At 36.3% G+C, this 112,859-nt stretch overlaps 1 protein-coding gene across 1 annotated transcript; it reads left to right on the forward strand.

The window, feature by feature from the left end:
• Positions 1–312: 312 nt before the first annotated feature.
• Positions 313–102,839, forward strand: LOC133215435 (tyrosine-protein kinase Fer; the record flags this gene model as incomplete). The annotated part of the gene is made up of 12 exons (XM_061359463.1): positions 313–458; positions 4,512–4,701; positions 23,437–23,529; positions 28,278–28,481; positions 31,521–31,643; positions 46,983–47,039; positions 50,267–50,382; positions 51,959–52,053; positions 65,777–65,900; positions 94,548–94,702; positions 98,390–98,512; positions 101,466–102,839. Coding segments are annotated over 12 exons (1,569 nt in total), but the record flags the coding sequence as incomplete, so codon positions are not given.
• Positions 102,840–112,859: the final 10,020 nt, after the last annotated feature.

The raw sequence follows: 112,859 nt of genomic DNA on the forward strand, positions 1-112,859 counted from the left end.
TTCATAAAATGTCTCATAAATTAGCAATATATTAGGAAGGTATTAATTCACAGAACTCATAACACATTCTCTGGAAGAAATTTTCTTCAGGAGAGCCTGCAGGCAGCAGATCATTCTGTAAGCTTGTATGTGTACAGAAATTAGTATGGGGTCTGTAATAATTTGAGTTAATAACATAATATAAACATCCATCCACAGAAGAGGATTACCAGGCACTGAGTAAGGTAATGTAAAGAGTAATGCTCTTTTACATCTTAAGGAAGAAAATATAATGTTCCCAAATATATACAGTTTCCATATTAATAATGTGGGTTTCTGAAATCTGTGTCTTACAGGTTAAAAACTGTAATAGAAGAACTGATTCAGACACAGCAAAACCTTTTGAGCAAAGAGGAACTTGTTTTGGAACTGGAGAAAAAAATAGAAGAGTCCTCTAAGACTTGTGAAAAGAAGTCTGAGTAAGTCAAAATGAAATTTCAAAATACAGTAATGTGAGGGAAAAGTACCTATAATCAATTTCCTATGAAGTAAGAATTAACAATCACTGATCATATTCTGCTTTTGTGAGAAGAGATTATTTTGAAAAAGAATACCTCATCTCTAAAATAACCCTTACCCACTGCAGATCCTAATTCAGTAGAGAACTGAGCAGATCCATTAGTTCGCTATAATTGTCACAGTGTTGAGATGGCTCAAGAACTGGACCTTTTGTTATTTGTAACTTGAGCCTGATGGAAGAAGAGCGGTCAATTTAGATTGCCTCTCTGATGGAGTTTATTGTGTAGATACAGTTTTGTGAAAGACTTTCAGACTCATGCTCAAGATGTACTTATGCAAGAATAGGTTTGAGCTCATCAGGTTAATTCTTTGTTGCATTTTCTTTACAAAACTGAATGTAGATCTGATACATTGTAGTACAGCATCATAAATAATGAAGGTGAGGGATTAATGAGTGCTTTACAGTGCCATAAGTAAAAGATTATTATATTATTGGTAAAAGATTATTATTGGACAAGATCTTTAGTTTTTTTTCTACCTCTGGTTAGAAAAAATACTCACATTCCAGTCTAAACTGAAGTTAATACAACACACAACCAAACCTGTTGTGGTGATGTTTTTCTGATTCTTGCTGCAATCAGTCATAACCTTACTAACGTGGTCATAAATATGAGTTTATAATACCAGTGAATTGGAACACAAGTCCTCAGGTAATCCTTTCTTCATTCGCTGAAGAAGTCTTGAAGCTCCTTGTTGAAGGCAACTTGTCACTTGATACTTTGGATATAATTTTATTCATAAACAAAATTTTACGTATGTAATGTATATATTAGTGTTTTGGTTAGATACTTTCCTGTCCTTTCTTTGGTGAAATTCACATATAGGCACAGTATATTTTCCAGTCTTGGTTCTTGACCTACCTTCCTTGCTGCATGTTACTTAAAGGATAAATGGTATTTGAACTAGATGAGTTTGGTGGTGTGTTTTTCTTTTTGGTTTGGTTTGGTGTTTTCCTCAGTATAATTATTAGTTACCTCTCTATGAAAAGAGTTCAGACCATCCCTGTGTTTCTCACTGTGGGAAGACTCCTTTGACTGATCCCGTAGATGTTTGTGGGGCTGATTCCAGTTCAGTCTGCACCAGCACTTGTAGGTTGTATTAAAAGGCATGAAATTTGGTTTAGATTTCTAGTTGTCAGATAAAAGCTTCCATGAAATCATCCCAGTTCTGATTTGTCATTGGTCATGCCTTCCTCCAACAGACCCTATTGTCACCTTTTAACTGCAGTTCAGAGTGATCAGAATCTTTTTGCATGTGCTTAGGGTCCACAGAAGATCTCTCATCCAACTGTTAAGTGCTCTTGACTACTGTCATAGCATACGGACTGGCATCAGTGCTGCAAGACAAGGCGAAAAATAAAGGTAGTTGAACAAAAAAATGAAAGTTTGCTTCCTGAGCCAGAGGTTATTCTGTTGGTGCAGTGCAAGTCTGTCATTGGGAAAAGAGAGTGAGGAGGCCTGCTCCAAATGCAAGAGCTCTCGACCCTATGTTATTGTTGAGCCTCACCCAATGTGCTGAGCATTGCCCTTCAGTGCTGAGGAATTCTACTTGTCTACTTTATCTGGGCAAAATGATGGTAAAAGTCTGCAAAATAGTGTTTTCTGTCTCTTCACTTGAAGCAGTTTGGACTTCAGCTGTCCCCCTACCTCTTTATGATACAGCTTCAGTACCACATGTTCTGAGTTGTTTACTGGATTCACAGCAGCAGTCTGGGTTGGAGCTTAAAAACATTTCTCATTGTCTAATTCTGGCAAAACTACAAATTGATCTTTGCGTATATTAAGCTTTTAATTAGGGCATGTACAGAACTGTATCTTCAGGTCTCTGATATTGTGTTTCTCTGCATTAATAATTATAAATATATAAAGATATAATTATCAATATCCATTTCCTTCTTCAAATGACAGTATCACCCATAACACAGGGAGTGTTTTTATGTTTTATTTATATATGTGTATGTAAGACATACCATCTGCCTTCCTAACATGATAGCATATTGAATATTTGTTTTTTAATTCAGTTAACCTTTTTACCACTTCCCAACATGTTGCCCTCTTCAGGTCTTACAAGGATTCTTCACACAAGATCTTACTCTCTGAGGTGTAGCAGCTCTTAATATGCCACAAGGATTATAAAGTTTGCACTCAGGCAAACCATAGGCAAATAGTTTTATAGGTTCTAATTCCTCTTACATAGATGGAATGGCGAGCAGTCTATGTTGGATTTGGGCAAGCCAATTAGATGGTAATCCCTTTTGCCACAGTTGAGGAGGGAGAATAGCTTGTGACTTTTAACTTGAAAGGTGTGTCTTATCTCCAGATCATGATAAGAAGGAAGCCATTCAGTGTTTGAGATTTGTCATTCTAGCCACCATAACCAAGGCCCTGCAGATGGTGGAAGAGCATAATTTTCACAGGGTGATCTCTTTTTTTTCTAGAGAACCATATGAAAGAACATTATCTTGAGGATAATGTCAGAATAATGGTGGTTTTGTTTCTGTGGTGCTTTTAAATGTGTGCAGTCTTCATGACAAACCTCAGTTTCACAGAATCATAGAATGGTTTGGTTTGGAAGGGAGCTTAAAGATCATCTAGTTCCAGCCCCCTGCCATGGGTAGGGACAGCTTCCACTAGACCAGGTTGCTCCAAGAGCCATCCAGTATGGCCTTGAACACTGTCAGGGATGGGGTAGCCACAACTTCTTTGTTTCAAGTGCTCTGTTTGTGTCTTTATACATCATACTTATTATTTTAACATGAATGATTATGCTGCTGATTGTAGAGAATTCTGTTCTTTGGTGACTTGGTACAATGCTAATCTATAGGGGTATTATTTTTATCTTTTTTTGCCAATGAGGATTTTATGACATGGTTCTGTTATCATTTGTGAACCTGTTTGAGTAGTCATTTGGTACAGCATCAGTTTGTGAATCTCAGTATCTGTGACTTTTTTTCTCTAAGGGTAGGCCATGCAGGAGGCTCTTGTCTTCAGGGATTATCAGAAAGATACACAGAGATGGAATACTGTGATTTTTCTTCAGCTTGTCCTCATTCTTTACAGTTCTGGTCACTCTACCTCCTTCACCTGTGCTTGCAGACTGTTAGAACTTTGCATTTCTTTATAGATGACATGTCACTGGGCTTCAGTTGAGTGCCTTAAAGGGTATCTGTATAGTACTGTGAATGATTCTGTCTTTTGGGCAGCTTCTGGTCACCTTTGGTTTTGGCATTTCTTGGGGATAATTGAGTCATATAGGTACCTGCAGATGTTTTGACAGGTCTGCTTGTCCTTCAGTAATGATTGAATTGCGTCTGTCTTGAAGTATTCAGGGGCATGAGGGGTATTCATAGAAGAGCCATAAAACATGCAGAAGGCAAGAAAAAATTGCGTTTACCTCCTCATAGAGTATTTACTTAGCTTTGTATAGCAGAATGCTATATTGCAGTTCAGAAATACCTATTTAGTAGAGGACCTTTCAGTCCAGAAGACACAGCAGATAAATCTAACTTTACGCCAAATGAATTTATACTGGATGTAAAGTGAATTTATAGTGCTAATTAGTATAACAACAACTATGTGGATTGCAGTGGATTTCTCACTGCTGGAAATCATAAACCAAAATTGTATTTCTTCTCTAAAGAATGGTGAACCCTAGTGTTTATAAATTCAGTAAAAAATGGACAAAAATAGGAGTTTCATCTATATTTATTACAACATGATTTGGGGATAGATTGAGAAAAGAGAATGGCAAAGTAGGTGCTCGCATTGCCTTATAGCTTTGGAAATTTTCTAGAATTGCGTCATGTGTTTATGCCTTTGAACAGATAATTCTGTTGAGAAGTTTTCGTGCTCTTTTTTGTATGTTTGTCTTTTTTTTTTTAAAAAGATTTATGAAACAAACCATGTATTTTAAGTCATGTATATTTTAAAATGGTTTGTTATTTTTCTCTGCAGTATTGTACTCTTACTGAGCCAAAAGCAAGCGCTGGAAGAACTTAAGCAAACAGTTCAGCAATTAAGATGCTCTGAGGCAAAATTTGCAGCCCAGAAAGAACTACTGGAACAAAAAGTTCAAGAGAATGATGGGAAAGAGCCACCACCTGTAGTGAATTATGAAGAAGATGCCAGATCAGTGACTTCTATGGTAAGTTTTACATCTGTTTTACTGAAGTGTGCAGCCTTTCTATTGTACTTTAGTGCTGGATAGAGTCCCAAGATATTCACAGGGATGACTGAGTAAACCTCAATTACCATTCGTGGAGACTTGTCTAAAAAAAAGGTTCAGTTGTGCAATTTTTTTTATTTTTTTTTTTAAGTGTGAACGACTTGTAACGCTCCCTATATGTCTGTGGACTTGGTTTGTTCTTCTGTACAGTTGATGCTTAGATTCTCATTAGACTGTTTTATAATCAAATGGATAAAACCTTAAATAGATTTAGTAAACATAGCTGAGTAGCTACTGGTAATTTCATTGACTGTGTTGAACCTTCAGAGTTGTAGATAGAAATATAACAGTAAAAGCTGCTGGAATTGCTGTACACATTGTGTAACTAAGAAGTTACTTTTATGTATACTAATTACTCTTTTCTTTGAATAGAAACAAAACGCTGGTTTCTTTGCAACTTACTTTTAAATATTTACATCCTCTTAATTATCAAAAGGAACGTTTTGTACTATGATGAGGCCCCATGTAATTTGAACAAGTACTTTGCTAATATTTTGTGACTTCCTTTTCTCAATTGAATGCAGCTATGTGTAGGGACAGTAGGCTGCATAAAAAAACCAAACTCTGATTACTAAAGGGAAAAGCAGTAGTGTTTGCTTTTATGGATTAAGTTTGACATATATGAGATTTTGACGACTTGTTTTCTTTGGAGGTTTAGCTTGCCATTTGTTTTGGCCCACAGAGCACTAGCTCAGTGAAATAATAATGAAATGATTGTTTCTGGTAAGAATGCTTTTGTTTTCTCTATTTGCGGAACCAAGTTTGTTTTTATTTCCATTCTCTTTCTACAGATACACTTAATTATCAGTATTCTCTTACTTCCACTACTGTTTAGTACTTACAAGGCACTGGCAGATTGTTGCCATTTTCACTGGTACAAAACATAATTTCACAAAGGTGGGATGCTAATCATAATCTAGGAGGAGTTGCTAAAGCACAAAAAGGTGGAGAAGGAAAGATTAGGGTAATGATTGTGAAAGATTAGTTGGCTTGGAATCTTTTTGGGGTAGGCTTTCTTGTTAGTTGTTTCATATGTTAGTTATAGTAATTATGGTATTTCATAGTTATTTATATGCAGCGTTACTACAGGATGTGTATATTGCTAGTGAATATTGTCCGTAAGGGTTAGTTGAGGTGATGAGTCTAATCAAGAGACTGGTATTTTTCTACCTCAGTGTATGAGTACTAAAAACTGTCATCCTGTATCCAAATCTCTGATTCAATGGGCATGAGAAAATAATCCTTGCATGTATGTACAACACAAAGTAAAGAATACTCAGGAAAAATAATGGAATTTGACTTCAATGTTGAGTGATTTCCCTTGAGTAATTTATTTAAAACAGGCAGATACCACTTACATTTTGTCTAACCATTAAGTTAATATCATGTGCTAGTAAAATTGATTAAAAAGTGGTAGATGCAGCGCAAATCTAAACTGAACTTTTTTTAAGTTCCTGTAACATGAGAGGGCAGTCTTGACTGTATTTCAAGATGAAAAAATAATACACCAACAGGCTGTTCAAATAAATAAGCTTCCTGATGCTTTTTATAATAGGGTGTTTTTTTAGGCAAAACTGCTTAAAATTGTGCAGCTGTTAAATGATTAAAATGAAATGTTCTTACTGCTGATTGCTCATTGTGGTATCATTGAAGAGGATTGCTGTTTCTTCAGCTATGATTCTGTCTAGGTTTCTTGTCTGTATCCAGAAGCAGTTCATTTAAATGTTGTCTGATACTACATTTGAATGTGGCTATGTATTCCTCTTCAGAACTTCATCAGAAACGCTTGTTTTACGAATTCTATTCCTAGGAATGACAAAATCAGAGTTGGCTTGTGTGGTGAGCATGCATATGAAGTAAATTTTAGTGTATTCAGTCACAAATGAGGGTTTTTTTGTAATTTAAAATTAAAAATATGATATGCAAAACATTTTGTAAAGTTTCCGGTTTGAGTATTTATAAGCTGTCATATAAATACAATTAAATTCATAGTAGATTAGTGCACAAATTGTGTTGTTTTCCATCTCATACATTAGGTAACAGTACACTAGAATACTAACAAGGAATGAAATTATGAAGTGCTTTTTGATGTGTTTTTATAGACAGTGTTACACGTATTTGTTATAACTTCCTTTCTTTCCTTGTTCTTTTTTTGTCTCTGTAAACTGTAGACTGCACACATTGTTAGTGTCTTCAGTATGGTTTGATTTATTCAATGTATTTTATTGTTTGCAGAATGTTAGCTGTGTATTGGTGTTTATGTGTACATTTTAATTAAAAAGGAAATTGCCGGATGCTTCTCTTTTGTTCAGTGATGTACCATAGCAAGGAGTTGAAAAAGAATTTCTACTTTTGGCCATTACTGAACATTGCATTTATTAGTTTTGGCTTCATATGTGGCAAATTTTTTTTTCCTAGTATTTATGCCTTTCTACTGAGATGACCATGCAAGACAGAGATAATTTTAATGCTGAAGTTGCTACAAGTTTAAAATAATGGCTTTGAGCCTGTTCAGGTTATACAATGCACTATGTAATCCAAAAAACCATAGTTAACTTTTTCTTCTATACTTATGTTTAAGAGATAAATACTAAGAAAAAGCTGGTTATTCCTTGTAAACTTTTGGGTTTATTTCCCAAATGCGTCCAGATTGATTGGGTATGTATTATGTTACTTTACAAAAATTAACCAGTAGCTGGAAGCTTGAACTAGTGTTTCATGTTTAGGTGTTAGGTCAATGGATGTACGGCCTGTCTTTTGTTCTAAGGTATAAATGCTGTTCTTGCTATTAGTATGGTTAACAGAGCATGGCAGTAGTCCTCTGTAATTAAAGCAAATGCAACAACAACAACAACACTTATATCTTAAAATCTGAATAGAAATAAAACCACCAGGAATATTTGGAATATTGCAGTGCCAGTTAAATGCTTACTCAGGTAATTAAGTACAACGATGGTGGTTTCCATTTCAAAAGTTTAAAATTACAGCGTCAGTGTTAGCTTGGAAGTTGTTACAGAGTAGGAAATCTTCACAAAGTGCTTAAGCCTAGTTAAAATAAAATAGTAATTAATTTTGTTTAGCAATAATACAGTGAAATCTGTATTCCACTTTAAAATGTTTTCTCCTTTTGCTTTTCAAGGTAAAAACAAATATTATATAGGTGCAATCCCATTACTTTTAAGAACATGTATTTAAAACTATGGTTTTCTCACTATAGAAATGTGTCAAGTATATTTATGTTGAGTACTACAGCATTATACTGGAACCACTGATAAAAATTAAATTTTGTATGCAGCCTTTGCAATACTTAAAGAATTGTCAGCAGGTGGAGCTAAGTGCCAGAAGACAAGTTGCGACTGAAAAATCAAAATTTTTCGTCATTACATATGTTTAGAAAAGCCATGTAAGACACACAAACATGGAGGAAAAAAATGTGTGTTCTCATCTGACTGACATCTAAATAATCTGAAATAATGGCTTTCTCTTTTTTTGTTTGGATTTTTTATTTTTTTTTCCAAATAATAAAAAATACATGTAGCTGTAATGTATGTAGACCTTAATTCATAATCTCCAGTAATATGGAAGGCAACTAAAAGAGCTGTGTAGCTATAATGTCCATGGAGCAACAGTACGATGTCACTGTTCTTTCTCCATACACTCCTTAAAGGACTCCCTCTCCAGCTTGGCTGTCGGGATGAAAGGTTCTCTGGAGTGCAGATGAGTCAGGAAGGAGACTGTAATGTTTCTGATAACATTAATTCATGAGAGCTACACAGGGTAGAAGGAAGCTGAAGCATCACAATATCATGGGATTGATCTCACCAATCCCTTCCAGAAGAGTGATATGCTTAAAACTGTATGCAGTGGGATACACTGGTTTTGTAGAGATTCTGCATTTCTGAATTCCAGTTTTACCTGTTATAGAAGAATTATCCAAAAGGAAAAAAATACATAGAAGTTCACCTCATACGTCACTGGTTTTACTATTTGTCATTCCTTCAACAAAGGCTTCAGAGATCCTATTCTATTCTCAGTAAAAGCTTTAAAAGTAAGGTAAGCCAGCTTTTGGTAAAGATTTTGGTAGAAAAACCCAACAAGTTCTCAATGGTTATGAAGAAAAATATGAAATGCATGAAACAGTATTTTCCTAGTATGAATGCTTTGTATTTCCGTGCCCACTTCCTAAATTCCATGACTAAGTTCTCCTTCTAATAGTGCAGTCAGCAAACCAGTAGTCTTAAGAATCTTCCTGTGCAGGTTTGGGTTTGAGGGAAATGTTTTCAGGATTCTCACTAAAATCATAATTGACAAATTTAATCAATTTGTCAGTTCTAAATTTTTTAAAGTCACCAAACAGCTCCCTTGCTTATCTGTCCATATAAGTAATTCTCCACTAATTTGTGTCTCATGACATATAAAACTAAGATTATATGAGGGCATGTAGTGCGAAGTAGTAGGGGAGCCCTTCACAGTTATTTGATTTATGTATTTATAAATCTTGTAGACTTCCACTGTGCTATTCCAAGAATTTTAAGTTTCTTGTCAATAGAAACCGGGCCAAAGTAAGTTTATGCAGTGTTGGTATCCCTATCTGTTCTCTCAGTTATTTTTTCTTCAGTAGAGGAAATGCTGCCAGTGCAGTCATGTTGAAATTGTGCTTATTAATTCATAAAAGCCTTGGAAATAAACAGTTGCATTTGTTGGTTGCCCGGACAACTGGAGTTCATCTAAGTGATCTTTGCTTTGGTCCACTTTCCAAGCTTGCTGGCTGGTATGTGTGTTTCTGGCTTACAGCCAAACTTAACATGGAGAAAAATGCTCCAAATGTCAGATGCTTCTAGGAAGTGTGGAGGATGAACTCTATTCATCTTGCTCACAGAATGAGCATGTTCTGTTACTTCTCTTTGTAAATCATACTTGCCTGGTGGACATGTGTCAGAGTAAGAGCAATCCAAAAGGGCATACTAAGGAAACAGACAGATGAACTCAGTCATAATTTGTCCCATGTGGGAGTTACTGAGTGGTCCAGAATTTACAAGGTGGAAGATCTGTGGAGCTGTCGAGTTTCTCTCCAGTGAACATGCCTAGGAACATCTGAAGTGAAAGATTAGCATGACTGTAATCTTTTCATAGACTGAGGTTCAGAAATCATGTATTTCTTAAAGTTATCATTTAATTTATCAAAAAGTGTTGGGCAATAACCTAGTCTTGGGGAAAGGAAAATTAGAACTGGGGAGAAATTGAGGGAGGTGACTCGTTCAAACAAACAAACTCTCAGAATATTTTAAGTGCAGAATTAGTTTGTGCTCTATGTATGAAGGAGAATATATGTTCTTAAGATAAGTACATACACTTCTCTTGAACAGCCAAATATATTTCGAGGCCTTTCAGTTTTCCTTGAGAAGAAGGCTTCATCATAGTAATGTTGCAGCATTGCACACCCACTGGGGATTTGTTCTCTCAGTCAAATTCTTCTCTGTGAATTAGGAGAGCTTCAGTCAGAAGTTTCGCTTTGAATAGAAATCACATATTGGTATCCAGCGTAAGTTTTGGTATGTTTCAGAATGTTTGTGTGCTGGGAGAAAAATAGTAATTCTCTGCCAGAATTATCATTATTAGCTTCTTGCATCTTTTTTCATAGTGATGGGACAGGATTTGTGCAACTATTAACTTATACCCTCTAGGCAACACAGAGGAAATAGTGGGATAGAATTTGACTGCTTCAAATCATCTCCCTTTTTAATTGGCTGGTTAAAAATACCCTTGTTCTTAAAGGCAATTATTATGTTTCTGAAAGTGTTAAAATGCACTGTAAAATACTTCTTGGAATTAGAATTTATGGGTTTGATCTAGTGCCACTGGTAGTTTATTGCCTGATTGAATTGTATGATTTTATGGTTTGCTTTGTGGCTTCTGCTCTTTTTGCCATGAGTATGGCAAAAAGCTGTGGGGAGACTCTTACTTGCTACACTCTGAGAAAACAGAATGGCATTCTAATCTCTTTTTCAGAGCCCTGCTCTTAAGATACAGACCCAGTAATTTTTTGTTCTTCTTTTTATATTTTACTGTTAGTGATTCTTAACAGTGGGCTAATAAAATAGCATGTTTCAGATATCACTGGGGTTTTTTTTATTTTTTCTTTTCTTTGGGTCATTCTTCAGTAATATATTTTTTAGTATTTTTAAGTGAGGGGAGATATATTCAGAGAGGTCTGAAAAAAAAAAAGTGAAATAGTAAATTCTGAGTTTAAAAAAAATAAACTTTTAGGTACAAAAATCTTTCATGAGTCTGAAAAGGAAGCCCCTATCTTTAAGGAGAATTAAGGTTCAGAACATCTGATATAAACTAACTTTTTTTCTGTAAAAGTCTGCCATTATTATAGCATAGAGAGGATATACTGTCATCTCAACAAGTGCGACCAAAAGACAAACCTGCAGGTAGGAATTGAGAGCATTTCCTCCCTAATGGGATGTCTCATTACAGTGTAATTGTGCTTATTTTGTAATTGTGAATGAGAGTTCCAAGCTACAGTAATATGTGGCATACTTATGTACATAAGTACCATTAATGGAGGGATGATTTGTCTTCAGGTAATTTTTGTATGGGGCAACGAAGTGGCTTTTTGAAAAATATATGAGAGTTTTCTTCTAAGGCTGTTGGTGGAACATACTCTCTAGTGTCACTAATTTAGTTCTTCGGAGAGCTCAGCTGAGAGAGCCAGTGTGACGGTATCCAAACTGTGGGTGTGTATTAGAGGGGTTTTGTACATTTCAGGTGCTTGCTGCTGCTGTGTGATTGTTCTGTTCAGTCTGTGGGATTTACATGTATCATTGTAAAATTATCTCTACATATATGGATCATAGTATGTACAATATGATCTTGACATTGAAGTGCCTCAGGAGCCGTGTGATAATGAAATGGAGCTTTATAATGTGATGAAAATTAGTGAGGAAATAAGGATTTTCAACTAAGATAACTAGAGTATCATGTCAGTTCCTTTCTTCAACATACTTATTAAGAAGTTGCCTCATTGAGTCATGTATAACTATATTCATAATCTGTAGTAATTATTGGTGCTTTTTTGGTGGGGGGAAGGGGACAGCAGAAGACGTTTCTTCTGTTACTGAGGAGACTATCTTTTATTTGTCAAGCAGCTTGAGAATGCTTAATAGGTACTACTGATGAACTTCGAGGAGAGACCACTTGGTTGGACAAGTTTCCTTTTAATGAGTAGAGTGAAACACATGAAAGACTGTTGTTGACTACTCAGCATAAAAATTCACAGTCTTTTTGTAATTCTGCATGAAAAACGCTGCATAATTTATTTTGGCTGATTGTGCTAGATACAATTTATGAACTTCAGCTTGGATAGGACTGAGATGTGTTACTCTCTGATACCATTACTGAGACTTGCACACTGAGTCTTTCCTCCTTCCAATGGCTGTATTTTCAGAGTAGTCTTGTTTGTGCTTATGATTTATACACCTGTGTTGTATGACATGAGGTCAGTGGATAATAGGCTTTACTCAGACTAGAATTTGAACACTGGCTATTGGGTTTGCATTTTTCGTGTTCTGTTGTTTAACACATATTTGTGGTATTGTTTAATGTGTAAAAACCTTTAACATAATGTTGGTTTGCTGTTTCTTTTAATGGAAAAAATAGTGGGTATTTATGTATTCTGTGTGTCAGTTCTGAACAAAAATACTAGTGTATTTCTAGTAGTTATGCCAGTAGATACTATTTATAGAAATGAAAGCTTAATTTTAAATTGGCATCCTACAAAAATTTCTCATCAGTCCTACCTCAGGAAGCTGCTGAAGTTGTATATTGCAGCTGTTACAAAGTTGGTCTGTCATTTTATCTATTAATATGAAATCTGGTTTTGTTAATAAGTCGAGGCAGGGATCTGTGAAGAACATCATGTTCTGACTGTGCTAGCTGTCCAACAGAAATACCTCATCAAATTTGAATCTAGTTGCAGTACAAAATCTTTCTGGTTATAAAAGTATCAGTTTTCTTCTTTAAACAGCTAATTTAAGTGTGTATATGGCTTAAGAACCTGTTGTGTCTCATCTGACTGAAGTTGTTCAGGGTTAACTCATCAAGCTTTGTTTTATTGTGATCCAACAAATGCATCCTCTCACAATACAGTTACCAAAACAGGATGCAATCACAAGTCTGTATTTAAAAATGCTGTTTGTTTGGGGAAGAAAGAGGTTTTACATCTTGGCAGATCATATAACATGTTTAATGCTATTTCACATCACTTGATGTAGCATTTGCCAGGGTTACTTCATCAAAACCAGTGAGTCATCTACAGCCACTTGGAGTCACAAAGGGCATCTTCATTGTTGGGTTCCAGTTTCTGGGTGGCAGTGTGTAGAGTGCAGAATCCAACGAATGTTACTTTAAACCAGTCAAAATGGTATGATAATTAAGTTACAGACAACTCATTTCTCATGGGTGCATGTAATGGTTGGCTGGGGAGAATGGGCTAGTCATGGGCCTCTAGAAACTTCCATTGAGGTTAGGGTAAAATACGGGAATTCTTCTCCCCTGGGTGGAATACTGTCTTCTGTAGGTTGGCATGGATGAGTGCTAAAGTTGAGTTGTGAGTCCCTGCTTACAGCCAGGGAGTCTGCAGCTGTGAAGTACTTAGTTCTTGGTGTCTCATGGACTCTGGAAGGAATTAATGGTTGCTTGTGGATTTCAAGGTCATGCGATATGGGGAGCATGTTCTTCTTCCCTGTTCCTTCCTTACATGTTGACTTCTGGCCACTGATTCCCTTGCAGCTGTTGGCACTTCAGGGTATAGCTGCTTCAGTGCCTCTAATCTAATTCCAGAGACTAGGCTTTCTTGGGCTTGAATGCCCCAAATCTGAACTCCACCGCTGGATTTGTCAGACATATTTCTTTAGCAGGCATTACTGTGCCTGTGTGACATACTGTGACACATCTTTAACTAAAAAGCAATTAAATGCAAACCACAGCTTTTAGAATATATATTTAATGAGATCTGGAAAGACTGTGTTGTTCCTTATGCTACTGACTAATTCATTCTAATTAAAGTAATTGACCTGCCTATGAAATGCAGTCACTAACAGTATGCTGAATTCAGTTCATGCTGTACTTATAAATGCTGTATTTGGGTATCTTTTGGGCTGCATAGCTGTCAGCTGGCACAGTGCTCTGCTTTGTTGGCTGATGGACAGACTACTTGCTCTCATAGCTTCAGTCCTAACTTTATTTGGCTGGTACAACATCCTGTAAGTTGTTTCAGTTGTCTATCAATTTATTCTCGTTTGGATACAAAATGCTGAATTCCAAAGTCCTTAGAAAAATCTCCTTTTAGAGGGAGCCTATTTTTCTGTGACATCTTTTGAGTAGTCTTTGTAGCAGCAATAATTCACCTGCTTATAGCTACAATTTTTGTCTTTGTTGCCTTCTGATCCCCTCCCTACAAAGAGCCTAACAGATTTGGGATCACGTTTCCCAGGGTTCTGGTACCATTATAGTTGGTGGAACTGGAGGAAATTTGCCTGTGCAGATCAGGAATAAACGATTGAGAGCAGTTCATGCTTTGTGCTTTGATGAAATGCGGGTTGGCTTCTGATCTGCAATTTTTGAGTTATAAAATAACCAGAGCACAGGTTTTTGCTCTTAATGAGGAAGGGAGAATGGTTTGTGTTCTTCAGTGTGGAAGGTATGTAAATTTACATAGATTTCTGGCAAGCCTATTACTGCCATTGTAAGTTTGTGGTTAGTAAAGGTAGTTTCCATTCCATGTGGCATTCTTTGCATGTACACTGCTCTCCAGGGATTCACCAACATGCTTGTAGTAACTACGAGTGATCTTCATCCTTTCCTGTCTTCAGCTACTGACCATTGCAGAGACCATTAGGAATTGAGGCTTTTTTTTTTGCCATTTTATGCAACACTTCTTATGTTCAACAGTCCAGATCCTCACGTAAAAATGCCTGGAAGTTGTGTTTATATCTGCTTAAACTGCTGAGTTCATTCTGTGATTCACTGTACTTCAGCCACCTGCACTGTAAAATCAGTCATGCCTCATGCAAAATGCAGCCTTAGAGGTTCTTCACCTTTTTGTATTATTTGCTTATACAGCTGTCTTTCACCAAATTCTTCCTCTGTTAAAATTGCCCTGTTTTGATGGCTCTCTTGAGCATAGGTCAAGAAATCCAAATTTTTCAAAAATGTTTATTCCTTCCAAATTTGTCTCTAAGCTTTCAGAAGTCTGAACTGGTTGGTTAAGTTGCCTTTACTGAAATCAATTCTCCTTTGTTTGGCATCATTATGCAATCAGAGGATGGAGGTATATTCATGGTGTAGAGATAGATTGATTAAGCAGAGAAGGAATTCTTTACTAAATTCTATCTGCCTTGCAAAAGCGTTTCTCTGTCTACCTTTTCCTTTCACAAAAACAGTGATGGGGCAGGATATCCGTGTCTCAACTTAGGTGCAGTGCATTTAGTCATCATCTTCGCTAGAGAACAGTTGACATTCTTGATGATAATTAGATGAAATCAACATTTTATTTTTTTTTTTTGCCTTTTATAAAAAAGTTGCTTAGTATGTAAAAATTAAAATGTACCATGTCTCTGGAAACATTATTGCTAGCCCCAGTTAAGAGGTACTCTGATTCCTTAAAGATGTCTAATTTGTGTGTTTGGAAGATTTACTAATCATTTCAAAGATGAAAGTGATGTTTCCCTGACATTTTATACATAGCTTGAAAAATTGGTCATCTGAAACTCTTAATTAAAACAGATAACAGTGCAGTCAACTTAACTGTACATTCTGTTCTGATAGATAGTCGTTCAAAAAGAAAGCAAAGGGTCAATCATGAATACATGCTGCTTTTTAAAACAATAATTCATTTGTACAAAGTGTATGCTGATATCTGCTGCTTTCCTAAGTAAAATTTGCCGATTTTTTTTTGTCTCCAGGTTTTTGTCTCCAAATAGTTCACCAGTCTCTTGTGTAATGATCTTTTTTATTGCTGTTTCTCTGAACAGAAAAAAAAACACTTTTCTAGTCTGTGCTGCACCTTAAAGATTCTGATTTATAAGTAATAATATGCATAGAAGGAATCAAAATAGTAGAAAACTTTATTTGGAAATAAAGCAAATATTTTTGGTAGTAAGTTGAGTGAATTCCTTGTTATAAATTATGCAGATTATATCTGTATTTGTTTTTTTTAATATTAGTGTTATATATGAGTAATTACATTCCTGCAGAATGGATTGTTGTAACAGTGCTTGATTTCACATACAACAGTAATGAACTCAGAGTTACCACTCAAAACAAGGTCTGAATGTTCCTGAAGATATCAGGTCACTATTTACTTTAGTGCTCTAAACTAAAAAATATGCTAGAAGTTTTGTGGAAAGGGAGAGAAGATAGAGAAGAAAACATTACATCACTGTGTAAATTGATGTGCACCTGCTTCCCATATATCTCAGAACTGCAGAATTGGAAGAGATCTCAGGGAAGCCATCTGGTCTTGCTTCTTGCTCAGAGCAGGGTCATATTTTATGTTATGTCAGGCTGCAAAATCCCTTCTTGCAGCTGAGGTTCTAGCAGCTCTAGTGATGGAAGTCTCTCGGGCAATCTCTTTCAGTGTTTGATCACTGTCCTCATGGTGATTCTCTTCCCCCCAATATCTAACTGGAATTCTTCTCTGTTGCTGTTTTCCTTGTGTTGTATACCACCTAGAAGAATCTGCCTCCATGTAATTGCTTATTTTCAGCTCTGTAAATTGCCAAATTTACATAGGAGAATTCAGAAAGGCAAAATAATGCTCAAATATGTGGAGGAGTTTCTGTAGAATTAGTGGATGTGTAGATTGGGCTTCACAGACTTGGAAAGCAGACTAAAGGGTTATGTGATACAGATATATACAATGTGTTGAGTGACATGGAGAAAGTGAATGCAAAATGCTGGTTGTTCACGGTCTCTTCAGAAGGAAGAAGTAGGGGCCATCAAATAACCACAGAGGCAGATGATTCAAAGCAAGCAGACAAACGTGTTCTTCAAAAACATGTAATGAAGTTGTGCAGTTGGTTGCTACAGCAGTGGTCTGTAGTAGTTCATATGGATTCAGAAAGCAACTGGAAAAACTCCTTCCATAACTGTTACATGTAGAAACATAGCATCTTACATGACCAAAGCAGTTCTTATACCACAGAACTTAAGAGGACAAATATATGCTCTAAAGAATTATCTGTCTTTTCCAGAGGGCCATTAGGCCACTGGCATAGCCTGGGCTGTATCTTTGTCTGAGAAAACATAGCTGTTCTTAAATTTCACACCAGTAAGTCTGTGTTTTTCTGGCTACACTCTGCAATTCAAAAGGTGGAACATTACTTTACAGGCAGTACAGTGGTTTACAGTATGTGTACCTCAATTATGCATAATTTCTGCTGCTTTGGAAGGTGTTGCTTGTGTTTAAAACAGAAAGTGTTACCTTATCAAAAAATTATTTTTGAATAGCTGTGCTGTTTAATTGGTTTCACTGTGTACTGGAGGTATTTTTAATTACCTTTGAATGTTTTCATTTTTAGTAACTCTGTGTACTGTCTTCATGGCTCTGCAAAGTGCTGCTCTCAGTTGCAGATACCTATAATAGCAAACTAAGAAAACACGTATTTATTATATTTCTGGGAAGGTGCTCTGATAATAATGGTCTGTTCAGCTCAGATAATCAGCTCATATTCAGCCAGCAATTCATTACATTTGTGAGCGCCATGTTAATAGTTTAAAATATGCTGTTTTGTTTGGTAAAGATAGTGTGATTCTTTATCTGGTTTTCTACCCATGGTCTTTCTGAGACACCCAGAGGGAAAAAAAAAAAAAAGCTTTTCAGGTATGAGGTTAGTCTTACTTCAGAAATAAAATCATAGACTTCAAGGACATCAGGCATCTGCTGTTCAGGTTTTAATATACATCAGCATTTACATCTCCCCGCGTATGTATCATAACTTTTTCGTGGTTACAATCCTCATCCAGTCATCAATAGGAAGGCTAGAGTTGCTTTTACAGTCTGTTACATAGTTTTGGAGTGTCTCCTGAATAACTTCTAACACCCACTGCTGAAGTGATTAATGCAGAGATCCATTTTCAGAAAATTATTTTCTCTAAAGCTTCTTTGAAGAATTCTTGATGATAAATCACTAAACTCCATTCTCATGCCAGACATTTATAGACTTCTAAAAGCAAAAATTCCCCTTGTTCTTCCCATTACATGAATTTGAAGCCTTAAGATGAATGTTCTGTATCTTTTTCATCAGGAAAATTGAAGCATTTACTTTATGAAAAAGAGAATGTCTTAATTGCTCTGGCAGATACTGTCTGCTGTGTCTTTTTTATCTGTATGTTTGCTTGAGCATACCATTTTCGGTAAGTACCAGGAACCCCTCCCTTCTGGTTTTATTAGAGCTCCTGTATTGCGCTGAAAGATAGATGTCGCTAATAATGCAATGTCCTTTCCTTGAAAATTTAGTTCCTTTTTCAGTTAGAGTGTTCCATCATATTTCCTCTAAATTTCCTATGAAGCTTCTCTGATTCCATTTGCAACCTCACATTCAGCCTCTGTATCCATGCCTTGTATCCGACTCATTAGGCAGTTTTCCTTTGAATGGAATAATATTAGAGTATTTGCCTGTTCATATGACCTATATGTACATGTCTGGCTAGTGTTTTTACCAGTATTAAATCTATGCTGCGTTGTCCATTGTCCCTCTTACTGCTAATCTTCCACTTTTTGATCAGTAGAGATATGTTACTATTAGCCTGTCGCTTGGGAGCATTAGCTTTTTTCTTTCTTAGATCCCTGTCTAGCTTCTTACTTCCTTGCTTTTCTAAAAAGAGTATATATATGTGTGTGTGTGTATATATATATTATAATAACATCTAAGATACAGACATTTTTCTGGATTTATACAGCTAAAAGTCTCTCTGGGACTTATGCAGCACAATTTAAGCAAAATCTTTTCCACTGTTGCCTTGTCTTGCTTAGGTTCATTCCAAATATCATTGTGAATGTGATTCTTAAGGCCTGTCATTTTGATTGTGTCACAGTTCTGGGTATGTTGTATTATTTTTCATGCACTCTAAGTTCTGTGATGATTTTGCCCAGTGACAGAACTGTATGTCGGGCAAAAAGGAGATTTTTGTCCACAAGACCCTAACAGTTGCAGTGCATGGCTATAGAAGATAAATTTTAGGGAAAAATCCATTTTTGGATTGGATGGACAGGAACTCATGTTGCACAAAATCCCCTAAAGTGAACATAAGAAAGAGAGAAGCTTGGCTTTCTGTGTTTCGCATAGAAAGATGCATATAAGGAGGTCCTCAACCAAAACAGGGAGCACTTCCCTTGCATTTTACGACTGCCCTGAATCCTACATTTCTTTTGGGGGTTTTATTTTTCCTTTCTCCGTCTTGTCAAAATTGAAAAATGGAAAGTAAAATTAAGAGTGCCTGAGTGGTTGTCTTCTACCCTGACATCTCTTGAAAAGGGCTGAGGTAGTTGTTTTGACTGTTAAGAAGGAAAAAAAAAGAACTGGAACAAAAGTCCGACTGAAATGTATACAGCTGGAACCAGGAGTTCAGCATTCCTTGTTTTGTGACAGAATTATAACAACACTGCTGCATCCAAAATTGATTTCTTGTAAAATATGACAGAGCACTTTAATCTGATGGTTACAAGTAGCTGCTGTCAACAAGTTTCTTAATAAAAGCTATTTTTCTTAATAAATCCTTTTTATATTATTTGGAAATAAAAGCAGTAGTGCTTTGTAGTATTGTGAAACAGGATAATGACAGTAATTCCCACCCATAAAATGGTTCTTTGCATTCAGTCTTCCATCAGTCCAGGGTAAGTAGTCGGCTTTTCAGCAGTTTTGGTAGGTGTAATTGTCCAATGTATAGAAAATTCATTACCTGCTCTAGGTGCCAGTCCCAAATGTGGTGGAAACTCATTTAAATTCATTCTGGAGAGTGATTAGAAATCCAGCTAGTCCTAAAAGGGAACTATCGGTCAATGAATTTTTTGTAATTCCTTGTATGACGTACTCTCATGCCACAAGTACACTTAAACACAATCAAAGAAATAGATTGAGTGTTCTCCAATGACAGTATATATTTTTATATATATCTAGCTTCTTAATGATAAACTACAATTTGTTCTACAATAATTAAGTCATTGCATAAAATTTGTGGCCCACAAGTTAGTTTTCTTTTTAATGAAATTGGTGTAGTATAAAATAAAGGAAGTGACAAATTCCCTCAGTTTAGGAAGGACAGGGACCTGCTGGAGAGAGTCCAGCGCAGGGCAACTAAGATGATTAAGGGAGTGGAGCATCTCCCTTATGAGGAAAGACTGAGGGAGCTGGGTCTCTATAGTTTGGAGAAGAGGAGATTAAGGGGTGGCCTTATTAGTGTATATAAATATATAAAGGGGGAGTGTCACGAGGATGGAGCCAGGCTCTTCTCAGTGGCAAACAATGAAAGGACAAGGGGTAATGGGTACAAATTGGAGCACAAGAGGTTCCACTTAAACCTGAGAAGAAACTTCTTCTCAGTGAGGGTGACGGAACACTGGAACAGGCTGCCCAGGGAGGTTGTGGAATCTCCTTCTTTGGAGACATTCAAAACCCGCCTGGACACGTTCCTGTGTAACCTTATCTAGGTGTTCCTGCTCCGGCAGGGGGATTGGACTAGATGATCTTTTGAGGTCCCTTCCAATCTCTAACATACTGTGATACTGTGATACTGTGAAATCATAGTATGATTTTGCTAACATCTCTGAAAGTCATTCATTTGAACCAAAATGAAACTGAATCAGCTAATATGTCTTAGTAGCTGGATCATGTATGCTAGGAACCATGCTACTCCATAATGCTCTATACAGCATCCCTCCTGGAAAGCTCCCAGTTACTTTCCCGTGTCCTCCTTGGGTTTGTTAGTCAAGATAGTAACATGTCTTATGAGTTTGTCTGAAGTGTGTGTAGTGACTACATAGCCAGCAAGGTTGTCCTGGTTAGTCTGATATCTGACGTTTGTTGGAATGAGTATTGTGTGCAGTTACAATGAACTTTTCTTCCTGAGGACATGAAGAGTCTTTGCTCTCTGTTAGCTTCCTTCAGAAGTTTTAAATAACCTGATACCCTGAGAAAATCCTTTCATCGACTAAACCCTTTGCTAAATTGTGAGGGCCTTGACTGAGAGATTCAAAATTTGATGTAACTAGGATGGAGATCACTGAAGGCTAGCTCTGATGAGCATTTCCTTTTATTTTGGAAAGTAGACTTAAAATAATGCTCTGATGTAACTAGTAAGATCATACACACACATAAATATCTATAATATAAAATATAATTTATATAATATGTATAATATAAAAAAGTAGATGGGCTTTTCTGGGTTGTATTCTTATAGAAGTTTAGAAAACAAAATACGTAATATGCATAAAAAAACCCTTTTCACACTGGTGAATATCCTGTTCTCGGTGAAAAGTGGTTTCCTGCAAGATTAAATGGATCCTTCTAAGGTGGTCTGCAGCTGAGGAATGGCAAAAAAAGAGAAAAATTCTTTAAAAGACCGTTGTTGCTGCTCTTCAGTTTTACCCAGGTTGCCCTAAAAATTCTTAAATCGAATAAATAAACTCAGTACAAGCTACGGTTGTGTGTGTCACATGTTTGATAATGCCTGCTGTGCCGACAAATTACAAGTCTTCATTGCTGTAAGATACAGAGTAGTTTCAGTACGGCAGAGAGAAAGTGCTGTGAAAATACCGAGCAGTGTTCATAAATGTTCTGTAGTTTGAACAGGACACGCACCACGTTTTGAACAAAGCCCTTTAATCTGCATTTTAATGCTCATTCTGTTTAATGTGACTGTTAGCCTCTGAGTAGCATTTGGTGCTGCTTGTCAAAGTCCTCTGGTGTTCGAGTCCATGAGGCTTTCTAGTACTTAGGAGTCAATAAACCTCCCTGTTGTATAAAAAACATTTTTCAGTAAGGAGAATTTGGTGAATGTAGAGCCACACTTGTAGTTTGGTGTTGTCATTAGATAAACGTACTGTTAGCGTAAAATAGAAAACTTCTGACTTTGTTTAGGGGAAGTGTAAATGGAATTCATGCATCTTTTGGTAACTTATTTTTTCCTGATCTGTAAGAATACATTTGAGTGCAGTTAAATATCATGGCTCACTTCTGAAGAGATGTGTGAAATGAGTGGATCATTTGACACCCAGTATGCAAACAAAATTAGTCGCTGTCACCCTCAGTCATTAATAAGTTTTTGTTTTTTTTTTTGTTTAATTCATCAATATTGTGAAAATAAAAATCAGGTCCCAGTACAGAGATTTTTATTATGAGAAAATTAATTGGCATACAATATTACTTGAGTCTGATAAAAGGAATATAAAGGTTATTGATGCGTAAATGGACACATTGTTAAAGAATATTTCAGGGAATAATAAAATCCCTGTTACTGTTTTTACTGTTTGACTGGGTTTTGTACTCTTTTGCACAGCATACATATTAAAGCACATTGCAGAATTCTGCTGCCAAATAAATAAATTTCTATTACTAAGACAATGTTTAACCTGTATCCTGTTAAGTAGATTGTATTTGAGTCATTTTCAAGCACTGGTATATTCTGTGTACAGAATAAACAGTTTTTGTTGCTCATTCTGAAGTCCTGGAATAAACTGAAGCTATGTTTATTATAGTATCAGTTTTTCAATTTCTTCAGTCCAGGGTGTCCAAAACATGAAAGCAGGTTTTGTTTTTAACACTCGCAAGCAGTTGTAGTCTGTCTCCATTATCAGTTGCTTATGGATAACCTATAGCTACTTAGAATGGGTTTGTCCATGTGTGATCTCTCTGCTTCAGGTTTAATTACTTTGCAGAATCTCATTAAAATATCTTTCCTGTTTCTGATTGTGATTTGCAAGCAATAAACTCAGTTTGTCAGTGTTAAAAAAAATACTTTTTTGTATTTTTTGAAAGATTCTTTGATACTAACTTGGAGAGTTGGTGGTAAATCAGAGGTTAAGTTATATGCAATCTTTGGGCTAAGTCAAGTTATGAGTACCTTGGAATTTACGTTGACCTGTGCTGACCTAGAGGTGCTTAAGGGCTGTTTCAGTGTTCCAGTTAGATCCCTCTACTTACAGAGTTTAAAATCCAGATGGTGCCTGCACCTGTGATTTACAGTAATGCCAGAAAACAGATGGATCCTGTAACTTGCACTGTTTGGTACTAGTATTTACAAGTAGTCTGTCGTTAGAGAAGAACATGTTAATGAAAGGAAAAACCCCCAAGCATATATTAAGCAAGGATAATGTACATGTGTATTTTTATTTTACTATGCGGACTTTTTTAAAATCAGTGTCCTTTTAAAATAATATACTTCAGTTGAGAGCGAACTGAGAATTATGTCCTGTACTTTTAGTATACAAAAGAATTTCAGTTCTCTTTATAGTTAGCAATAGTGATACTTAAAATAATTACACAAAATATTTAAGAAATTATAGAATTTGTAAATAAGTTAGCTTTATCCCACTAATCCCAATCATACCGATTTGCTGGGTTTCACTGGAGATACTTCTTTTTCTCCTAGGACAAGAAAGACAAAGTCTCAAGATTTGATACTATACGTCATTCCATAGCTGGAATTATAAGGTCTCCAAAATCCATGCTGGGCTCATCCTCGGTAAGTAGCATCAATAATGTGCTTGTTGTAGTACATTGTGTTATTTTTACAGTTTAAGTGGGATTTTTTTTTTTCCCCTGAAACATCATGAATTTCCACCTATATGGACAAATATTACATTATAATGTTATAAAGGCAGGTTTCTGATTGATCAGCAGACGTTATAATATTATGGCATATTAGTATGTGAGAACAACTTTACTGCATTTAAGAAAAAAAGAGAATTATATTTTTTACAGCTCTAAGACTGGTGATATACTTTCAGGAGTACCCTTCCCAGGGAGTCTGAATTACTGGAAATGCAGCGTGTTGTCACAGCCTGTAGCAGGTCATGCATGTGTTAAATTGTTGCAATAATTATATTCCCCATATTTATTATAAAGGCATGAGTATATCAGTATGCTATTACTACTAGTACTTCTACTTTCTCAATAGCTTTTACTATTTAAGTAATTAGGCATTATGCATCTTTCTTCAATCCCCACTAAAGGTGCTTGTTGAGTATCTCTTACTTCTAGTTGGCTGTTGTTCAGGTTCCCTAATGGATGGAGAAACTTTCTTGTTTCATTTGCTTTTGTATTGACTCTGTTTTCAAGAAGCTTGCAAGGTTGATTAAAATACCAGAGCACCTCCTTAGAGAGGTGACAGATTTTTTAAATTTTTTTTTCTGAAGTGAAACATCTTAACCCTTCCACCTACCAAAAAAAAAAAAAAAAAAAAGGGCATTTTTGAGAAAACGTTTGAATGAATGAATTTTCTGTTTTATGCTGCAGCACTGAATCCAGGGACCCATTAAAGGACCCAGTAAACTTTATTTAAGCTAAACACTTCAGAATGTGTGGAATCAGTTACAGTTGCATATATGCATACAAACATGTACATGTGTATTTGCATGCACAGGAAAATTGTATATAGTGATAAAGGAATGGAATAACGAATATGATAATGAAATAAAATCAGTACAGGAAGACTCTTCCTACAAAAAGTGTGAAAGTTGCATGACATATGCAACTGTTTCTAAAATATTGAAATGTCCTTGGAGATACATAAAATCTCCACAGTATCCTAATCTTTGCTTTATAAAACTTCTAGTTGATGTAAACATGCAACATTTCATATTAAAAACATATTAAAATGTATATTGCTGTGATCTCTGTTCTTTGCGTAGGCCTACAACTTTGTCTATTTGTATGGATTGTACAATTTGTTTAGATTTTTTTTTTTTTTGTATTTAAAAATACTACCCAAAACTGCTTCAGAGAAAAATTGGAAGAGAAAAAATTGCAAGAAGAGTCAAGATAAAACACTTCAGATTAAGTCAGGGAAGTTGATGGCAAAATCTTCATTGGCTTTGTCATTTTAAAGAACTTATGTGACTCATTTTGATATTCATTCCAATCTGTGTCACTGTTAATTCCATGAAAGTTGGTGAAAACCTGGGTGTATATACATGGTGGGTAGGACTGCTGAAACCTTGGAATATGTTTGGGAGAAGTAAGATCTGAATTGGGTCATTTGAGGCAGAAAGTAAAATCTGAATGACAACTGTGCTCTTGATTAGTTGTCACTTAAATACTTTTCAGAGTCAGATATATAAACTAACCAATTTTCAGTTTTGCCATGTTTTGATTCAGCAATTTGTTGTGTGTTAGAAAAGCTAACCATGCATATACAGCTAAAACTTACTTTGCAGATTAGTACTTAGCTCCTAATGTGGTCAGCTGCTAGGCTTTTTCATGCTGACAGTTACGTCACTGTGCTTATTGCTAAATGTGTAAGCTGGTACTTAAAACTTACTATCAATCAACAAAGTATACAAAGTGATTATTGAAGGTGTCATATAAAATAATTTTAACATATGTAAAAGAATTTATTTATTTTTTTAATAGATCAAGACCAAAAAAGATCTTGAAGCAGAGTAAGAAAAAATGTGATGTGGACTAGCTGTTTTCATATTATGTGTATTGAAACTTTCAGAAGTAGAGCCATATCTTGGTTTAAAAACAGTGCTATTCTAAAACACCATCCCATATTTAATTGGTGGGAGAAGCTGGGTTTTATGTGTAGTTAGAGAAAACAGGGTTTTTTCATAGTCATAGAGAAACCGCACTTCCAAAAGCAGCCAGGATTTCACCTGTTACTTAAATTATTTTTGTACTGTCAGAATGTGAAGGTAAAGGGTAATATAAGGAAAAAATGTAGTTTGAAAAGCAAGGCTAGTAATTCATGTGCTTTTTGTGGGCAAAATTCTTGCTAGTATTTCTGTAATAGCAAGAGACACAAGTTTAATGAAATCAGGAGTGAAAACACAAGAAAAGGGGCAACTTTCACGTACCTGTAGTGCAGTGCTATGAAGGAACTGTATGAAGAGTCGGAATGAATAGCATCATGAATACCAGTATCTGCCCCACTGCCTATGTTTTTTTGCCACTGCTGCATTTGAGCTTAGTGCAGACATGTATTATTGTTTATAACTTTTCTGTTATTTATAGGCTAATAGGTGCAATTAATGTTGGTTTCATATGGTATATTAGCATGTATGAATGAGCCAGGTATATGGAGGCAAAAGGTAGGATATTCCATAGAGAGTTATCTCAACACCTGGGTTAGAGCAATCCCAGGCACAGCTACAGGTTGGGCAGAGAAGAGATTCAGAGCAGACCTGCAGAGAAGGATTTGGGGTTTTGGTTGATGAGAAACTCAACATGAGCCGGCTTCAGTGTGCGCTCACAGCCCAGAAAGCCAGCCGTATCCTGGGCTGCATCAAAAGGAGCATGACCAGCAGGTCGAAGGCGGTGATCCTGCCCCTTTATTCTGCTCTCGTGAGACCTCACTTGGAGTATTGTGTGCAGTTCTGGTGTCCTCAACATAAGAAGGACATGGAACTGTTGGAGGAAGACCAGAGGAGGGCCATGAGGATGATCAGGGGACTGGAGCACCTCCCATATGATCGGCTGAGAAAGTTGGGGCTGTTCAACCTGGAGAAGAGAAGGCTGTGTGGAGACCTCATAGCAGCCTTCCAGTATCTGAAGGGGGCCTATAAGGATGCTGGGGAGGGACTCATCATCGGCGAGTGTAGCGATAGGACAAGGGTTAATGGGTTCAAACTTAAACAGAGGAAATTCAGGGTAGGTATAAGGAATTAGTTCTTTACTGTGAGGGTAGTGAAGCAATGAAACAGATAGCCCAAGGAAGCTGTGAATACTTCGTCCCTTGCGGTGTTCAGGGCCGCGTTGGACAGAGCCTTGAGTGACATGGTTTAGTGTGAGGTGTTCCTGCCTGTGGCAGAGGGGTTGGAACTTGGTGATCTTTAGGTCCTTTCCAACCCTAACTATTCTAAGTTTCTATGATTCTATGTTTTTATAACTTATCAACCTAAACTGTTGTTTTTTTTCTTATATATATATATCTGTGCCCCTCTTTTACACTGGGGCCAAAAATGTCCTCACAGAATGTTTTGCTTGCTTAAACATAAAAAATAATGAAGTATACAAAGTCTGAGCTCAGAATATATGTGGAAATACTGCACCATTAGTTTAATAAAATGTCATTCCCATTATTAATTTCTTTTCATTGACAGCATAAGTACAGGAATAATGTGTCATTTTTTGGAGTTAGAAATAATGCACTGCTGTTTGTTCAGTTTTTTTCTCGAATAAGGGTAGCAGCTGGGGGCTGCTTCGTTTTATTGTTGGAAAAAAGAATGGTATTTCAATGGTTTGTTAAATAGGGAGAGAGAATTGGGGGTCAGAATAAGTAAAGAGGACAGTACTAGCATGATGAAGTATATGAGGGCATTTCCCTCCACTCAGAAGGGATGTTTTTCATCAGGGCCAAGCAGTAGGAGAGGTTAATTCAGAACTGTATGCTTTCTTTGTATCTGTTTCTGCATAATTGAGGTGTGGGTCTTCCTACTGTTATCTAAAATGCAGCTCAGCAGGCTTGCCTGGGACACATTGGCATGCCTGTTGAACTCCTGATACAGAATGCACTGTTATTTTGTTCAGTTTTACTAGTCTGGTGGTGTGAATTTCTATGAGTGCTGGCACTAACGATTTTGACTGACGTAGAGCTTAAGTAAGGGCTTTTCTGTCTAGCCATAACAAATAAATCTGAAGTGTTCACTGACCGAAATACTAAGTGTTCCTCAGTTTCCTAAACAATGTAAGCATGTTAGAATTAATATGTTAAATTGGTGGTTAGAACTCATTAACTCCCATTTATAGCCAGTACACTCAGATGCATATTCTGTGTTACAGCGTAAATGCTAGGAAAAATATCTAGTAGAGCTATTAACTAATTTGGGATGCAGTTGGTAAATAAATTGGTGAAATTTATTCAAATTCAATTCAAATGCTTTGTATAAATCAATTTCTTATGTTTTTATATTTGAGAAGTTTCTGTCTTTAAAAAGAAATGGTTCATTTTGAATTATTATTAATAATACTTGAGGTGTTTGAGAAAGAGTTGGTTAGAATGACTCTGGAAAAATGGAAGCAAATGAAAAATATTAAATAGTTTTATTGAGGTTTCCATAATCTTTTGCTTTTTATATGTTATTTTTTTAGGTGATTAAAATAAGGTGATCACTATGTCATTTTTGTAAATGTAAGAGCCTTGATTTTGTTTGTTGACAAATACATAATTTAGATGCAGAAGTAGAAATTTTTGTTTATCATGCTTTTCATGTAAAAGTAAACTAAAAATAAGCTGTCAGAGTAATATTTTTCTTCAATATTTTTCCAAAGTTCTTTGATGTAATTTCAACCACTGAGAAACCGCTGGCAGAGCAAGACTGGTATCATGGTGCAATTCCAAGAATAGAAGCCCAGGAGCTGTTAAAACAGCAAGGAGACTTCTTGGTGCGAGAGAGCCACGGGAAACCTGGTGAATATGTCCTTTCTGTGTTTTCAGATGGACAACGGAGACACTTTATCATACAATATGCTGATGTACGTCTCTGACATAGTACTGGATATTTTAAATGTTAGGAAATTTATAGTTTCAGCTAACCATTGTAACCTTTGCATAATTTACTATGGCAAATGGCTTTAGCCTTTATATGAAAATATGAAAGCCCTTGGAAACATTTTCATCAGTGCTGAAATCAGGGGAGAGGAAAGATAATTTTGGGAAACAAATTAAAATTATGAAGTATGAGGTTATCTAACATCTTTTATGTTACTTTGAAAAGTCAAGATATTTCTGTAAATGTTTTGAAATCCAGAATTTGTTAGTACTAATTTATGCAGGTGCGTTTATTTTAAAACCCATTTTCTTAATTGGTACTTATTACGCTACTTTTAATTCAGACTGTAAAGATTCAATTGAAAATTGCAAACATGCACAGAGGGGAAAGATCTGTGTTGATTTCTGTGTGGCTGGGAATTGGAACTGTTACATTAGAGATGCTTCTGTTCTTTTTAGCCCTATGGCTATTGTTCAGTATAACAAAAACTTGTGGAAGTTGCACAGCTCATATGCTTCTAAGGATTAGAATTTATTTCCTTGTTGCTCTAACTTAAGAAAAATTGTCTGTTTTAAACAGTATTTTAATTTTTATATGCCTTTATGCAGTGTATTTCTTCTTACTCTTCTTAATGCATTACTTGTGTTTTTTAATGTATTGTTTGCTTTACAGAATTTCAAACATTCAAAATATGACAGTTCTTATAACGTTACTAGAAGTTCTTGAAGTATGACATATCAGCAAATCATTCTCAATTTTGATTCAGTAATGCTGCCAAAACATATTTCAGTCTCTTACAATAAAGTCTCCCACATACAGGAAAAAAAACACAAATTTAATCATATAATGAGATTTACAAAGGGGGATTTACTTGTCAAAATCCCCAGCTGATGCAGCATGCCTGTATGAAGTCAATATTGTGTACCTGTTCGATTTTATTTTATTTTTTTAATGAGAGGCAGTGATATTTTTAAAAATTTGCAGAAGTTGGGAGGCTCTGCTTACAGAAGCCAATTATATATCAATCATTATGAGCCCTAACCCCAACCCTAACCTGGTTCAGCTGGAGTTTTAATTAATTTCACCTAGAGTTTTCCTTATAGAAGTGAAACTTTACACAAAGTCAGGGTTGATTTTATTTAGATTTTATATCCTGAAAGCATTTTGACATGGCAGGATGCGGAATGAAAAAATAGGAGCAATTAAATTACCTGTACCTAGACACACAGTCTTACAAGGTGCTTGGATCTCTTTGATCCAGACACCACAGAAATAAATGCACATTATATACTTGGTGTGGCCGGAACAGTTTTGCGTAAAATACATGACAAGTAGATCTTCATAGAAATGTACATTGGGCTTCCTTGTCAGTTAAAATATTTTGTTTAATAAGTATTACTTTGAGGCTGGCCTCTAAGGTGACTCATTTTTATATTAGAATTTTCCACCAAAAAAAAAAGCTGTCTTTATTTCCATAATTTCACTGCTTTCTCTTAGGAATGACATTTGAAATGTAAGACCAATGCTGTTTAATATTGCATAGCTTGGATGGTCTAAACATCATCAGGTCACTCCGTTTTTCTGCTTTTAAGTTTAGTTATAGGACATTATGTTCGTCTGCTCTTGGGATGCATTTGTGTCAGATTTCCTTGACAATTACAGAAGTTAAAACCTTTTTCTTAAGGAAATTCAGGACTCCTTATGTACTCCCATGTGATGAATTTGGTGCATTTATTGTGGCAAAAAGAAAAAAAAAGAGCATTAATTGTAGAAAAAGTAAAGCTTATTAGGCTCTAAAAAGTGTTTATATGGTGGGATTGTTACAGTCACATAACAAGAGGGATTGTACTCATGAGCATTTTGGTAGGGAAGTTTGAGGAGAGCTTAGTGCAAGGGATTTCTTTGTTAGCATTGGTATGCTGAGTGGAATCAGGTCTCTGCGACCAGTCAAATCACCCTCTTGGATCACTGACAAGTCCCCATATGGAGACCAAACTTGGTGTCCAAAAGTGTTCTCTCTTTATTATTTTGAAATTTAATGTTAATATAACTATGTGTGTGATAAATGACTTTAGCGTTCAGCTTTAAGCACTAAAATTCACTGTTGTCATTCAAGTCAGCTGTTGTTTCTTGAGTCTCTGCTATATCCAGATGTTAGTGATCTTAGTCAGACATTCAGGAGAATGAAATACATACTTCTTTGCTATTTTTTTCCCCTTCAAGAGTGTGGGCTAAGATAAGCAATGACAATTTCTATTTTTCTCCTTAAAACCTGAAAAAGTTATGTCATAGCAGTCTTTGCTAAGATAATGTTACATGCTTCTAAGAAACTAGTAAGGATTTAACTGTTTCCATTGTGTTTAATTATATATAAAAAAAATAAATAAATCTATGAAGTGAGGGAGGGAATTCTGTCTTGCCCAACTTCTCTGTGAATTCTGTGCATAACCTGCCCTTTTTTTTTTTTTTTTGCTGCTGTAGCCCCTTCTGGTCTATACTGCTTATTAAAGACTAATCATGCATCTTGTGCTCTGTGCTAGGGATTTATTAATCTTATCAAACATTGTAAATGCAGTAAGATCAAAGTTAGATAGTGTTACTCATCTCCTGTTTATTTTATTGCCAGATGTTTAGTTTTTAGTTTGTTATCTGTTATTCCTAGAACTTCAAGTAATTAGGAAGTTGGTGGGTTTTTTTGTAGTTTAGAATATTTTTTTTTTCACTCTGTCAGGGCTTTAACTGTCCTAAGTATTTAAATTACGAGTTTAAATAAGTAGCTGTTTTATCACATTGCCTTAAATGAGTGGTGCAGTAATTTTGCATTTACTAATTTATCATCTTAACTATCATTCCATTTAATTCAGTTGAAATGCTATTAAGTAGATAAAAAAATCTAGTTTTGTAAAAGCAATTATTTTTTTATTTTGTTACTACTGAGGGAAGCTTTGTCATGCACTTTTGCAGTTTCTTGTTCAAAACATTGCTTGTAGAGAAACAATTATTTCCTTTTACCTTCATACAGAATCAGTATCGTTTTGAAGGAACTGGATTTCCAACTATTCCTCAGCTCATAGAACATCATTACACAACAAAGCAAGTTATTACAAAGAAATCAGGTGTTGTTCTGCTGAATCCTGTTGTTAAGGTAATGCATACATTCCAAAAACTGTTTAATTGAAAAGGATTTGGAGAGGATGTTTGTATTGTTATTTAAATAATGTTTCTGTGCAACTTAGAATCATAGAATAGTTAGGGTTGGAAAGGACCTTAAGATCATCAAGTTCCAACCCCCCTGCCATGGGCAGGGACACCTCACTCTAAAACTTCTCAGAAGGTATTTCAGTTCTTGCTCATTTTGTGACTGAGCTTTTCAACCTTCTCTTCTCCATGCAACATATTTCTTTAAAATAATGCTCCATCCCAATTCTTGTAGTAAGTCTTTACTATCTTGAAAGAGTGGCATTCAGCATGTGACAAAATATCCTCCTATTTTTGTTTTTTGTTTTCCATTTGGATTTAATTTCCGAGTAATTGAAAGTAGTAGTTCATTGCCCATAAAGTTATGATGAAGAAATTTTTTTGATAAAATGGAGTTCTTTAACTGGTAAAGTTCTCATAAAATTTGGAAGTTATAGCAAGTCTTATGTCTCTATTTTATGTGTCAGAAATAAGTTATACAGACACAGAGAAAGGTACTGTCATTCCAGCATCACTGCAAGTTTGAAATAAAAAGTCCGTGTTTAATCAGTAAGCTATTGCAGAAAGTCTTTCAGAAGGGAAATTAAAGGGATGAAAATATTAAAGCATATCACTGTTTAGAAACCTTAAGAGATTCCTTGCCTTCCTCCACTAGTTTTGCAGTTAATATCTACTTAATTGATGTTTCATTCATAAGCAAACTTTTTTCCACTTAAATCTTTGCATTTTAACTACGAGTAAGCCATTTGTTCTTGATTTTATTTTTTTTAAGACTGGTTTCAAGCATGTGTAAAGCATCTTCTGTGTATACAGAATTTCAGGAAGCATAACAATTTATATTTCAGAGTTAGTTTCCTACCCCAATATTCTAGTCAATTTTCCTTAAAAATCCTAAAAAATTAAAGTATATTCCGTTCTCAAAATTGTGGGGTTTTTTAACACTTACCTATGCTTACCAAATTATATGATTTTAAAATTTAAAGAATGGGGCTTTGTAAATATACATTTTTGGCTAATGTCTTGGTGATTACCAACTTGGCACCTTATTGAATGTAAAATATTGCTTAAATTCATTGTGGAATGTATGAGAAAATATCAGACGTTATTTTTGATGCATGAATAAGTTGTAATTTGGTACTAACTGTTTAAGCTAAAAATAAAGGGCTGTCAAACTAAAAATGTCTTTTTGTACCTATTTGCAAATTTTTGTCTTCTCTAATACAATAGTCGCTTAAATTTTTAAGGACTTTTCTGTTTCCTGTTACTGTGAGAGCAGGCCTGTTTTAGCAAATGTAAAACTGTAGTGCATACTAAATGATATCAGAACTTAGTTATTCTCTGTTAAGGTCAAATAGGAAAACATCATCTGGAAAACATCATCTCTTCATTCTCTGTTATTCCCTTGGAAGACAAGGAGTCTCAGTATTCCTGACATTTTGTTCTTGTTTTGCTATAATTTTTTTTTATAAAGTCAAGTTTTAATTTATGCACAGTTGTATGTAACTGTCTATTGGCAAAGAATTTTTCCAGTACCTATGCTATGAAGAAATATGGTCCCAAATCAATTTTGTGATCATTTCTCCATGACTGTACTTGATATCATGGCCTTTGAGATATAAATGTACAAACAGATCGTGTGAATACCTCAGTGATAACCATGCAGACATGTATGACTGTGTGGTTGGTCTTTCCAGGGCTTGAACCCATACCACTACATTGTGTCATGATCTCCTTACAAAGGGATGGAGAACAACTTTTACGACAGGGTTTTGTACTGTCACAGTTTTTAGTTTTGGTTTGTTTGGGTTTTTGTTGGTTTGGTTTTTGTTGGGTTTTGTGTGTGTGTGTGTGTGTGTGTGTGTGATTTTGAATTTTGTTTTGTTTTGTTGCCTTTTTTATTATTTTTATTTTTAGGGGGAAAATGAAGTGGGATTTCTGCTCTCTATGCTTGTTGAGTTAGTCTTAACTAAAATTGGTGGAAATACTAGTACTTCCTCTAGAATCATGCTAGTTTTATGACCGGTTGGTAGTAGATTTGAGCTGCAGTGCAAGTACTTTTGGCTATTCAGGTTTCCTGAAGTGCTGAAACTAATCCATAAAATCCAGTCACACAGGCTCCATTTATTTGTTTCATATGAGTTATTTAATGCTGGTGTTCATCAGTCTTAATGTGCAGAAGTATTTCCATTAGGGTTAATGAGCATTTCAGTTTTCTTTCTGATAGGTTATACAAAGTAATGAAAAGGGTGTCCATGGTAATACTGACTGCTACTATTGAGAAGAGTATTGCGTGACAGGAAACTTTATAGCTTTTTGGTAATGCATTATGTAATTTATATATTTTATATATTGTATATAGGCTTTCAAGAAGATATGAAATACGATCCGAGTGTCTAATATGTGCTTATATTTTGTGTAAGCTAAAACCAGTGTATTGTGTACCTACTGCTTCATAACTAGTAACTTGAACCAAGGAAGACAGTATTGAAAGGGTGTTAGCTGGATGGTTTAAATTGCTTTACAGCAGCTGTTGTTAAACAAAACAAAAAAAACCCCCAAACAACAACAGCAACAAAAACACCAAAAAACAACCAACCAACCAAAAAACACACCAAAAAACAACAACAACAAAAAACAAAGCAAACAAAAAAACCCAACTAAATCATTTTGTTTTGTAATACCTTTTGGTCTGAGCTATGATATTATGATGATTTTAGCTTTCCCATCTGATAAAAACTAGTTGTTGGAAAAAGTTCAGAACTAAGACAAAGAGTGTTGTGACCTTTCCTTTTTGAATTTGCATGGAGCTCTGGCTTTTATATGGGCAAGTGGAGACATTTTATATTGCATTCAGAAATACCATGTGCACTCTGACACTTAGTGTTGTGGGTATTTTAGGCATCATATGCTATTACCAGAATATTTTTGATCATTTCCTTAAAATTCATTTGACATCTGCAAAGATCTTCAAGACTGTTTTCTTTGTTTGTACTATAGCTGCAAAGCAGTCTTTGACATTTTGTGCAGTCTTTAATCTTTTTTATGCAAATTTTTGTCTCTGTAACAGCCTACTTAGAAAATGAAAGTTAAATATGACAGAACTTCACAGAAAAAAACGTATGCTTTGTAGTTTGCTTTTGCATTCCTTGATTCCCTGTCATTCATCCTTCTTTACCATATTAGTGGATTAGTGTTCACCTTCTGTGATGTTGCCCTTGAAAGGAGCAATCTTAATTATGTCACAAAAGGCTTCTCCCACGTCCCATTTCACATAGACCAAATCTGTCTGCTTGGGATTTTAATGATACTGTAATAATAGAATTTAAATTAGAAAACCTGAAGGTATTCAAAACATATCTGCAAGTGATTTCTTTAATGAAAAAGTCTCTCATATTTATTTATAATCTTCTAGAAAAAATGTATGTTAGGTTCTTCAGTTGATTATTGATGAGATGACTGGTATGTAAAGCCACTGAATAACTTCAGCACACACCCAAAGACATTATTAAAATAAATGCTATTTTAACCACATTAAATAGATTTTAAGTTTCTAACATCCTTGACATCATTTTGAGAAGGTTTTAAAATTTTCTAAAATACATTTTTCTACAAGTAAGAAATCTGTTTTATGTTGTGAATATGCTTCAGTTTAACTACTAGAAAAGGGAATCATCAAAGAAATAAGGAATGCCATGTTTATTTGGATATATGTACATTCATATTTTCACTTGGATCAGAAATACGCTTTTGAAACAAATCTGCCCATGCCACTTAGGATGCTTTGCTTCCATTGTTGAGCACTCTCTGAGGATTCAAACACTCAGCTGAAAATAAAATGGAACGTGCACATCCGCTTATGGGAGGCTGCTGGGTCTTCAGAAGCTGGAGACGTCTGGTTTGAAATAGTGTTTTTCCCCCAGATGCACATTTCAGTTCCTCAGCACCATTGCACTTTACAGATCTGCTATTGTCAAGATCGCTAGTGCCAATGAAGTCCTAGTCTTTGGATCCTTTGAAAATGATCCAAGATCCTAGAAGATGATATATTTGAAAAATCATGGCAGTCAGGTGAAGTTCCCAGTGACTAGGAAAAGGGAAATACAGCCCTCATTTTCAAGAAAGGAAAAAGGGAAGACCCAGGAAACTACACACCAGTCAGTCTCACCTTTGTACCTGGCAAAATTTTGAAGCAGATTCTCCTGGAAAGCATGCTGAGGCACATGAAAACAATGAGGTGGTTGGTGACAGCCAGCATGGCTTCTTAAAGGGCAAATCCTGCCTGACCGATCTGGTTGGCTTTATGGGTGTTTGGTTTGGTTTTGCTTTATTTTGAAAAACAAGCTGAAGTTCACTGAATCAAAGAGACTTACCAAAGAGACTTCCAAGTTTATCACAAAGTCATCCCATCACTCAGTTAGAAATTCTCATCTTGTGACAGGAAACAACTGCACTAATGGTGTGCCTTTTGGGAATATCACCTTGCGTTTGTTTGATCTGAGGACAGCTCTTCAGGGAGCAGAAATCTCAGCTGGAAAGGAAGAAGCAGGCTGTAGCAGTGAGCAATTCAGTTATTGCAGTTTTACCTATGCTAGGTTTGTCGCTCCAAAGGGGATCCATCTGTGAATTACAGGTGTGGTACCCATGCATCTGACCAGGCTTGTAGCAATGCTGAGAAGCACCTGGTGGTTATGGTCAATGTGTGTTGATTTTTGGCCCAAAGCTCTAATTCTCATGAAGTCTGATACATGCATTTTTAAATGTTAAAATATATCTTTTCTCTAAGAAGATTGAAACCACAGTGCGAATTGAGGATTTAAAAGTAAAAGATGTACTTACAGAAAATGACTGTATCTATTGCATAAGCACAAAATGAATCTTTTGCCACTTATTTGCCATTCAGTATTACGATGATCATGCAGAAGGCTTTTGATTCATATGTCAAGAAAATTGGTAATTTTTTTTTTTTTTAGGATAATTTAGCCAGAGTTTTAGTAGGTTTTAAGTTTAATTCTGGAATCTGAAGAGAAGGCTGCAGCTATTGGTATTTGATAGCAGAGTTTCATGTCTTAATACTAGAGATGGATTTCAGTTGTGTTCCTATTTCCACTGAACATAGATGTGTTACAGGATTTCCTTTTAAGGCTTTTTAGCAGAGAGTGTTGTAATTTTTCTGTCAGGTAACAATAAGAATACATCTTTCATAATGCTGGTCTGTACTTTCAAGATATTGCATCCTAATGAGAAAACGTAAGAAGGAGAGTAATTTTCTCATTATGCTAACAAGGTGCTAAACCAATTGTGTGTATAATTTCAGGTATCTTGACTACTTTTAAAACTCAGAGTACTTTTTTCTCAAAAAATCCCTTAAAAATATGTTATAATAGCAGAGGCACATAAGGCTACCTGAACAAAGAGTAACAAAGTGGATTTATATCCAGTGATCAAAGTTTTCTGTAGCTTTGTTTTAAAGACCATAACATTGAAAATCTGCACTACTGAATGTTTCTGATTCAGCCTTGTCTGTGTGTTATTTCTTTCTGTGATCAGGTTTAGAATAAAATTGGAAGATAACACTTTTAAAGGGTGCACCTGCAGGGATGGTGCGAAAAGGATGGAGCCAGGCTCTTTGCATTCCTCTCTTTTTAAATCATAAGGAATGTTTAAATGGGAAACTGTGTTATCACACAGTTTTGTTTGCTGTTGGGCATATGGAAGATTCTCACTATTTTGGAGGGCATTATCTGATAAAGTGCAGATAATTTCTCTGTATATATTTGATTAACAGGTGATTCAGAGTACTTCGGTTTGGGGGCTGGATTTTCTGTATTAGGTAGAAAGGAATGCTATAAGTTTCTTTAATGTGTTTGAAATATAATGGTTTTGATGTAAACTTGACTTTCCTTTTCCTATGCTTAAGGATTTCACATTCTATGTCTAGTTCCTTCTCAAGGTTTTTTTTCTTATTATTTTTTATTTCCTGTATTTTTTCCTGAAAGATCCTTAGCATCTTTCTAGTCCTTTGATGAATAAGAGAGTATAAATTTAAGGAAATATTGCACATCCTTCAACTAAAAAACTGAAGAAAACTGGGTTTGCATGTTGACTTCTACAGTAATTTTATCTATTGATCTTCAAGAAAGAATGCTCAAAGAAAAGCTGTGCAGTCAAGCTGTCACTTCTGCAGTTTATACACTGGGTAGTAGCTTTTGCAAATCTCAATTCTACCCTCTAGATTTATGGTGACTTAGAATTTGGTTTAGCAGAAAGGTTGAACTACACAGTTTGTTTTTTTTTATGTAAGAATAAGAGGTAAGACGAAATAGTGCTTTTTTCCAAGGAGGTAAACCTGTTTGTACTATTTTACAGCTCACATTGAGTTTTATCAGTGTTGCTTAATACAGTGCTGATAATAATGCAAAACAGCTTCTATAACAATTTTTGCAGCTCATGAATCTTTATTCTGAAACAGTTTTAAAGAAGTTGTCCACAGGGTTTTTTTAAAATCCCTTTTATAGAACTTGTTCTTATGAAAAATCTTTTCCACTAGCTACCTTTATTTCTGTACTTAATCTGAAGGACTTGAAACACATAGGTTATGATTCATGAAATTGATATGCACATTAGATATACTGGCATAAGTGGTGTCAAAAATAGTACTTCTCTAAGAAAATAATTTCTCATTTCCACATTTTTAGGCCTTAGCCACATGTACACAATTGTTACTCACTTTCTTTTTTTCCTCTGGTTCATCAAGTTCTGTTAAGTGGTGTCTAAATGTGATAAAAATTTATCTATGATTATTATTTTCTTATCCGTTAAGAAGTCTTGCTCTAATTATCATTAATACTGAAAATGAAATATTGACTTTTTCTTTCTGTTTTTCTTGTAGAAAAATCTCTTAGCTGCAGTAATTCATAGTATTGATATTTTCTATGTCATTTGGAAGAAGGAGAGCAAATATTGCTTTCCAAAATATTTTTCTGAATGCATTTTTTTCTGTTTACAGCATGGAGAAATGAGCATAATGCATGCTTATGGACAGTATTTGTGAGAGGCTGACACTATAATTCTATTTTTATTTTTTTTAGAGTACTATTAATGATTAATTTACTGGGGTGAGGGAAAAGGGAGGAATATTTAGGCTTTTGCTAAATTCTCCATGCTGTGTTCAAGTAGATTCTTAGGTTAGGAAGCCTTATGTTTTCCTCTTGGTTAAGCCATTTTGGGATTCTCCAAGTCAGCTTAAGGTTTCCAGTTTCTAGAGGTCTTTAGCCTTTTTTGCTTTTATTACTCCTACTGTTAAAAGTGGTGGCAGAATTTGCTGCAGATACTGCCTTCATTAGCATGATGGCATCCAGCTTTATTATTTTAATGTGGTCTGAAGTAGCTAGAGTAAATAATGTGACAGCATGAAATAAGTAAATAAAGTGATGATAACATTGAGTTCTTATTTATTCATACTGTGATGGAACCTTATCAGGGTTTCCTCACTCTTCCTGTTTCACAAATCTTGCTTTGCCTTCTGGGTAAGAATCTTGGTTTTGTTTGATGACACTCTGAAACTGAATGTAAGCACAGGTGGCATTTTCTTTTAATCCCCTTTTCTCTCTCCTATTAAAAATGGTAAGATTTTAAAGACAAATGTTTAAGCTGAGGTTCATAAATTCATATCTAATTCCCTAAATGTCTGTTTTAAAGATGCTTAGTATGTAATCACATTAATGCTCATTTTTAATTTGAAAAAGTACCATTTCAGAGTACTTCATGTAAACAGTAAGGGTCTTGAGAGCGTCCCCTATCCTGGATGGGGCTTAGCACCAACAGGATAATCCAACTGACGATTGTTCCTTCCACCCTCAGCTGGGTGAAGGTCTGAGGCAGAGCCAGACCCTGTCCTGTGGGAGCCACTTTTGGCTGAGGCTCTGCTGCTCACCTGAGCCCCAGCTCCTGCTGCCTTGCAGCCTTGTGCCTGCTCATGCACCCCATTCATCAGGCCCTGGCCCTTGGTGCCCAGATTGCTTCTGGACTGAGCCTGGCACTCCGTTGTCGCTATGAACATGCCCACCAGTCATGGGCTGTCTGACTCTGGTTCCCCTCACTGGCCTTCACCCTGAGCCCGACTCACAGGCTGTCCTCCTGGCTTGGCCCCATACCTGCTTTTTCACCAAGGACGTGGCTCATCTGAACTTGGGGCTGTCCACCCAGCCTAACCCTTGCTGGTGGCAGTGGTGTGAGTGAGCCTCAGGGGTCCCCCATGGCTCCAGGGAGCAGCCAGTCCTCACAACACACTGTTGCTCTGCTGCTCAGGAAATCAGGAGGGTGAATAAGCAAGGAAAAGTAACACCATTAAACAAAATAGGTGTGAGGATGTGGCTTCAGAAGAGTGATGCCTTTCCCAGCCAGGAAAGAAAGAGTATCTCTGCCTAGAGTGGTCTCAGTAGGGTTCCTGCTCATCTTTACTTCCCTGTCAAGAGGAAAGTGAAAGTCCACCTTGAGGCGGTTCCTTCCTGTCATTTAGGTATCTTGTAATTTCCACGATATACTTCCACAGAGAATCTCAAACCCCTGCTTTTGCCAAATAGCTCACGTCTGATAAAGGGTTATCTGCCAAGCGGTGCTGGAGCTCTGTCTGAGCGGAGCCACATTGGTTCCTGTGCTTGGCTAAGAAGTTTGGCAGTCATATAATTCACTTTCCCCTTATGGGGAAAACCATAGGACATAAATAAAGTAGAATGTGGTAAAGTCCTGTATTTCTCGATTCCATTTGGAAATAAGATCTATTATTAACATAAAAAACAAGCATCCTCAAGCACTAAATTCTGTAACTGGATTAGTCTGAAGTGCTTTTATATTCTGTGGCCCAATATTAACAATAGAAAAATCTGAACAAGCATGAGTTAAAGAGAGATTTATAGTGGTCTTACAAGAAGGTGGCTAAGCAGGTTTCTTCTGGGAGGAATAGGAGTGCATTAATAGTCTTCGGAGTTCTGTCCTCTCTCATTCAGATTAGTTTATGATTAGATATGGAAACATGGTGGATTTGCTCTGTTTGTAGAAGCAGCTCAATTGAAAAGAAAATTTCTGTGGCTTAAATTGATGGGCACTACAGTGTCTGTTTATCTATACCTACACTAAAGATTATTTTTTATCTTACATTTTTCTGTCACATTTCTAACTTTCAGTATCTTTTGTATGCGTGATTAGTCTGTAGAGTAATTTAACAACCGGAGAAATATTTACTTTTTATTCCCAATCAGAATTGAGCACCTCCAGAAGATCATGAAATTTATGATCTGACAGGAAAAGACTCATGACTTTATTTCTGACTTTTTTTAATGATAAGCTAGTATGCCTCCATCCCTTTGTGTGCTTAAAGGATTTATTTAATTACTGGCAGCTATCAAAAATATTGAATGATGACCTATTCAACTCAGTGCAATTCGAACACAATTAGTGAGGCAACATACTTGTAGAAAGAATCTTTTGTTAGTGTCCACCCTGCAATACTGTTTATTAATTAAAGATAAATCTGAACCAGTGACACTTTGTTTTGAAACAGTATTTAAAGGGATATGTAACACACTGCAAGTTAGAAAATCGGGTTTGTTTCTTGACGGATGAGTTTGGTTTTGGACAAGTGCCAGAATTATACACTGGTATGATGTAGGTGACAACATATCTTCTTTTAGATTCTTTCTTACTATCTGTTTAAGAAACTGCTTTGATACAGTTTGGTGTTGTAGTACTCCACAGGTGCCTGAAGATACTAGATAAAATTGCAATGCGTGCTGCCTTTTTAACTTAATATTTCACTTGAAATGCTTTCTTTAACTTTACTAGTGCTGTGGGACAGAGGGACTAACTGCAGCTTCAGAATTGAATTCAGAAATGGACTTAGGGACCGTAACTGGAAGTGCTTCCTTACCGTCACAGAACACAAAACTCTGTGTTAGGTTTCCATCCTCTGTTTTCACAGCATGAGGAGTCGTGTACCTTAGGAGGAAATTACAGGCTTAGGAGAATATTCAGGCTTAGCTAATGCTAGGGCTTAGGCAATTCTGTCTGCATAGGAGTTACAGTGTGTAATTCCTATGCCTGCAGCACCTGAGTATCTCAGGTGAAGGTACCTCAAGTGAACCATTTTACTTTGCAAATAGAAAAATACAATGCAGTATGAAAGCTGCCATCTTTTTATCCAGAAGCTCAATATTAACACTCAGACAAGGCTATGTAAGATGCAGGGGAAGGAGGATTGTGTTTTGATACTTCCCAGTGGGAAAAAAGAAATAAATACTGTATTCATAGTCTTTAAGACTTTCACTAAATCTGAGAGAGGGAAACCAGGAGGGGGAAGTATGACACAAAAGCTTATGGATGAGGGGAAGGAAATGAGATAGATAGGAAGAAAGAAAGAGGGAAAGGAAAAAGGAAAGGAAAAAGGAAAGAAAGGGAAGGAAGGAAAGGAAAGGAAAAAGGAAGAAAAGGAAAAAGTTCTGGGTTACAGTTTCTGTTCTGTTAATTGTGTCAAAGTATATACCTTCTGCTAATCTCATGGCGGATCATCTGGCAAATACTGCCGGTGTCAGGTTCCATTATAAATGCATAAGTTAAAAGACTAAACAAATGATGAGAGGTGCAATCAAAAAGAGTATAACATGCTAAGGGTTGCATCATTTTCTGGAGCTGTCTGCTTTTGAGGTCTGTGCAGGTGATGTCTGATGAGTACTGAAAGAGCAGTTCTGAAGAGATTCCATCTGGGAGCAGAAATGATCATTGAAGCAGCACCTGCCTCCTTTTCAGTCTGCTGGCTCAGGCGTGTAGCCACAGGAGTGAGACATATGATAAGTCTTTTGAATTTAAGATGTAGTTTATATACCTACAAACTTAATTCAGGATTTCTATTCATAAGAAGATCTCATAAAAAGCAAACTCTCCATTTATGTACCATTGAGGTGAATATTCACCTGCTGATACCTTGTGAAACTGATAATAGCAGGGCTACGTAATTTGCATATACTGATCATTAAAGATTTTTTCTAAACCAACAACAGGAACTTCAGTTACAAAGATGATCAAACTTTGAACAAGCCTTTGATTGTGAAAGCTCTGGCAGAACCATGATAACGTAATGAACGTGTTATACTGGTATAGTAAATGACTGAAAGTTTTCATTAAAAAGTACAGGTAATGATTAATGTACTGATAAAAATAACAAATGATAACAAATCCTTCCACAGATTGCTTGGTTCCAGTTTATGCTGCCATTTGCTTTGATTAGCCCTCTGAAGGGCTATGCATCAGATTTTTTCTCCATAAACAAGCCTTTGAAATGCTATGTTTTTAATATTTTCAAAAAGTCATTCACTGAAGTACTGTATCATTGGAATTAAACAGCAAAAAATCCACTGCATTTTAATTGTATAACTTTTTGCTTTTGCATTTGCATCTGAATGATAAACCCATTATGCTAGTACCTCCAAGTAATCATTTTTGTGAATTTTTTTCTTTACAGCTTTACTTGCAAATTGTTTTCTTAAACTTGCATTTTACTGCTAAAGTGTGCACTTTGATGACACTTGCTATCTGTACTGTAACAACTTCTGGATGAGGCATCCAATCAGAAAATAAAATAAATCTAGAAAATCTTCAGTGAATAGACCATATATGATTTTTAGTAAAATCAAAAGGAGGAGATTAAAGAAATACATTACTTATGATCTGATCAGTGAGGCAATAGTTTTAATCAAGAATCTTGCCTGTAGGAGAAAGATCATTTGATGCTGAAGATCCCATTCAACCCAAACTGTTCTATGAGTCTATGTTGGTAGGGTATTTCCTCACAAGAGGAGTAGGAGTGGCAGAGTATGGATCCCATCACAGCATGGTGGCATGGCATAGAAATTCATGTGATGGGGCTGACAGGAGTTGCATGCTAGAAGTATGGGTGAACAGAGGCATTCAGAAAGTCTCTAGAATGTGGACACTGAGCACAGCTTACAGGAGCAGTGGTCTTTGTGATTATGTGACATTATATGTAAAAAGAAAAAACCCCACAGAAGTCACCATAGTAATGACACCCCACACACATGCTGCTTTTTTTTTTTCTCTGCTGTCAGTCAAAAAATGTGGAGGATACAAATGAGTAGCCACCTTCCCAGCTAGTGCAGCTTAAATCTTCTATACTTGTTTAATTCTTTCAGTTGCCCAGAACATCTCTGGCTTATCTGATGAATAATTTCCTCCTTGCATAAAGAGGGAGCCACCAGTCAGTACAAGCCTTCACCTTCCTTAGGAGTTGACAGCAGAATTCACTGGTTGTGTTGTCCGAGATCCACATACAAGAAAGATACGGACCATTAGAATGCGTCCAGAGGGGCACAAAAAGTTATCAGAGTGGAACACCTCTGCTGTGAAGAGAGGCTAACATAGCTGGGGTTGTTCAGCTTGGAGAAGGAAAAGCTCTGGAGAGACATGCATGCAGCCTTTTAGTATTTAAAGTTGACTTACAACAAAGACGTAGAGACTCTTTTTGCTACGGCCTCTAATGACAGGACAAAGGGCAATTATTTTAAACTGGTAGAGGGTAGATTCAGGTTAAGTACAAGAAAGAAATTATTTATTGTGAGGGTGGTAAGACCCTGGAACAGAATACCCAGATAAGGGGTGCATACCCCATCCTTGGAGGTGTTCAAGATCAAGTTGGGTGGGGCTTTGAGCAACCTTATCTAGAGAAAGGTGTCCCTGCCCATGGCAGGGGTGTTGGTCTAGATTCTCTTTAAAGGTCCCATCTAACACTGACCATTCTAGGATTCAATGGACTATTTACACACAGAAAGTTTTCCTCTGTCTTCAAATTACAGGCTTATTTAGGTTGGACGGGTGTTCTTGAGATTCTGTCCTCCAATCTCCCTGCTCAGGCAGGTTCAGCTACTGTGGGTTTCCCAGTTGTGTTTTGATTGCCTTTTGATTTGAGATGAAGACTCTCAAATCATTCTGGGTAACTTGTTTGGTGTTTGACCACCCTCACAGTAAATTCCTCATGATCAGAATTAATTTCCTGGTTTAAATAATGGGCATTAGTTTGTGCCCATTACGTCTTGCCCTGTTTCTAAGCACCATTCACAGTCTGGCTCCCTTTTCTTCATTCCCTGACATCAGGCATTTACACGCATGTCGTGGTTCAAACCCACCCAGACAGCTTTCACTCACTCTCCCCCCCACTTCTTGCCCTTCCCCTACTCCCGGACGGACAGAGAGGAGAATCGAAAAGAATGCAACTCCCACGGGTTGAGATAAGAACAGTCCAGTAGCTAAGGTATAACACAAATCACTACTGCTACTATCAATAATAGTAATGATAAAGGAAATAACAAGGGAAGAGAAAATAACACCTCACCACCTGCCGACCCATAACTGCCTCCCCCCCCCCCCCAGCCCGACCAAGCACCAACCGATACCTCCTACAATCGTGCCGTCCACATAGCCCTTCCGGATAACTCTCAGTTGCATCCAGGGCATGACATGCTGTGGTATGGAATACCTCTTTGGTCAGTTTGGGTCAGGTGTTCTGTCTCTGCTTCCTCCAAGCTTCCCCTCCTCCCTGGCAGAACATGAGGCTCACAAAGTCCTTGGCCAAACCAAAACATCATTGTTATCAGCTCTGTTCCCAGCCTGAAAGTCAAAACACAGCACTGCACCAGCTACCAAGGAGAAAAATGACTGCTACTGCTAAACCCAGGACAATGCATCGCAAAGATCCTGTTTTGCACGAGGAGGTGCTGTTAATGATTCCAGTAGGAAAAGCACTCAGAGTCTGGAAGATATAAGTTAAAATACTGTCTGTTACAGCTAACACTGTAAGGAGAGAGTAATATAGACAATCTTGCACCCCTTTAGACAGTGGGAGCCCCAGGTGGCATAGCACTGAATGGGCCACTAGTCCACATGCAGCATGCTGATCAATCCGCGCCTGTAGTAGAGATTCTCACATTTTGGTTATTCGAGCTATAAGAGGATCTTCTTACAAGGAAGCAACTCTGTTCATTATTTGTACTGGTAAAAAGAAAGGACATCTTGGAACACTTGTAGATAAAGGGCCGTGCTGGTGCTATGGTTGCTAGTACACAGCGGGAGCTGCTTGTGGGCACCATTGCAGAGAAGTGGTGGAGTTCCTCCTGCAGACAAGGGAGCTGTGCAGGAGAGCACAGGCCTGGGCTCACTCCAGTTAGCTGCTGTGTAGATCGCTAACACTGTGATGTACATCCTGTCTTCTGGTCAGGGTTATATAGTGATCCTGTATATGAACCTGTATATGATCCTATATATGAACCTTCTTCTGGACCACTCCATGGTCCAGAAAACCTGGTAATCTGATGTATTAAGTGTAATTCAAAGCCAGATGTTTGGCTAGGTTTTGTGTGAGTTTTAATGAGAAATGATTTAATAAGTTGGCATACACTTGTTTAGATATTTGCCTTTTTTGTTAGTAAGAAGGAATGTTTAGAGCCTTACTGCCAACGTGAGGAGCGGTAATACTGTTTGTGAGGTGATAAGTAGATGAGGTGCTAACAGAGAAATAAAATGGGAAAACAGTAAATATGGGTAAGACTTCAAATATCATACATTTTAGCTAAGTATTTATTAAATATGTGTAGGAAGACATTTGTAATTGTTTTTTATATGTCTTCAGGCTGTTGCAGAGTATTTGTACTGTTGCTCATCAGCACTCGACAAATACTTTAACTGGCATTTGTTACGTTGTCTTTTCAAGTAGTTGCCTGTGGTATTTCAAACTACCACAGAAGAGACACAAATATGTCTTCTTAATATGTAGAAAAATCTGTTCTTCTTCAAGTGCATTGAGAAGAAAAATGGTGGTTTTTTTATTCTACCATTTCATGTTACATTTCATGTTATATTTCATATACTAAAATGAAGTTTTATCTCATTTTGACTCAGGTATCTTACCTGATTTAGACTTGTTAAAAACAGGTGCTAGGTATGATTTCCAAGGCTTGTATGAAAATTTGCATAGTGTTCTATCTGCATACATAACTGTCTTGTTGTAGGCTTAATCTTCTGATAGAAATTTTCTATGTGGTATATTTCAATATTTTATTGTATAGCAAACCTTCTAAAACGTTATATAACAGTTTAGATTTAAAACTTCCTGGTATGTTTTTGATTGAGCAGTCTGAATACAATGCTTCTATTAGTGAAATGTATCTTATAGAAAATCATACATACTTGCACAGACTGAAAATTCTTCTTTACTTTTTTTCTATAGGATAAGAAATGGGTTCTCAATCATGAAGATGTCACATTGGGAGAATTACTCGGTAAAGTAAGTAATCAAGGGAGCTAAATAACACTTAAATATGTTAATCATTGAGCTATTTCCTGTTTTGCTATATCTTTTAAATTACTGTGGTACATGATTTTGGTATAAATACTTTTACTTTAATAGAAAAGACAGCATTGCACTTTATATAAATGTAAGTCACATTTACTGGTAAAAGATAGAATGTGTATGCTGAAAGTATTTAACTGGCGTACATATTTTTCTATTTTGGAAGGCCTTTAAGCTAACTACATTTCTATAAAGTGCAATGTGACTGTTTTACTTTTTGTAGTCTTACAAAAATGTTGCAAAATTTAAAAATTGCAGAAAATATATGCTTAGGTATTTATGAAATTTCTGGGGTTATGTATAAAATTTTATATGACATTAAATCAAAATTTGTTAAGACAGATATTCTGTATTTTGTATGATTTATTGCATGTTAGGTAACTTCACTTTCATTTATGTATAAAATTAATAATTGTATAATGTAGTTTATATCACAAATTCTGCTTCAGAGCTCCAAGTCTTTAAAATCAGGTAAGCCACATAACTCAAATTTTTAACGTCTTTGCACCTGCAAAGACGGTCCAAGTGTCACACCGGACACAATGTTACAAAGGATTTCCCTAAAACTGAAAAATAAGCTTAAATGAAGAGATAAATGAAAGCAGTAATTACTGCCTTACTTTGATACACACTAAAAGAATTGATAACTATTCACAAAATGGGGGAGCTAAATACTATCAGAAAGTTCTGTTACCCAGGACAAAATCTCTTTGGCAGCATTAAATTAAGATGCTTCAGGCATTAAAAAAGCTTTGTCTTGCTAAAAAATAAATATGGATTAGTCTTGATGAGTAAAGACAGTTAAAGTAATCTGAAAATTTAGTAAACTGAATTTACATGTGCACTGCATATTTTTAGCACAAAGCATTTTTAACATTCAATAAAGACCCCTCAGTGCTTAAAAGTGATTATAGAAGGGTATGTTTTTTAAAAAATACAGAAAAGGATCCAAACTGTCTCGGAATACAGTATGGAATATTGTGTCCAGTTCTGGGCCCCTCAGTTTAAGAAGGACAGGGACCTGCTGGAGAGAGTCCAGCGCAGGGCAACTAAGATGATTAAGGGAGTGGAGCATCTCCCTTATGAGGAAAGACTGAGGGAGCTGGGTCTCTATAGTTTGGAGAAGAGGAGATTGAGGGGTGACCTTATTAGTGTATATAAATATATAAAGGGGGAGTGTCACGAGGATGGAGCCAGGCTCTTCTCAGTGGCAAACAATGAAAGGACAAGGGGTAATGGGTACAAATTGGAGCACAAGAGGTTCCACTTAAACCTGAGAAGAAACTTCTTCTCAGTGAGGGTGATGGAACACTGGAACAGGCTGCCCAGGGAGGTTGTGGAATCTCCTTCTTTGGAGACATTCAAAACCCGCCTGGACACGTTCCTGTGTAACCTTATCTAGGTGTTCCTGCTCTGGCAGGGGGATTGGACTAGATGATCTTTTGAGGTCCCTTCCAATCTCTAACATACTGTGATACTGTGATAAATCTGTTATGCCTCCATCTGTAGAAAGAGTCAAACTTGGAAAAGGTAAGAATGCCAGGACCATCAGCATCTGTATGATAAAAGTTGAACTACAGCCATTCACCATGGAAGTGAGAAATCTGAGGGTCTTTAAAGTCTTGTGTGGCCTGGAAAACATTAGGAGGAAAATCATGAAAGCTTAATGTCTGAGAGGACTCAAGCTTCAGAAAACATGAAGATTTTCCTTCACATTAGGAGTTAATGGTCTGTTTATTTGCTCAGTATTAATTCTTTCTTACCTCACAAAATGAAAATTGTGTGAAAGAAACGTGCTATATTAAAAAAAAAGTATCTATAATAATAATTAAATATTTTGAATAAAGTAAAAAAAAAAAAACCCAAGCAACGTTTTCAATACTTAAGCAGTCCTTGCTGTGTACATCTTCGTTTATCCTACGTTATACTAAATAGTACTGGAAACGTGTGTTTAGGCCTAAATTTCTTCCCTTGTTACTAGCAGTACATTACTATTTTCCATTCATGAGTTTTTCTGTCTTCTTGCTTTGGCAATACCATATTCAAATGCATGATGTAATGAAATCTTCATCACTCAGGAAAGAAAGAAAAATATTTCCAACAGAGCTTTGCTGTTTTTTTAAGTTACTTGCAGCCCCAGATACCAGGACACAGAGTAGAATACATGTGGAAATTTATCAGATGCCTAATTTAAATTAAGTTGTACTAGCTCTTTGGGAAATGCAACACTTTAATAAAAGTATGAGGTGTTTATCTGTGAGAGGTTTTTTTTCTTCTGGATTTTTTTCATTGATAGCAGTGTTTTGTCATATACCCCACAATTTCCTTCTTTGTTCCATTTGTGTCCTAATTAATTTTCCTTTTATTTTTATTTAAGTAAATATTACTTCTGTTAGAGATTATTCTATTATCTGTATTACTTCAGTTTTCTTCTATGAAAGAAACCCAACAACCAAAACCCAAACCAAAAAATTTACCCTTGGGGTATGTTGTTGAAAACCTGAAAATGGTTATGAAAGGAGCTACTAAGTCCTGTCCAAATATATAGAGCAGCACTGAGCTTAGGTTTAAAAAAAAAAAAGTGAATCATGTAACTTTCTCAGGGCAGATAAACAAGATACTTTTGAAGTGGCTTTAAGTTATTCAGTGGTGTCAGTTTTCTTATTTTGCATTTTTTTATTTCCTGTATATGTGAGAATGTATACATTATTATGATATATTTTGTCTTAGTTTCAGAGATCATCTTGTGGGTCACTTATAGACTGCAAGTTGGAAATTGTTTATAAAATACACTAGTGTGGAAATGAAAGAGTGCAGGAGTAAGAATAAGAAAAAACTGCACTATTATCAATGTCTGTTTAGAAGATAGCAAGAGGTTTTATGGGCAAATTGTAATTATACAATTAATGGTTTTTTTCTCTTTTGCCACCAAGGTCAAAGTAGAGCTCATACACTGTGCCCATATAATAGATATCTGTCCATATAACTATGTCTGTGTGAATTGTATTGTGTTAGGAACAAATACTGGAAGAAAACCTCATTTGGCTTCATAAACACATTTCAAAGCTCTCTACGAGTTACGTTGTCGTTCTGCATTATTTTTGTGGAGCTCTTTGAAGATTTTCTTTATTTAGAAGATTTTTTTTTTTTCCTGATTTCAGGGTAATTTTGGTGAGGTGTATAAGGGAACATTAAAAGATAAAACTCCTGTTGCTGTAAAAACTTGTAAAGAAGATCTTCCTCAGGAACTGAAAATAAAATTCCTGTCAGAAGCCAGGTAGGTTCTCTAAATTTAATTGAAATGTATACTTGTTGTCGGGTGGGGTTTTTTTTCAAGTTTTATTACTAGATGAATTTACAAAATCTGACCTTCATAAAAAATCAAAGAAGCAGTAGTCAAAATTTTCCTTCCTTTCCCCTCAGTATATTCTAGAACTGTTTTCCTTGTAACTAAAGATACGCATTTTAGTATGTGAATGCACTAGCATCTGCACTTGCTGAAGTTACCTCTTTGGCAAAGCAAGCTATGCCTATAAAACACAATTATGTTGTTTTAAGTGCTTCCATTTGGAACTTCTGCGATGTATCATGAGCACATTTAATAAGATTATACCAGTCATAAATCCTACTTTACATGTGTGACTAGTAGAGCTGATCAGATGTGGCGAGGTTACTGAATAGATTCCATATAGTAATTTTCTTTGTAAGAAGAGTTCATTCCAGTAGAGATATTTTATGTTGTGTCAGGCAGCGTGTGATTGCATACTCATTTTTCAAATAATATTCATGCCATAATATGCTAAGTATTCTGAATGTAGCCTGATGTAGATAGGTAAGTTCTGAGACCTCACAATAAAGGGGTATGTTGAGATAATTTCACAATTATTTAAATCAACTTTTTCACTTTCACGCTGAAGCTTAGTATGTTTTCATTTTTACTTCCAAGCTAGTAGGATCAATATGGAAAAGTACAAGATACAATGTACATTTAGAGAATGAAGATCAGCCACTGTATCTGTTGAATAACTTTAAATAGCTCAGAAGTTTGCAAGTGCCACTTGTTAAACAGCCTGCCACTAATGGAGTAGTGTTAGTCCAAAATAAAATGAAATGTATTGTTTTTCACTAGACATGTATGCGCCAGGTACGTTAGCATTTTACTCGAGAACCCAGAAATAAAAGAGGGAAAAAGATGTGTTTTAAGTCAACAAATAGTAGAAAAAACAAAGTTACTGGGTCTCTATAGAATTTTTCCTTGCCCTTCATTTCACTTATAAACCATAGCATGCTGGTTTAGGCTGCAAATGTTATTAATAAAGTATTGCTTGAGATGATGTAAATTTTTTAATTCCCAAAATTAAAATTGCTATCCTTATATTCTTCTGAAACTTGTTGTATTAATTAATCTCTGACACTAAAAGTGGAATGAATGTGCTTTTGAAAAGTGCAGCACAGAAATGGAGAGGCATGGAAATGTAGAGGCATGCTGGGCGTGCTTTTTTGATGTAGCTCTGCTTCTGGTCCACCACTGAAATTCTGTTTAATTACAAGAGTTCTTGAGAAACTGAAAACCTGTCAGGCCATTATTCAGTAATATAGACAAATGTTATGTGGACAAATGTTAAACTTACAGTGTTCAATCTTTGATTTATTAGCCTTCCACTTAAAACAGAATGATGATTGATCTGTTACATTGATTTTTTTCTTTATGATAACAATAATGACATGTTCCATTAAAATAATATTAAGGGTTTAAAATATTTTCCTATGTTATTCAATCAGTTTGTAAAATAAAATTTATAATGTAAAATAAAGTTAAAATTAATATAATAAACTTACTGTATGTTTTGCAGAATACTCAAACAGTATGATCATCCTAATATTGTAAAACTTATAGGAGTTTGCACACAACGACAGCCTATTTATATTGTTATGGAACTTGTTCCAGGTAATTTTTTCCCCTTTTTTTCAGCATATTTTCATAGGTATTTTTTTCCGTAATATAAAATGTATTGTTTTCTATTTGCGTTTATTTCTATTCTCATGACTGATCTCAAAAGGCACCTCTCTTGCAAATCTTTGGAAATACTAGGTTCTGCTAGATTTGGAGTGGAGGGATCTCCACAAATCTGTTGTGAATTTCTCTGTAGGCATTGAAGACAAGAGAGTGTGCTGAAAGGTATCTCACCTCTATCTGCATTTTCCTCCTGACAAGATAGTACATGGTTCTTCCTTTAACAGTAGTTATGTAGTCAATGCTAAGATCCTTGTATTTAAAGAAACTTCATGGCTGTGTAATGTTTCGATTTTAATAATATAGATTTGGGTCATCTTTAGTAATACAAGACTTTTTTTTCTATATCAAAATGTTCAGGGTTTTTATGTTCACTTTATGAATAGCTTTTGATTTCTCTTACTAATCTTGAGTTCGTGTTGTTCAGGAATGGAGAGAATTTCAGGTGTTGGGATGATAACAGCTATTGGGCAATTTTATTTCTTTGTTGGTTTTCTCAGCAGCTGAAAAATGTGTGAGCTTGGTAGACTTTTGTACTGCATCACTGTATTTGTTTTACATATCACTGTATTTGTCCAAAATTATGCAGCAAGCTGTTTTAAGAACTCTTTCATTCAGGAAGACTTAGATTGTTTATAATTCTTGAGTATTGGCTTTAGTACAAGAGGGCCTATTGGAATTTTCTGCCTTTAATCAAGTAAATTATATTTGTAAGTGTGATTAATTTTATTAAAATGGAGACTAAAAGCAGTGTCCTGGGTTTCAAGGCATACCTTGGTAATTAGCTACTACAGACATCACTGAAGATAAAAGTAAATTGTGATCTTTTAACACCTTTATCATTCTGGTTCAGGGTTTTCAGAGCCTAGGAGAAACTATTGAAATATAGTAATACAATTTGAGGAGGAATTACTGAAAACCTTTCTCTGATTCTTATGCCTGTTCTGCAGTCCAAGTCTATAAAAAAATTCTTTTGTGCCCTGGCTTTGAATTTGTGAGAAACAACTTCTTAATTCTTATCCTGTTTTGCCGGTCTTCAAGTCCTCTGGATAGCTTCTGTGCTCCCCTGTCTGCATAAACACTGTATTATGTTCAAGCGATTATACTTTTCCGTGTTCTTCTACGCCTTTGCTAGCACATCATGAGACTGATCAAATCGGCTATGATAAGGAACTCTGAAGAAACTCACAGAGGAAAGATAAAATGCATCAGTTCAGAGAAGCAGTGATTCTGATGTTACTGGTTTTCTGTTTTCTAATAGTAAGTTTGGATGAGATTTCCTCAAATAGTAGTTACCTGTGTTCTGATTTGGTATTTAATGCTGCCCTCTGAAGAACAAAATAGCAGTAGGCTTGTTGACTTGAACTCAACAAAACTTCCTCAGTATTTGCTTTGTCTGTATTTTGTCTTAAATATGTTTATGCTTGAAGGTGTTTAAGCAGTGACATTCTTTTTAATAACTAAAAATGGCATGGTTTAGCTTAGAATTGTATTCTGCAAATGTCTGGCTGAGGATGCCTATAATTAATAAATGTCTTGACAGCTTTTACTGTGAGGAAAAAATCAGAAACATCTCCATAAAATGTGGAATTCTTCTTGTGTTTTCTGTTCTGTTTAATGCTTGCACTTTTTCTACTGTTTTTATATCCTAAATACATGTCAGCTACATACTTACTATACTATATAGACTGCTGTGGTGTGGCTCAGTAGCAGCTAATTCTGCTTGTTACTCCAGATTCAGATTTCAGTTCAGATTCTTAATTTGCTCAGGTATTAAAAATGTAATTTGAAACTTAGCACTTTATGTAGATAGGTGGTACTCATTTAGTGATTCTGTCATAAGCTATCTCTGCAAAGGAGTCTTTTTCCTTTGTTGCAAATGTAAATGGGTTTAAAAACTATGCATCTTCATAAAGTCATCAGTAAAAACAATAGAGACGGTGGCAGATGCATATTTAGGCATCCGTGCACCCATTGTTACATGCAGAAATAGCCCAGATGTTGCCAACAGAAAAAGGAGAAGTAAAGCAAATTGTCAAAGACAGTTATTGTGTCCCCCTTTTCTTGGTGTGTGTGTTAACATAACAAGGGAAGTGTCCTAAAGTAATAATCACATAAAGAAATTTCGAGATAGGTGTTGTAGGAAGGATTAACTGAAACAGTAAATAAGTTAGCAGAGCATGTTTCAGATACATAGCCAAAGTGAAAAAGTAGATGAGAAATTATATATGTTAATAAAAGAGAACCTTCAATTACTCTTCACTTACTTGCCATTGGCCATACTGATCTCACTGTATATGTCCACCCTGTGCCGATCCATCATAGGTTACTCCAGTACAGACAGACCCTGTTATCTTTCTCAGTCCACCACTTGTAAAGAAATGAGGGTAGTATCTAAATGTCATGTGTATGTGTTTTACATAAATTCTCTTTAAGGCATGCATATGTGGAAAAATATATCCCATCTCCCTGTCATCAGATGTGTTGTTAGGGCCAGGCCTCTTCTCAGTCTTGTCCTGCAGGTCTTTCTGCAGGAACCCCTACAGGTGAGAAGGGGAAGAACAGAGAGTAGGTTGGGATAAGGTTACTCTGGTCCTTCTAGTTTCTCAGATAACATCTATAGAAAGCAACAGATCTTTAAATTGAGAAGGGAGAAGGCCTGGAAAGACATAACTGTGTTTTTATAATGATCCTGTTGTGATGACATGGACTTAGAATGCTTTATTGACTAGATTAAAGATACAGCAGTAAAAGTCCTAATAGCTATGCATGGTTTTTATGTTGAGTCTAGTAATCTGGTAAAAGACAATATTTTCTGAAGAAATATATATATACGCATTACATATGTCATATATATAACATAGATATGACATATATAACAAGCACTTTAAGAAATATGTGTTTTACAGTTTCTAATAAAATATGCCCAATGACCATCACAAGATAAGCTCCTTACATTTTGAAGGATGTAGATAAGGCAACATGCAATTTAATGTAGGCAAAAAAGCTATGGGAATTATTTTAAAAAGCTGAGTTCTGTTTTCCAGGTGAGCAACTGTAATATTGCCCAAGTAAAAGTATATAATAGTTTATCTGAATGCAACTGTTTCTTATTCTTTCTGACACACATACTCCAAATAAAAATTTCAGTAAGCTGTGATGGCTACTTACTAATAAGAAACTCCCAATCAGTATTCTGAGGAGTGTTGTTCGGGAGCTATGCGCTCTATTTTCTGTAGGACAATATTTATTTATTGATTAATTTAGATTTATTGCTTTATAAAAACTATTATTCTAATTGATTAAAAATGATTAAAATATTCCCTGTCTTGTATAAACAGGAGCTAAAATGGGGTGTAACAGCAACTATGTCCTTCATATATACCTGGAAAGTTAAATGTATAGAAGAGCTGTGATGTAAGACTGCCGTTCAGAAGTTTACTATGAGAGTTAGCAAAATATAAAATCTAAGATTTTTGAAATCCCATGCAAATTGTTCTCCTCTCCTCCCCTCACCTTCAGAAAATCACCAAGAGGGCTGTTGAAATTGAGTCACTGAGTCTTTAAATTTTTTTCTTACAAATGTTTTAACAGAGGTATATAGAAAAATCTAAATTGTAGGCTTAAGTTATGCTAGTTAGCTCCTCTGAAAAAGCAATTAGCAAAGCAGATGGTTCTAAAATGTTGATTTTTGACTGCATAATGGATACATTTGTAATAACTTGTAAAGCATTCTTGCAAATAGTTTTATTCTTTTTTACCTAAATGACATTGAAATATTGGCCCAGATCCTTGCAAGGGCCTAATGCTGAAGCTGCTCTCTGGCTTCTCAGCCACCATGTAATAAAAATTAGACTTGAGTTTTACAGTGTCATAGTTTTTTTTCTGTGAATTTTTTAGTAGACTAAGAACTGAGAAAACAACTCTGTTGGAAACAATCTTTGTGTTACAACATTTGCTAACAGAGGACATCTCAGAGAGATTTCCTCTTGTTTGGTAGTTACTCTTCCTCTATGACAACTGTAGTTAACAATTTGAAAATATTAAGACTGTTAAAAAGAAAGAAAATGAGGAGCACAACACCCATGCATTTGTATGCTGTTTTTTTTTGCGTTTGTTTTGTGTTCCTAATAGGGGTTGGGCTTTTATTTCTCATCTGCTGTGCACTTACCTTTGCTCATATTATCTGATTCCATATTGCTAGCTTCTACTCTTCATATTCTATTAGGACTCTTAATTTAGGATGGTCCTGAACAATGCATATGCACATGCCCTCACTTGGTAAGTCAGATATGCTGGTTTCTAGATGCATAGACTCCACTAATCTCAGCTCCTTGGGCACATGGTGTGATTTCCTGAGCCAGAGAGCATATGAATTTGTTGAGCATTTGCTAATAATCTGCATAGCATATTAACAGGAAGGATATGCATCCAGTGGAGGATTGTGTTTTAATACTAAGACATTATTCAGGTAAAGAGCGTGTAAACTTGATCTATGACCCTGAGATTTACCTTGCAGCAATACCTGGGAACAATACAGTGGGTAAAGTGTCTCTACTAATTCTGATGTTGGTGAGGCTACTGGATGTACAGAAACAGTATTTGACTGCCTGTTCCTTTTTCTGTCTCTACTGCCCAAGAACAGATTTCAGATGCTGTGTTAGCACGTAGCTAATGAGAACTCCATGACAGTGAACTAAATCTTACTGTAATCGCAGTATCATGCCCTGAACTTTGAATCCTGCATTGAAAAAGTAGAATGATTCAGATCAGCTTGAGAAAAAGCAGAGTACAATTCTCAAGTTGATGTATACTGCCCAAGATTTTCATACCCTTCAAAAAGTCTGCTTAGAAAAAAATAGACTGTTGGAACCTGTTAGTATTAAGAAGAACTTCCGTAATGTAGAACTTGTAGTTTGGGAACTACAAACCAGTCAGTCTTACCTCTGTGTCTGGCAATATCTTGGAGCAGATTCTCTTGGAAGGCAACTAAGGCACATGAAAAACAACGAAGTGGTTAGTGACAGCCAGCACGGCTGACCAATTCAGTGGCCTTCTATGATGGGGCTACAGGACTGATGGACAGGGGCAGAGCAGTTGATGTCATCTACCTGGACTTGTGCAAAGTGTTTGACACTGTCCTGCACAACGTCCTTGTCTCTAACCTGGAGAGGCATCAGTTTGATAGATGGACCACTCAGTGGATAAAGAACTGGATGGATGGCCGTATGCAAAGATTGTGGTCAATGGCTCAATATCCAGCTGGAGACCAGTAACAAGTGGTGTGCCTCAGGGATCGATGTTGGGACTGGTCTTGTTCAACATCTTTATTGATGACATGGACAGTGAGATTGAGTGTGCCCTCAGCAAGTTTGCCGATGACACCAAGCTGTGTGGTTTGGTTGATACACTGGAGGGAAGTAATGCCATCCAGAGGGACCTTGACACGCTTGTGAGGTGGGCTGATGCCAACCTCATGAAGTTTAACCATGATAAGTGCAAGATCCTACACCTGGGTCGGAGCAATCCCAAACACAGCTACAGGCTGGGCAGAGAAGAGATTCAGAGCAGCCCTGCGGAGAAGGTCTTGAGGGGGTGTTGGTCGATGAGAAAATGAACACGAGCCGGCTTCAGTGTGCACTTGCAGCCCAGAAAGCCAACCGTATCCTGGGCTGCATCAAAAGTAACGTGACCAGCAAGCCGAAGGACGTGATCCTGCCCCTCAGACTCTGCTCTCGTGAGACCTCACTTGGAGTATTGTGTGAGTTCTGGTGTCCTCCACATAAAAAGGACATGGAACTGTTGAAGGAAGTCCAGAGGAGGGCCATGAGGATGATCAGGGGACTGGAGCACCTTCCGTATGAAGACAGTCTGAGAAAGTTGGGGAAAGACCTCATAGCAGCCTTCTAGTATGTGAAGGGGGCCTTTAGGGATGCTGGAAATGGACTTTTCATTAGGGTATGTGGTAACAGGACAAGGGGTAATGGGTTCAAACTTAAACAGGGGAAGTTTAGATTGGATATAAGGAAAAAGCTCTTTACTGTTAGTGTGGTGAGGCACTGGAATGGGTTGCCCAAGGAAGTTGTGAATGCTCCATCCCTGGCGGTGTTCAAGGCCAGGTTGGACAGAGCCTTGAGTGACATGGTTTAGTGTGAGGTGTCCCTGGCCATGGGTCGGGGGTTGGAACTAGATGATCTTAAGGTCCTTTCCAAGCCTAACTGTTCTATGATTCTATGAATTACCATGTTGAATAAAGGAGAGCTAAGAGTGACTAAAGTGTGCGTATGCTGTGGCTTACCTGAGCTTAACGTTAGTCCTGCTGTCTCTGAGGTGCAGCCAGAGTCATAGACATTCTTGAAATGTTGATCGATGGTGAAAAAAATGGGAACTCTTAGTTTTATGTCATCTGGTTCAGCTGCTATGTTTTCAACTTTGGGGTTTTTTTTTCGTCTTTCCTGCTTCTGGAGGGATTGAAATCTCTATAGAGATTATTTTTATTTCTCAATTGCTTCTTGTCAGACATCACTGAAAACTTTTAATGAAAAGTTTTGGATGATCTGCCCCTGTGGTTGTATTGTGTACTTTTGCCAGCAAATTTCAGCTCTGTGTCCTAGCTTGCAGTCACATCCTGAACCTTTACTGCATGCTGGTGAAAAATCAATGCAGCAGAAAGAAGAAAAGATCAAATTCTAGCCAAATTGAAATCAGAGATAAGGTGCAGATTTTTAATAGTGGTAGTGACTGGCTTTGTTTTCCTTTTTTTTTTTTTTTCCTAGTCAGATGAGTTATCTGGCTCAATACGTAGCTGTTGCTAAAGCCACCTTCTGTCTGCCCTGCGCTTTCTCTTCTCCTTTCCTCTTGTGCTCAGCTAAGCTTCCAGCTTCAGGTTTTCTTTGTCTCTACTTCACTGCAACCTGCCATGGTTCTACGTCTGCCACCTTCTCTTTTGTTGGGCATGTCACCCTATGAACCAGTCACCCTTCTGTGGAATCCTTCATTGTGTATGTGTATGTCCAACTTCACCCTCTCAAATCCTGTGTGTATACACCCACCTGCAGATATACAGACCCCACTTTTTCTTTATGCTTTCCCTTCTTTGTGTTGTACATTCATATGGGCCCCTGCCTTCATATTTGCTGCATGGTTTCCAACTGTGAAGATACTGAGAGAGGAAGCAGTTAGATTCCTTTGTCGGGGTGTAGGTGGCAGTGATTAAAAACTCCCTCAGACTCAGAGCTTCTCTATTTGATAAAACCAGAAGCCCTCTGTACAGTCTTCTTTTAATGTAACATTTGAGATGTTTGTTTTTTATATTTTAAAATATTTTAGGCTTTGATGATACTATATTCTGTATTGAGATTGTACAAAAATATATCATCAAGTAGATGAAACTGGAAAATCTGAAAACTGAATAAAAAAACCCCAACCGTAAAAAGTCAGCGGCGTGTTTTCATAGCTGCAGGAACTCCTATATGCATCTAATTTCTTAATTTTTATTTATTGATATTCCTTCACATTATTGTTTTTGCTTTACCTATAATAACTTTTAAGTAGAAATATCTATTATTTAATGAATTTATATTATTATATGAATTTAAAAATATGCCCATTGTTTTTCTGTAGATTAAGAAAATATTGTTCTTCATATGTGCTTCATATGGGTTGTCATTACTTTCTAATCTGGAATCCTTTTCAAGGCTACTGATTGTTGTTTTTTAACCATAGTCTGATTATAGGAATTATTGAAACAAAACAGAATGGAACACTTCCTGAGGGAAGTTGATTTTCCTTTTAGTTAATTTCTGAAGTAGGTTGTATCTACCCACTCCTATAGTCCTGTATTCTTACAACCACAATGCCAAAACATAAGCATCTGAAAAGTCTAGCCTTGTGCAGCAAAGGGATGGTGGCTATTGATTTCTTGCTATGATTTCTGCTTTATTCTTGACAAATAGTGACAGACTTGCTTTTTCACAGGCTTTTATACCATTTGGAAATAACTAGTTAATGTGGTAGGATCATTGGCTTCACGCTGTAGCTACTTGATCCACCACAAGTCTAAAATACTGACCATTGTCAGTATTTTCCTCATTTTCAGTATTATATATCTGTAGTCTGTCATCCCAATTAAATGAAGTGAAAGCACATTATGTGTTGCGACCTTCTTCATTTTACTGTAATCTAGTTATTTTGTGATACTGGGTCATCTCCTGCACATCTTCAGATTTCCACAATGCAAGATGTGGTCTCATCACAGGTTCTTCCACTAAAAAGTAATAATCTTTGCAGTCCTTTGCAAGCAACATCTCCCTGTTTACTTCTTTGTTGCTGCTTGGCTCTCAATGTATGCCATTCTTTTAACTTTGGGGTTTTTTTCTTTCATTTCTTGGCATCACATACATGCCTTTCCACTTTTATTTGCTTTGTTTAACAGGAAAAATGAAGTCTTAATCTTTCAACAGTACTCTGTACACAGTTGAAAAGTACTGAATTACGTACAAGTGATCCATTAGCTGAAAAGTGAAGACACATGGTTTTAAGGAAATGAGTGCTTCAGCATTTCTAAACCTTTAATTTTTAATAGTTTGTCATATAGCTTACTTTCTTTAAAAAATATTTTCTAGAGTTGCTACAGATGCATATTTGCATTTTAAATTCATAGTATTAGGTAACTGTTGGGTTTATTTTGTTGATAATGTATATAGGATTAAGATACTGGGCAATAGAGAAATGCTAAATTTCATAACATTAGTGAGAAGACTCACCATATGAATCCCCAAATTTATAAAAGCTCACAGGTGCAGATAAAGGTAATTTCAATAATATTATAATAGCTTATAAAAGAATTGCAAATATTGAATCATGGAGCTCCTCTGTGTTATGTGACCATTAAGTGATGTGGCCAAGAAGCATGCTGCATCTTCATGATTAATACATGTATAAATTTAAGAAGAATTAACTGGATTCTTTAAACAAAATGCTACTTAACAAGGCTGTTTAATAAAGGAAATTCTCCCTTTTTATTAATAAATAAATATTTTATTTATATTTTATTAATAAATATTTTATAAATTTTATTAAAATTTATATGTAAATAATAATTTAGCATTCCATATGACTCTTAATAATTGCTGTTAACGCATTCATATTTGTATAATTATTATTCATAATATTATTTAAGTTGTGTGCTGCCACATAGAGATACAATATATAATGTATGTCTGTATATCTAGAAATCAGTAAGTGGGAGATTTTGCACCGTAATTTCAAAGCTATTTTTTTAATTATGTTCAGTGTGGATATTGGCACTCTTGGCATTCAGAATACCAAGACTGCGTAGAACAAGTAGATGGGCGCCAGCTCAGGAGAACACTGAATTGTGTGCTCACAGCTGAGCATAAATGCTATTAAAGTCAGAAATTATTTCATTGGTGTTTCTTGTATTTTGATTTATTCTCATAGATCACCGGTAGATTTTCTTCTCCTGCAAAATGTCAGCTTACTTTTGTGTACACCATTAATGGAACTGTTATATTGCCATAAAATACTGTTTAACATACAGCATAAAGTTTACACTATAAACTATGGAAAACACTAGGAGATGCTTGTATGTAGTATTGTTATGCTTAAAAATTCTGCATATAATGAGAAATAGTTCACATTCACAGTGAAATATATGGAGGGGTGTTTTCAGGAATCCAGTTACTAGAGTCTGCTCTCATGGAGCTTCTGCTTAGGTACTACATTTTCTCATCTACTTAGTAAAAGAATTCTATCATATTAAGCAGACACTCCTCTACTGTTAATTTATCCTCCTGTAAACCCCAAACAGGCAGTCAATTTCTGTTTGGTGATAATACTGTAATGGCCTAATTATTTCTGTAGTACTTAGAGTGGTTGGAGCAAACCTTATTTCCTGGTAAGTGTTGAATGCCATTAACTGTAATAACATGTAGCCATGTAGAATACAATAGAAATTTCATGTATAAGAGAAAGTACTAGTGTGTAGTAATCTAGTTTAGTTTCAGTTGTTTCATAGTCTAATTGGTCTGTTTATTTTTTTTATCAATGGCTACTATATTGGAGATGGTGATCTAACACTATGTGCTGCAAATAGTGAATTAGGACTTCTTATATTTAAACATGTTTTAAGAAGCACATAAAGACATTACATAGCCCCAGTTCTACACTGAAGGGTTTGTAGTGAAATCCTCTTAACTCATCAGTGAAGGTATTCATGTGCATGCTTTTCTATGAAGATGAGTAACTGGAACATTGGCCACAGTAGACAGTAAAAGTAAAAATCTACTAGTAAGAAAAATTCTGTTAGTTAAAGGACAGACTTAAGACTATGTTCATATCACAATGATGAGGATTTTGAGGGTGATTAATTTGAGGATTAGATTTGACCTAAAATGATGTTATCTTATACAAGCATATTGTTTTGTTCTTTTGTCTGCAACAGACGGTGCTTTCAAATCAGTCCTGAACAGAGTATTTAAAAGACATTTTTGTCATCTCCGTGCCAGGATAGATAGAAGAAAACAGAACTGCTATTGAAAACATTCTTTTGCTGACTTTTTTCACTATTGAGACTGAGGAAGATTAGGATAAACTGTGTTTTGATGATAGGCATAAAATACACTGTATACAGCTCAAAGTATACTATGCTGGTTCTGCTCAGAACTCTGAAAGTTCAATACAGTACAAACACTGAAAATTAGCAAATCTAAATCCCTTCCTGATGATAGGCTTGCACTGGGAAGTTACAGGTTTCTGCTCTTGTGAGTTTGGCTTATTCTAGTGTAAGGAGCTGAGCAGCTTTTGATCCTGTTCGGAAACAAACTGGTGAAGATTAGGATCATAATTTGATTGCCTGAGAAAATTAGAAACAAATTGATAACATGTATTATTTCTAAATTTTTAATGCATATGGTTAAATTTTAATATCTTAAAAATCTTTAGTATTTCCCTAAGGCGTTCTTGCTGGCCCCAAATGGACAATTCTTAGCATTGTGAATAAAAAAATATCACTCACCTTTGCTTTCATCGTTGTACTTGAAAAATATATTCTGGCAGTCTGGTAGTTAGATACCTAGATGATCCATAGTATTGGGTTATGTGGTTTATGCAAACCCTTTGTTACTCTTACAAATGGAAAGATAGACTATATATGCCTTAAAGAGACAGTTTTGCTGTTATGTGCACTGCTTTTCAAAAATGGCTGGAAATCTGTCACTGAAGAAAGAATGTATCAGGTAAATTTATTCACCTGTTTTAACTGGAATCGAAGTATTAAGGAAATTGGAGGTCATTAAAGAGCAGTGTACAGTGTGATTAAAGAGTGTACAGGAGGTCATTAAAGAGCAGTGTACAGGGTTCAATACTGTGTCCAGGCCTGTTCAGCATCTTTGTTAATGGTCTGGATGATAGGCAGAGCGCACCGTCAGCAAGTCTGCAGATGACACTGAACTGGGAGGAGGGGTTGATACACCAGAGGGTTGTGCTGTCATCCAGAGGGACCTGGACAGGCTGGAGAAAGGGGCTCACAGAAACCTCATGCAGTTCAACAAGCGGAAGCGCAGGGTCCTGCAGCTCAGGGACAGGAGCAGCCTCAGGCACCGGAACATGCTTGGGGGGCTGCCCAGCTGGGAAGCAGCTTGGCAGAAGGAGATCTCAAGGTCCTGGTGGACACTAAGTGTTGAACACAGGCCAGCAACGTGCCCTTGTGGGAAAGGTGAATGGTATCCTGTGTTATGGGCTGCATTAGGAGGAGTGTTGTTAGCAGATCAAGGAAGATGATCTTTCCTCTTTACTCAGCAGTGGTGCGGCCCCATCTGGAATACTGGGCCCAGTTCTGGGCTCCCCAGTACAAGGCAGACATGGACACATTGGAGACAGTGCAGCAAAGGGCCAACAAGATGATGAAGGGACTGGAGCAGCTGTTCTAGGAGAAAGGACTGAGTGAGCTGGGACTGCTGAGGCTGGAGGAGGGTCACGAAGTCTCATCAGTGTGTATAAATACCTGCAAAAAGGACAGAGCCAGGCTCTTTTCAGTCATGCCCTGTTACAGGAGGAGAGAAAATAGGCACACTGAAATATAGGAGGTTCCTTCTGAACGTAAGGCAATACTTCCTTGTGATGGTGACTGAGCACTGGCACAGACAGGTTCTGGCATCTCCATGCATGGAGATATTCAAAAGCCATCTGGTAATAGTCCTGGGCACCCAGCTCCAGGAGGCCCTCCTTTAGCAAACTTTGAACCAGGTGACCTCCAGAGGATCACTGCCAGCCTCAACTATACTGTTCTGTGAAAACAGAGTGTTTTCTGGCTTTCCTGTTATATCACCGTGTTTACCAAAAAAAAAAAAAAAAAAATAAATCAAACAAAGTGGAAGCTGGTTATCTGTAGTTTAATAGGTGTTAATTTTCTGGGAGTTTCATTAAGGGACAGCCTGTAAAGCCTATCAAGATCATTTGTACTAAAATATACCTAAATCCAGACAAAAAAGAATAAACAGAGCAGTTGACAGTTAAGGTGCTAATCCATTTTACAGTTACCCCAACTTAATATTAGGTGGGCATTACAGTTACACTTCACAACAGCAAACTTTTAATATTCTTTTATTTTTTGCAGTATGAAATATAAATAGGAATGGCCTTCTAAGAAAATCCCACATGAAGCTTTTAATAATGTCTTTTCACATTGTTAAGAAGGCAGCAAATAGAACTCTGTGAGAGTGCAGTATTTGCAAAAGAGAATCACTATGGTCAATTCAGTGCAAAGTGAAGAGAAACAAAGACTGGAACAAGGGCTGGCTACATTCTAATAAATAAATAATGTGATCTGGAAAGCTCCATTACAATTTTTTGTCTTTTGTCTGGAACAATAAATTACATTTTAGAAAAAATATTTAATACTGTTAATCAGAAAATGGCATTGTAGTCCATATAATGTCTCCATATAATATATACAGACATATAATGTCTCTCCTGCTTATCTTTGTCCTAATTTAGTTTCAGAAACTTTTTTTTTTGCAAACACAAATGCCTTTTTTGAAATCCTCCATACTGACCCCTTTCCTCCTCAGACAAGAGGACAGCAGTTTTGTTCCTCCAAGGCAGAAGACTGGGAAGTCACAGCAACCGTTGTTTGCCTTCAGTTGGCAGTGCCAAATATGCAGTTAACACTGCCTGAGAAGTAAAACAATTTGTTACCCCTCCAAACACAATCAGTGTAGAATTTGAGGTACACCCATGCAAATGATCAACTAAAAATTATGCTCATCTAACTAGTAGGACCTAGAATCTTTATTCAGATTTTTTGTAAACCCCTGCAGCAACCATTCTGTGATTGTGTTTATCACAAATAAGGTTTCATCAACAATTTTCATGTATGTCTGGATTTAATGTACACTGGTGAAGATTTTGAATATATTGGAAACATGCTGTGCAGTTTTCACTTTAAGCACTTAGTATTTAATGGAAGTTAGGGAAACTGCATTTTGGAAGGTAAGTTCCTTGTTCTTAGGCTAACTTCAAACTGATAGGTTAAGAAAATAAGCTGTATTTAGTTTGGTTTTGCACCCCTAAGAGATGTTAAGTAAATGCCAGTGCACTATCTGTTGTGTCTCACTGTCCATCTCTGTTTTGCTAGGAGGTGATTTCCTGTCCTTTTTGAGAAAAAAGAAGGATGATCTAAAAACCAAACAGTTGGTGAAATTTTCATTGGATGCTGCTTCTGGTATGGCATATCTCGAATCTAAAAATTGTATACATAGGTAAGAAAGACTTTTTTTTTCTCATACTATTATAATTTTCATAACTGAAAATGCTGTCTGTTTCAGTGTATATGATGCATATTATCAGCAAGGATGGCACCTGCAATAGAAACAAAAAATTGACTATTTCTAATAGGAATAGTGATTGCTTGGCTGTTTTAAAACTATTGTGTTCATTTGGGTAAAAATAAGTTCAATATTATTAGATCTATATCATTTGTTGCTATTAAGATGTTAATAATGATTTCTCACAATAGTAGTTGCATTATAAGAAGTGTCATCCATGCAGTGACGGTGAATCATGGCAGAAGGCAATCTGTGAGACTTTCCTGTCTGAAATTCACAGCTACTTGCCTGGCCAACAAAAAAGTTAAGTTACATTTGGAGTGTGTGTCAGAAAAATGCACTGGTTTCTCAGATAATAAAGGGGAAAAAAACTAGAGTTCTGTATATTAAAATATTAATTACATATGTTGCTTTCTCTAAGATATTGAAGATTATAAGGCATTATGCTCTTGGGGTACCATATGCCATACCATGGTGTTCATACCATGCCTTTTTGTTTTTTCTTCTCCAGTTTGACTTTGTCATGGCACTGCTTGTACTTAGTTTGTGTCAAAGGGCATGTACTTAATTTCCACCTATTTTTCTCTGAAAACATGACAGTGCACACACTGCGACACTGATACAGCTGAAATACGAGACATAAGCATGATGATAATCCACTTGACAGAAGAATTTTGAAGAACAAGTTTGCATTTGTTATGTTGAAACATAACTTCTGTTTTAAGTTATAGAACATTTGTAGGTGAACTGTGTGCCACTTCACTTCCATACTCAGTCTGTTTTATATTTAGCATCCTTCTGATGAATGCTGTTATTGGGGACCTGAGTGGTATTCTCTTACTTTTTTATTAACAGTGAATTTTGCAATCACAATAGTGCAGGTCAAGAAGTAGATTTATCTTTAAAAACATGCTTCCAGTGACAGTGAGCCTAAAACCTATTTATAAAATCGGACAGTATTATCATAGGTGTAATTTATGTATTTTTTGTGCCTTTCTTTTTTCTTTTTTTTTTGGTGTTGAACTTGATTTAAGGAAGCTTAAATGGAATAGTAATTTTATTCTGTTTGCAAAATTTGGAAAAATATTTGGAAACACAAGTTAATTTGAAAATTTATGCAAGATCATGATATAAAAGCAACACTGAAAAGAACAAAAAAATACCCTAAAACATGCAATATAAAATTATGGAATATTCCTTTTCGGAAATCCCAGAAAAGCATTGTAAGCACCGTGGCAAAAAATAGGATTAAGGTCCCACCATTGTGTCATAGGAGAATGGGTTTTGGAGCCTGGTTCTGTTTGCCAAGAAAATAACAGCATAAAAAGTCAGAGCAAGTCACAGCGTTAGTCATTTACACTAGCCACATAAATGCTCCATAAAGGCACGCTTGGTTTTAGCAGTGAATAGGACCAGCTATTCTTAAGGTATGCTTAAAAAGCTAATAGTGATTCAGAGAGAAGATATATGTAGCAGTGTCTTACCATATGAAGATTTAATTGTGTCATTGCTTTCAGTTAAAAAGCTAAATACAAATGTCATACAGATCTCAAGTCAGGAAACATAGCTATAGTCTGATCTGTTTCATTAGTGCCATAGACCTGCCAGTGCTCACAGCCTGAGTTAGACATACTGTAGTAAAAGTAGGGAAAGAGTTCTTTCTCCATGTTTACTTTTTAACTTTCAGAATCTTCACAAAGTTTGTTTATTCTTATCACAGATTGTCATATGAGGTTATCAGAGAGAGCCACCACTTTCCTTAATGGGAGAAACAAAATTTTTAGTAGACCTATCCTGAAGAAAGAAACAATTTTGAAGTGCAACCAATCTAGTAAAGAGTGACTTCAGGAAAATGGCTTACTTTTATGAAACTCACAGGTTAATAAATTAAAATACGCATTTCCAGTATTATTTTGTCAGTCTTTCTGGGGTATTCAGGACTATTTCCAGTTTTATGTGGTTGGCCATAATACATGTTTATTATATTTATGAGCTAATTCTTCTGAATTTGATAGGTAAATATAATGAAAATTTCTGAATCAGGACAACAACCAAAATTTCTGCTAAAATTAATGATTTTACCAGACATTTTTGAGGGCCTTCTGAGTGAGAGATTTTTTGAATTGCTGATATAGGTTAATTGACAAATGCTTACCAAAAAAAAAAACAAAATCACTCTTGAATTTTTAAACTGAATTTTGCCAAAGGCTGAACTGCACTTCAGTGGGATTAGCATGCACAGCATTTTTCCAGGTGAGTTCCCCCGTTTGAGGTGTCTGAGCATTTATCCATGATTTCTTGGCTTCTGGAGAAGGGGTGGCTGTAGATGCATTTGTCTGGAAATGCTGTCTGCCACAGAAGCACCAAGCATCTGTTGCTTGCTGTCTGTTTTGAACCTGTTGCACCGTGGTACAAACAACACTCTTAGTGCTGTGCTGCAGATACACAAGACAAGAGAATGACAGGCTACCAGGGAAAAATCAAAGTGTTTCATGCTATATAAGCAAGCTCCAGGGGTTCAGAACTACACTGGAGATTCAGCCGTTCTTACCCAGGCACTGAAGGTGCAGCTGTGTGACTGTGTGATCTATACAAGGAATTTGGGAGGCCTTGTTTCCTCCTTTTTAGGTCAGGTAAGACAAATCAGTAATGGGTACATTTAATGTTGAGAGCAGATAGATTAAAATGGAAAAAATCAGTTTGTAATAGGAAGAAGTTTCAACATTATGTTAAAATAATGGTTATTTTTTGAAAGAACAATAAACTTGTTCTTTTCTTGTTATCAGAAACTTCATCAACTGAAAGTGGTTCTCAGGTAAAGGTGGACTAAGCAGTGGAGTGTTTTTTTATTTTTTTAAAGTTCATAGGCTTTCGTTACTTTGATTAATGTTAAAAAAGGATGAGTAATATGTAATTAGAAGTAGTTTCTATTAGGTAGATTGCAACAAAACAGAATTGTTTTGCTTCATGCTGTTGCTTTTCTGTAGTATTCTGTTTCTTCTTTTGCAGATTGTTTTCAGAATCCTCATATGTTTTTTAGTAGTTTAGATGTGTAATTTAGTAACACGTGCATTTGACTTGTTAATGTGAAACTGAAGGCTGTTCATCAGTCTAAGAGAGTTATTTTTAATGCCACTTTTTAGTTGTAGCCACTATACTAGTATATACTAAGTATATACTATATATACTAAGTATATTAGCTATACTTAGCCTTTACATTTTAAAATTCTACCTAAATCTTACCTATATACCTATATAGCATACTATAGTGTACCTATATATACTAGCTATACTTAGCCTTTATATTCTAATATTTTATCTAAATCTATACTAGCTTTCTGAAATTGTTGAGTAATATATTAACTTAGCCTTTCAGTACTGAAGCCAGTGCAACAGCTAATCTGCTTTCTTTTCTATTTTCCTGTGTGCTATGGTGTTTCAGTAGTTAGAAATCTAAAGTGAAAATTTGTCAGAGTTAATGCATATGAGTCCACATTTGATCCACATTTTCATCTCCTCAAGCATCAAGATATCACTTTTCTTTGCTCTCTCTTTGTTCTGTTTAAAGAGCAGAAATGAGTGGGCTTAAATGAAAAAAAAAAAAAAAGCTGCATGAAAAGATATTATTAAAAGTAATAAAAAAGAGTGGTTGAATACATACAGTAGAATGTAATCATTTCATCTCCATTTAATTAACATGAGGTTGAAGAATTGTTTCTCACTTTTCATTTTTTACCATATGGCATTATTTAGATAGTTCCATTTTTTCTGTTAATTAGAAAGAGAAGATAAAAATGGAGATGTGATAATTTCAGTTGGTTCAATAAGCATTTATGGGTATATTTTCCAGTATTTGATTTGCATATGATGAATGCATTTGTTCATAATTTATGTTTAGTTTTCAAACCAGTCTGTAGGAGTATAGGAGAGAAGCTGCAGCTACCTGATTCAGAGAATTTGAACATACCTATTGTTTGTTTCATTTTCACCTCTCATTACCACCATTTTGTAAAGAAAATAATTCAGATTATGGTAGAAATCAGTTGGAAAAATATTTTAATATTGAGAGAAGCCATTTTGAGGAGGATTTATTCTGGTTTTATCATTTGATAGTTAGTACAACCTTTCAAAATCAAAAATACAGTTAGGTCCTAAAAATATCTCTGTGTGGAAAATTGTGTTGTAGCTTTGTCTACAGCTAATGCATATTAAAACCTAACTGAAACTGGCAGAATTTTTTATTTTTTATTTCTGTTAGCTACTGTGTTCCTTGATAGTGATCTGCACACAGTTTATGCTTTACTTGAGAAGTAGATTGATTTTTGGCTTTTTTAAGAGCTTTTACAAATACATTAAGAACCAGGGCTTTGGGTTTGGTTTTTTTTTATTAATAATTTAATGTGAGCCTCACAGGGTTCAACAAGGCCAAGTGCAAGGTCCTGCACCTGTGTCAGATCAACGCCTAGAGTCAAGACAGACCAGGGGATTAATGGGTTGAGAGCAGCCCTGTGGAGAAGAACTTGGGGATCCTGCTGCATGAAAGATTGGACATGACCCAGCAGTGTGTGCTTGCAGCCCAGAAAGTCAGCTCTACAGCACACTGGACCAAGACTCATGAAGTTGACAGCCTCTCTCTGTGCTCCAAGATGCACAGAGGTTAAGGTAGTTGGTCTGCAGAAGATCCCTTTTATTCCTCAGAGGCTGTCTAAACTCCATTCTCGACCATATTTATCAATACAAATGCATCTGTGCTTTCAAACGCTCAAGGGAATTATTTTTTCATATAGGAATATATTATGGTATTATATACCCCAGGTTTCTCCTTTTAAAAATTGATTTTCAAGGGTTTTCAAGGGATTTTTTTTCTGCAACTTACAGTCATCTCTACTGTCATATTGGTAAATGTAGACTGATTTTAGAGAAGTGCATTTACTGTTCGAGTTGAATCACTTCTGAGTTGGTACTTCTGGTTGTCTGAAATCTTATTTGAGCAACATGATTATTTTTCTTCTTCAATGAGCTTGTATGATTCTTATCTGACAGTATTAAGGAAAAAAAACTAGGGAAAACATAAATATCCAAACCGAACAGATATTACTACCACTACATTAAATACCATTGATATTGTATACTTTAAACTCATTATAATAGAGAGATTATGGAATTCTAAGCATGCTGTAATGTAAGTGGATGTGAACTATGACGAAGAACTGCTTCTCAATAAAAAGTGAGCTGGCTTCTAATCTGTTGTTACCCTAAGCTACTGAATCCTGGAATGGATGAATAACAAAAGATTTTAAAAGGGAGAGTGATTTTTTTTTTTTCTTTCCAAACTGTGTATTTGTTGCAGAGGTTGTTACTTCTTCACCTTGTGTGCCTTAGTTGAAATTCCCCATGACCTCTCTTATAAGCAGAATAGGATCTGAGATTTAGCTTTGCCACCGCTGCAGAAGACTTCTAATTAGAGTAGCAGATGCATGGATGTGGATGGTCAGAATATGATATAAGAGATACCTGAATACATTTTTGTTTACAGTAATCTCAACATATCATGCTATCTCAGTAGGACCATGCTATATTACATTCCTGATTTATGCTTGGTGCAGACCTGTTACCAGAGGGGTCAGTGGTCACAATATATAGGAAATATATTTCTGAATTGGAGACTTTTGGTGTTTTGCATTGCATAAATAAGGAGTAGATTATACGTATGGTTATGTTAGCTTAATGATGAACACATTAATGATGGAACTGGAAATTCTGGTCTCTTTTTATTAAGAATAGCACATTAATTTATTGAACTGCTGTTAGGATAGATATTTTTGCCATTGCGAATTTGCATCACCAGTTATCCCTACCATTTGTTACTCTTATTTTTAAATACTAAATTATAAGGCATCTATTCATACAAGTGCAAAACAAAGTTGTAGTTTAACTGTGGTCGTTTGGAGGCTAATATTAATAATTAATAGTTCCCAGAGGCAAATCTAATATAGGATGTTTCTCAGTTTAGAATGGCAAACTGCAGATAACTTCATATGAAATAGAGGGAAATTAAGGTTTTCTTGCCATGACTAAATTTTCTTTTGATAAGACAGTTATAGCATTTAATCTTATTTAATTGAAATTTCCTTTAGATTTAATTTGATATCAAGCTAATAAACACTCTGTGTATCAGCTGAATGATACCAGGGGTAATCTAGCATGATCAGCCAAACATGGTTCTTTGTATTAATGCTTTGAACTGACAGCTAAAGGTTTCAATGAGGTTGATATTTTACAGTAAACTTTCCCCAGTGCTACCTATTCAGCTTGTGCTTGAATATCATCCTTTATGTGTTCCCTGTAAAATGGGGAAAATATTGAATTATTTCAGACCTCTGATATTTCAGTATGTCACCTAGGATGATGATAAAATGTCTCATAAACTAAAGATAGGAATAAATTGCTTAGCATAGTATTGTAGAATAATTTTGTAGGCCTTGTTATTAAAAAAAAAAAGCAATATCCATATTGACCATAAACTACTGCAATAAAAATATATGTGATGATATAAAAGATTTCCTTAGATTTCAGGGTTTCCATGGCCACTAGAGTTTCTTGGCCTCTCTACTCTGCCTTTTCATTAAAGAAAGCATTGTTTGCCATGTGAAAATGGATAATGACAGTCACTGGATTTATATTGGATGTAAGATATGACATACTTCTTAACTGGGAACATCTTTTGCCTCATTCTGAACTGGACTGCATTGAAATGAATGACCTTCCAGAGTTAGTATTTGTAGCTGAAAACACCCATCTTTTACACTGCTAAAACCCATTCTTGTTTCCTTGAAAATTCATGGTACTAACTAAGGATTTGTTGATGATGGGGGGTGGGGGTGGGGTGGGGAGCGAGAACGGGGTGAGGAGAGGGGTGGAAGATCATAACTTGGGTTTTCCATTCAGTACATTCATGGACACACTGACAGACCAAAATTTCCCTAATGTAACATGAGGAGATTAATGAAAATAAAAGTCATAATGTTGAATTAGTAGTGTAATATTATCATAGTATCCAAGTTCATTTGTAAATTAAACATTTTGCAGTATTAACTGATTTTAAAGAATATAATCATATCCTTATTCTAATGAACTGGTCAGCTTTCGTTGTTCAAGGACCTCGATGCCTGAACAATAACATGACTGAAAATCACTGGGATATAATCTCTACAATCAGAATGCTGGGGCAGCAGGGAGGGAGCTATGGGAGCAGTTTACACATGGGAGGTGATGAAACTCTTCAGGCATTTGCCCAGATATCTGTGGGAAGGAGTGTGACTTGAGCATGGAGCTGGGTTCCTGGGCACACAGGATAGGACTGTGATTTGACATCATGAAGAAAGAACACAAGAAATCCTTGCCAAAGAGTATGCGTTGTTTACATTGTATATAAATATAAAAGGAAACGAAAAGTGCCAATTTTAGGATAAAATTTTTGGAGAAAATGAGCCTAAACCCACATTTAATGTTTCTTTACTTTTTGATGGTCCAGGGCTTCTCATTCTGAGATTTTGTACCTTTCCATTGACCTTACCTTTCCAGGTTTTATAGCATAATTGGCTGAGAATAAGAAAAAAATTGCAAAAGGAAAATTTATTAGGAAGGAAATATTACTTGTCCTTGTTACAGCATAGGTAAAGCACAACTGTCTTCCTAGCTACCTGGTATTTGTGCTCTTATGTGTTTGAGTGAGTAACAATGAATCCAGACCTCAGCATCTCAGATAATGGTCTCGTCTTCATGGCATGTTGAACTCAGACTTTGGTCTCAAGGCTCAAAGGGTAATACAAAGTGTGTCGTCAGAATACTCTGAGATGCTGTAGTAAATAGTTTATATAATGCATCTAGTTACATGATCTGTTCTTTTAGAAGTGTATCTATTTTATGCTTGTGAGACGGCTGTTCGCATTGTGTGTAACACCAAAACAAAGTTGCATTAGAAAAATTCGTGGGTTTATACAGTGGGGAGAAATTTAAGTGTCAAAAGCTGATTATAGAAAGAATTATATTTATTCTAAGAAATCAGAAGAAATTCTTTGGTGATAATTCATAAGAAATTTCAAAGACAGTTTAGGTCTTTTTTTGTTCTGGAAGATGCATATTCTGAAAAAAATCTTATTTTTTTGGTTTTATGCAGTTGAGCCAATATATATCTGCGATATTCCTGATACGGAAAATTCTCTCTTGAAAAATGAGTAAGCTTTACTAGAAATAAAGCAAATGCAATTGAAGGAAATGTAAGCAAATTTTCATAGTCTCCCTCACCCTATTTAGCAAGCTGTAGTTTTTGACTGTTATGGTCTCATGTTAGGGTTGTTTCTGTTTAACTGCAGTTCTACTTTTTTGTTGCTAAATATTGGGAATTTACAAGTATTATTCGTGCAAAATCATTTTAATAACATTGGTTTCTAATAATAAATCTCACTACATGAGGGCAACAGGCTCTAATTAAGTGAAAAGTAAAAAAATGAGAGTAGAAAATACTGAAACATAAAAATAACATACAGCTAGTATTTGTGAAAGCTATTGTGGTGATCATAAAGTCATATAGCTTTCCTACATAGTATAAATAATATTCTGCCTACTTGCATAGTCCTGTTGCAGTGGAGAATAGTGGATGAAATGTAATCAATTTCTGTGGTAAAAGTAAAAAGCTTAGTGACATCTGCTATTTAGAGAAATAACAAGGCTGAAGTTCACGGTCTGTGAATTTTCTGTCTTGTGTTATAAAGGGTCAATAAGCATGTACTCTGGAACTGTTGTCAGAGGACATACCTGTATACTTTATGCAGAAGCATGCACAGAAAAGACATTATTAACTTTCAATATGTGTGCGATACTAATTAGGTTAGTATTGCACGTAGACATCTCTACTTCATATCTCTATTTTAGTTTCAGGTGATTCATTTTTAACAGTTCCATGTTCTCTTAGCTTTCATTACTGAGGATTTAATTTTCTGTTACTTACTATGGAACTTTTAAGAGGAAGAACAAGAAGTTCCTGTATGCCATTAGATGTGTTTCTCCAGATTTTGACAGTTTGTGTATAGTGTATTTGTGAAGCAAATGACATAATTTGCAAATACTTTTCAAATTCCCTAATGTCTTCCAGAGAGGAAAATGCACCTAATGTTTAACAGTGTAAATATTTGTATACCCTTTCAGGAATAGCTCTGTTACACACTTTCTTGAAGTATATGTCTATTCCTTAAACAGTTTTTTTTAAAGGATTTTAAAGTTACATATAGTGAACATTGTAGCTTTAGTAATAATAACTGGGAGAAAATGTTAAGGTGTGAGCCTGAAAGTATGAAGAGATATCAAGAGAAATCGTAATTCGACCAAGGGTCCTAGCCTCCCATTGAAATTCAATAGTAAATGAAAAGCTGCAACTTTTTAGGGGCAGATTTAAGTTTTATTCCACAAATTAGAAGTAAATTAATTTGTTATAAGTGGCTATCTGGTTATTTAAAATAGTGATTTACTTACCATTTTTCAAGAATTTTACCATTAAATTGTAGTGAAAAATGAACTGAGCCCACATACCAAAGTCTCAGAGCAAGAGGCATTGGAAAACCAGGAGGCATTGGAAAACCAAGGGACATTGGAAAACCAGTGTTGTGTGTTTACCTCAGTCCATTAAATGCAACTTGCCATGCTGAATTCAACAGAAAAATTGTCACTGAATTCAGCTGGAAACAAGTAGGGCCTTAGATGATAATGAGTGCTTTTCCATACTTCAGTACATATGTCCTGATTTCATCTGGGATAGAGTTAATTTTCTTCCCTGTAGCTGTCACAGTGCTGTGTTTTGGCTTTGGTCTGAGAACAATGCTGAGAGCGCACTGATGTTTTACTTGCTCCATAGCACTTACCCTGATCAATGACTTTTCAGTCTCTCATGCTCTGCCAGTGAGGAGGGGCACAAGAAGCCAGGAGGAAGCAGAGACAGGACACATGACCTGACCTAGCCAAAGGGCTATTCCATACCACAGCACATCATGCTCAGTATACAAACTGGAGGGAGTTACTCGGAGGGACAGATCGCTGCTCAGGCTGGGCTGGGTATTGGTCAGTGGTGAGCAGTTGTATTGTGCATCACTTGTGTTTATTGTTTTCCTTTGCCTTCCCTTTTTAGTTTTATATTCTCTCCCCTTGTTATTTCCATTATCACTATTATTATTGGTGGTAGTAGTAGTATATTGTATGTTAGTTATTAAGCTGTTCTTATCTCAACTCATGGAGTTTGTGTTCCTTCAGTTCTCCTTCCTGTTCTACCCAGAGAGGAGAGAAGGGTGGGGTGTGAGCAAATGGCTATGTGGTGCTGAGTTACTGGCTTGGGTTAAGCCATGACAGTGTGTTATTTAATAAGTTGCTGTAGTCATTGCCATGAAGCTACAGCAGTAATTCTTCTCATTTACTGTTGTTTTTTTCTATTTCCAAGTTTCATATTAAATCTGCCCAGAAAGTTCAAACACCCCCTCGTCAGATACCATCAGGTATCAAATACTTCAGAACCAGGAGATCCAAACCATGTCTTTGGCTGACTATTACCACTACTGGTATTTCCACAGCGTTTTTAAACTGTATTTTGTGATAATGTATACCAAAAAGAAAGATGAACTGCAGGATTTCATTTTTGCAGTGATTAAAGGTGTCATTAGTGATAGGTGATAAACAATGAGTTAGAAGATAGGATAAGACAAAAGCAGAAGATAGATTGATGAGGAAAGGAAGAATGCATTCGACTAAAAGCCAGTCATTTTAGAAATGAGGTGCAGGGTAGTTCTTTGAGCAGAGACTATTGACCATAGCATGTGTTTCAATGTTTGTTTAGTAAACCCAAAGCTTGCTTGTTTTGTTTTCCTTAGGGTGTAGACCTTTTCCTGTTTGCTTTCTTACAGCAGAAAATTCTCATTAGTGTTTCTAGAAAAGGAAATACATGTTGCACAGAGATATCATGTATTGGTTCGATATTTTATAGGCTTCCTGATACTGATTCTGGCCATTCTGAAGAGGAATGTACTCCCGTTGTCTTGGACAGGAAACTGCTTTGATTTTAATAAAAAAATCTTTGGCTGTGTGTCAGTGGTAATGAGTAATAAAATCCCAAATTGGTTTCCTGAGGAAAATAAACATATTTCTCTTTTCTAATTTTTATACACGCATACATAAATATTTATATAAGCAGTAATACTAGCTTACACCTATTTTGTGGATTTGACAAAATGTTTATCCAATATTTTTTTCAGATAGTACTATTGATGATATACCTTACCCTACTGTAATTCTTTCAGTGCTTCGAGGTTTTTAAGAAGTGCCTCCAAGGCTCACATACCTGTAGTTCTGCTGAAGTATGACATTCACCGTAGGTGTGTTGCTGTGTACATAGTGAAAAACAGCTGAAAGAACAGTGTAAAATGAGGTTTAGTGGGCCTTTGTGAAAAAAATCAGTTTTAAAGTTATTGCAACTGAAAAATATTATGGTTTAGAGAATATATTGCTTCTGTATGACAATAGATGGCATGTAGTTCTACATACCAAAGAAATTTGTTTCCCAGTTTATTGTTAATCTTTGAGAATGAAGATATATTTTTTTCATAAAGCTGGGAGAAACTTAGGTGAAGTTATGCATGATCAGACCAGTTTGAAGGTAAATTCAGTCCTGATAGATATTGCTCACAAAAAGATTCTGATCTAATGCATTTTAAAGGAATCACAGTAGCTGAGAATTAGTGGAATAAAACATACTGTATGCTAAGTGCATGGTACATTCTCTCACTTTTTGTCATTGCTCTGTAGTTCTCAGCCTTTTTGTATCTTGTTTGGTAGAATTATAGTGCAAGGATACGCTTTTATTAAACATTTTTAAATCACTAGGAATATTGCATGAAATAGGGACTTGTTGACTCATTGTCAAAGGCTATTTCAAAATCCCTTATGTAAGGCAGTGTACAGTGAAGAAAGCCTTATTGGCCTGTTAACTGATTTGGAAGATAGACGGAGATCATCAAGGTGTATGGAGCTGTAAGAATTGTTGAATCAATGTTAACAGTATCTTGTTGTTCACAGATTTAAGCTGAGTCACTCAAGCCTGATAGAAAAAGCTCCTGGCAAAGCTAGATGTCAGATACTTCATCAAGTCTCATGGGTTCTTGGAAATAAAAATGGATCAGTGAAATAAGGGCCAAGTCCCAGGTTTAAAGAACTATATATAGGAGTTAGGATCACAGAGTAAGTAAAAATACTTGATTCAAAAGGCTTCCTGCTTTTGAAGTAATTTCTGGGCAGGATTTTGGAGATTGATTTTTAAGGAGTAAGCTTAAAATTCTTAAATAAGAAGGTTTTAAACTTTCCTGCTATTAATATTACTTCTTAGTCATTTATAAACATCTCCATTCCAATTCAGTACCAAATGGACTGACTGTTCTTCCTGTTTGGTATCATAAACCTTCCTGACTTACCATTCACTTCAAGGAAGCCACCCTCTCTTCCCATTATTTCTTTTGCAGACCATACTCTCTTGCACATAATTATCTGCACTAGTTTCTTATCCTCTTGCAGGCTCATGAATGGGATCATAAAGTCCTACTTTCTCCTCATTTTCTTGACTTGCCTCCCTTTTGTATTGCAATTAATCCTTATGGGAGCTATTGTAACCGCTTAGATTTTTAAAAAAGTGAGTCGTAGATATGTGTTTGATATCTCTCAGGTTGAAATGACCAGGTTTATCATGGTCCTGAATGGAAATTCTGGGTATCATAGATGACAGGGTCTCCCATGCTGCTATTGTCTTATTTTAGCTGAACTCAAGTGCGAAATATTATTGTGGTTACAGGTGTAATTATTTATCCTGGTTATGTATTAAGGTATTTTAGTTTCTAAAGGTTTGTTTAACTTATGTGTATTTCATTATTCTTCTATAACACAGCTGAATGTTAGTTGTAAATTGAAACTAGCTGTTGTTTGCAAGTAAATAACCATCTTTCCTACCACCAGAGAGCATTGTAACCCTCAGAGAGAGGCAGAGAGAATGCTTAGAAGACTATAAAAGTTCTGAAATATTTGTCTGTGTTAAGTACAAAGGCATACTTCTTTCTTAAACAGGCAGTCCTCGATTTTGTTTTTAACTATCAAGTAGCTATTAAATTGAGGTGCTTCAGCTTCCTTTTGGGGAGTATTTTACAGGAATTGATGTAGTACTTGGTAATCTCTTACATTTGACAGTGAGCCAGTATTTTTCTATGATAGTTTTAACCTATACTTTAAAACTACACTGTTCACCTCTACTAATATTTTGAACCCCTTGCAGTAGATGTTGTCTAAATGTGGAGCTGGAAGGTACGATAGTCATCAGGAGCAATGGCATAACTCAAAACTGCTATGAAGATGAGCAGAAATAGTGGGGACTATTGTGTCAGCAACAGTGACAGGGGCTCTGATGTGGCATGTGCTGCTGACATTCGTATGGGATAGGGGAAAAGTTAAAAATGGTGCTCCCTAAAGAAGCCTGCAGTTGAGGAAGTCAAAATTTGCATGATAGCTTTGCTGCACACAGTGTGAGACCATGTTTGGCACATAAAACCAGACTACATCTAATCCCAGGTTAACATCTGTAGCTGCATGTAATGGAAATTGGAGGAGCCTCTGCACCAGCTTCTTCAGTATGTTTATCTGCTCTTGCACTGAATTATTTGCTAATATGGAGGTACCTGTTGGACATGATTCAAATCTCCATAGACTTAAGTTGATATCTGCAGCTACTTGACTTAATATTAAAAAAAAATCCCACCTTGAAATATTGTTCAGATATTTCCTCAGAGATTCTGACCTGTAGGCACAAATTTCATTTCACTGCTCTGTGTTTATTCTGTGTATATTCAAGACAAATTAATTTCATATCTAGTATATTGTATCATCTATATCTCTTCTACAGTGATACTTAGAGAGGTCCTATAGTTTTCCACATCCTAGAAATCAGTAGAAAAAAGTCTGTAAGGGAGCAGTGAGATACAGTGAACAGAACACTGCATGGAATTCTTGGACACTGATGTTAGAAAGTGGGAAATAATGTACTAACTTGGGGAGAAAAACAAAAGTATAGGCAAAACTAATGGACAGAGAAAGCTAAATAATAAAAATGCAAAGGATAAAAATGTTTGCTTTAAATTATACAATAAATTTAACAAACTGCATTATGAATAGTAAAAACTAAAATGACAATTATTAATTGATCTAATAAAAATATTTTCAAAACAGAAGCTGAATATTGTATCACTTAGAGTCTGTATTTGTGTATATATGGGAGTGCATAAAGTGAATGTGACCCAAGCTAGGGAAAACTAGAATATAGATACGGAGAATATGTTTCTTTTCTTATGATGCTAGTTGCCATAGTTGCTGTTCTTTCAGCTGACAAACACTAACTATGTGCTTCTAATAGAAGCTGATATTTTTATTCTTTATGGGAGAAGGAAATTTACTTCAGCCTGTTACCAGGGCAATTCTTAGGTCCCTCTTTTCTGTGTGTGACTCCCCTGTTAATTAATATGGAGAGCAGCTATGCATAATTTCTCTGTTTTAGAAAAACTGAACAAAGTTGGAAGAAAGTATAGTCAAATGTTTGAACAAATTCAGCTGAAAAACAGTGGTTGAAATCCTAATTCCATTAGGTTAGTTAACTTTAGTACAACCAGGATTGGATTTCACACTGTGGTTTAAAATTACATAAAATACTTAGTTAAGAAAGAGACACTGAGTGTTTTAACTATACACAAAGTACTTTTTTTTTTTTTCATTTTTTATTTATACATAGGAAGATTTGGCTCACAATGCCAACTTCATTATCTGTTTATATTCCAACCTCATCTCTTTCAGACTTTCTTCTCTGTTGTGAGCTTGAGACTAGGGGTTTCTTTCTGTGGGGTTGTTTTCATCGTTAAATCCAGCCTTAGTGATGGTTTAAGCAGTCCTACTTACAGTTGACATGCATATCCAAATGACATAGAATTTTAGTCCTGTAGAAATTGTATATTACAAAAAATATTCCACACACATCACAATGGTGTAGCCCCAGCTGCAGTTTTCCCCTTTGTCCCCTAAATATTCCATGTACTTTAGCTAAACATTTTTCAAAGAAACAGAGATGCAGGAGAAGCAGGCAAATCTTTTCACCAGTAATGTGATTACAGAGTCCCCAGAAAAAGGCTAGAAGGGTAAAATTAAAAAGTGAAGGCAGGAAATCTGTCTCCAGATCTTTTGATTTGTAGCATGATATCTGCAGTTGAGGAAGGGTGTTACTAATTTTTAATGTCACTAGGTAGTGGAATTGATCTCAGCCTTTCCAGATGGACATGCTACTGTCACCATGGGATTACAAGTTTTAGAAACCGTGAAAGAAGAAAATAATTAAAATATTGCACAGTCTGTTGTGGAAAGGATGTCTCAGTACTCCAATAAATACTTGCATCACTTTGACAAATACCCAGTTTCTGTAGTGAGAGCCATCTAACAAAAAATGGAGTCTTGCATCTGGGGAAGAACAACCCCATGTACCAGTACAGGTTGGGGGTTGACCTGCTGGAAAGTAGTGAAGGGGAAAGGGACCTGGGGGTCCTGGTGGATAGGAGGATGAACATGAGCCAGCAATGTGCCCTTGTGGCCAAGAAGGCCAATGGCATCCTGGGGTGCATTAGAAAGGGTGTGGTTAGTAGGTCAAGAGAGGTTCTCCTCCCCCTCTATTCTGCCTTGGTGAGGCTGCATCTGGAATATTGTGTCCAGTTCTGGGCCCCTCAGTTCAAGAAGGACAGGGAATTGCTTGAAAGAGTCCAGCACAGAGCCACAAAGATGATTAAGGGAGTGGAACATCTCCCTTATGAGGAGAGGCTGAGGGAGCTGGGTCTCTTTAGCTTGGAGGAGACTGAGCTCATCAGTGTTTACAAATATGTAAAGGGTGAGTGTCAGGATGATGGAGCTAGGTTTTTTTCAGTTATGTCCAGTGATAGGACAAGGTGCAGTGGGTGTAAACTGGAGCATAGAAGGTTCCACATTAACATCAGGAAGAACTTCTTTACTGTGAGAGTGACAGAGCACTGGAACAGGTTGCCCAGGGGGTTGTGGATTCTCCTGCGTTGGAGATATTCAAGGCCCGCCCGGACAAGTTCTTGTGAGATGTACTCTGGGTTACCCTGCTCTCTTGCAGGGGGATTGGACTAGATGATCTTTTGAGGTCCCTTCCAGCCCTTGGTATTCTGTGATACATGTGGGCATATAGAACTGTGGGATCAACTGAACATTCAGCATTTATCAATTATCAATTCATTACGAATCAAAACCCCAAATTTTTACAGAGTAGAGTAAGGATTTTAAGTGAAAGCACTACCATTGCCTACCTCATAAGGTATATTAGGCTAAAATTTGATCTCTGGTCCCTATTAAAATTATTGCTGTTCTTCAAAATGTCTCAAGTATTTTATACATTAGATAATTGTTGTGGAAGTGTTTGTTCTTTTGTAAATAAAGGTTGGTTCTGGGATGAACGGAAAGAATTCCTGTAACGTCCTCAGTTTATGTTTCAGTTCTATTTAATTGTAATAGGTGGAGTTTAGAGGTTTTGTACGTACCTACAGCTCTCATATTATGTTGAACTGCAATGTTAGCTGACATATTTTCCTTTATAATACATATGAGATAAATATTTAAAAATCATGTGTGACAAGATCACCTAATATCCTTTCCAAATTACCTAACCTATCTTTCTTTTTGGTTTAATATACACATTTCTATGAACTTGATTTTATTCTTCTTACCTTTAAGAAAAACTCGTAAATGTTACTGCTTTATCTATGATTCCACATACTATGTCACTAACATACTTTTAAAGCCCATGGAGAAATACTGACAATGTGTATCGTCATTTCCAATTCATAGCTCTACTCTTCCAATTGTTCTGAATAATTTAATTTGTTATTTCTTTTGCTCCTTGCCTTATAAATAGCTTCATAATAACAATAATACTTGACTTCCTGCTTTTAACTTGTACTTACTTACTTGATTTTTACCATTGGTGCTGCCGTTCCTTTTGTTTTCTGTCATTTTTTTCCATTTTTATTTGGTTTGCTTCCTCAAACTGTGGAAGCCCTGAGACCTCTGGTGTTTATACATAGAGTAATTGTAGAAAATGGTATTAATGAGCAGGAGAAAGTCATGTTCCCAAGTCAAAGCTATAAATAATTATGATAAAATGAAAATTCAAAATAATTGAAATTAGAACCCTCATCTTTGAAGTTCCTATTTCATCACCTCCTTGCAAATAATGCTGCTGATGAGGTCTTGTCAGTCCCTGACGTACTACAAGGACTGATTGTCAGTGCACACTTACTGAATCTTCTGTAGATTTTGATCAGTCTTGTATTCAAAGTGACAGTGCAAATTCATGAAATTACAACCACATGTCTCAATAGCTTTTTTAGAATTGCCTAGGGTTTTAGTATTTATGCTGTGATTCCATAAATGGCATGCTTTTCGTAGTAGGAAAGTTCAATATTTTTAAAAGGTGAGGCTACATTACAGTGATGACGCAGTAGATTCAGGTTTTGAGGCAAATAATATAGGCAATGTAGCAGTCATTTAAAATTCCAACATCTGACTTTTTAGGAACCTACGCGTACCCAGCTGGCAACATGTGTAGTACTTTCCTGGACATAAATGAGCAGCTTGTGTCACAAATTGTATTTGAAATTTTGTTGGTCTGCCCATTATTAAATTTATTTTAAAAGCTATCTTAAATTTACTTGTATCAGTTTCTCTGCATTTCGTTTGAAACTGAAATAAATGTACAGTAAAAATAAATCTGTAGAGCTGTTCTGCTGTGAGCTTCTGGGAATTCATGTTACAAGTTTCTCCTGCCTTCCTGCCTGCATTCTTTCCTTCTTCCTCCTTTTTTTCTCTTTCTTCCCTTCTCTTTTATCATATACATGTCAGTTATCCTGCTATAGCAGTCCTGTTACATCTGCATTAATCATTTCTTCTTTATTTCCTACTCCAGGTACCCCACCCAAATTGTCAAAATACTTTCTTCTCCCTCTTACGACCAAAAAAGTGCAGTTTTTCTTCCACTTTTATGTTTAATTTTGGGGTAGAAAACCTATTGTAGATTTTAAGTAATAGCAACAAAAAGGGGGAAGGGAAGGTTCAATTTATTTCCCAATTGAATTTACAGAAAATTAATAGGCCAATTTATTCCTTTCAATTTATGTATATAATTCTCTACAGTGTATCAACCAGATAAAATTTGTTTTGTATTTCTGTAGGCTAACTGCAAATCTTACTAAGATGTCTAGGACAATTAGTAAATTGTTATTCACTCTCATTTTACCATCTTGAATGGTTTTAATTCATTTATGACAGTTACAAAACAGACCACTTTTAAAATACTAAAATATTTTAACCTACCAGTAATTCTATGTTGGTAAACTCGGATTAGAAGTAGAGAGATACTGTTTTTTACTCAGATTAGAAAATTATGAATTAATGAAGTATTATTATGTATCTGTCAAGCCAGTTTCTATTGCTAAGACTGCTTTGCTGGCATATTCTACTTGTGCCATCCATTGAAATATTTCCCTTTCTAAGTGAGAGATACCTACAGTGTAATAATTGGTTTAAATTGTGGTTGGTTCTTCTTTCTCTCATTGTTCTTGATTTTCTTTATGACTTTCTTTGAAAAACTCAAAGAGGTTGGGTTTGGGGTTTTTTTTATATTCTTGTCACAAAGCTTAGGACTACAACATAACCCTCTTGTCTAGCACTATTTGGTTCTATTCCTTCTCTGCTCTTTTTCTCCAGCTCCAGTTGCAGTGTTTTTTATCTATTTCTCATGATCTTTTTTTATTATTATTAGTTTTCAATTAATTATTTTTAAACTTAATACAACACATACTAATATTAGCATTAAGAAATGTCTATTTAATAAAACAAGAGATTTATTTTCTAGAAAACTTGATCATTGGGAAGACAGCTCTTGAAGCTACTTTGCTTTAGCCATTTTCTTCCAATTCAGCATGCAAGGTTTTCTAACACTGATTTATGATGAAAAAGTGAATATGACCATTGATGATATCTGGTCTTCCTCTTCAGATGTTGCCAACTTTGTAAACAACTTAAACCAATATTTAATGTCTCTGTACAGAGAAATAAATGATATTTTGATGTTGTACAATAGAATAGAATAAGGAAGATATTAATTCAGAACTAAATTCAGAATTAACTAAATTGAGTCATTCGCCACATGTAAAAATGCAAGGACTGTTATAGGAGCAAGTGTTGTGTCATAAGACAGGTTAAATACCACCATGATATTATCACCAAAAATACACTTGTTAGTATAATAATATGCTTTATTGTTGAGTTTCATTTTAGTTGTTTCTGTAAAAGATAAAGTACCTGTGGAAATTTTTGCTTAAAAATTGTTTGCTTTACTCATGAATGCTACAGTCTACTTGTATGACCGATTTTGGAAATTAAAAACATCTTGAGGTTGTGAATTACAACTGCAACCTTCTTAGGCACAAAATGAAAAAACATCTGGTCTGTCTTGGTTAATTGTCCAGCTTGGATAATCACATTTTAGACACTCAATTTCATTTATAATTCAGTTAATATCAAATACATTTTTAAGGAATAATAAAAACTCATGCGTATCATAAGTGTATCCATATTTGTGCTTCTTATGTTCTGTAATGTTTTAAGACTGTAGGAGTGGTTCCATGGAATCAGCATTGGTGCTATTCCTGTGTGCGTCGTGTCAGTGGGGACTTCTGGAAAGTATTTTAAACTTTCCAGTTGCCTTAATATTGTAGTATTTCCATAAAGTTACTTATCATCCAGCCTCATAACTATCCAGACCCTTAGTTTTCATAAAAACTAGCACTAGGATTTCTTCTTGTAAATTTCTTTTTAGAGATTCACTCTCATGGTGTAGCCATTACATCATGAGAAGTGAAAAGGCTGGGTAGGGTATCGTGCAGTTGTACAGACCTAATTTTTAAAGGGTTTTCTTGTGGTTATAAAATGTATGCTGTGTAAATCTTTTGATTTTGAAAATTTGAATTTTAGAAAGGAAAACCAGCTACCCATAGAAGATTGAGTGTTGATATAAAATTGCAGGAAGTAGTAATGTACTCTGTTACATTATTCACATTTGACAAAAGTGAGGTAAGCTTTCCTACCAAATGAAATAAATCAGCACACAAAAGATATTAATGGACAAGCCTTTGTTTCAAGGTATAAGTGAAGTACAAGGGGAAAAAAAGCCCAAACATTAGACGCTCCTAAATCTCTTGTTTTCCTCAGCACATTACCTGTAATCAGAAGTGCACAGGAAAAATAGATTATAAAAATCTACAGAGATATCAATGCAAAGAAGTCTGTTATAGTCTAAAATGACTGTGAAGCAGTTGTAATCAAAATAATTGTTCAGAAAAATACAGACAATAACTATTAAGTTCTAAAAGAGTTGAGAAAATGCAGAAGGAAAACATTAGATGGTGCTGATAGGAATCTTTTTGCCCTAGAAGCAGGCATTGTAAAGAAAACCATAGAAATAGGAAAAAGGTGGGAAAAAATAGGTGATGTATTGATTTATAGCTTTATTTCCATCTTTGTAGTCTACCACTTTGACTCTCTTCAGGAGCTGTGCATTGTCTATTACTCCTATCTTTATCTCTTTCAAAAGAGCTGGTACAGAAACCTTCTCTTTCTAGGGAAATGTAGGACACATAGTAACATACCTCAATAAAAAGCAAAGAAGATAAAAGGTTTATAATGTGTCAGTGGATCTGTATAGTCTCCTGAGCCACCTCTGGGCTGCAAACAATAAGTTTACAATTGCTCAGTTTTCCTCCATTATTACCACTGTAGATGACAAGTTCTGTATAATGTGTGACAGCAACCTTGGGGTTTTCGTAGTAAAAACATGATTGGAGCAGGGAGGTGAAAAAGCTCCAAGATGCAAGAGTGACTTCTTTGCTCCTCAGAGCAGGAGTCTGGATTAGCATAACTTTCCACCATGCAGGATTGTCAATCTTGTTTTTATACAAAATACTTAAAGATGAAAAACATTCTTTAAACAGAAAGCTTGAGTTTCGTTTTATTCCTCTCTTATCTCCAAACTCATTTCCAGTCTCTTGTTTAGTTATCCATCAGAAACAGTGTCTCTTTAAATAAAAATTGAGATTCATACTTAACACAGTTCTTAGAAGTATTCAACTCTGAGAAATAAACTTACTTGCACCAAACATCAAGTATTAGGAGACCAGAAGTACAACTATGAGAGGTGATAACGTTTATAGCATTTGTGCTTCACTTCTGTACCTCCAAAGGGATTTCCAAATATGCCCTTTGAGGTATGAGTGATCTGTATCAGGGTCAAGAAGTAAAACAGGGAGTTTCACTCTGAAACATTAACATATGTTAAGTATGGGAAGTATTATGTTCTAAGTCCCAAAGTCAGTACTGCTACTCCTCTGCAAAAATAAATAATGTATCTAACTTATGCCAAATATTTGTACCTACATCTTGGTATACCTTAATGTGATTGTGTATTTGTTCATTAGTAACTGACCATTTTACAGACTATAAAAATTAATATAATCTGCTGATTCTCATACTGTCTTGTTCATCAAAAATGACTGTGCAATAAGTAAACGTTTAATCTTACTTTATATCTTTATTTTCAAGTATGTGTATGTGAAGGCATTTGTGGTAATGTGGTACAAAAATGTGAATATATTTTTCTGTACAGCAGGTTATTAGGAAGTTTATTCTTGTTATGTTTGTACATTGCAGGACAGCTGTCACTTGTTCAAAAAATGTAGCCATAGGAAAGTAAATAGTGTGAAGGTTTGTGGAGCAGGATTGAGGGTTAAGTTACCTGCAAGCAGTGTTTTCCCTACCAAGCTGCGCAGTCTGTGCAGGTAAAGCAATATGCTTTGTCCGCGTGAACCACTCTGCAGTTCTGAATAGAATGCTGTATTTTTCTACCATCTACTGTGACTCATGCCACAGTTGAGCAAAGCACTTAGAGAAGATTAGGAACATAACAGTTATCAAGTACATCTTTTGAGGGTGGGAATTAAACTAGAAATGCACAGATGTTTGGAATTTTGAATTAGGAACACTGCAATCAACATCAAGTCAGTGTGTTTAACCTTACAGCATTAAAAAAAACGCAACTCCTCCCCGTACCTGAGAAACATATTTTGTATTTTAATGTAGCTGTGTTATTTTGGAGAAATCTGTACATTTATGCACAGATCCTTTGCTTACCAACTTACTAACCAATTTTTAGTTCAACCATGTTATAGTGTGTTAAAGTAATCTAGACGCCTTATTATGCTTTTATGTTTTCTTCCTTTCTGCTGCTTTTATTACTGGAAGTTTGCCCATTGGTTATTGTGATCTTCCTAACCTTAGTTCACAGGAATATGTTCTTCACAATGCTATAAAGCGTTTTAAATGGTAGCACTTACTATTATGATAATGAGAGTAAGCAGTGCAATGCAGACTATTTCTGGAATGAGAATACGTTTTTCTCTTAGAGGTGGAGCAACTAAAGGTTCCATGGAAAAAGCGCACTTTTAGCTAGAAGGTAGCTTTCGTACTTGTGTTCAGCCACTGAATACGATGATTTGGGACTTGCTTTGGGACTTTTTTTTTCTAGTGCTTTTTGCAAAATTTTTAAGTCCATCACCTGAAAATTACAAAGTGCTTTGGAGGGAGTAATTGCATGTCACTAATGCTTTGAGGTGGGGAAAATTATTCAGTTTACAGTTCAGAAGAACTGAGCAATATCCAGAACTACAGATGGCAAGCAGAACACCTGACATTATTGAGAAATCCGTACTTCATCTAACTTGGATTTTCTCGGTTTCCTAATACTTTTCATCTGTAGAGATGGAGTTGCATTACATGAGGAACTGAGAGAAATTACTAGCATTGTAGTTAATATTGCTTCATTAGTATTCATAATGTGGTAGCTAAAATAATATGAAGAAATAAGTAAAACAAAGTGTAAAGAGGGAAGACAACCCGGAATTCATGGAAGGTTGTTCTCTGACCCTCTAATGTTTTTCCAGTCTGTTACTAGCCAAGTGCTGTTTGCTGTGTTCTCCACATACAGCAGCATATACATATCAAGAAAGTTCTGAAATAGGTGTCTTTTGATTTCAGCACCACTGGAAATTGCCTGAGGTGTTTGAAGGATAGTGTCTTACAGTCCACAAAAAGCAACAGTTTCACTTGTAGACTTACCCCTTCCTTATTGACCAGGTAATGGACTATTTTCATTGAATTAAATATATAGAGGAGATAAACTGATCCTAACTGTTCACTAACTAATCACTGGCTTTTATTACTTAGGAGTGTTGTAATTGCATGATCCAGAGAGGGGACATAAGACAGCTAATTAGTTCAGTAAGGTAGTCTGTCCTGCTGGATTAGTAATGAGTAGTTTACTCTCTTGTTTTGATTTGCTTTAATTGATGGAATTCCATTGAAACACGAGATATTAGTTGCTGTGTAGTTCTTCTGGGATGGCGGAAGGAAGTGGAGAGGGGGAATAAGAGTATCCTTAGTGAAAAGTTTATGAGGTTTCTGTCTTTACTAACAGACATGAATCCAGGTGGTAACAGCTTCTAGCCTCTACTTCCTCTTTTAACTGGCTATTGGAGTTTTAGCAAAAGTCTCATGAGCTAGCTCTTGAAGTTCCAGTGTATTCTATCTATATCAGTGATTCCTAGTCAATGTCCTGTTTGTGTTTATAGGGACTGCACACCAGTGCTTAAAAACGAAATTTCATACAATCATAGAATCATAGAATGGTTTGGGCTGGAAAGGACCTTAAGATCATCCAGTTCCAGCCACCTGCCATGGGCAGGGACACCTTTCACTAGACAAGGTTGCTACAAGCCCCATCCAACCTGACCCTGAACACTGCCAGGGATGCGGCAGCCACAGTTTCTCTGGGCAGCCTTTGCAAGGGCCTCACGACACTCACAGGGAACAACTTCTACCTAATGTCTAATCTCGGTCTCCTCTCTGTCGTTCCCCCTAGTTCTGTCCCTACAGGTCCTAGTCAAAAGCTCATCTCCAGATTTCTTGTAGGCCCCTTTAGGTATTGGAAGGCTGAAATTTCCAATTTATATATTAATTTTTATTCCTGAGTAGTTGGGAGGAAGGCATTTGTTTCTAATAACACTAGGACTTTACATAATCTTGGTATTAAATTCTGAGAGTCAGCTTTTCTTTTACAATGTACTTGTTCTGTACCAGCCTAGTATAATCTGTGCACCATTTTTTTAAGTTTCAGCTTTCAAAATGTGAAATAGGGATTTATTTATTTTTCTCATTTTCTATGTTAGAGATACATACTGATTTCATGGAATTACTGCAGCATGTAGCAAATGCTCTATGAGAACAAAAACTAATGCCCCAAGTAGAAAGCACCTAACTCCATGCCATTATATAGGTACTTCTTCAAGATACTGGTTTTAGGACATTTAGGAGAAAGAAAAGAAAACAAATAGAATATAATTGGTTTTAGCGAAAAGAAGTAGAGCACAGTTATCCTTGGGGTTTTTATTTTTGTTTTTAAAAGGCTGTCTGGAAAGTGTTATGATTTACTGTAAGTATTTAACACTGAAATTATCTGTAATATTGACACCTCATAGCTGTTTTCAGTCATCAGCCTATCAGTTTTACTTTTTCTTGTTTTCCGTCACTCATGTCGTCTGTCATACATACCTGAATATTACTCTTTTGTGTATATTTCATGTGGAAGGTTAAGATGTAATGGCTTTTTTTATAAGTCACTTAACACTGTTATACTAGAGATCTTTCCTTTTACTTGTAGCAAATTGAAATTAATTAGTATCCTGGAAACTGGAAGAAAATTAAATGTTAGTTATTAATTTAAAGCAATGCAAGTAACATTTTTAAATGCCTTTTTTTCAGATTCTGGCTATAAATTCTGTCATAAATCACAGGTATTAGAATGCATTTTTCTGTAGTTTTTGTATTTATACTGAAAAATATGAACATCCTTTTAAATAAGGTTTCACACATGAGTAAAAACAGTGAAAAAATTGTTTGAAAAACCTTAACCGAACCCTCAGAATAAATATAAATAAATAAAAAATAAAATTAAAGCTTGATGTAGCTGTAGCCTTCAGTGTAACAATGTTTTCAGAAATACTTTTAAGCATACAAATATACATGAGGAAATCTGGAAAATTCAGCAACAAATCACTTGAGGATATGAAGCGTGTAAAATGGCAGCAGAAATGCTAACAAGATACTCTAGCTTTCACAACATTTATTAGCCTGGGGAATGAAATAATAAATGTTAGTCAAATAGACATTTTGAATAAATTACAAGCAAGAGAACAAGAGAAAAAAAGAACCTTTCAAAAAGTACATCCACAGTGTTTGTAAGTGACTGGTGATGGAGCGCTTAGAATGAAATTATGCTCATACTGTTTCACTCCACTGAACAGCAAGTTATTAAAAGCGGTAAGTAACTTTTGGTGGGATTTAGCAAGATTTTAAGTATCACTGGATCTGCTAAACATGGGTGATTTCTGTGTTGTCCAAGAAGTAATTTGTCACAAGAACTGAAAACTACCTGAGAGGGGGATTATACAAGTCCCTTTAAAACACTATGAGTAAAGAGAAAGAAATTCACATCTGAAATATTTTCTATGTGAGAGAAAGAGCCTACTTTACACATGAGAGGAAAAAAGCAAATTTGTTTAAGTCAGAAGTAAATGTATTAAGTGCTCAAGTGGCTTTATTAACACAGGTGGTGCATTAAAAGTAATACATAGTATTGCAACTTCGAGAATATGAGATTATTAGCTAAAGGGAGAAAAAGGTGTTAATACTGTAAAACTCATATCCAGCAGTAGTACTTTTATTTTGCTCTTTGTAGCTTTACTAGTAAGTTAAGTTCTAGCATAATGCATTCTTTTCTATCTTACGTTAATAGCTTGATGCTTACTATTTCGTAAATTTTACTGATATCCTGTGGGAGATGGCAATGAAAAGGCTTCTCTGTCTGATACAAATTGAGACAAAAAGAAAGAAGCAATTAGCATGGAAAAATTGATAGTTGACTTGACAGCTGTGCCCACCTGCACAAGCTGTGGGCCGTTAGCTACCCGCTAGGCCATGATTCCTCCCTTAGCATTTGTGTGCAGCCTGGCAGCTTGAATTGTGTAATTGTGTGACCTACTGCCAGCTAATAAGCAGCTTGAAAACCACTGTTTCATGAAGCAAAGACTTTGTGTATCTGTGGTCTTTCAGAAGACCTACTGTTAATTTGCATATATCCTGAACATAGTGTCAAAATCTCTAACAACTTTCTGAAATCCCAGTTTGATTTTCAAGCAAGTGGTTTTGTGAATTTTCAGCAATGATGAAAAACGCTTCCTCTGGATGACTCTGAAAGCAAAAGAATGCCACATACAAAGCAGAAAAAAATTGTATGAGCTGAGTGTAATCTTTGTAAGCATCACATTATGTACTATTTGCAGTGTATTTTCCCTAATAATCAGACTTGCGTATGAGGAATAAACCTAAGACAGTTCAGCATATAGCTTTATCTTAATCTGACTCACAACATGTTTAAATGCTAGGTCAGGTTCAGGTAGGAAGATATCCACGGTTTTAATTACTCTGTTGTGGTTTGGTTTTTTTTTTGAGATATGACCTCATTGCTTTTTTCCACTCCTAATGTACATCTGTCACAAAATCTAGGCTATACTAAGACAATAACCATGTATTGACTGAAGTATGATTGGAACTGAAGCCAAAAATTCTTGAAGTTTCTTGGTATTACTTTTTACAGTTTGAATAGAAGGCCTAATGATTTGGTTTTGTTTCTCCTCCTTTCACCAACAAACAATACCACATGGGAACTTCAAACTATGTAATACAGTGCATATTGAACTGGTTTATACATTAGTACATATCTTCAGCTGGAGCCTGTGGCTTCAGTCTTGTTTTTAAGTGTTCCGTCTTTTCTAACTACAAGAATAACTGCATTTAAATCCCTTCAGCATCAAGCTCAAGAACCATAAATGTTCTTAGTGGCAGAAAAGTCGTGTGAGTCACATACGTTAAAATTCTTAAATCAAGTTACAGTATTTACACTCAAACACAGGCTCTGTCTACATACCAAATAGTATAGTGCAGTATCGGTATGGGTCAGTTGATCAAAGTAGATATAGATATACCAGCTTTAACATCCTTAAATATGGCTCAAGACTTTAGACAAAATATAGTTCAGTCCTTTGTCATGAATGTCCCCACCATGCATAGTGTTTGAAGCTGTCATTGCTTCAGACCTTTCTTCTGCATAAGCTGCAGAAAAAAATCTGCCCACAGTGGGCAACATTGGTTGCTTCCAAGAGTAATGTAGTTTGTATGCACCAAAATCATTCTTCAAAGCCAGTGAACGTGCATTACTTGCCCAGGGAATTTACTTGGGAATATGCTATTAGTACTGATACAAAACATTAAACCTGATGTAGTTATTCTAGGATATTTGCATAATACAAGCCATTTGTTAGCATATTAGCAATTTAATCTGAAAACATTGTGAATTTAGTTTAACAATACTTTGCCCATGTTACAGATAATGTTACAGGTTTAATTGTGTTGCTTAACATTTGCTTTCATTCAAAAAATTCTGCGTATTTTATTAGATTAAGATGGAAATACATTATAAACAATGAAATGTAATATACATATAGTACATTAATAATATATTGTTAGCATGTATTATGTTTCCAAATATATGCTGTAGAGAAGCCACAGTAGGTCTTTTATTACATTTTACTATGGGCTGTCTCCTAATATAAAAAAATAACAAACATATTTGAGATGGAGGGAGGGAAAGAAACACTCTTGATTTTCTGAGCTTCTCATTCATTATTAGCCAAATTTCCTTTTCCTGTAATACTAAGTAGCTTTTTGGTTTTGATGGAAACTAATGCTGGGTAAGGTGTGTAGAGAGAAGATGGAGCCAGTTCTCTGATATCTCAATGTCTTTGGTAATTATGGGAACATGTTTCAAGGTACTTCTCCAAATCTACATAAAATCTGATTTGTTGATCTGCAGGTTTATTTTTGTGACCTCAGAGGGTACTTGTGGTGAGTTGACCTTGGATGGTTGCCACAGAACCACCCAGACACTCTCTCAGTCCCTCTCCTTAACAGGACAGAGGACAAAGTCAAGACAAAATAGCTTGTGAATGCCCCTAGTTCTCACCAACTTTGATGTTCATGACATTATTTCTTACACTTTTTTTTCCCTCCATCATTCCTCTTTTCCACAGCAGCAATGTAAGGTTTCTAATCCTTTCTGGAATGTTTTGTGAGAGGCACCACCACCTTGGCTGAGGTGGTCAGCCATTTTAAAGGTCTTCAAAGAGTTTCAAATGTGTAAATATATGGGCATTTATTTTTTGTTCTAATTAGAGACCTGGCTGCAAGGAACTGCTTGGTAGGTGAAAGCAACATTTTGAAAATAAGTGATTTTGGAATGTCCCGGCAAGAGGATGATGGTGTGTACTCATCGTCAGGCCTAAAGCAGATTCCTATCAAGTGGACTGCTCCAGAAGCCCTCAACTATGGTAAGAACAGACCTGGGTCTTCTTAAAAAAAAACAACAACAAAAAAAAAAAAAACCACAAACCAACCAAAAGTAGTATAAGAAGCGCCAGGACTACACCATGGGCAATATTTGAGTGTGTGTGTGTGTGTATGTATATACCTAGTAATATATATAATATATATATTATATATATGATATATATAAATAATGTATATACATTCCTAGTGCTCAGATCAAATCAATAATTTTTACTTTTTTATTTTAAAATATTTCAATCTTATGTAAGTATAAAATACTGGTCTGCCTTCAAAAAGAATCAGGCAACAATTTCAGAATTGCTATTATGCAGCAATCAAATAATACTTTAGGTTATGTTACCGACTCATTCTAGTAAGCTACCTAGTTAGTCATCTAAATCATGATTGTTACCAAAATGTATAGCAAGTTCTGTTTATTTATGGCAGTGATTGTTCCAGCACCTCATTGAAAATGGTAGGAAGTTTTAACATACTAGAACACTCCTTTTGGATGAAACATTGCATTAGAGAAAAGTACAGTCACCGACTTACACTTTTTTTTTTTTTAACTGCAGCTCTTTTAACTGAAGCTGCTGTATTTTGCTTTTTAGCTTATATGAAACTAAAAAACTTAAGTTCTAAATAAAGTGGGCTCTAAAGAAGCAGTGTATTAAATGAACAATGCCATGATTTCTATGTAATTTTCTCAACCAGTTTTTCAGTTAAGTACTTAGAAAAAAAAAGTGTTTCAAATTCTTCATTTGAAGTGTCCATAAATATTTCTGCTGTGTTAAAGCTTTTTTTCTAAAAAATTATGCACTGGAAATTGCAAGTTGTGACTTATGATTGAAAACAAAATGCTGCTTCTCTTTAGTGCTTTGCAGGAGTTAATGTCACAACACAATAAAGCAGATCTTCCATTTGGAAGGCTAATAATAAATTAACAACAGTAATTGTAGAATCATAGAATGGTTGGGGTTGGAAAGGACCTTAAGATCATTTAGTTCCAAACTCCCTGCTATGGCCAGGGACACCTCACACTAAACCATGTCACCCAAGGCTCCGTCCAACCTGGTCTTGAACACCACCAGGGATGGAGCTGTTACCACTTCCTTGGACAACCTGTTCCAGTGCCTCTCTACCCTCACAGTAAAGAACTAATTCCTCATATCTAACCTGAACTTGCCCTGTTTAAGTTTTAACTCGTTACCCCTTGTCATATCACTACAGTCCCTAATGAAGAGTCCCTCCCCAGCATCCTTGTAGGCCCCTTTCAGATACTGGAAGGCTGCTATGAGGTCTCCATGCAGCCTTCTGTTCTTCAGGTTGAACAGCCCCAACTTTCTCAGCCCATCTTCATACAGGAGGTGCTCCAGTCCCCTGGTCATCCTTGTGGTCCTCCTCTGGACTTGTTCCAACAGATCCATGTCCTTTTTATGTTGAGGACACCAGAACTGTACACAGTACTCCAAGTGAGGTCTCACGAGAGCAGAATACAGGGGCTACTGATCATAGCAGATCATGATCGTAGTATTGAGGTAATGATCACGTCTTATCAACTACTCTAAAAGATATTGGTGTTGCTAACATTCACACACTTTTTCTATTCTGGGTGTTTGTTCCAATGCAAAAAGTGTTTTGAATTTTTTGTTATTTCAGAAATGCATACAGTTTATTTGATACATCATGGAAATCCATCTTTCATAGCCATATGCAGTCCAGTGTACTACATTAAACAGGAAACAGGCTTTTGTGACAATGCCTTCACTTTGTACTTTTGAGTCTTTTATTTTCGTAGTACAGGAAAAAATAGTTGATTAACATCTACTTATTTTGTGTTTCCTAAAATGCATAAATACTCAAGCACCTTTAAGTGATTTTCCATGGTATTTGGAAAGTAAGCTCTCTCAAACATTTGATAGTGTGTTCAGCAGTCTAATACCCAACTTTCAAATGTCACGGAATGTTAATAGCAGTCACAGAAAGATTTTAAATGAGAAAAAAAACAAACCTAAAACAACCCCACAGGCTGTGACATCTAGAATTGCCAAATTAGGGCAAATGGAGTAGTTACAGAGTTGTGTCTGAAGTCATAATCGAAATTCTGATGTTACTAGAGCATCTGTGAGATTGAACCTTTGGTTCAGTAAGTGCTGTTCCATGATGTTATTTTTGCTTGGAGCTATGTGATTTCTATCACTTCCAGCAAGTGAAAAAACTGCTTGAAAAGCTCCTAATAAAATCACATATTTAGGCCATGTATTTTTGCTTTCTATTCTCTCAGAAATAAGATATACATTTAATATGTACATTTTTCCAGTACAACATTTTGAGTTGTTTGCCATGTTAATAAATTATTGCGTGGAAGGGTTTGGTTGTTGTTTTGTTGTTTGTTTGGTTTTTTATTGTGAATGAACTGGCCTGTTTTTTCTGCCTAATAATGTCATACTGAAAGAGATAATTGACTCTACAGAACTTGCACTCTCTTTAAAAAACCCTAATCACCTATCTTTTATCTACTAAATTATTTCAATAAAAAGTGTTAAATTACTGGATGCCAAACTCTGAAGAGAGTTCATACGTAGACAAAAAAACTAATCTTACTACAAAGAGCATAGTGAATGTCTATAATTACCACCTATAAGGCACACAAGCTAATGTAGTGCAGCTGGAAGTGATATTTAGTTTAACAGTAAACGGAACTTTCTGATGTCGTATCGCCAACTTTCACTGTGATTTACATGTATTTTCCTTTCTTCAAGTCAGAAGTGGCTTAGTTTGGTTTATTTAATGGTAAGAGATGAAGAAACAATACATTCACATTCATAAATATTTAAAGAATAAAGATATATATACAAAGTAATAGTATGGAACAAAGAAAAACAGTCATGAAAAATATTGAAAATATTGTTGGATATGGATTTTTAAGATAATTTCACATACCCTGCTGCAAAGGGCTAGAAGTCTTAGCTTTCTGATGTGAATCCATCCTTCTTAATATGACTCCATCAGCTCCTCCAAGATCTCTTTTTCTCCGTAATACCAAGCTTTCATTCCACAGAGAGGTTTGGAATCCAGTTATCTGTCAATTACCTAATTTGCTGTATCTGAAGCATAGTTGAACATAATGGAACCAGCAGGCCAGATTATTGTTTTTTTTTTCTCTGATTAGGTACATCAGTTCTTCAGGGTAAAAATTAAGCAAGTTGAGGCAACTGTAATTTTCAGAGAACAGCTTGAAAACCAGGCCCTCTTTGCAGTTACAAACTGCTGATTGTAGCTCCTCAGAATACTCATTGCAATGCGTCATTAGGGAACTGGGAAACGTAATTTTTTTTAAAGTATCTTTTGAATTGAAAGGGAGGGAGGAGGAACTGACATTTTTCAAAAGGGAAAATAATATTTTTGTACACAAAAAAGGAAAAAAAATCTTCCTAGAAAAATAACTAAGGTCCGTCAAAAGTTAGCTTATGTTATGCATAGATATTGACTTTAAGATAATATGTTTCTAATTTTAAATACAGGATACTGGTATTGCAGAATGTATTACTAGTAGCTTCAGCTTTGTTCTGCTTAAAGCTTGCCAATGTAACCTGTAACTTCACCTTTACAGAAAATTTGGAGCCATAATTATCTGAAACATTTGTGTCTCTGTACATTAAGCTAAGGGTTTTCTCTCCTTTTCTTAGGGAGATACACGTCTGAGAGTGATGTATGGAGCTTTGGAATCCTTCTGTGGGAGACCTTCAGTTTAGGAGTGTGTCCGTACCCTGGAATGACCAACCAGCAAGCACGAGAGCAAGTCGAGAAAGGTAGTTATTTGTAGCAAGTGAAAGAATGCTCCACAGATCCATAAGGATATAGTGCATACAGTATAAAGAGCAAAGAAGTAACATATGAGTTATCCAGCAAATTGGGCAAATATATGATATTTTAAATTGCTTTCTGGAAGGATTAGTGTGATATATGTGCTTCTTGAAAAAAGGAATATACTGACCAGTGACTTAAAGGACAAAAGACCTACAGGATGTTGACTTTTATTGTGTCAGAACTAGAAAGTGAGACAGAGAGGAGGGTTTTACTGCTGTGCAAAGGAGAGGCTTGACCATAATATGTTATTTAAGATTATGCTAATGCAGGTATAAATATTCTAAACTACCGGAAGAAAGAATCTGTATCATTCCATCTTCTCTATTAAAGCGTTTCAGACAAAGATTTAGCAATTATGGTAGAAAATGGTGAGCTAGTTGAGCGTTGAAAGCAATGTTTCTTTTATACAAAATAATCAAAAGGCTTTTATTTAAAATAGCAAATAATTTTGAGCAGAATTTTCAGGTTTTGATTTATTTTTATCATCTTTAGTGGTTTTTCAGTACTTTTGAACTTTATGAAGTACACAGTATTTCATGAATAGGTTCTAAGCCAGGAAAAATGTTAAATGATTAAATAAAACCCCAAGCATCTAGATTGCTGATTTATACAGATTAACCCTGATTGTTATAAACACTGTAGATGACCATCGAGGTTTCTCCTTCAAAGACCAAATCAAAAATCTAGTATTTGCCAGAGGAGATGAATGTTTGCAAAGACAAGTCTTACTACCTAAGTATTGAGATTCTGTTTTAATCCACTGTGCATAACAGTCTCTTAGAACTGATAAAATTCATAAAGATTTGGAAGTATGCTTATGTTTTTTCAGCTATTTATACTGCGGGGAAAATAGTTCTGTTGGCTTATCAGCAATTCTTTTTACCTTTTTTTTGTTTGCTTTTTTAATGCAATTTTCATTTCTCCCATCATCCTGTTATCTTGGTTTTCAGTATATAATAGCTCTTCTTTTAGGACTGTCAGCTAAGATACTCCAGATTCTGTTCCTGATCTTACCTATCTCAGTTACTCAATCAGTAAGAGCCTTAAGTGAATTTAATCACTTGAATGCTCAATTTAAAGCAGGATAATTTCAGTTCTAAATATATAGAATCAGTTCACTTTAAGGACAAAAAACTGGTTGCTGCTGTCACTGTTTTGAAGAACTAGTTTGCAGGGGAAACTTTGGGTGAAAGAAAAGATTTTTAAGTAGTTTGATATTATACTGGCTGTGTCAATAGCCCAGCCATTCTCCTTTGAAGTTAGATGCATTAATCCAGACACTGAGCATATGCATGCAATATAATAAAGTAAGAATGTTTTGTTTTACCTGTTGCATGAGGCTAGTATCATTTATACTCTGCATTAGATGGAGAGAGTCATGGATCTGCGTTTAGCTGTAGAGTCCTGTGTGCCAGCTAACTTTACTGTCCACTGCCTGTCATTTGCTCAGAGAGCCAGCTCCATGTGGTAAGCAGTTCATAGAATGACAGATTAACAGAATGGCTGAGGTCTGCAGGGACCTTTGGTTGTAATCTGATCCAGCTGTCTGCTCAATCAGGGCCACGTAAAGCCAGTTTCCCAGGACTATTCCCAGATGGCTTTTGGATATCTCCATGGATAGAGATGCTGTAACTTCTCTGAGCAACCTGTACCAGTGCTCAGTCACCATCACAGAGAAGTGTTTCATGATGTTCAGGAGGAACTTGTGTTTCAGTTTGTACCCAGTGTCTTTCTTCCTGTAACTGGGCAACACTGTTAAGACCCTGGCTCTGTACTTTTTCCACCTTCCCAGCAGATATTTATATACATTGGTGAGTTCCTTCTGACCCTTCTTCAGGCTGAACAATCCCAGCTCTCTCAGCCTTACCTCATATGAGAGCTGCTCCAGTCCCTTCACCATCTTGGTAACACTTTGTGGGACTCTCTCTGGTAGGTCCATGTCTCTCTGGTACTCAACACTGGATCCAGTACTCCAGATGTGACCTCACCACTGCCAAGCATGGGGGAAGGATCATCTCCCTCGACCAGATGGCAGCACTTCTCTTAATGCAGCTCATAACACCTATGACGTTCACCTTCTTTCCCACAAGGACACATTGCTGGTGCATGTTCAACCCTTGGTGTCCACCAGGACCTCCAGCATGTCCTAGTGCCTGGGGCTGTTCCTACCCCTGAGCTGCAGGACTTTATTCTTCCCCTTGCTGAACTGCGTGAGGTTCCTGTGGGCCACTTTGTTCTCCAGCCTGTCCAAGTACCTCTGGATGGCAGCACGACCCTCTAACGTACCAGCCCCTCCTCCCATTTTGGTGCCCTCTGCCCATCATCCAGATCATTAACAAAGATGTTCAACAGGACTGGACACAGTACCAGTGAACCTTGGGATACACTGCTAGTTACTGACCTCCAACTAGACTTTGTGCCACTGATCACCTCCCCTTGGGACTTGCCATTGAATGAGTTACCTACTTTGTCCCTGGTCTCTGGAGCCTGAGATTCCCGGAGGACAGTCCTGCTAGGGAAGACTGAGGCAAAGACAGCATACAGTACCTAAGAAATTTACTCCCATCTTAATGTTTATTATTTATTTCCTCAGTGAGGAACACAAAGAAAACCTAGAGGGTTAGCTAATTCCTAAGATACAGGAAACAAATCTGTGCAGGTTGCTGCCTTTAGGGATGAGAAGCGTACTGACAATCTGCCATGCCCAAATTAAATGTCACTGGTACCTGAGCTTTGATTAGTTTATTACTTACTTATCTCTAAGGCTTTCCTCATGTTTCCCTGAAGATCTTTTTTAATGCAATGATCTTGAACTTTACGTTTTTCTTTTTATATTTGTCAGTATGCATCAGTTGTCAATGCTAAACATTTTACCCCCATTTTTTTGTGTACCAGGTTACCGAATGTCAGCACCACAAAAATGTCCAGAAGAAATACATAAAATAATGCAGAAGTGCTGGGACTACAAGCCAGAAAACCGGCCAAAATTCAGTGAGATTCAGAAAGAGCTGTCTTCAATCAAAAAGAAAGTGACATAGTGATGAGCAAGTGCCAAACTCAATGTGTGGGACTTTATTTGTCCAGTGAAGTAATTTTTTTCCCCTCAAACACTATGCATTTATACAACATTATTTGCAATATTTTTCTATGATTACTTTGAAATTAACTGATTTTCTATATATATGAGTACCATCTTGAATGATGTCTACATCTGCATTAAAGGCATATACTGCAAAATATATATCCAGTCACAGTAATCATGTCACTGAGGATACACATAATTAGAAAAGCACATAGTATAGATTTAAGGGACTGTGGCTTCTATCTGTTTTACAGCAAGTAACTGTTAGTGACATTTTTCAGAGGTTTTCTACTCTAAGCTGTGTTCTCACTCTGCTATCGCTGTCCTGTATGTCAATACCAGCAGCACTCTAATGTGGTGACTGTCATATATGTTGGCCTTAAAACTGAAGACAGTTTTGACAAGTATTTTAATTACAAACTTTGAGATATTTTAATTTCTTTCCGCAACTGATATTTTAAAGTGATACTTTGTTTTAAGGGTGAAGGTCAGTTAGATTCTGGATGCAAATAATGCTTACTGAACAGTGAAATCCAGAAATTTCTTCTGTAGAAAACTGAGTTACATGTGCATTTCTTACTCTACTGTAGTAACTACTTCTGACTTTTGATGTGATTTACTTAAGCGGTGCCTTTTGTTCGAACAAAGACATCAGAACTCAGTAATATATCCTTTCCAATGACCTACATTTGTTTAGGAAGCAAAAAAGCCAGTATCAAGTCTTGACTATACATGTTAAGAAATCCTGCAAATTATCTGCTTTCCAAAGAATATGTAAAAGCAGTAGGCCAGCAGAAAGAGATTTACTAATGATAGCAGCAAATAACAAATACTGATCTTAGAGTAGTTAAAGAATGTAAATTGCTAGATTTGTGTATCATATTAATTTTTTTCCTTTAATTGGTAATAATTCTCAGAATGCAGCTGAAGCCTACAAAAGGTTATGATAAGCAAAAGTTCATTCCATGCGTAGTGTCCAAAGGAAAATGCTACTTCTGTATGGCATAAGAAAATTGTTCAAGCAAACCAAATAAAGAAGTATGCCTCTGGCAGGCTTAGCAAGGCACAGTAGAAATGCTGACCTTCTAATATCTTTAAAACATTGCAGTGGGTTTCAAAAGATTGGGGATAGGCAAGTTTCAAATTCCTCCAGGAATAAAAACCTTGTATATATATATATATATATATATATATATGTATATATATATAAACAAAACAAAACAAAAAACACACAACAGGGAAAAAAAAACAAACCTGCCAGAAGAAATAAAATCTTACTAGACAGGAGAGGAAAGGCACAGCTTGTTGCTCTGTGTCCTCTTTGGGGCTTTAATTCTTTTCTAGGGCCCAAATAGGAAGAGGAGCAAGTTGCAGTATCCTGGTCTAAGTTCCAGAGTTAAGGTGCTTAAAATCTTTGCGAGAATTAACTAATTTTTTGTTTGGATCAAGGAATGCCAGTTGCTGCTAATGCAAGTAAGAAACAGGGAATGTAAGTAACACAGCATCTGGAATGTTAATTAGCCGTATATGTTATTGTTACATGGGGATTGAGATGTAGTGAAGTCAGTAGCTACATTACATTTTTATTTCTGTTAAGGTGACTTTTCTATTGTTCACAATATTTTTGCTCTCTAAAGTGTATTTATAGTAGTACTGAGTGGTAATGTTTAAGGGCTATGTGTGACCAAAATATGTGTAGTATAGAAGAGTTTGTTTGTAACATTGGAGTTAGTGTCCAAATAAAACAATGAATGATCATGCTGGAGCACATCACCTGCAGCTGAGGTAAAAGTCTCAGCATCCAAATATCAACAATGCTGAGTGCTTCTTGCATTTCTTAAGTGTGTTTGGTGGTTTGGGTTTTTTTGAGCTAAGGAAGCATATACATACTCATAAAGGTATAATGCTTGCAAAACTTGGTGGCATAAATTTAATCTTCCTTATAAGCATACTGGATATATTTACTTAGTTCTGTACTTCCAAGTAGCCCAAAGATATTTTTCAAGAGCAATGGGAAACATTTTTCTTAGTTTATACGCTTTTAAGTAGTACAGAGTTTGTGCCTTAATTTGCTAGTATGCTAATGCAAATGCAAATGTACTAAGATTTAAGGAAAGTTCCACAATCATTTGGAAAAATCCAAGATTAACTCAACTGCAGGTCCTTATGTATACATCACTAATGGAGGAATTAGTGTCTCCTCTCTTAGCATTCACAGCTTCTCTAGAGTGTTAATATTCTTCTATGAAAGAGATGAACTGATTCTTTGCTATGTGGCCTCTTGACAGCAAAGAAACACTGTTTTATTTTTATAAAATAATATACCATTTTATTTGTCTTAAATTAATCGGTCACTATCCTAACTATCACATAAAGATAAAAATTGTGCTCATATTTTATTTGGAGATAGTTAACATTTATAGTTCATATCACATTTCTGTTTAAATTTAAAGGCTTTTTAAAACATGGGTTTTCTACAGCAGCAAGAAAATTTATTATTTTTTTTTTAAGTAGACATCAGTTCAGTTCAAAAATAATAACTCTTTGGGAGACCACCAGAATGAGTTTATGGGTATAGAATAAATATAAACACAGGTACATGTCTCTTCAGTTATTTAAACTTTTTCTTGCCATTAATTTGGTGGTTTGTGGCAGAACTTGTTCATCATGTCTCACTTGTAATTACTGCAATTATATAATTTAGGAGGTGGAATCCATACCTATAGATACTGGGTTTAAGTTTTTGTAAACTTCTCACAGAGGAGTTCATAAACAAACCTGTCATACAATGAAATTTAGAAAGAAATCAATAACCAGCACTGCCGTATCTGTTTTCTGCGGACGTTTGGTAACTTAGTCTTGCATTATTCATAGGATAGCCAGATACTGGCCATTTGGTCATGTACTGTGTTTATCCTAGAGAATTTACTAAAAGGTTAAGACTCTGTGCAAGTGTAGTGTTTTAGGTAGGTTCTTTACACCAGCACTGTTCCAGCTAGGGTGACCCTAATGGAATCCTGACTTTTTTACACTGTTAAATGGGAGAAACTGAATACTGTTTAGAGTCAAGTAGAAATGACTCACCTATTAAGTAGCATGGAATTCAACAGGTTATCTGTTGTTTCCTCTCTTTTCATGGAATTGCATTTATTATATTAAGAAAGATTGTTTTGAGAGCAAAAAAATGTATTCTTAGTTTCTTTTCAATAGAAATTAAGCACACATGTTAGCTTCAGAGTTCAGTCATTAGTAAAATCATGAGGATTCCTAAGCATACTAATTTTATGGAAAGTAAGATAGTAAGATATGTCTTGTCTGAAAACAAACCTTTGCTTCAGCAAAGTGTGATCTTGTAGAGTCAGCATCCCATCAACACATTCTCTTTGAAACGTACATTTTCATTAGTTTTTAAGGAAACCAATGAACTACTTTTCTTTTAGCAGCTAGTTATATTGCATTTCTTCTTAATAAAAATCTGCCTTTCTGCAGAGTTTCCTGGTGTTTTCGTTGGAAGTTTATTGAAACATCCATCACCAGCAGGCTGTCAGTAAGAACTGCAGTGTGTAAAGTAAGCCTGATCTTTCTGATGAGAAACAAAAGACTATTTAGGAAAATAGGTTTTTCAGACTAAAGAACTTTTGCATCCATTTCTTTGACCATCAGTTGTTCTTACTCAAGTCATAGAATCATAGAATACTTAGGGTTGGAAAGGACCTCAAGATCATCAAGCTCCAACGCCCCTGCCATGGGCAGGGACACCTCGCTTTAAACCATATTACCGAAGGCCTCATCCAACCTGGCCTTAAACACTGCCAGGGATGAAGCATTCACAACCTCCCTGGGCAACCCATTCCAGTGCCTCACTACCATAACAGGAAAGAATTTCCACCTTATATCCAATCTAAACTTCCCCTGTTTAAGTTTTAACCCATTACCCCTTGTCCTATCACTACAGTCCCTAATGAAGAGTCCATCCTCAGCATCCCTATAGGCCCCCTTCAGATACTGGAAGGCTGCTATGAGGTCTCCATGCAGCCTTCTCTTCTCCAGGCTGAACAGCCCCAACTTTCTCAGCTAATCTTCATATGGGAGGTGCTCCAGTCCCCTGATCATTCTCGTGGCCCTCCTCTGTACTTGTTCCAACAGATCCATGTCCTTTTTATGTTGAGGACACCAGAACTGCACACAATACTCCAGGTGAGGTCTCACGAGAGCAGAATAAAGGGGCAGGATCACCTCCTTCGACCTGCTGGTCACACTCCTTTTGATGCAGCCCAGGATACGGTTGGCTTTCTGGGCTGTGAGCGCACACTGAAGCCAGCTCATGATAAGTTTCTCATCAACCAAAACCCCAAGTCCTTCTCCACAGGGCTGCTCTGAATCTCTTCTCTGCCCAGCCTGTAGTTGTGCCTGGGATTGCTCCAACCCAGGTGTAGGACCTTGCACTTGGCATGGTTAAACTTCATGAGGTTGGCATCAGCCCACCTCACAAGCGTGTCAAGGTCCCTCTGGATGGCATTCCTTCCCTCCAGCGTATCAACCGAACCACACAGCTTGGTGTCATCGGCAAACTTGCTGATGGCACACTCAATCCCACTGTCCATGTCAGCGATGAAGATGTTAAACAAGACCGGTCCCAACACTGATCCCTGAGGGACACCACTCGTAACTGGTCTCCAGACCTACAAGCACATCACTGAAATCTACTGCACATCACTAGAACTATGAAGCTATCTATTTGCTTTCTCTTATAACTATTATATTACCTTTTTTTTGCATCTGTTGCAAAGATATGAAAGAAAAAAAACACTTTCCTGAGTGCACTTGGATTTGCAACAATTCTGTGACTGAGCATGAGTTTGATATTAAAAGAAGAGTTCATGGATTATTTTTTTTTCCTGAAGGACAGAGGACTTGTGGTATTTTGGAAGCATTCTTGCTAGGCAAGTCAGGGTGTGTGGAGGGAAGAATATAGAGGGAAGGACACCCTTACTACCAAACAAGGTATATCTTTTTCCTTCTTAGACTCATTCATTTAATCCTTCACTGTCAGGATACAGGACTTTAGTTACTAATTAGAAAGTACAGGGCAGGTACAGTATTCCAGAAGTTCCAAACAACCATGAGTTTTTAAGAGTGATCTGGTAAGTTTGGAACATCAGCTCTATTAAAAATGCTTTCTTCTAGTTTCCTTCTGCAGATTTACTGTAAAAGAAGCAGTCCGTAAACAACCATCAATAACAAGAAAATCGCATCGCCTCAGAAACCTATCAAGCTTCTTCAAGAGTAACTTAAGAAATATTTTTTGTAATCTTGTACTGGAATCCCCACAGGATAGCTTTCCTGAAAAAAAAAAAAAAAACAAACAAAAAGACAAAAACAAGCACTTAAAAAGCTGTGAGAGCTCCAAATTGAAACAGAAGAGTACTGTCACTTGTCACATTCTGAACAGTCTTTCAAGTACTGCCACATCTTCTTTCCTGAAACTTACAATGCACCTGTGATTTCCACTGTAACATAATTTTCAGCCTTGCATATTAGTGTGTTATAAACGCCCAACTTAACTTTACTTTTAGACCACAAAAGGGAAGATTCTGTCATTGAAAACTATAGCAAGATCTGCCTGGCAGCAGCATTTTCCTTAACTTCCACATTCAGCTATCAGAATCGTGTTCATTATAATAAGCACCACACAGAACAGGAGCTGGAAGCTAGACATTGTGTTTAAATCAGCAGGTAGTCCTCAAAGTTTCACAGGTTTGACTCCAGAAGCCAACTTGGACTTTGTTCTCTGTCAAATAAGCAAAATAAATTTCTGTATTTCAGCCTTACCAATGAAACAGGAAGGTTCAGAGATATATTTACTTATTGCTTCAAGGGAATGCTGCCTCCACCAGTAACTACAAGTTACCCTTATGTTCCTGTTCCTCTTTAACATAAAATTCTAACTGGACTGTATGTCCAGGTGCAGAGCTTGGGTTTTAACTCTGATTTTCAGGAAGTTGTACATTATTAGCTGGTTTAGAACACAATTTTCTCAGCTATCATCTAGGTAGGACTTAAATAAGAATTTTCAGATGGTTTCATTTGGGGGTTTTTTCTTGTGTGATAAAGAACTAACTATATTGCTAGCTACATGCATTATTTTGCAGGTGTTTCAGATTATATCTGTGAGAGAGTAGTTCATTTATAAACCTTTGATTATGTATGCCTTCTCTAAATCCAAACCCATTAGCCATACTTACAAAAAATGGATATATAAAGCCCTCAGTTATAATTGACAGAGGTCATAAAGTGAAAACTTAGAGGAGACGAGCTACATTTACGTCTTCTATCCTCCCAGAATTGAATGCTTTGTAAATAAAACTGGCAGTAACTGGCTTTGTGTTTCTAGATAAATATGGTCTGTGAACCAGTATGATAACATAGGACTCATATTGCTGCAGGCAAAGAAGGTTTGCAAAAAAGTGCTTCTAACTTGCTACTATTTGGAACTGTCATCTAGTTTTAGAACTACAAACATTTATAGATAAGTACATAACTTAAGTTTTGTGAGTATGGTAAGAGAGACAGTGCATGCTTCTCCATTGAAACTCAATTTAAGGCAATTACACTTTTTAAAAGAAAAATTGGATAGATCAGTGATTCCTTCCAGATTACATATTGAAACCATACACCAGAGGTTTCCACCACTAAAGAAAGATTCACACTATTGTCTTTTATATAACCAGTTCAGTCTTTCTCAGCATATAAAGAATTCCATAATTGTTAAATTCAGTAGTAATCAAGATCTTTGGATGAATGATATGTAAGCTACTTTGATCTTTTGCTTCAGTTCTTAAAGAATATTTCTGCTCTTCAAAAGGGCTGCAGTAAACTTAGAGTTTTATCTGAGCTCTCCTGTAGTGATCTCCTTGTTGCATCTCTCAAAAGATTTCCTCTTTCTGATGTGTCTGTGTACCACAGATGATGCCCTTTCATTTACTTCAAAGAAGTTACTCTTGTGACAGAAAAGTTCAAATATATCCCTGCTTTTTTTTTTTTTGACACAAGAATATTGCAGTGATGTTATATTCTGATACCTGTTGCAGTGTATTTGTATGAAAACAGAAGTAACTGTGAATCAAGTTGATGCACATTGTTCAAATCATGTTTTTAATCATGTTAAAAACTCTTATTGTGAGTTGTCTACACTGCAAAAGAAATCAGAAAAACAAAATTTCCAACTGCCTAGTTTACAATACAATACAGAGCATCCTGCTACTGCTAGGGAATAAATACAACCCTAAATATGCTCCTTTGGAAAGGAATGATTTTGTTGTCCAAAGAGTTCCAAACGCCATCTTTAAAATTAACAGAAGTAAAATTCCGACTAAGCCTTTTCTAAACTTCCTTCTTCCTAACAGAGCTTTCCAAATAGTGTTAATTTTCATTATTGTCATCAGTTTTGCTTTTAGAAATCTGTCTTCTGTATACCATAGAATATTTACTCATACTGGTAGTTATACCCCAACCACTGCCATGAAGTGCAACTTCAGAAGATAAGCATTGCTAAGTCAGTTAAAGTCTACAGGGAGCTGATCTTTCACTGGGTGTCTGAGTTGATGTGGCTTAATGCATTTTAAATATCACTGAAGTAATGGGTACAATTAAAACCTGTTTCACAGTTTGAACAGCAGTATTCCTTGCTCAAGATATTTCTGCAATGGTAATTTTTCTGTTTGACTTGAATTTCACAGGAATGTACCTTCCTTCCTCTCTAGTTTGTCAGAGAACTGCTGTGTTGAGATAGCCAGATCAGGTGGCTGATAGCTAGCGTGGATGCAGCCAGGATGTCATAGAGAAGCTTTGTGCGGCCTCTCTTTATAATATGTCTATGACGAGTCACTAATAAACTCACTAGAGAATGGAAGTCTGCTGTATCTCTTAAGTGCAGCTAATTCCTTAAATAATCTGTAGTTGTAGTGCTTTAAGCAGAAAGCTTGACATTTTTTCTGTGTCATGAAATACAATATACAGTGGGAAGCTGCTGGATTATTTTCCTTTCACCTCCTGCTCAGTCCTGTCACAGATTCAAAGTCTTCCACATCTTCAATAGACAGAGCAACTAGAAGAGACATACCTGTTTCTGCTGTTAGTTGTGTCATTACCTGTAACTGACAAGCTGGCCTACCCCCCCCCCCCAAACTCTGCCCCTAATTTTTGCTGAAAACATGAAATAGGAAAAAGCTCACAATACAGGTTCATCACACAGGACACAAAAGACAGGCAGACTCCTGCAAAGAGAATCTTGAGGACTGAAAGCCAACAACAAACACCTGCCTTGTCCCTTCTGTTAAAGGAGTGTGTAGTTCACATTGGTTGCATGGTTTCACACGTTCACATGGTTTCCAGGGATGAAACTTGGACTAAGATGGGTGGGACTGCTGCTTGTTTCAGTTGCATATATTACTTTTCCTTTGTATAATCATAGGCAGCTGGAGACACAGAAGAGGTGTTCAGAGTGGAAGGAAGGTTGGTCACTGACCTGCTAGCACACACAAGACTTTTGACACCAGTAACCTTGAGTGGAGCACAGATGCCATTTACAAATGTGTTTAGATTTCTATTTGATTTTGTGCCAAAGTATGCACCAGCAAGTTTGTCAGGTAAAGCACCTTTTATACTCTTTGTTGCTTAAAAATAATATATTTGTGAAACAGATTGATAAAACATAACACTGGAAATGGGTGCTTCTTCCCAAAAGTACACATGTAAAAAAAAAAGGGAAACAACAGTTGTGAGTTTATCTGGCTTTTAAGGAAATCTGGAATAATAACTATGTAATACAGTTGCCAGTTGTCTGTCCTTTATAATTTTAAATAGATCTGCATTTTAACTTTATTTATTTGCCAATTTTTATATACTTTAAAGTTACATTTTTGAACTCAAGCAAACTTTTATTTTCCTGGGCTGTTAAAACAAAATTTCAGTATTCTTGTAAACTGCAGACCTTTTTTGAATAGTCCTGTATCTTCTCCTATGGACTAGTTACCACTAATGAGTCTGCAGCCCCCTTTTTACTGTACTCTTCCAATAAATGTAAAATATTTGTACCATTTTTGTACCATATTTGTACCAGCTGTCTCATTTTATCTGTATTTACTGACTATGTTTACCTGCTTGCTTCTGTAATCAAGTGAAAGATGAACTCTAGAAACATTGCTCCTGGGAATAGCTACAACTGTCAATACTGTATTTCACAAAAAAAAGATTTATTTGAATTTTTTTTTTTTTTCTGGTTTCTGGAGTGAATGTCTGTGTGATCCTCACAGTTTGGTTGTCACTTTTGTTCGCCTTTTGCGTACCAAGATATAGGCAGAAGGGGAAGGACATGGTGAAACAGCCTGAGAACTTCAGGGGTGTAACCCCGCAGTTTTGACCATTATGTGCTGCTCCCCAAATCAGAGTTGTATTAAGCAGCTAGGCATTGAAAAGCAAACATGCGTATTTTGCACCCCAACAGCAAAGCAAAATCCACAGGCGCTTCCAGTTGAGAGCAATGCAGCAGTCTAAAGCCACACACAAGCTTTATACTGTCTCTTTTACAGAATCACAGAATCGCAAGGGTTGGAAGGGACCTCAAGAGATCATCTGGTCCAACCCCCCTGCAAGAGCAGGGTAACCTGGAGTACATCACATAGGAACTTGTCCAGGCGGGCCTTGAATATCTCCAATGTGGGAGACTCCACAACCCCCCTGGGCAACCTGTTCCAGTGCTCTGTCACTCTCACAGTAAAGAAGGTCTTCCTGATGTTAACGTGGAACCTTCTATGCTCCAGTTTACACCCATTGCCCCTTGTCCTATCACTGGATATCACTGAAAAAAGCCTAGCTCCACCTTCCTGACTCCCACTCGTTACATATTTGTAAACACTGATGAGGTCACCCCTCAGTCTCCTCTTCTCCAAGCTGAAGAGACCCAGCTCCTTCAGCCTCTCCTCATAAGGGAGGTGTTCCACTCCCTTAATCATCTTTGTGGATCTGTGATGGACTCTTTCAAGCAGTTCCCTGTCCTTCTTGAACTGAGGGGCCCAGAACTGGATGCAATATTCCAGATGCGGCCTAACCAAGGCAGAATAGAGGGGCAGGAGAACCTCTCTTGACCTACTAACCACACCCTTTCTAATGCACCCCAGGATGCCATTTGCCCTCTTGGCCACAAGGGCACATTGCTGGCTCATGTTCATCCTCCTATCCACCGGGACCCCCAGGTCCCTTTCCCCTTCACTACTTTCCAGCAGGTCAGTCCCCAACCTGTACTGGTACATGGGGTTGTTCTTCCCCAGATGCAAGACTCTACACTTGCCCTTGTTGAATTTCATCAAGTTTCTCCCCACCCAACTCTCCAGCCTGTCCAGGTCTCTCTGAATGGCAGCACAGCCTTCTGGCGTGTCAGCCACTCCTCCCAGTTTAGTGTCATCAGCGAACTTGCTGGGAATACGCTCAGTTCCCTCATCCAGGTCATTGATGAAAATATTAAACAGCACTGGTCGCAGCACTGACCCCTGATGGACTCCACTAGTCACAGACCTCCAGCTAGACTCTGCACCATTGACCACAACTCTCTGCCTTCTTCCTTCCAACCAGTTCTTCATCCACCTCACTACCTGATCGTCAAACCCACACTTCCTTAGCTTATCTATGAGAATGCTGTGGGAGACAGTATCAAGTGCCTTACTGAAATCAAGAAAAACCACATCTACTGCTCTACCATCATCCCTCCACCTAGTCACTTCCTCATAGAAGGCTATAAGGTTGGTCAAACATGACTTCCCCCTCATAAAACCATGTTGCTGTTCTTAATAACGCCCTCATCCTTGATATGCCTAGAAATGGAGTCAAGAATAAGTTGTTCCATCAGCTTTCCAGGGACGGAGGTAAGGTTGACCGGTGTATAATTACCCGGGTCCTCCTTCTTGCCCTTCTTATAGACTGGTGTGACATTTGCCATCCTCCAATCCTCAGGCACCTCTCCCGTTTCCCACGACTTACCAAACATGATGGAGAGTGGCCTAGCAATGACCTCCGCCAGCTCTTTCAGCACCCGTAGGTGCATTCCATCCGGACCCATCGATTTATAGATGTCCAGATTGCATAGCTGATCCCTAACCCAATCCTCATCTACCAAAGCAAACTCCTCCTTTGTCCTGACTCCTTCTGGGGCA

Source organism: Neopsephotus bourkii, unplaced genomic scaffold, assembly GCF_033783945.1.
Source record: "Neopsephotus bourkii isolate Nb327-2 ecotype Australia unplaced genomic scaffold, CSIRO-AGI_Nbou_v1 NB_984, whole genome shotgun sequence".
In the NCBI taxonomy this organism is placed as follows: Eukaryota; Metazoa; Chordata; class Aves; order Psittaciformes; family Psittacidae; genus Neopsephotus; species Neopsephotus bourkii.